Below are 144,179 nucleotides of genomic sequence, written 5' to 3'. Positions count from 1 at the left end.
TTTTCGAAAGAGAAATTTAGTTGAAGGGATTTTAACATTGTAAGTCGAAATGATCTTGCTAATCAAGCCCATTAGAAAATTACAGTTCATACGCGTCTTGTCTTGCAAGTGAGTCTTGAGGAGTTTAAGTCCTTGTTGAGTTGTAAATTGAGTTCTTAGTAGATTATTTATCATATAGGGTGTGACCCCACAGAATAGGTGGTTACCAAACCACGAAATCATTTCTCCTGAGTCTTTTATTATTTCACGTTCCTACTTTCATTTGTTTCAACAAATCTTATATCAAAACGTGATAAAAAGTGATAAAAGACTAAACAAGAACAACAATACTATTATATTAAAATACGTTTAATAAACTACTTTTGCCTTGTCAAATGTTCTTCTTGAGTTTTACATATCTAAAGGTTATATAGAAGTTTTATCAAAAAAAAAAAAAAAAAAGGCTATATAGAAGTATCTAAAATTGAATCACCAATCTTAAAATTTGAGAAAAATAATACTAACGCGAAAGAAAAATATTACAACTTGTTGAGAAAAGTTGTAATATATTGATAACGTAATAAATCCTATTAATTATTTTTGTGAAAATAATAAAATTTTATTATTAAGCATAAATGAAGTTTATTTTTTTATTTTTGTATATAATTTTTGGTTTTATTTGTACCCCTGCTGAAATTAAATCCTGGTTCTGTGGCTCCGTCGCTGACTATTAAGATCAACATTAACGAGGCATCTAATTGCTCTCTATAACACAACAAATTAATCAAACTAGACACCTCAAAGTCAATAGCCATACTATTCGAGCTAGTAATTTAGTGGTCAGAGGGAATAAATGACTCTTAAGAACTCTTATAATTACTCTCATAATTTCAACTCTTAACAAAAGTTATTTTCTTTCTTTTCTTTTTTCCTTTCCGTCGTGAATGAAGTCATACAAGTTTAGATACCATTATGGCTGATTAATCTGAATAATCATCCTTTTCTGCGAGTTTCTATATATTTTAAATCCCTTTTGCCTAATTCTCAAAAGATCACTAGCCCGGACGACGTAATAAATCCTTTAAAACCAGTTCAATCTCCCAACTGAATTAGCACAATTCATTCATTGAAACACCACGAAAGGAGAAAAGGTATACAAGAAAAAAGACAGTTTATGTAATTCAGTACCGTGTGATCCGAAGCTGGAAGCAACGCACGAAGAGAGGAGTACAAGTGGTTAATCTTCTTGCGGCGATCGCGCTCGCTAACATTGTGGTTGAGCTTCCTGACAGCCATGCTGAGATCCCTGCTAATAGCGCCTGTCGTGGTCGTCGGCGATGCCAACCAATCAAGCTCAGCCCGCGATCGCTGATCGGACGTTACTAGTGTCATTGGGAAGCTGTTAAGAAATACTGATTGATCTGAATTAGCAGGCTCTACGTCTCTGTAGAAATAATTTTGATCATCATGGCCTAGGGTATCCTCTAGGGGCCAATATGCAATATTTGTCGAAAACGAAGGAGGAGATAACGCTAGCATTTTTGTGGGGGGCTACTAATTTAAAGTTTTGAGTCTGAGACTACGTTTGCCAAGAAAGTGAGATGATCATGATTTGTTTATATACAAACATGATCATTAGTTACCTAATCATCTATAATTGTTTAATAATTTTTTTGCAATCGTCTTTGTTTGGTTATTTAAGCATAAAAGGCTAAATTTCTGAAATGCTAGCAAAACAGAAAAAGACATTTCAACTTCCACACTATGGATTATAACTTCACTATTTTAAACCATTATCAAATTACAGAAATACTCTGTTATACGCGCAATATATTTTTGTTGTATTGTACTATACTGTTGAAAAACAAACTAAATACATTTTCTAGAGGAATACCTTTCGTATCCAAGAGTATTTTTTCACTCATATTTCTATGAAATAAACACTGCAGCTCTTCCAAAAAAATAAAATAAAATTTGAGCTCCTAGTTTTCTACAATAATCCTGGCTTTTTATGTGTATGAATTTCATTTTAATATGCCTCTCGTAATCCTTATTCATGAAGAATTTAAACATTACGCGGATATTATCCTAGAAGTAATTCCACACCCATCTCAATAATGAGATCTCTGCAATTCAAATATCCTTACTCAAAAAGTTCAAAAAATTGAGAATTGATCAATCATTTGTAAAAGAAATATCCAACAATATTCAACAGGCCCTATATATGGTTCCACTGTCTTGGAAGCGTGTACATATATAAGAAAACTGGTATCTATATATCCGAGCATGGCAATATTAGGTAAACCTAATGTTGTAGATAGCAATGTTTGAACTCACTTGTATTTATATTAAATTTAAGAAATCTTTTGATTTCATGAAAATTGATAGTCATGACTAAGTTACCAAATTAATTCAAGTATGATCTATTTATATTAATATGGAACTCATTTTCCTTATTATTATGAGTTTTCTGTCTTTTCTTAATATATGAATGTAGGCATCTTGCCTAATCATGTTAAACCTTTGTCTTTTCATCTTACTATTTCCTCTCGTAATATATTCAAAAAGAAAAATAACAAATGTTGACTTTTTATATGGTTATCCTTAGCAATAGTTTGAACTTAATTGTATTTATTTACAAATTACAAATTCTTTAATTTGATTTGTGAGATTTGATAGTTTTGATTTACTTAATCGGTTATGTACATATTTCTTTGTAGGTTCTTTTGTATTTCAATTTTTTCATTTAGTTTTTTAATTTGCAAGTGGTCCCCCGGAGTTCGTCAGTATTTTTTACATATACTAATTTAAACCACGCTCGTATGCTCGTGAGACTATAGAAAAATTTAATATTTTGTAGAAACCCATTCTACTTTAATAATGTAACATGGATTTTCTCAGGAAAAAAAAAAATTAGAAAAGTGAGGAAACAAATGTAATGGACCAAAAAGATGTAAATAAAAAAGAAGGGAGGACTAAAAACAAAAGAAAAAAAAAAGGTGAAATGTTTAATCATTTTAGGACATCTGTTGAAAAACGGGTTGTTTTTTAGAGTAAAATATTTATGAGAGCCTTACTTGAGAAAAGGGGAAAAAAATGTACAGTAGGGAAAATTAAGCAATAGTGAAAAATGAAAGGGATAAAAAAAAAAGAAAGAATAATAAACAAAAAAGAATAATAGATAAAATGTTTTGTTCATGGGGAGAATCCGTTAAATATATGTAAGTGTAGATCAGATCATACATCATATATGAAAGTAATTTATTTCAATATAAATATGAGAAAAAATATTTATGAGGGCAATATTTAGAGAAAAGCAAGAATAAAATTGTATAATAGGGGAAGAAAAGATAACAAGGGAAAAAAGAAGTAAGGAAAAATTAAAAGAAAAAGTTAAAAAAAAAAAAACTTTTGATCATAAGCGTTTTGCAAACACCGTGCATTCTTATTTACTATAACAATAATAATATATAAAAATATTAATAGGCTTCACTATTTTTGACCAAAACGGCGTAGTTTTGGTCGAAAATCACCCCTTATAAATAATGTTTTCACGGCTCATTTTTTCTTTTTTTTCTTTTTTTTTTCCTTTTCATAGAAACTCATTTACTGTTCACGTACTTCTTCGACCAAAATGATGTTATTTTGGTCAAAAACACGTGAGCAATAATAGTGTCACAACAGGTTTTTTTTCTATCCAAAGTTTTTTCCCTTCATTTTAGTTTTTTTTTATTTTTTATTTTTACTACTTGCCCTGAAACTTAATTTTTTTAATTTTAATTTCTTTACAGACTTTTATATGCTTTTAAAAATAATACGGTAGTTAAAACTTAATACACGACTACTGTCAATGTGTGTAGCACATGTTCTTTAACTAGTATAGGTAGAGAGATAAAAACTCATCATGCATTTTAACCCTAGACCAAAAGAAAATCACTACTATTCAGCAAAAAAAGAATATCACAACTAGTTTATTAAGTAGTCCGCGAAGTCTTAATTAACAAGAATTAATGTAATAACGAAACTAAGAGAACAACTTGCAAAATCTAAGCCGCAAAAAGAAATTAATTAAATAGCGATTAAAACATTTACACAAAAATTTCTTCTTCAAATAGTTGACGTAGCAAGACCAATTGTTAATACTTTAATCTCTATCAACTACAAACCCCATGATCACCACATAACTATTATAGTTTATTCTTTAAGAGATCTAGTTTAGTCCCTAACATATCAAACTATGCCTTAACAAAGCGTGGTGGACCTAACAAAAGTTTGTCTCACTCTGTATCATGTATTTTTTATATTGTAAACTTCTTTATTATTAACGTGTGCAAGGAATAGACTGCAAAGGATTAGAAGTTCAGATTGCCCGTGGCTAGTATGGAGAACACGTGGCCTTTATAGTCTTTGCCACTAACGTGCGTGTGGATTAAGTCCACGTCACGTGCCATGTCAACCCTCTTTCCGCATCCTCAAATCTCCTCGACAAAATATGTACTAAGGCCTCATTCACTTTGTGAATTTGAGATTTTAATTTAAGTTAAGATGTGATATTTTTAAAAAAATTTATCTGTAATAAAAAAATTAGATGTGATATTTTTTTAGAGTTTTTAATTATAAAATCTAAAATTAAAAACTCGAATCGGCAAAATAAACGAAACTTAAATCTTTTTTGACATTCTTTATATTGCCTATTCTATTAGAATTTTCATAAACCTAAATAAACTATTAAATGCTTTGGGTTCCCTCAGTCGGTAGTTTGTTGCTTTTATGTTTGTAGGCATAGCGTGGATACAGTAATATTTTCTTTAAAAAGTTAGATTCCCCAGTCTAGTAGTTGTTTTTTTTGTAAGGATATTGTTAGGAATTAATGTGATATGCACTAATTTCATAAATACGCTTCAAACTTCAAAGGTTGAAATATGTACCTAGTTTAACATATTTTTAATTTTTCAAAATGGTTAATTTCACTCCTAAATTTAAAAAAAAAAAAAATCATTCAAAACACCTCCTCCATCTATATAATACTAACAGAATGATGACGTAACACTACTTATAATTTCTTAAATTTCCTCCAAACTAATATGATTGTAAGTCAGTCTGTCCGTAAATTATTAAATTTGTGTCAATCTGACACCCAGATTTTATAAAAAGTTCATCCCCGAGAGACTTAAAAAATATCTTAGAAAACTTCATTAAGTCATTCTAGAGAATTCATGAACCTAAATAACCGAAACTCTAGTAATTAATAATTAATTTGACATATTCTGTTAGAATTTTCATAAACCTAAATAAATTAGGGAGTTTCTCAGGTTGTCCATCCTATCGGTATTTTCAGTTTTTTATTGTTAGATCTGATCAAAATTACATCATATTAAAAAAGTACGTAGAACATATCATATTAAAAAAGTATGCAAAACAGACATTTCTGATATAGATCTGATGATTAAAAAATAAATGATTACTGGTGGTCTATGTTTACAAGGACAACCAAAAAAAGTCCTAACAAATTATTAATAGGTATATTTTCTTCATTCGGCAGTTGTTGCTTTTATGTTTGTAGGCATGGTGAGAATACTCTAATACTTTCTTTAAAAAGTGGGATTCCCTATTCTAGTAGTTGATTTTTTTTTTCTTGAGGATATTTTTTGGAAATAATTTGATATGCACTAATTTCATAAATATCCTTTACAATTTGAAATATGTACTCTAGCATATTTTTAAATTTTAAAAATGGTTTCATCTCACTCTTATTTTGAACATAAAAATCATTCAAAACACCTCCTCCGTCATAATACTAAGACAATGATGATGTACCATACTTATTAATTTTTAAACGCCCTAAAAACTAATATGATTGTAAGTCAATTTATCTCTAAACTATTGATTTGTCATGTTAGCAGCTCATCTTTTTTTTTATCAACCTTTCACTCGATTTTCATAAAAAAAAAAAAAAAAAAAACCCGAGAGACTAAAAATAATATCTGAGAAAACTCCATCAAGTCATTCCAAAGAAATATTGACTTACATAATCAAAACACTAATAATTAATATTTAATTTGATTAATCTCTTAATCAATTCAACATCGTTATTAACTTTGTTTTGAATCACGCAAATAAGCTGTTGTGTGGAAAAATATGCGCTGACACGTCGGACAACGATTGTGCCCTACGTGGCCATGTGTTAGCCACGTCAGATAGCTATCGACGCCTGAAACTCCATATAGTGAAATGGCTGATTGTATGGGGTGACTCATAAGACCGTCGACGCTATATACAGTCGAGGCCTACGTGACTTGTTCGCATCAGAGGTACCATGATAGGGTCGACCGATGGAGAGCCTGCGCCTGGCTTTGTATTGTGTAGGCACAGGGAGCAGACCGCATGAATATGGGTCCACGTCCCCAAAAAGGCCCCTGATAAGGGAAAATCCCCAGATTGCGTCTGGACTTGGAAAAGGTCAGCAACACAGGAAATGATTGCTTGCCCATAAACCGCCTGTAAAGGACCAATGAAATCGAAGAAGATCCCTAGAGCCGCAATAGTAAATGAAATGGGTAAGTGAATAGTGCAGAAGGCGTTGACAGGCTACAGTCTAAGCAAATGGGATAGTAGGCCACTTGAGAAAAGTCATCATTAAAATCCCTGTGACAGTCCGTCTAAAAGGGGATCCATATGTAATCCACGGGCTATAAAGAGAGGGGGGGTGATCTGATGTAATCTGAGAAAAACCAAAGAGAAATACAAAATACAGTGGATGTAGCTCTTTCTTACAAAGTGAACCACTATAAAATTTGTGTTTTTACTTTCCTTGAAGGACTATTATTACACTTCTCACCATATTCTTTCCAAACAAAAACATATTGCAGCACTAACCCAAATATATACCAATTTTAGGCCGGTAACCTAACGGAATATTGAGAGGTGACCCGGCGTAATCTTGTTGACGAAATTCTACCGTCAACAATTGACGACTCCACTGGAGACTCGAACCCAGAATCTCTAGTTAACGGGTTTAGCCCCAGACAACTAAGAAGTAATCTATGATCATGCCTCCAAGAACAAGAAATGGCGCTACAAATCAAGGCAGTCAATCCCGGTGTCAACTCTAGCCCGTTGGTTCTATCCCATCGCCAACTCTGGCCCATCGGCCCAGTGATGTCATTGGCGCAACATCAACTTGACTAGTGACCACAATTACTTTAATGATTAAAAACTTCCAAATAAGTTTGCATGGTAAAATATTAATTCACAATATCTCATAAAACCTTTAAAAAAAGTTACATTGAAATGAGAACTTCAAAGAAGCAACTCTTTCTTATCGTCATACAAAGACACAAACTTTCCTCCTAGAGTCCCACATTCGACGTTATAAGGTCCTTCCACCTATATATATATATATATATATATATATATATATATTCACAATCGAAAATACATAAAGAAAAAGAAAAATAATATATTAGAAATATACATAAATAAAACAATATATATTTTAAATGGTCCCAAAATTGAAAAAAATATACCTGAAGATGTAAATTATAGAATATCCTCCCATCAAAGGACTCAAACGAAGAGGCATTTAGCACTGAAAGCCCATCCTCCTCCAAATTATGCAATATCTCCGATAACGGGTCCTTGTTAAGCTTAAATGCGGAAATTTGTAATAAAACTTCTTTATTATTGAGTTGACTTGCTGAAACAGAAGATAATGGGGTTCTAGTTGTGCTTTTCGTTTGGTAATTAATTTCTTGATGAACTTGGAGATTCTCTTGCTGCTTTGATTTAGTCATCGATAAAAGTGCTTCCCTCTTTTGAATCAGCCCCTCCACTTCTTGTTGTAGCTCAGGAATGTATTTTAGAACACGCGAAACTGTTCCCGGAATGCTCATTTTTTTCTGCTCAAAAACCGTACGTTAATTTGTCAAAACCTAGTATTGAAAGTGTGTTGAATTTTACAGCAACTATATCCAGAAAATAAGTTATTTGTTTATTATATGTACTATCTCTTACATTTAAATAGAAACTAATGTATAAATATTCTTCTGTTGCCATAATTGTTACTGATCTATTAAGGTCATCCTTCTCTTCCTAAAAAAAAAAAAAAAAAAAAAAGAAATTCTATATATTGACAACCCCCATACAAAACAAATCATTTAAGGGCCTGTTTAGTTCGCTAATTCAAGTTTTTAATTTAAGTCGAGATGAGATTTTATGTGAGTGTTTTTTACTGTAGCAAAAAAGTTAAATATGACTGTTTCTGAGAGTTTTTTACTGTAGCAAAACTCAAATTCTAAACTTAAATCGGTGAAATGAACAGGGCCTAAGAAACTCTAAGAGAAACCGATAGGTGATTAAATAAAGTACCGTGTGATCAGAAGCCGGAAGTAGCGCGCGAAGAGAGGAGTACAAGTGGTTAATCTTCTTGCGGCGATCGCGCTCGCTAGCATTGTGGTTAAGCTTCTTGACGACCATGATGAGATCACTGCTAATAGCTTTCGTGGTCGTTGGCGTAGCCAAACAATCGAGCTCAGCCCGCGATCTTTGATCGGATGGCGGCGGAGTGGGGAAGCTGTTAAGAAATACTGATTGATCGGAATTAGCAGGCTCTGATATGTCTCTGTACAAATAGTTTTGGTTATCATGGCCTACGGGTTCCTCTAAGGGCCAATATGGAACATTTGTCGAAAACAACGTTGGTGATAAGGCTAGCATTTTTGTGGGGCTAATTTCAGTTTTGCGTCTTAGGCTTAGTTCGCTATAAGAAATTAGATGATCATGACATGTATATATACAAACATGAAAAAGGAAAAACCATCATTTAATAATAGTAACCTAATCGTCCATAATTGTTTAATGACATTTTTTTTTGTACACATATTGTCTGGTTTTTATTTATATAAAAATTACTATAATGCTTGTTTATGAATAAGAAGAAAAAAAATTGCCAATTGAGGCTAGCTCAATTGGTGTTTAGTGGGTGTTTGAATTACCTTAAGTTATGGGTTCCCGTCAAAAGAGCACAATAAAAAAACAAAAAAAAAATCATTAAAATAGAAAAAAAAATGTACTTTATTACAAAAAGCAAACTACACATGAGCAGTGTTGGAGAAAACACATAACTACTCTGTTAACTTATATCCCTTTACCTTCGAACCTTAAGTGTGGGTGTGTGTGTGTCTCTCTCTATATATATATGTATATATGTATGTATATATATATATATGTATGTATGTATGTATGTATGTATGTATAAGATTGTTTGTTCACAATGTTTTTGTGCAATTTTCTCAATTGGTTAAGTTTCATCAGGTTATTCCAATAACCTAATACTGCAATCTTTATATATCCTTGTGAGGAATCTGATTGTTGATCCTCAGTGGAAGGATTTTGAATTTTAGAATGATTTGCATTTCCTTTTCTGACCTTCAATATTCACCCAAGATTATTGTTTTGTCATATTCACTTCTTGTATAGCATTTGGTTTACTAAATTTTAATCATATTGGAAGGACCAATGAGACCGATCCACCTCCATATTGATAATATTGCCTTCACAATGATTAATTAATAAGTCGTTGATGCATACTCATCCGGAGCTTCTATCATGGGTTTCCTACCACATATTTTAAAACAAACTTAAAAACTGATATTAATCAAATCTTCTAAGCCACAAAAGAAATTTATCACATATAAAATAATAAGTTAAACCTTCTAGACACATAAAGTAAAAAAAAAAAAAAAAAAAAAATTTGCTCCCCATATATGGTGTTGTCAACAGGGCAGAAGACCAATCCGTAACAACTTGATTCCTTTCATAACACTTAAAAAAACTCTCTTCCAAAACAATTGGTTACTAAAATAATAATTAATATCTGGTCCTTATCCACAGAAAGTTGACGTTACTTTAGAGCTCGTTTAGTTCGCTGATTCGAGTTTTTAATTTGAGTTGAGATATGATTTTATGTGAAAACTTTTTATTATTGTAAAAAAATTAAATGTGACTGTTTTTAAGAGTTTTTTATTATTATAAAACTAAAATTATAAACTCGAATCAATAAAATGAACAGAATCTTAATTTCTCGACCAAAGTACGTACGGGAAAGATACAGAATTTTGCTCCAATTAAACAATTGAACAAGTTTGGAAGTCCTGTGGCGATTATGGAGAACACGAGGCCTTTATAGGCTTGGCACGTGGAATATCTCCACGTCGCGTGCCATGCTGACCTTCTACTTCATCCTCGCCCATTATATGCGCACTTGACATTCTTTTTCTTGACCAAACTTTCAGTTAGAATTTCTTACATCAAAAATAAATTATTAAAGCTTTGGAAGAACTACCTTTGATTCCCTAATTAATTTTGAATTGAAGAGTATAAATGGGCATATAGTGTGAACACTCTAATACTTTGTTTAAAATTTTAGATTCCCGGTAGTTTTTTATGGATTTTTATTTTATTATTTTGGGTATTAGTGTGAGAAGTATACCGAACATGCACTTGTATCCATCAATGGATATTTAATTTGGTTATTTCCTCCCCCTCAGCTAGAAGACGACAGGAATAAAACAAGGGGAAAATTTTAAGAAAACGTGCAACTCAGTGTACTAGATGCGTTAAAATTTTCTGTTTGTTTTGATGAATTTGTAAAAAGATGTCTAAATAGATTACCGAAATATAACAGAAAACCATATCTGCTTGGTCAGATATTAAACAATTTTCAATAACGATAACCAAAATAATCACTAAAGACAAATGAACGCAAGATGTGATAATTTATGGTCTGTTTAGTTCGTTAATTCGAGTTTTTAATTCGAGTTGAGATGTGATTTTATGTAAGAGTTTTTTACTGTAGTAAAAAAATTAGATGTAACTGTTTCTGAAAACTTTTTACTGCAGTAAAATTTGAATTCTAAACTCGAATCGATAAAATGAACGGGACATGTGCGCAACAGCTCAAAAGGCGAGACACTTACCAATGAATTAGCGTTACAAGAGAAATGGAATTATGAATTGTATCCTAACGCTCCACCACTCCTAAACTCGTGAAGTCACTAAGAATTACAGTTCCAAGGTACATGAAATTATGAGTCATATCTCATCACTCCTAAACCGAGGAAGTCTTCCCGTAATTTCTAGAAGCCTCCCACTTGCTAGACTCATCTTCTATCCAAATAACCTACTAAGCCTACGTACTCAAGTTTAGTCCAACTAATCTACTCTAAGTGAAATGTCCTAAGACAAGGTCTTGAGAGAGTAATGGCCCCGTTCATTTTACCGATTCGAGTATAGAATTCGAGTTTTGCTACAATAAAAAGCTTTCAGAAACAATCACTCTTAACTTTTTTGTTATAGTAAAAAGTTCTCACATAGAGTCACATCACAACTCGAATCAGCGAACTAAACGGGCCCTAAGTCTAACTTGCTCTTGTTTTCTCTCACAAGGAAATGCTCTTGCGCACACACAGAATTAGAATGAACATCTCAATTAAGTGACTCCTTATGTCTAAGGGTCTATTTATAGTGCAAGCCATGGTGCAAAATCAACTCCAAATCCGTAGCCAAATGTTCAAAATCATGAACCCTTTGGAATCTTGGAAAATGCCTTAATTGTGTTGCACTTCACTTCATCTGCCTCCATGAATCTGTGTTTGTCAGCATTGACTTGCTCTGACTGATGGTTTTTGTATCTTGCTATACATCTGAGACACAAATCTGCAGCCAAAAAGGAAACTTCGGATTTCTTTGATACGAATTAAATCAGTCCTCACTAATCCGAATATGCAACATAAAAAATCCAAAAGTGATAAACTTAAGGTGCGACTAGTTTTAACAATCAGACGAGTCAAAATCATGAAAGTTCCTAAAAAAAATATTTGAGATTTAAAGAAAAGGAAACTTGAAAAATAATAATAATAAACATCTCCATTGTAGCAAAACCTTGTTGTCACTGATTCACCATCTCCATTGTAGCCACTTTCACCTAAAACAGTTATTGGTCGAACGGTCCCTCATCCACAAGAGAATGCTCACTCCATAGTTTCTCGATCAAAGACGCGTATTTTTAGGCCTAAGGTTGGCATGGTCATTTATTCAAGCTCAACTGAGCCTTCTTCCATGGAGAACGCTTAACAATCTAAGTAATGCATTACTTTCCAGCACAATTATTTATTGGTTGCTGAATTTGAAAATACAACTAATTATCAGTATTACAGAAAGTGTTATAACACTCATGTGTAAAAGCAGACCTTTCAAATCTAAGTAGTGGAGCCAAGCCATGGTTTGAGGAGTATAATATAATGCTATAATGAAGAATTGCAATTGTGTTTTCTCGACCACATTATAGGCCTATAATTGGTTGCTAGTGGGTCTACGAACTCTAGAAGAATCTTGATGGAACCATTTCTAGACACAAGGAATAATTTACTTCCCAAAAGGGTACTTTAAGAGCGCAGGCTTTCATAGAGACATTCAACGCTGTGAGCCACCATTCAAATTGTTCTCTTTATTGTGTTAGCAAGAGGATGGTTGATCAAGCAATTAGGTGTGAATGACGCTTTCCTTAATGAGATTCTCCAAAAAAAAAAAAAAAAAAAAAAAAACAATTATTTATTTCGAGCAACCTCGAGATATTAACATTATTCTGGCAATTCAAGCAATTAGAGTTTTATTTCCTTTTTTTGTTATATCTTTGCTTTGTGGTTGAATTGTAAGATTTTTTTTTTTTTTCCTTTCCTTTTTTCAACCCATCTAGACTTCTTTGGGTGGGTTGAAAAATCCCAAAAACCCACTCAATCCACCCGATGTTCACCCTTGTATCCTGAGCAATTCATTTATATAGAAGAGTACATTCAGATATTCACTTATGTCCTCTTTTTCCTTTAGAATTGAGTATTGTTTTGTCTGTTTCCCCTGGTTTATTATTTATTTTTAACTGAAAAATACCCAATATTGCTTCCTTTGATTTCCAAAGCTTACTACCAGTTACAACAAAATACAACATTTAAGTCCCCTAAAAAAAATGCAACGCTTAGATTGAGAGTGCCTCAATCCACTTCTTTTGGAACCCAATCAAGTTCCTGATTCACACTTTCTCTAATAAAATACAACACAAGGTCATTTCTTTTGATCCCCAATTACTGTAAAGATAATTCAAGCTAGAAAATAACCCACATAGAGATTCAAAACACCGCACACACACTCTCACTCTCTCTCTCTCTCTCTCTCTCTCTCTCTCTCTCTCTCTCTCTCTCTCTCTCTCTCTCTAACCAGGAAAATGGCCTTCTCACGTTTAATACGTTGAAAGGAAATTGTTACTGAAATTGTAATGCTTTATGTAAGTTCTTTCAACCTGCATAAACCAAGGAAATAAAGCAAAGATCAGATCAAATTGGATCAAGAGTAAGTTAAGGAACTTTTTATGTGGGTTTTGTACCGAGAAAGAAATCGAGACCACGTCGAAAGAGAACAAAAAAATTACCTGAAGATGTACACTACAGAAGACCCTTCCTCCAAAGGACTCGTGAGAAGTAGCATTTAGCAGTGAAAATCCATCTTCCTCTAAGTCAAGCAAAATATGTGACAATGGAGTCTCTTGGTCCTTAAATGTCGAAATCTGAAGTACTACTTCTCTGTCGTTAAGTCTAGCGGCGGAAACAGCAGATAATGATCTCCAAGCCGAGCTTTTCTTCTGCCTTTCATGATAAATTAAGTCCACTTTTCTTGAAATGTTTGACAAAAGCTCCTCCTTCTTCTGAATCAGTGCTTGCACTTGGTTTTCTAGCTCCGGTATGTATTTTAGCGTCCGCGAAACACTTGCCGGATAACTTTGTTTTTTCTGCATTAAATAGTCAAATGTTAGAAATACTCAGTTACATGAAAATGAGTTCTAGTAAAACAGTATTACACTTTTTTTTTTTCCCCTCAAGCATATTGTAAAATCAAACATTATCAATTTTTCCTTTATTAGTGAAATCATGACTTTCCTTAATTTTAATATGCAAAAATGACTTTGGAATGATTCCGCGCGATCCACTTTTACACTCTACAATGCATTGGGTTGCCAAGTGTGAAAATAAAAAATTCATTTATCTACTTTCATTTTCTGACACAGTCACTTTGGAAAAGTTCCCCATGTATTAAGGAAAATTCCAAATGGATACTTTAGAACATATTAACTAGGCCATTAGATTATTATTAGAACTGGTCAACATAGAAATGGGATATGGTACCATTTGATCTGCAGCCGGAAGCAGAGATCGAAGAGTGGAATACAAGCCGTTGATCTTCTTCCGACGATCACGCTCGCTAGCATTGTGACTAAGCTTCTTAATGATCGCGGGGTCGGTGTCGGTAATCGCGGCGGACGGAGGAGATTGATCAAGCTCGGCAACCTCTTCTTGTTGTAGTAGAGATGGAATATCTGCATAATTATTAGTGGCTCCGCACAAATGGTTTTGGTCAAATTCCTCCAAGGCCATTATTCCAATAGCTGATGGAGAAGAAGCGTACAATGCTAGCATGATTCAATCTGGCAATAATATAAGTTTGGTCACACAAAAAGTGGAGCAATTGAGGAATCTTTGTTTTTTGCACAGAAAGTGGTCAGATGACCATGGCATATATATAGGAACAACATTTATCATCTACCTGTACAATAAATTATTTGGACACAATAAAATGCAGATTGTTGAATTGAAAAACTGTGAGTAACAAACCTTTGAAAACATAATAATAATAAGAGAAAAACTTTAACTAAAACATATTTTTACAGGAAATGCTTATGGGGAGTGTGCCTCCCACATGGGTTTTTTAAATGCAAAAATTTTGGGTCAAACTGCTACCTAATTGACACCATATGCGTTAATGAACTCACTGGTGTTCCAAGAGTTGACATTAATTAATTGGAGCCACAATTTTTTTTCAGAAATTTTTTTTTTACATAGTTTAGTTATTAAGTGAGAATGTAGTTTTAAAGTTTGAAGGGATAAAAACAAAAAAATTGTAAAATCTGAGTGGGGATGAGTATATTTATGCTGATAAAAATTAGCTGTTTAATATCATTGTTCATCCTTAAACTTGTCGTTGAGACTGGGGACACATACATGAACTAGTACTTATTTACTGTAATGTGTGCCTCTGTCCATCATCATGTCTTGGTGGCTGTTCTTCCACTAATTATTAGTCATGCCACTAATTATTAGTCACGTCATTTAAATTTAGAAATCTAATCACATAAATAGGAACAAAATAAACAAAATACTTATGATGTTTCAAAATTTTATAAAAGATACAGCTACCGAAACAGAAAAATAGGACAACAAATCTTAATTCTTGTGTTAAATATGTATTCATTAATTTCGTATACACGTTTCTGTATAGAGATTCGTTCTTAATAGTTAAGGCACATTCACGTTTAGTTCGCTGATTTGAGTTTTTAATTCGAGTTGAGATGTGACTTTATGTGAGAGCTTTTTACTGTAGTAAAAATGTTAGATATGACTGTTTCTGAGAGCTTTTTACTGTAGCAAAACTCGAATTCTAAACTCAAATTAGTGAAATGAACGGGGGCTTAAATATTTCTTTTCGAGAGGGGAAAAAACATTTTGAATTATATTTTCTAGCTTGGGATCAAATATATTTTATATTCCATATCACTACTCCGCGTATACGTAAGTAAGAGAGTGCTAGAGGTGTAGATGAGTGAGTTTATAAAATGCAAATAGATATAGCCATATAGGAGACCAACTAGAGTTTGTAATAGTATTTCTAGACGTAAAAACTGAAATCTAATTATATAATTCTGTTTGACCTGTGCAAATAAGAGCATTGTAATTAGTTTTCTTTTTCCGAATAATTGATGTTGAAGATCAACTAAGTACTGTTCGATTAGCTTGAAATTAATTTCAGTGCCATAATTCATGAGGATATATATATATACAAACACATATAAACCATATATATGTATATGATTATGGTTTTAATAATTACTCTAACATTAATTTGAAAACTATATGTATATTTTGTCTTCAATGTGTCCGGTGTGAGGTCCCTCCGATGTGACGTAAATATGAAAAACATCACATAACAGTCATTGAACATAATATTGACATTGGAGAGGTATGACAAGTATTTGGATGACTAAATTCGTTATAATTTTTTAATGTCAATGTTACCTTTAAGGACTGTATATGTTACATTTTTCATATCTTAGAGAACTCTTATCGGAGGAACTATATAGGAGCACATTTATATATATATATATATATGGTTTTTTTTTTAGTCTCTCCGAAAGAACCGTCCCTCTAACGATTAAAATTAAAAACGTAAAGTGATACTTATTCTACGTAACGTGACAGTAAAAATGTGAAATATCAAGATATACGAAGTGATAGTTCTTGGTGTTACGTTTTTCTGTTACGTTAAATAACATGTTATGCTAAAAAATCATTTATATTACGTTTAAATAACTATAATATATATTTCTTTTCTAGTTGTATATGCTATGTTTGAAGAACGGTATCCCGGAAAAACCTTAAAAAAAACATATATATATATATATATATATATATTTATATATCTATCTATATATAAACACACTATAGTAGTCTTCTAAGATATCAGATAGTGTAAATTTTTTCCCCATGCTGAGAAGAAAACCGACTTTTTTTCTTCGTCTACATTCTGTTTAACTAAAAAACCAAACGCGGCAAACGACGAGAACATGATTTTTATTTATTCCTTATCAATATATATTATGGTATTTAATTAGTTTTCAGTTTCTAGTTAGATATCGTATCACCAAAGGATAACGTCTGCCAAAGAAAGAGGCAAGACGCTAAAACTTTTCTTAGTGAGAGGTTTAATAAGTGTTGTAAGGTAAAACGCTGAACTCTAAAATTAGATTCTGAATGGGGTCCGCAAGCCATAAAAAATAGCATTAAATGTTCAAGGGCAGCTCAGCCCTAAGAGTCACGTCAGTAGATAGCTTTTTTAAGAGTCGGCCGTTAGAAGGACGCATCTGCTATTAGTAAGAGGTCGACCGATCTGAAAAGAATGAAGGATGGTCGTGAGGTCAATCGCACTTATAAACGTAAGCGGAGAACCCATGAGAAACATCTACGGAGTTGAAGCTACACAGAGATAAAAATCTGAAGGATTTCCTCCGAGATTTACAATTTGTAATCTAAAAATATGAAATTTAAAGAAGAAAACCACCCTAATTAATTGTAATCTCTCTCTTTTGAGAAACTATCCCAAAAGATAAGGGAAATATTCCAAATTTGAATAAGTAAACAAGCATGGGCGATGACCAAAGATATAAATTAGAGATTATATGTCAGAAAATCCCTAAGTCTCATCTTGAGCATTTGAGCATGTAATCTATCCACAATAGTGAATTTTCTCTCATCCCCACAGTGGATGTAGCTCTCAAATCGAGGGTGAATCACTATAAATCTTGTGTGTTCTCGCTTTAATTTTGCTTTTAATTATGTTTTAGATCATTAAATTCGCACTTACCGTTACGAAAATTCATTATTATTTCAGTTGACGAATTTTCACCGTCAACAATAGGAATGATTAATTGAAACCCCATGGGAGAGAAATAAGGAATTTTTCAAAGTAATATACCATTGACAACAATCCGTTGCTCTGATTAATTATGTGTCTTAGGGTATGTTTGGTACACCGTAAAAGCACTTCCTATTATATTGTTTAATAATAATACAATATTTAGTGACATTTATACGTTGTATAATTTAATCCGAGATTTAAAATTAATACAATACGAAGTGTAATATCTAATACGGAAAAAAATCACCAACCAAACACCGTATGTAATTTTTACAAAATGTAATATAATATTATATTATATAATACAATACTGTGTATCAAATATTCTTTTAATAGCTATATGTTTATAGTGGATATTTAAAAGCTAAATACAAGAAGATGGAAAATATCCACTTTTTTACAGATGGCTTTTTAATATATCGCTAGATCTTATAATAATGTGACCCTTTTGGGTATATTTGAATATGCAACTAACCGATCACAGTTATGTACAGTATGGGCTTTTAAATACTACTTATCACTTTTTTCTTTCTGAGGAAAAATAAAATTTTTGACTCTTGATGTTGGCTGTGATCAAATAGAGTTATAAAAAAATTAATAAAAAAAAAGAGTTGATGTATTTTATGTCATAAGCCTATTTTAATCAAATTATAATTATATAGACTTACTCTTAAATGTCAAAAACCTTCACGAAGGCGTGTGGACGTCAATCACGTCATCGAAGACAAAATGTTTTGTTTCTCAGTATAAACACCGTTTAACTATTTTGCCTACTAATCCATTTATATGCGGGAATCCATCTTAAATGGAATGAGAAACTCTTGGTGCGCGTTTAAAACTCGTTTTAAAATGATTTTATTTTTTATATGAAAAAATGAAAATGAAAACGTTTTTAATTTTAGATATAAATTATTTTTAAAAATGCGTTTGGTAGTTTTATCAAGAGATTATTTTCAATATAAAAAAATTCATTAATGTCACTCTCTCTCTGCTCGAGAGTGGAGAAAACGGAAACAAAAAATGAAAAATGACTAATTAAAAGTCGTTATTTATTTCTCTCTCATTTTACACTAAACCAAAAACTCGTTTTCATTTCCGTTTTTTGTCTTTAATTGTGTCAAACGCCGTATCTCTTCTATTTTCATTTTTTCTTTTTCAAAAAATGTGAAAAACAAAAATAAAAACAACTCCAAGCACAGCCCTTCTATAAATAGATTTGGACCGTAAATGGATTAAGATCTTAACCTTGCGGTGCAGAGACGGATTTAGGGCCATTGACTCTATTCACTATATTTAAACTAAATGTATTATGTGTAATATGCTACAACATATAATTTTAAATATAATATATTACATAATATACTAAAATTTTGAAGGGAAAAAAATTTTAAAAAAAAGATTTTGAAGAGATAAATTTTTAAAAAATGATTATGCTCTACAAGTATAACAATTTTTAAAATCATTTTTTTCCTTCAAAATTCTAGCCAACTGATGCATTTTACAATAAGAGTCATTTTGTCTTTTTGTGTCCTAAAAAATGGCTCCGAGGTATCAAAAAAATATTTTTTAAAAGAGTGAGATACCGACATGAAACTTTTTAAAACAGATGATACTAAACTCAAATTTTAATATAACAAAAAATACCAAAATGAAATTTTTTAAAATTTAACTGAAGAATTATACGCAATTAAATAGCACACAATTACGTCCTAACCAACAGGAAGAAAATGTTGTTTAGCTCTAATAAAGACTATCGACAAAAAAAATAAAAATACAAAAAAAGTAAATTATAACTCATGAACAATATTACAAAGTTTAAATTTAACTTGTTTATGTGTGAGCGCGTGCGTGTTTAAAATTTAATAGAAGCATAAAAAATACTGAAAAGAACAACATAAAAAGGTGACGATACATAGAGGTGACAATTAAAATTATGACACGACAATATGATTTAAAATGCGCACAAAATTAGTGGGATTGAGTTTACTAATACGATAAATAAATGGTGAATACGACTTATTAACACGAATCCTCACCCTAAATTGTCACGTGTGTGTGTTCATGTAATGTAAATTAATGTAAGAGACTTATCTAACAAAAGAGAATTTAAATTGTAACTTACAAACATTATTATGTTGTTTAAATTGAGTTGGGAAAATTTTATAGCCCGTTTGGTTCATGGATTAGAACCATGAGATTAGAACCATTTTTGATTTATGGATTAGAGAAAATACTGTAGTGAACCATGAACCATGATTCAAATCAGAGAATAAATTCTCCAACCAAACGAACTCTAAGGGGATGTTTTGTTGGAGGATTCAAACCATGATTTGAATCATAATTCATGGTTCACTACAGTGTTTTCTTTCACAAAAAATATACGTAAATCAAAAATAATTCTAATCACATGATTCTAATTTATGAACCAAACGTTTCTTAAGGAAAAAGATTAAAAAAAAAAAGAATCAACAAAAAAATGGTGCCACGTGTGTATGTTCATGATACATTGAATTAGAAATGGAGTGTGGCAGGAGCGTGGCAGGTGTGAGGTGCACGAGTTCCGGGGAATTGTATCCACTCAGAAGCTCGTGGAAGGATAATTAAGGAACGTGGTTGGCACGCACCATTTCTTGCTCTCTCTAACGGAAAGCAGCCAACAATCAACTGACGACATTTTTTTTTTTTTTACATTGGTTATTGGTTATGACATGAAAAACGAACATTCTTCTGTTTTATTCCAAGATCTTATCATTCAATCATTAAAAAAATAAAACAAAAAAAGACCAGCCTTTATTTCTTTAATATATATATATATATATAACCGTTTGGTTCATGGATTAGAACCATGAGATTAGAACCATTTTTTATTTATGGATTAGAGAAAATACTGTAGTGAACCATGAACCATGATTCAAATCAGAGAATAAATTCTCCAACCAAACGAACTCTAAAGGGATGTTTTGTTGGAGGATTCAAACCATGATTTGAATCATAATTCATGGTTCACTACAGTGTTTTCTTTCACAAAAAATATACGTAAATCAAAAATAATTCTAATCACATGATTCTAATTTATGAACCAAACGTTTCTTAAGGAAAAAGATTAAAAAAAAAAAGAATCAACAAAAAAATGGTGCCACGTGTGTATGTTCATGATACATTGAATTAGAAATGGAGTGTGGCAGGAGCGTGGCAGGTGTGAGGTGCACGAGTTCCGAGGAAGTGTATCCACTCAGAAGCTCGTGGAAGGATAATTAAGGAACGTGGTTGGCACGCACCATTTCTTGCTCTCTCTAACGGAAAGCAGCCAACAATCAACTGACGACATTTTTTTTTTTTTTACATTGGTTATTGGTTATGACATGAAAAACGAACATTCTTCTGTTTTATTCCAAGATCTTATCATTCAATCATTAAAAAAATAAAACAAAAAAACACCAGCCTTTATTTCTTTAATATATATATATATATATAATATATCTGCCGCCCGGGGATGGGGGGTGGGTTTGGGTTCACGAAAGCAACTCTGCAGTTTTAATAATGTTTGACAATGGATCATACATCGCACTATTGCGAACATAATAAGAATATATTTAGTTCGTTGATTTGAATTTTTAATTTAAGTTGATATATGATTTTATATGAGAGTTTTTTATTGTAGTAAAAAAATTAGATTTGATTGTTTCTAAGAGCTTTTTACTGTAGTAAAATTTAAATTTTAAATTCGAATCGGTAAAATAAACGAGGCCTAAGTTAGTCCGATCAAGAAAAGAAAAATGAAAAGAAATCAAATAAATAAATAAGTTTTTGAAAAGGACTGGTCTCTGTTACACCATAATTACGTGATAATTCGGATCAACATGAATCTAATTATAATTCTCCCGAGGTAAAAAAAAAAAAAACAAACAAACAAACAAACTCGAACACCTTCTCAAATTTGAAGTACTCACCTTTTTAATTTTGACATCTCAATTGGTGTTTAAATAATTATATTATGTCACGTTGGCTGTAAAAATTTAAACTATTTTTTAACTAATTTTTTGTGCTTATTAAGATAATGTGGTATAATTTAATTAGTTAAATATTGTTTAGAACATTGTAATTTAGACAGAAAATCTGAATCCCTCTTATTTACTTGGCCAAGAGACCCACCTTGTTAAAATTTTCCACCGCACCCCATACAATTCAGACTCTCATCATGTAACTAGAACATCTAAGCATAAAAGCTTCTCTTTCAGCCAAAAAAAATCATAAAAGTTTCTCGGTGGAAATGTGCTAGTTTTATGTCCCTGCTTTACATTTATGGGATGTTTGGTTGGAGGATTCAAATAATGATTTAAATCATGGTTCATGGTTCGCTACAATGTTTTCTCTTACAAAAAATACACGTAAATCAAAAATGGTTCTAATCACATGATTCTAATCTAGTATATTCCAAGCTAATCTTCTTATCTATCTCATCACATTACTACTTTTCTCATTTCTTTTACAATATTTCTTAGACCGTTTGTCTTTCACAATCAAGTTCAAAATATGTGCACAATAATTAAACCTCTCAATATAGTGCACACTGTACGATGCAATTTTTTATCCAAGTACGAAAAATATCATTTGAACATGCATTATCAATCGCGAAAACATTAGAAATGCCTAAATATTAAAACAATGATCAATTACTTTTCCAATTGTTTACCGCTTACGGTTCAATACAGAAACTAAGATGTGTTTTTTGCAATCTCCAAGCATTTATCAATGCGATGTCAATGTTTGTTCTTGTATCCTAAGAAATAAATACATTAGATGTATTTTAACATTTTAGGACAATAAAGTATGTATCTATTTATTTCTCATTTACTTTCATAATAATTGATTGTAGCACAAGTAAATTACTAAATACGGCCAAGACTATGAACACTATAAATCTTGAATCATGCATATATAAGAATTTATATATATGCAGAAAAATATAAATGTAAAATAATTGTTTAAATGTATATGCTACAATAAGTTGAATAAAGACATAAACTTTATCCTTGATAAGATTGTGATGGGTGTCTACTTATAAGTACTGGAGAGACAGCTTATCTTATGTGTCGAAAGGGAGACTCCATAGTAGAGATATTGATATACACCTAGTGGTGGTTATATATTGGGCTAGACCTCATGTGTAATTTATTTTGTTAATAATTTCGTTTAACCAAAATTAATTCACTTTCATAATCATTTATGTAATCACCTTAATCTTAAAGTGAAATTCATGACTCCATATTTATGATTTGTGTCTTTTAAATAGAAAATGTAGGAATTCAGATGAACGTCGATTTTCTTATCGATATGTTGGAGGTATGATGTTTAAATTATATAAGCATGATTGACATATATGAAATCTATAGCTCCATATGAAGAGTTAACATTACCCTTTCAAAGGCATTATTTGGCAATTGGAAAAATAACGAGACCTAGCTAGACCATTTGCTTAAATTGGTGACTTAATTATTCTATTTTTATATATGTTATAAAATAAGGATTTTTTTTCAATGGTTCAATAATGGAACTTTTGGATAAATAATCAGAAAATTAAACAAAATTTGACCTCGAGTTCGATTGTGGATAATCTATACATATATTAAATGAGATGAAATACAATAAAATAAACTAATGAAGTTTCATAATACGGTATATAATCGAGAGTTCAGCTTCAGAATTTTAGTGGAGTAACATTGAAGTTAATAATTGAACAGTAAATTGATCGGGAATAATTTATTTATTATTATTGGAACTTGATCATATATATGTCCATCAAATCCTATGCTAGCTGACTAATTTCCAGTGAATGAGTCAGGCAAATTTGATCCTCCAGGACTGTAGGCGCCAAATGCAGTAATTTTTGGGAAGAAATAATTATTTAATTAACTTTAAAATAATAAATCAAATATTAAATTGTGATAATTGTCTCATTTGTGGATAATTAGGAATCCAATTTAAATTATAATTTGGAATAATTAATCGTTTGTTGTGAAGAATTATAGTGCAATTTGATTTATGGATAATTAAATCACATTTATTTTAATTAGATAATTTCCGAAATGGTACTATTAAATTAAACTAGGAATTATTTTGTGATTGAGAATTATCAGGATGATGCAGAATTGGAATACAACTTCATGTAGTGGTAGCCGAATATAAACCTAACTTATATGTTTGCATGACATGTTCGGGCTGGCACAATTATAACATAACATAATTATTGTAACACAACACTATTAAATATGAACACGAAATATTTATTACATGGGTAACATACACGACACGCAAACATATTTATTAAACGGATCGTGATAGGCTGACATGAATAGAACACATTTATGACCCAATTAACAAAAATGGTACATTTTTTATGATAAAAAAATGGTGAAATTTTATTCTACATTCAAAACTACTATTAAATGACTGCTAAATATAGTTAAATTAAGCAAGTATATGATAACAAAAACATAAACTCTTCAAATCTCCATAATAATTAACACACATAAAAATATTTAAGTATCATATATATATATATATAATACTAGTAGGTTATCATACATAAACGTGTTAAGTGTGTGTTAAGTGAGTTAGTACGAATTCATCCTATTTATTATTGTGTTATTCATGTTAATTCATTAACAGCCCAATTAATAAACATGCGGTCTAAACTCATTTATCTAGTATCATTTTTGTATCGTGTCACTATATCATGTCTAAAATTGCCAGCCCTAGGTCCAAGGAGACAGTTGGGCACCACCTATAAATAGAAGATAGAGAAAACACTTCTCCTATTCTTATAATAGATTCCAGACTCCTACTACCACTAGAATAAATAGAGGCCTAAGGTCTCATTTATTCTTAGACCGCTAGATAGAACTTGAGAGAGCAAATTCATCACTGCCTTTAGTGATTGATTTTTCATAGCTTGGGCCCACACACACAACGGTCTGTGGAACGAAAATAACATAGAAGATCAGTTGGTCGAGATTTGTCTAGAAGAAATAGTACAGTTAGAAGCAGGGGTGGAGCCACTGCAAGCCTTAGGGGCAGCTGGCCCCTTGGGCGCAAGAGCTCTTAAAGTATTTGGCCCAAATCTGATAAACTCTTACAATTTTTTCCTTCATTTACCACCACCCCACCCCCCATACCTAATAAAAAATAAATAAATAAATAAATAAAATAAGAAGAAGAAGGAGACATGTTTTCAATCACAAAATTTACATAATATTTCCTCAAAATTACAATTATAACCCAAGTTTTGATTTTCAAGTACTCACATTTCAAATTTAGAATCTCAAATAAATTAAAAATCAATTATACTACTATGTAAATTCACAATATTTCAAACTCTACATTTTGAAAATTGAATTAAACTCTATTATAGGCATAGTTTATTAAGGGGGGAAAATCAAGATACAAATAGATAAACAAAGGTAAGAAAAAATTGTTCTATTGTAGTTTTAATTCAAAAATTTGTGCCCCTAAAAAAATATTCTAGCTCCGCCACCGGTTAAAAGTGTTATTTCCACATATATGTTATTTAGATATAATTTATTGTTTATAGCCATATGAGTTTTTTCCTAACAATTAATGAAAATCTTAAAATTGTGTCATGCCAACCGACTAATTTTTCCAGCATTAAAAAAAAATTATTGACAAGTATTAAACAAAATTCACTTTTCAAACCCACAGATAACTTTTGTCCCCCTTAAAAAGTTATTACAATAAATGTTACATTTTGCATAATAATACTGTGACGACCAAAACAACCTTCCCCCCACAACAAACTTCAGAGAGCTCCTCCAGTGCCAGGACACCACAACGAGTTTGCCATCATCATGCAGGAGCTACTGCTGGCCTGTAGCACGATCGACTACTATTAGTATCACAGTGAACTACTCCCAAGTACCGTGGCGGGATAACGTTGGTCACTAAGGTCTTGTTTATTTTACCGATTCAAGTTTTCAATTTTAGATTTTTAAAGTTAAAAACTCTCAAAAAATGTTACATCTCAGCTCAAATTGAAAACTCAAATCCGCGAAGCGAACAAGATGTTTGAGTAAGAAACAGAAAACCTTGACCGGCCACCCATATAAGGTTTTTAAAAAGCTCATCAATGATTAGCATGCTAGCAACTGCTTCTATATTCTTATTCCCAGAGATCTCGTCGTCGTCACACATAAAGTCGATCTCTTCGCGAACTGCAGTGGTGTTTGAAAATCCAGCCACCAGCAGCATTTGGAGATCGAACAAGGAGAAAGAAAGTAGATCTCGTTATAGAACTAACAATGGCGTTTAGAAGAGCATGTGCTTGAACGGCATGGTAAGAAAAGGGCTGGGACGTTGCATGGGGAAAATCATCGACAGCAGCGTTAGCGAAGCTCTGGGCGCCCTAGTTGGAGAAGAGAATGCTAGGATTTTGTTTTTGAGGCTAGTTTTGGCTTTTTTGAACGTGATGTGTTTTGAGTTTCTAAGAAAATTGTTGAACTCACCTTTAAATGTATAAATCTGAATTTTTATCTCTTACTCTTGATTAATACCCTTTTATTAATATAGTTGTTTGATTAAAAAAAATTAATCAAGACTAAAATATAAAAATAAAGATCCACGCACTTTTGAGGAATATTTGTCAAGATTTCTCTAACCTTTACCACTGTAATTGCAGAGAGCTCTAGGTTTTTTTTTTTTTTTTTTGGACTTTTTACGCAAACCGTAGGGGGGCCCAATCAAACCCGTTTAGTTCGTTGATTCGAGTTGAGATGTGACTTTATGTGAGCTTTTTACTGTAGTAAAAAAGTTAAATGTGACTGTTTCTGAGAACTTTTTACTGTAGCAAAACTCAAATTCTAAACTTGAATCGATGAAATGAACGGGACCTCAGTTTTTTCATTTTGTTAAACATTTTCCACTTGAAAGATGTCGTATTAGTAGATTGGCTCCCCTGGTTTTCCTCAAAGTTGAGGAGGTAGAAAATTGCCATGGTTAAAGAAGCCATTTTCCATAATGAACACAAATTCTCTTCCTTGCTCTATAGAGTGCTTCTGCTGAAGTTTTCTATAGATCTTGAACGCATTTGCTAAGTTTTGTTTTGATGAGCCACGTTGAATAGCAATCGCACCAATCAAACAATTCTTTCAGGGCAGGAGGAAAAAAAATAAAATAAATAAAAAGCAGAAGAAAATATATCATACAATGCACTAGAGCAACTCGTGCAATTCATCTGGTTTCCAATTCAAGTGCATGATTCACATTGATGACCTTGCAAGACGACACATTCAGACATCGATACAGATTCCCTTAATATAATTATGATTCTCCTATAAGGGCGTAAGAAAGAATGAGAAAACGGCAAAATTGAAGACAACCTGAGGTAGATGCAAAAAGATGAATAAATTGAAGACGATTCACCGCCGGCCACCTCTTCTGCCGGCTCTCCCACCGCCTCTCCCACCGCCTCTCCCACGATGCCCTCCTCTCCCTCGGCCTCCAAACATATTCCTATTCGACTTGAGTCCCAACGATTGGACTCCTCTCCTCTTCTCACGCCGTGTTTCTTCTTTATCCTCCTCATCCTCTTTGTACTTGGCCGATCTTCTGGCCTTGAAGGATATCTCTCGTGATCCTCCGGGTCCAAACTTGACACCATTGGGAATGCCAGAAGAAGCTCGTTGGTTGTTTTCAAGAGATGCCAGTCTCTCCCCCAGTGCAAGTGAATTCTCCTTTGCAAGCGATACACGATTCCTAAACGCTTCTGCGTGCCGTTCATCCTTGACTTCATGCAATCTGGACAATCGCGACCAAACAAATTAGTTTACTTTCTGAAAACTCATAAAGTAACTTACAGTAGCATTTACAGACTTAAAGAGAGGCCTTTAATAGTCCTTTTCAAAATTACTCGATAATTACTAATCAGCATAACAAACGTGAATTATGGCACGTCCACTTAACCACGCAGTGAAAACAAGATGGAAACCCACAAAAGAAAAGGATATATATGATCACCTTGGTACCCGTGATCTCTTTTTCCCATTATTCTTCTCATCATCTGACGACTCAGGCGTTGAAGAGGCATCAGAATCACCTAAGTCGTGATCTTCTTCCTCCATGACAGGTTCAAAATGTTCCTCCACCAAAGACGGTTGCTTTGTAGAAGCCACGGGATGTAGTGCGAGATACTCTTGTGATAGCTCATCAATTTGAAAGTCCTGGATACAAGAAGTATAGAGGTGAATTCAATAATGGTTTGTTAGCTCCCAAAACCTTAAGTTGTTAGGAGAGGCCAATGCTAGAAAATAAATCAATTAAAAAAAACAATTAGCAGACATGTTCACATATATGTCGCAACTTCAACAGAAAGGAAACCAAAGACAATGATCTCCAAAATGCAAGCAAGGGGCCGTGCAATTGGCAACTTAGACAATTAACAATATTTCCATTTGATTTTTTTTATATATAAATCCATTTGATTAGATTGCCTTACCTTATTCTCAAACATTTTCGCAAACCGTTCATCTTTGAAAATGTCACTGCCAAGTGTCTTCTTTTTCTTTGATGTCTTTTTGGTGTCCTTATCGTCATTATCTTTCTTCTCACTATCTGCTTCTTCGTTATCAAGAATTTTCTGTGCCAAATTGCGGTTGACTTTGGGCAGTTTCCTCTTGGGCTGAAGCATCAGAAAGATATATTTTGATTTAGTCGGCTACTATCAAATATTCAACAACAAACTTGATATTTGTGTCACTTACTGCAATACGATTGGCACGCTCCTTTTCCATCTTTTCTTGCTTTTTCTGCTCTATGTATTCATCATACGAGAAAGGATTTGCTAATTCTTTAGCCTGCAAATGTAGAGACGAAAAACATAACCTAAGCAACAAACCAATATAGATTAAAGGGCATTGAAACAATTACAATGTCAAGCATCAAACCCAATTGTGGACATTTCTTAAGGTAAAGAACTTAACGTTACTGATAAAGCTACAACATGCCTCCGCACCAAAAAGTTAATAACGGAACTCCAGTCTGCAAATTGAGAAGGCCTAAATACTAAATAGACATTCTCTCAAATGACATCCTATAAAAGGCAACTCATAGCCATAGATCAATTAAGAACCCCAAAAAAAGAAAAATATAGCCTTAAAATAAAAGATTGCCAATAAAGATAAAATATCTTTCCTTCCGTCTGTCTGAGACACATCAATCTAATAAGACATGCTCTACTGCTTCTCATATATTTTCCTTTACTAAGGAAGCAAAGACAATGTACAGCACAAAGTTCACCACAAGTATTATTTATTTCAATGAGGCAAGATATTCTTCTGTTATAAAGCTAATACACAAGCTTCACTCACCTTTTTATATAACCGATGATCAATGAAGAAGCCATGCATGACGGCTATAAGTAAGTTGGTCCCAATTAAATTAGTGAGATTCAATCTATCAAGATCTTCCCTCGTCAAAAACTTGTAATTATCATATACAACAGCTTCTTTATTCTCCTCCAGCTCTAGCTCTTCCTGAAAAGAGAATATTAATGATATGTTTTAAAATCGCAAACATATACAACTAAACGCATTTCTCAAATCATACAAATAACGTCCTAAAGACGTACCCAATTTTGCAGTCTAGGACTCCACTTGGGAGCAGGTCCAAGATCAGGAATAAAGTAAGCTGGTATCTGACGGCTGTCTAAGGCCAACAATATCAAACCAGTGCCAGGGAAAACACAAGTATCATTTATTCTTCCACCACCCGGCTCAATGCTCGTCATGCCTTCACCCTAAAATAAATAGAAATCAAATATATAATTTTAAATTAAGGGAGTGGGAAAGTCAAGAAGTTATCTCGAATTAAGGAGGTCTAAAGTAACTCATTGTTCTAGCTAGATATCCCACTGCAATGACAAAAGAAACTCGAGCACTATTAGGATGATAAGTCATCATGTCAATAAAATATTTTCTTCTTTACATCATGTGACGATTACAAATTCAAACCAGTTTTAAACAGCATTTCTAATAGCACAAATATATAATTCTGGTCAAATAAAACTCTGGAAAGGATTCATTTTACAAAATACAAAAAGCTGTAAACACTCTACTAGTAGAAACGAGAGGGGAAAAAACTCAATTGAATTAACAAACCTAATTTTTCTAAATGAAAAGGCAAAAGAAAATGCCCAATTGGTAACCATGGAAACTCATAGATGATAGACCGTGAACAAAAAATGAACATTTAAGATGATTCCAGGTTCATTGATTTTAAAGCTTACGAATCATTTTAATTGGCAAACATAAGTAAACATCCTCTTTACTAAAAACCGGACTACAAGATCACTTGCAAAAACAATCAACATAATATAAAGATGTCACAAACAAATATTCAACTAGTAGTCTAGTGGAACTAATAAGTACCGTTTCAGGATCCCATATCCTGACAATGTGATTGTCACTGGTAATTAATTTTGGCTGCTGTGAATTAAGAGTTCGATGCCACTTAATATCCAATATTGGGCTGTCATACCTATATAACAAAGAAGTTGACACAAAACAGCAAGCCATTAGCAGAAATGGAGAGACATATAGGATGTTGATGTTCTAAAAGCTGAAACAAATGAGACCAATAGACTTACATATGATCCTTAACCCGCAAAGGATGTGATGATCGCAAGTCATAGATCAGTACCTTCATATTAAGTGTCAGAGCAAAATCATAAGGTTGATAAAATGGATGGTGTAATCCAAAAATAAATAAATGGAACAGCACTGCTTATTTCTCGTTCTCAACATCAAATCCTTACTGAACTCAAAAAGGGTTTGATTATTTTTTATACACCTCATTTAAGTAAAATCTTTGAAGAACCCTTTTTTCAGTTAAAATCTTACCCCTAATGCTAAGAAATACTGTTGCCAAAGAATTATATGGTTATGACCATATCAATTATAATCTCAAATCTTTACTTGTCTATCATTTTTCAAGACATATCTTATGCCACTTTTCCTTTTTTCGTGATCCCCATCGAGAGACTAGGTGACCCCCATCGAGAGACTAGGTTATCTCCACACAATGACAACATAAAGCAATTTGAGTCGTTCACAAAGTTTAATTCAGCATGCACGCTAAGATCCAGTCAAAACATTTTCTCAAACTTCAATTTTGCAGGTCTATCATCCTCATACCAGCATTCAACAATATTATTAGATCAAACATTAGATAACCTTACTGGCAATGGTTACCACGTACATGATTGTGATGACAAATCACAACTATATTATATCATACCTTTCCGGCACTACTTCCAACAGCCATAAGGAAGCCTCCATCTCCGTCAAATTCTATTGCAGTGACCTCCTGTAGAAGAACACGAATGGTTGTATGTATGTATGATTAGAGAAGAATGAGAACCACTAAGGCAACACATACCAACTGAGGAGAGAGTGAAGGAACATTTTAAAAAGAACAAAGGGAAAAAGAAAAGGAAAAAAAAAAAGAAAAAAGAAAAACCATCCGCTAGATTTGAGACCATGCACATTGGAAAAAGAAAAGAAAAAGAAAATTATATTTGCCCATTTCCCAGAAAATTGAAAGTGGAATGGACATTAGTAACTCTGAAGGTGACCACCATGCATGATAAATGCCACAAAAAGAATCTCCGACGAAATAGGTAAGAAACCATGCAAAGAAAATAAGTATCAATCTGGGTGATTATCCAAACAAGGATCAACATCCAACTCTTGAATTTGTTTAATTAATTTACCTTTGAAATAACACAAAAAATAATAATTTTAAAAAAAGCAAGTAAAAGAAAGAAGATGTATGAGACAGACACTTTCACATACTGATCTATGGATAAATGAGAATTTTACCTGATCAATATCACCCGCGGGTGCAACAGCATCAATTCTACCAATAGAAGGTTTGGTTCTAATGTCAAAACATTCCACATAGCCATCATCACCACCACATGCAACTAGCCCATGAACCTTGCTAAAATTATAAAAGAAACCTCAATTTAGTTAGGTAGCCATGGAAGGCAAATTGCCACATAAGTTATGATGACACATAAATACGATCATCAAGGAAACAACAAAATGACATAATAAGAGATTCAGCTACAACCTTCGGGAGACTACATTTAGAGCAGGAGATTGTGTTGCAAGAGAAGAGAGAAATTGCCCCTGTAAAATGAGATCCATTAGAGGCAATGCTTAAATTAAGTATGTTAAATAATAATAATAATAATAATAATAATAATTAAGTCAATGAATTCCCAAGTCCAAGATTAGAAGATTATAAACCTAAAAGATTAGAAACAATAGAATTCTACATACATATTGCAAAAAAAGCTCATGAAAATAATGGCATCTACCCAAGCTAAGAAACTCTCATCAATAAGCCAAGAATGACAAGTACTCATATAGTAACTAACCTTAAATCTGCCAAATATGGTGAGTGGAACAATTACTGATAATAAGTAGATAATAAATGAAACATCTTAGGAAATTTATTCTCCCAAAAGTTAAGATGTTAGAAGTAACTTGGTTTATATATACCACCACTCCACACAAGTGAGTAAACATTTATTACATAGGCCCAACAAAGATGATATTTAACACATAATGCATTAGAGGGCAGAAGGAAAGAAAAACCGAGACTGCTAAGGGCTGACCTTTATAGCAATTTGGGCTCAGAATCTCAAAATCACCACTGTCTGATACCATATCAGAAAACAAAGTTCTCCTAAAAGACTAGGTTGTTGATGAAACATATAGTGGATAACCCCATATCAAGAGTGACAAAGCACGTAGTCAATATTGCACGTATCAGGTATGAGGTATCCAAAAATTTACAAGTGCTTTACTTCAAAACTGTTATTTTTAGTAGATATAAAGAAGACAGTATGAAAACATAAGAATTATTTCTTGAGTTCTTTAAGATTTTCTTTCTGTACGTATTATCGTGCTATTCTGGAATAAAAGACATCATGAAGTTTTTCATATATCACAAGCTAATAACAGTAAGTGATGCTGGTTATAGAAAAAAACCTGCTCCAAATTAATTCTATATACATCTGGAGATGAGGCAGCACAAAGCAAGTCGCAAGACCAGCAATCATATGTGATATCTCTTCCCATTCTGTTAAAGAAAATACAAGTAACGATTTACAAACAAGAATAAAATGTGTAAAATATATGTGTGTGTGTGTGTGTGTGTGTACATAAAATAAAATACAACAACAAGTGTGTGTGTGTGTGTGTGTGTGTGTGTGTGTACATAAAATAAAATACAACAACAGTTAAAAAATAAGACAAATATATTATTTTTAATTGAACAAAAAAGAATTAGCGGACAGGATACATCAAGGATTCCCTTTGTATTAAGAAATGCTAAAGATATATGGATTCAAGCAAAAGAGTTTCTTGATTACCAACAAGAAAAAAGGATAAGGTATTCTCGTGGAACATAAGAACAATAAAAGAAAGTCAATATTCATTAATCAATAATTTAAGCCGTTGGATACTTGAGAATTCAGTTCACTATTTTCTCTTTATATCATATTCATGAAAAAGTTATTAAAAAATTGTTGGTATGCAACATTGACACATAATAGGAACCACGAAAAACTTCAATAATGAAACTCCTTTTCAAGTCTAAGAAAGAAGTGTATGCATCATAAAAGCAAGAGAGCAAAAAATACCACAAAACATAAAGAAAGAACCTGGGAATTCGCAAGCTGTAATGTTTCCCATATTTTGCATGAAAACAAATAGAACGATCGGTACACAGAAATGCAAGCTTCGAATAGTCATCATCGAGAATCTATACAGGCAGCAAGAAAAATGTCAGCAATATTCCAAACATCATGAAAAATTGCAAGAAGATAGAAAGGAAGCAAAACTATAATAGTCACGAAATAATCAGATAAAGCAAATAAACAAAACTAAATTATTACTTCATGAGTAAAATGTTATACAATTAAAGTACAAGAAATTGGCATAATCAGAAGTAAAGACCACTTTTTCCCTTACTATGGTATGTGATAATATAGGTACAAAATTATTTATTTTTCTCTAGTAATAACTTAGTCTTTTGTGATTAAAGAACCTAATAGGATGACAGGGAAAAAAGTAAGAAGACAAACAGACACAGAAGATGGATTAGAGGAAACCAACGTCTTGTTCGTCGGCAGTTTTATCTAACATATAGAAATACCTCAAAGTCAATTATCTCTGATTCCAGGTGCCTTTCAAACTTCATTGAAAGTTGACTTAGCTCGTATACCTTAACTTGTGGTGGGTAAATACCTACATTTCAACATTGAATCAGTGACTTAAAAAAAGTTTAGTCATCAGTTATAAGTTCCTTTTTTCCACTTTTTTTTCTTCACTATTTAATGTCACTCAACATCGCCCACAAAACAATAAGAATAAGGTTTAAACACCTGACGCTATTAAGTACTCTCCGTCAGGAGTTGCCCTGATCTTGGTCGTTGCAGTTTCAAACCACAAATCCTGGAGCAGGGCCACAACATCGGTGTCTTCTACAAATAAACAATAAAATGCAAAAATCAAAAGAGATGAGCAACAACAAGCCAACAAGGTTTTTATAATTCTACAAAACATCAAAAATAAAACTCAACTATTACAAGAAAACTACCCTTAAGATGACTCCTATTGAAGACTCCAACATCAACTACTCAAATGCAGACAATATGATTTTCACAGTATTTCACTGAAAAGGAATAAACTTCAAACATTTAGATAAGACGGGTCCCAGTAAAGAACTTCAAATTGTTAAAAAAAAACAAAAACCTTGCTTTTGAACTAGAAAACCGAATTCTAGAAACTCGGTACGCAGTCTTCTTTCATGCTACATGTCTTGGATAAGATAATAAAACCCTCTTCTTTAAACATTTCAATGTTTTTAAGAGATTAAATTTACGCTGAATTAAATGTTTCCGTACTACGCATGAGAATGAGGACATCATGTTGAGTACTATTATGGGCAGAGCCAAAAAAGAGACAGGAGACAATGTTGTTGCGATTCAATGTCGGTAAACTGGAGCCTAAGATAAGTAATCAAATCTTCTACAAATCATTTCAAAACCTTCAAAAAAGTTCTCACTCAGCAGTTCAACCAAGCAAAATTTTTCAAAATCAAACACCGAAGTGCACAAGACATTCTCAGATTTTGCTCACTCCTCCCAGGTTCTGTATGTTCCAATTACATTTGCTAAACTTTTTAAGGGTTCAAAATTCAATAGTGATATAAACCACACCAAGTTATGGAGTTCTGAAAATTCACATAATAAACCCTATTCATAAGAACTGAAAACCCGGCAAGTTCGAGTGTAGCCATTCACTGATAAGATTCAGAGCTTCTTATGATCATCAGATCTCAAATAACTCCACTGTTCCAAAAATTTTTCCAGTAATAAATTCGCAAAAACGGGTTTAAAAATGAACAAAAAAAGGTAACAAAATCACAATTAAAAATGGTGGAAAAGCACAGAGAACTTACTTTGTTTGACTCTGCGACTAGATTTCTGGTTCTTATTATTGCCGAGCCAACTCGGAATGGAGCGTTGCTGAGAAGTTATGGTGTATATATCGACTCCATTAATGGAGGTATGCTTCAGATGCTCACCTTTGAGCCCGTCACGTCGTCCTTTCACTATGGACGCCATTGCTGCTTTCTCAATCAGAGGTTTTCAAGTCGGGCACTCGATTATGAGAGAGAGAGAGAGAGAGAGAGAGAGAGAGAGAGAGAGCAATATGGTGTGACCTGTGAGAGAGAGCAATATGGTGTGACCTGTGAAGTCCAATAAGCAGTTTCCCTTGGGGACGCAAAAATAGAGAGAGAGAGAGAGAGAGAGAGAGAGAGAGGCGGTGGGGTTTGGACGACGAGGAGGAGCAGGGCGCGGGCGCGCAATGACCCTAGCCCTAGGGTGCACCCCGAAAAGAAAAATAAAAAGGAAAATTCAAAAAAGCATCCTCGAATTTTAATAATATATTACGGCAAATTAAAATTTTACACTAATAAAAAAAATTTTAAAATAATTATATTTAATTTTTTTATTATAATAAAAAATTTTCATATAAAATTTTATAAACTCAAATTAAAAATCTAAATAAGACCTACGCCAAATTTTACTTAATACAAAAACTTAAACAAGTCCTACATATGCCGCCAAATTTTACTTAATGCAAAAACTATCTTTTCCTTTTAAAATTTTTTAGTCTACTTTTCCCTCTGATTTTAAATTGAGCATGTTATTCCCTGAAAAATAAAACAAAATTGAGTATACTAGGACTTGTTCTTTTAGAGTTTAACTTGAGTATAATTCTTGAGTTGAATTTGAGTTATAATTTAAGTTGAAGTTATAACTTGAATTTGTGTTTGGTTGTGTACATTTGAGTTATAGTTTGAGATAAGAATCTTTTTGAGTTTGTGTTTGAGTAAGTCAAAACTTGAATTTGTATTTAGATAATATTTTAATAAAAACTCAATACTGATGGGAAATTTTAATAGGATATATGAGTGGGATTTTATTCGTCTTTTCATTGTCAACGCATAGAAAAAAATCATCTCAATCAGAATTAAAACTAAAAAGTTATAGCATTTTTAAAAATAGAAAAAACACTGTTCATTAATTTGAGTTCGAGTTTCTGAACTCGAGTTTTAGTCCCAAAATCGAGTTTGAACTCGAGTTCAAACTGAGTTCAAACTTAAAAGAACATAAACTCAAATAAAGTTGTAATTCGAGTTGCATTTTTTTGAGTTTTTCACTCAAAAGAACAAATCCTATATTATCTAATGTTTTTGTTGCGTTGATTTCTTTTTTTTTCTTTTAATTTTTGTTGCCCTAATTTCTTGTGTAACAACTTTTCTCATCTTGTTATTAGAATTGTGTCTAGAGATGTCTAAATAGACTGAGACTAACAAGTTGGTATGAGCACATTACAAACACTTTAAAAATACGATAAAAGCCTAATTAATAAAAATAAAGTATAAAATTAATTTATTAATATTTATATGTCATAAAAATATTTATTTTATTAAGAAATTTTAATAAAAATAAAAATTAAGTCAATAAAATGGAAATTTAACCAATTGTTCTAAATAAAAACTAAAATAGTTGTTAAAAAAGGTGGACAAGCATTCAACTCTAGTGGAAGATTTTAGAGGATATGAGGTATTAGATTTAACCATGATTTAGTGGAAGTATTGAAGTGCGTCAAACATTGGGAGTATACGAGAAAGAGGACACAACAATGCAAAGATATTGATTTAATCAATTAATTTCAAAATACGGATCGAGTGGAAATAACATAATTTGAGTTTACTCTTTTACTTAATTATATATCTTTTTATAAGACTTATAATTGCACTATTTTTTCTTTATTAAAATTTCATCCTAATGAATTTTGCTTGGTAAAATTTTAACGAAACAATTAATTAATGATGTACTTTTTTATTTTTAAATATTTTTATTATATTCAATGATTATTTCTTTGTATTTATTGTAAATATGTTATTTTTCATAACAAAGCTCGTTAAGAGCATGAGTACGGGCTCTTAGGCACGGCCCACATATAAATGGGTCGTGAGTTTGGCTTGGTGCCTTAAAAATTAAGAGTAATATTTAGACCCTAAAAATTCATAAACGTCCCTACTAATTATTGCTCATCTAATCAAGATTTGAAAAATCTACCATTTTATAGATATAATTTTCATATTACTTAATTTAACTCTTTCATACTCCCACATAATTTTAATCTTAATTTGATTTATAAAATAATATAATCTCTTTCAACTACTAATATTATATTTTCCTTTTTTAAAATTAATGTAATTCTCTTTACCTTTATTTATCAATTGTCTTCTTACTTCTTCCTCCTTTTTCTTCTAGGAAGCACAAGAACAATTCTCCGGTTTTGATCCTCACAAAGCTGCTCATTTAATTGCTTTCGCTAATTATATTGCTAATAGGCAAAACTAATGAAGATTTCTTTTCATTTATTGTTTTCAGATTGATTTTGGTTTAATATAAAACAAAAGGTGAAGGCATATTTGTTTATTCCCTTGAAAAATACATTATAATTATAGTAAATCTAAGTGTATGTTCTTTTATTTTTTATTTTTATTTTAAAAAAAGATTATTTTTATTTATAATTGATGTAAGGATATGTTAATGGGTTTTAATGAAGCATAAAATTGTAATAAATTTAAATTATAGATTGGTGGGTGTATTAATAAATTTAGTAAGTGCAAATATAATTACTCAAAAGTTAAATGGGTAAATTCCAATACGGCACGGTAAATAAAATAGATATGTCTAGACATGATATGAGACACACTTAGACCCAATTTAAGGGACGGGGGCCGGCCAACAAAATTGACCTCTATTGACAGGTGTCGCTCTTTCTTTTCTCTCCTCATACCAAAGTCCTAAAGATTTTTAGAGATAAACTTAATCTCGGCATAAGGCCCCTTAAGTTAGCCTCTAGCAACTCAAATTTAGCTTTCACAAGGTCTACAAGGAGAACCTCAGAGTTCCTCTTTAAAGATTTCGATTACTAACTCGTACATAAACTAAGAATGGGTAAAATTCATCAATGGATGAAAATTATGGTTGATTTAAAAAAACTATAAATCTAACGTTTGTTTCTTATATTCGTCCATGATTCTGAATCATGATTCATAGTTCTCTACAGTATTTTCTCTCACAAAAAATACACGCAAAACGAAAATAATTCTGAATATATAAACCAAACGTCTTCAAATTTAGTATGAGTTTAAAAGTCAAAATATATAATTTTTACTTTAGAACTGGAAAATACGGAGCAAATAAACTCAAAAGTCAAAAGTCGGCCCCGTTCATTTCACTGATTCGAGTTTAGAATTCGAGTTTTGCTACAATAAAAAGCTCTCACAAACAATCACATCTAACTTTTTTACTACAGTAAAAAGCTCTCACATAAAATCACATCTCAACTCAAATTAAAAACTCGAATCAGCGAACTAAACGGACCCGTAATAAGTAAATATTGCCTAAGAAAAGTTCATTCTCATTCTCATTAGCGCCCTTCAACGTCGGGGTCAATTCTTTTTTATTTTTGAATTTAAAAAAAATCATATTTTATCTTTTAAACTTTGAATTAGTTTTACTATCTCTTTTATTAGGATTTCCATTAAAAATGTAGAGAAAGAGATGGGTTAAGTGAGGTCGTATGATATTTTTTCGTTTATTTTTGATAAAAATTTTAACAAAAAGTTTTAAGTGAGAGAAATTTAAAATTTGTAAGAGGTAAAGTGGGGGTTTTCAAAGGGGCAACAGTGAGAATAACCAGAAAAATGAGGCAAAAATAGAGAAATTCCTAAACAACGTGTCTAAACGCCAAAAGCCCCGAAAAAAAAAAGCCAAAAATCGCTACTAATTTCCAATTCACGGCTAAACCCTAGAAAAGTTTTTCTCCCTCTCTAACCTCATCTCTCACCATAACCAGAGAAACCCAGAAACGCCATCTCGATCTTTTCGGCCTCTCAGGTAATACATGCGTCTCGTTCAAAACACCCTTCTTTATGCAATCACTCTTTTTCCTTTTGTTTTGGAACACGATCAGTATTTCCACGATTCTATGCACAGAATTGAACAAATTAACTCCGACATGTTTTAGCAAAAAAAAAACTAAGGTTTTGCGGTTTCTTAGCATTTTGGTTTTTTTCTTTTTTGGGTTTTTGGGTGTTTTTTTTTTTTAAACCCTTTTTTTTTTTTTTTTTTTTTTTTTTTTTTTTTAATTTTTTGGTACGTAGATCCAGAGTGACATTGAGGGTTAAGAATGGGACGGCCATATGCGGATAAAATGAAGAAGAGGAAAAGGGCAAATGAGAAATACGACAGAGAAGAGGAAAACGTAGAAGAAGTTGAGAAAGAAGAGGAAAAAATAGAAGAAGCTGAAAAAGAAGAGGGTGTTTCAGTTGATTTAGAAGGAATTCCGCTTGCCCCAAGTGAGAAAAACGACAGAAACAAGAATGGGGTTATCTTTATCCTTGAGAAAGCTTCTTTGGAAGCTGGAAAAGTTGGAAAGGTAGTAATTCACAAGTTTTACTTCTCATTAATACTATGTTGCCTCTGCCTTTGTTTTTGTTTTGAATCTTTTAACCAATTTTCTTGCTTTGTTTAGTTTTTCTATGTATCTTTAACTTATATTGTTGATGCAGGATTACAAGCTTCTGAACTCCGACGATCATTCGGATTTCTTGCGGAAAAAGGGGAAGAATCCTGCAGATTACAGGCCTGATATTGCACATCAGGTTTGCACAACAAGGATTCCCGATACTATTTTGGAATACATTTTGATTCCGAGGACCATTTTCTGTACTAGCTAATGGAAGCTTTTGAGTAGATTAAAAATTGCTATAGTTTCCATTTGGAAAAGTAATGAATGATCTATACATTAGGTGTGTTAGGATTGACTATTCTGTTATTTGAAAATTGTTGTATAATCTTAAACATTGAAACCTACAGGCTCTTCTAATGATCCTAGATAGCCCACTTAATAAAGCTGGGAGGTTACGAGCTGTGTATGTGAGAACGGAGTTGGGTGTTCTTATTGAAGTTAAACCATTTGTCCGTATACCGAGGACATTTAAACGATTTGCCGGGATCATGTGTGAGTTTAGTTATCTTTCCATAAATTTTTAGTTTGTCTTTGTTCTTCTCTTTTAAGATTCCTGATAAATCTGTTTGCTCACTCGTCATGTACGCAGTGCAACTGTTGCAAAAGCTGAGTATAAGTGCTGTGGGCAAGCGGGAGAAGCTTTTGCGTGTCATCAAGAATCCGGTAACGCAGTATTTGCCTGTCAACTCTCGCAAAATAGGTGAGCTAGAATCTGGATACATTTTCCAGTTGTTTGCATATTATGGTATTAGTGAGAATGACAATAACCTCTGAATGACAGGTCTCTCATACAGTTCTGAAAAATTAGTTAAAATACGAGATTATGTGGCCGCGTCTAGCAATGATATGGATCATGTTTTCGTGGTATGTATCATGTAACAAAGTGGCATAGCTATATACTACATTTACTTTGATAAACTTGCTTTTCTCAACACTTTGCATTTCAGGTTGGTGCAATGGCCCATGGGAAGATTGATGTGGACTATATTGATGACTTTATAGCAGGTAAAAGGCATAACCTCTCTTTTTTGTTTGTATTTCTATAGAATCCTAGATATTTTAACTGTGTTAATCACGTGCTTATGTCACGATCGTTACTTTCTGATCCTTAGCATTTTACCAGTGGGACTTTTCGAGCATCAGAGCTTATTCTTGGAATCTTGATTGTTAGAAAAATTGTAATAGTGTGTGTTAAGCTACTTAGATTTTGTTGATGCTTTCATCTATAATTTATAAAAAAATTTGATTTCACAATTTAGTTAATCCATGTAAATGCGTCCTTAATATATGAAGAACAGTCTGGTTTGAGATTTCAAATAATGTATTTGCTAACATTTTGGCGTTATCTAATTTAACTCTCATGTTTGTTATATCCAATTTTTACCGTGTTTTTGAACTAATGTCTCAGATTTGAATATAAATATTTTTTCTTTTGGTAGTTGGTGCTCAATCACTTCAATTTTTTGGCCAAAACCGAGCACAATTGCTTTGGAAAACTATGCAAATAAAAAACAAAAGTATAGTTAATTTAATCATTTATAAAACAGTGGTCTTAAACTATCAGATCGGGGAGAAAGGTGGTTTGTGTGTGTGTGAGAAATCTTCTTGGTTCTTTGACAGTTGTGTTGTGAATATTCTTGGTTCTGTAACTTTTAGTTTCTAGTGGAAAAAGAAGACACTCTTAACTGGTTTTTTGCTTCCTTTTTTGCAGTTTCTGGTTACCCTTTGAGTGCAGCATATTGTATTACAATGATTTGCCAAGCACTGGAGTCAAAGTGGAATATTCTGTGAAGCTCACTCCTGAAGAGTTAGATTCAGGATAATTATGAGTTTACATGTATAAGGCTTTTTTGTATGGATATCCCCTAAACTTCACATGTTCGGAAAATTAGTTCCTAAAAAAAAGGGCAATTGACAAATTCATAAATGCGTTGCACCATTAGTCCTTTTGATCACTTATCGTTAAAATTTGACGGTTTTTGACACTTGATTTGCACGTAACCATTGTCATAGTCAAGGGTTAGACGGCTCATCACAGACACTCCTGTCTTGAAGCGGCAATGGAGGTGATTAGAAGCACAGGCGATGGAGGTGATTAGAAGCATAGGAGTTACTATTACGATTGGAGGATGATTTTGTAGTGGTGATGGAGGAGATGGAGTTTGATCCGAACTCCGATGACCGCCCACGATTTCTGGTGTCACACTGCCTCCACCCCTCCACCGACAAATTTTGTCATCGTAGCACCTCTGCTCCGCCACAATTTTTGCACTACCACTAATTGTGCCCTCTCTTTCAGGCCCTCAGGGATTTTAATTTTGGATATCTAGAAGGCGTGTAAATTGATTGTCACCTAGTACTAGGTCCACAATGACATCTCAAAACCTTTAAATGAGCTGTTGGAGGATGCTAGCTTGTACCTGGCGGAATTCCAACGATGTCGTGAACGACTCCTAAAGTTTCGAAACCAACTTCTTGGTCAGCTCCTCCTACTGGTGAACTAAAATTAGATGTTGATGCAGCTGTCGTCGAGCAGGCGGATTTTTTCTCAACCGGAGGAGGGATTCACAGCTCAAATGGGGTAGTCTTGGGTGCTTTCTGTAAGAGGCATTTTGGCTCGGTCTTGCCGTTCATTGCCGAGTGTCATGCGATGAGGGATGGCCTTTTGTTTGCAGCAGAAAATGGTTGGAGAATTCAGATGGCGGAGACTGATGCTCTGAAGGTTGTTTCTAGTGTTAAAACTAGTGTAATTTGCTTCAGGTTTGTTAACTGCTCACACCCTTGTTAAAACTAATGTAATCATAGTAAAACAAAAACTTAGTCGGGTAATGTTCGCTAAGAAAGATGGAATTTGACAAATAAAATTAATTAGAACCAAGCTCAAGACCAGTGAGCCTTGCGAAATTATTTAGGGTTCCACCATTAATTGTAATTATAATTAAAAATACCGAGTAAAAAAGATAAATTACATTCAAGCAACGAAACGTTTTGCTGGTACTTTGTGTTTTTAAGAATATTGAAAAAGCACTTTCACATTTAAAGAAATGTTTTTTTTTTTTTGGTATTTTAAGATCGATTTTTGAGACAAAATGTCTATTTTACCCTTCTCACTAACTAACTATAAACTAGCAATTTTTTTAAATATATATATATCTAAAAATACTTTAAAACATTTATACATTAAACAATCATAATATATTAAAATGTCTTTAGAAAATAGTTTTAAAGTTATTAGTTTTTATTTAATTAATAAATGTGCAGTTTGGACATTATATGCTATAAAATTTAGTCTCAGGGTATTAAAAAAATAACGTTTCTTTAAACGTTTCTTTGGTCGCGCTCAATCTTTATGTGCCGAGCATATTTTTTCCCGTTAGATCTCAACACTTGTGTTTTGCCTCTGTTCTTAATTCGTCTTTGCTGGTGGATCTAGTCAATTTTTAGGATTGAATTTCATTGTAGGTGGTACTCACTTACGATTAGTTTGAGGGCTGTTTGGATTGGCGTAAAAAAAATTATTTTTGACTTATTTAGTCTAAACGCAGCTTTTGAACCTGTTTGGATGCACGATCTTAAAGTGCTTTTGACTTTTTTAAGCACTTTTAGAACAAGTCATCTCCTTAGTGCTAATGAAAAAAATGCTGATGAAAAGTTTTTTTATTTATATTTTTAACCTTTTATTTGTGAACAACAAATTAAATATCACATCCATATCGTTTTATTATATTACTTTTTGTAACAATAAGTGCTTTTTACTTTTTTAGCTAAACAAGTTCAAGAGCTATTCTTAAATATAAAAACATTTTTCAGGTATTATCCAAATACTAATTAAAAAGCTCCAATTTATGCTTATCTTCTTCTATTACTTAAAAGTACAAGCATAAGCTATTCTAAACAGGCCATGAATATGTTACTATATTTTAATGAAGTGAAATTTTTTCTTTAAAAAACGCTTTTATCACTTTTTTGGATTTTGTTATTTACCTATAAGATCAACTATCAAAGAAATGAAATCGCTTTTTGTTTCTTTATTATTATTATTACTATTACTATTACTATTAATATTATTTATTATTTTATTAATAATAATAATAATAATATTATTATTATTATCATAATCATCAATCTAAATAATCTGCGTTTAAAAATTAGAATTTACTCTCTCTTTCATGCGTTTCAAAAATCACAGAGTATAAACTAGATATGAGTTATAAATAGTTTTTTTTTTTTTTTTTTTTAAATCCCATTTTTGATATACAAAGAAATGTAATCTACCATGTTACACATAATGTCTCATATGTTACACACAATATTATACATAATGTCCTATATGTTACACACAAAATGTTAATAAACACGTTTAAGTAGCATATATTGTCAATAAACACGTTTCAGTAACATATATTGTCAATAAACACGTTTAAAAGTTTTTACCACAATAATCACTAATGTTACATACAGTGTTAAACAAGACCATATATGGCCTTACTAAGTATTACACTCCTATCTAGAAAAGTTACAATGTCATTTTTATATATTAAAAACTGCTTCTTCACATTTAATCGATGCTACACAATTGTTCTTATACTCCTCGAATCAGTTAAATACTTATATCTATCTAAGTCTACAACCGACTCGTCCGGTAAAAAGTAATCATTTGATGAATGAACCAACAAGTGTTGTCTCCTTTATTGACAGTACATGTGTCCACCGTTTTCAATCCGACTACCGAGTTTAAACACACACACACACACACACACACACACACACACATATATATATATATATATATATATATATATATATATATAACAATACATAAAAGGGTTAAAGACTCTTGTGATAGTACTTTTCTCTTAAGTTGTTACTTGACGGTCTCACCTCTTTCTTTTTTTTTTCTTTTTTCTTTTTTCTTTTTTCTCCTTCTTTAGTATTTCAACTTAATTCTTTTCATCTTTTAAATGTTTTACTTTTTTATTTTTTGTTTTGTAAATTTACAATTTTATTTTATACGTGAATTTTTTAAAAATAATTTTTGCTCACTTCTCCTACCAAAGTAATTTTTTTCCCATATGCTTCTATGTGATTTTAGTTTTGTTAATGGTTAAAACAATTTTCTTCAAATGTGTCTATAATTAATTATTTTTTATGTAATTTATGTTATATCAAAAGTTATTTTTACACATAACTTTTTACAGTGTTCTCACAGAACAATTTCTAGACTGTCATGTAGTAACTAATCATCACTCCCCTCTCCTCCCTCACCTTCCTCCTTTTTTTTTTTTTTTTCTTTTTCTATTTTTATTTTTATTTTTAGTTTTTTTTAAATGTTTTGTTCTATTATTTTTTTATTTTATAAATTTGTTTTTGCTGTTTAACTTTTTTTTACCGTGTTTTGCTCTTTTCTAATTTTATTTTGTCTTTTTATGTTTATTTTTTAGTTTTACCTAGGGCTCTTTTATAGTTCATCTTTTAACAACTATCAATACATCAATTTAAAATATAACATATAGAAAAGCTGTCAAGTCGAATCGGCTCCTAAGGACGCTAAGGTGATGTTTGGTAGATGGATTCGTTCCCTGATTCGAATCATGGTTCGTGGTTCGCTACAGTATTTTCTCTCACAAAAAATACACGTAAATCAAAAATAGTTCTAATCTATGAACCAAACGCACCCTAAATGTTGGCCTCTTTTTTCTTCTTATTTTTTTCCTTGGCTTTTTGGTACGAACATCCCTATCAACTTATTGTATTTGATAATTTAGTCCTTATTCTTCTTTTTCTTAGTAATTGACCCTTTCACTTTTAAATATTTACAATTAAGGTCCAACCGAAAGCGATGTCAATTTTTTTTACAATTTTGATCACGTGATGTGCACATGAGCATTTGTTGAGTACAATAAAGACCATTTGCCACCTTATTTGTTTAGTTATATTAATTTTAGAGTCATCTAATGTGTCTGAATACAACCAACTGTTATAAAGAACTCTTAATTATTAAAGGTTATTGCACTCAATAGACGCTTAAAGGGTGAGAAATGACCATTATTGCTCTCCACAGACGCTCACATGTGCGTCATGTGATCAGAATCATAAAAAAAAGATATGATATTTTCGATTGGACCTTAATTACAAAGATTTTTTAAATTGAAGGGGTCAGTTGCTAAGAAAAAAAAAGAACCAAATTGTGAAATTTAAAAAGCTGAAGTGGCACCCATACAAAAAAAGCCTCTTACTTCTCTTTTTTAAACATTTCCTCTTTAAGCTCTTCTTCTTTTTAATTTTTTTTTAATTTTTTGTTCTTTTATTTTACTTATTGTCTTTTTTTTTATTTTTTTTTCCTAATATTCTTTGATGATGGATTTCACAGAAAAATTATATTATTTTTAATTATAGTGGATGCAATTGCAAGCTTTATTGGACACAACATGAGTCCTCAACAACATAAAATAAATTATAAAAATGCAACACTTAGACATAAAAAACACAATTTTAGACTTTGGCGGACATAATTTCGAACCTACTAGGAAAGTAATATTGCCATGCATAATATTTACACAATAGAAACTTAATTTGCAATTGTTAACTAATAAAATTAATTTTTTTTGGAAGAATTAACTAATAAAATTAATTAGAGAAAATGAGATACTAATAATTCATCAAAACCACGGTGAGAGTACAAATATATATACACACATATGTTTTCGACGATCGAGTACCCATTGCCATTCGACTTCGTACTTGAGAAAAGCAAAGTAGTATTATCAATTATGTGTAGTGATTGAGAGATTATTAGTTGGCTTAGACATTTAAATGTAAACAAATTAGATATTCATAATTAATGTTCCTCTTTATTATATATGTCTATAATATGCATTTTACATTAATTGAAAAGCAAAAACTAAATGACCTAAAAATTTGGAACTGCATTTTGGGAGATCATGGGGAAGTGGATAATCGTCATGCGCATACAATCATGCTTCTTTCTAGGAGAGATCAACCAAACCAACATTAAATATCTTCATTTATTTTAAACAGCTAACTCTTTTAGTTTTTTTTTTCCTTTTATTTTAAACCAACTAATTTTTTCCTTTTTTTTTCTCATTAAGTACAATAAACCTTGAAAAAAAAAAGCTAATACACTGCAAAAATATATATTTTTTAAAAAAGCTCTAACCACTATAATCTATATATTGCCTCAACCTCCTCCTATTTTTCCACTCATCAACACTATTTTAAGTGTTTTTCAAGTTCTCAAATTTGTATTTATTTCTTACTTCTTTCTTGCCAATTTTATAAAACATTATTGTTTGACATTCATAATAGCTATTTTATATCTTGTTATCTTTTATGTTGTATTGAGTAATTATTTGGTTTTCAAACCTAAATTATTGGGAACAAATGTCTAATAGAAACTAGAAAAAAAAAAAATAGTTTGATTCATTCTTAAAAAAAAAAAAAGAGCTCTTAAAAAATTTGTGACAAGTAATAAGATATGTGAATAGCTCAAGAATAAACTAATTTAAATGAATCAGTAAAATTGAAGTAGGAAAAAGCAAAGAAAATAGCATTGCTAAAAAGTTGATCATTTGATTGTTGATGTGGAAGATCAATAAAATATTAAAGATTGAATAGCTTAGTCATATTGGCTGTTGATTAAAAATAATTAGATGAACTCAAATATAAACAATCGATTAATGCATTTGCATTTCAAAAGGCAAGAAAAATAAATTTCGAAAAAGTTTAGTTGAATTCCAATGCATTTTAAATATATATGTTATTGCCATGTTTCACATTTTTGCTCAAGTATTGATGGAGTTGTAGGCATTGATATTCAAAATACTACTAGAACCTACTAGTAGGATAATCATCGGCTTGCATTTACTTATTGCAAACCGAAAAGTTTTTTATTTTCTTTTTCAAACCATCTCTACATTGTTTGTTTGTTCGATGTACACCCTCCACCCTATAATTGGTATTATTAAAACGAAGGGTTTTTTGTTGGGTGTAAATGACGTATTAAATGACATATTAACCGGTTGTAGGAAAAGGTAATTCAAATGATAGGACATTACTCTCGATTAAATCAAAGCCATAAAAAATAATCATTATGGTTTAAATAAAAATGGAGGATCACTAAGGCCTAGGCCCTCTTCATTTCGCTAATTCGAGTTTAGAATTCGAGTTTTGCTACAGTAAAAAACTCTCACAAACAATCACATCTAACTTTTTTGCTACAGTAAAAAGCTCTCACATAAAATCATATCTCAACTCGAATTAAAAACCCGAATCAACGAACTAAACGGGCCCCTAGTTCATTTCGCTGATTCGGGTTTAGAATTCGAGTTTTGTTACAGTGAAAAGCTCTCACAAACAGTCACATCTAACTTTTTTGCTACAGTAAAAAGCTCTCACATAAAATCACATCTCAACTCGAATTAAAAACTCAAATCAGCGAACTGAACCGAACTTTGAAAGACCTCATATATTCTATAATACAATAATTTTTAGATGTGAAGAATTGGTTTAGGTGGGTGTGTGATAAGTATATATTTAAAATACTCTTAGTGTCAAAGATAATTTTATAGATGTATAATTTAGTAATAAAAAATTTAATTATAGAAAAAGTGTATAAAAAATAAAATGAGATGTTAATGGGCACTATAGTCTTTTCACCATTGTTTGGAAAAACAGTCACCTACATTGTTAGAGCACTTGAGTCACAACCACATTTGCATTTATATTATTGGAACTCCGAAATTTGAGTTGGTAGTTATTTTTTTTTTTTTAATTTTTGAAAATCGTCTACCTAAAAATTTTAGAATCTCCTATTATTTTTCATCATGAATTTTGTTAACAAAAGTAGCCAACAATTAAAATCTTGTAATTGATCAATGATGATTCGAACCAACAACAGTAGTCAAAACAAATGTGAATGTGCCAATAAAAATGGCCGAATTAAGAAAAATTCCAAAAGTACTTGGAAAGAAATAGGGGCAAATAAATAGCAAAAACAGTTTACACTGAAAAATAAAAATAAATTAAATGGCATAATCAATAAAAACACACAGCCGTAAAAATGTTATAGAGCAACCAAAGTAAATGGTCAGGAAAAAAAAAAGTATGCAACGTAAGTAAATATAAATGGTATAAAAGTGACTCTGGAAACAACTGTAAAGTCAAAGTAAATACGAAAGGTTAAGGCCTCGTTCATTTCGCAATTTGAGTTTAGAATTTGAGTTTTTTTACAGTAAAAAGCTCTCATAAACAATTACATCTAACTTTTTTACTACAGTAAAAAACTCTCACATAAAATCACATCTCAACTCAAATTATAAACTCAAATCAGCGAAGTGAACGGGGCTTAATATACCTTCCTTTTTTCCAAGACAATGCGTAAAACAAAGCAATATACTTTATATAACAACAAAGTAATCGAAAAGACAGAGATATAAAATCCTATTAAATAATCTTAATAATGACAAAATATGCAAGAGAATAAACTGATTAAAAAAAATAACGTCAGAATGCAAAAAGTAAAACAAAAATTCAACCAAAATTATATATGCATGCATGAAGAAAGATATCAAGCCAAAACCTTAATATTTTCTTAATAATGGTAGTCACTAATTTACAATCATTATTTAAACTTAACCTATGAAATTAAACATCAAAATTTTATTATTATCATCATTATTATTATTATTATTATTTATCTAAAGAACTTATGTGTTTAATAATCAAAACTCACGATCAATGCCTAGCAATTCATCAAAACTATCAATTCCGACTCTTTCATGCATTTCAACCATAGGTAATACAACGCACTTCTCAGAATAAAATAAATAACACCTCTTTAAAAAAAATGTTGTAATTGTATATATATATATATATATATTTATACTTTTTAGAGCACAATAATTTTTAGAAATGAATAAATTTTGTTAGTTGAATGTGTAATAAGTTTTTTTTTTATTATCATTTCACCGATTCGAGTTTAGAATTTAAATTTTGTTATAATAAAAAACTCTCAGAAATAATTACATTTAATTTTTTTATTATTATAAATTTTTTTTACATAAAATTATATCTCAACTCGAATCAATAAATTAAAAGGACTTAAAGTGTTCCCTGAGAAAAAGAAAAAAAAAGAAAAGAAAAAGTCTATAAAAGGCAGGATGGCATGTTAACGGACACACTCGTCACCTATTTACCACTACGAAAAACGATGATCGTTCGTGTAGTAAATTTGAATTTTTAATTTGCATTGGGATATGATATTTTTGAGAGTTTTTAACGGATAAAATTAGATGCGACCACTCTATCACGAGGATCCCCCGGCGGATTCTTCTTCTTCCGAGGGAGAGGTAGCCTCGTCGGAAGAAACCTCCGGCTCCGAACACGAGGAACATGAAATGAACATGAAGTCCAAGGAGGAGAGTCCGCCGAAGGCCAAGAAGTCCCAACCGAAGCCCCCGGCGACTACGTCGAGGCAATCGACGAAGCGGACCAAGGGGGACAAGGGGGAGCCACTCCAACGCCGAGAACGGCGGTTCTGAGGAGGAGAAGCCGGAGCCGAAGAAGTCGGAAGGAGACGACTCGAAGAAGGTTCTCTTTCAGAGGGTGTGGAGCGAAGATGACGAGACCGCTATCTTGAAGGGGATGATCGACTTCACCGCAAAGAGGAGTGCAGATCCCGCCGTCGCCGACATGAACGAATTTCACGATTTCATTAAGAAGTCGCTACAAATCGGTGCTTCGAAGACGCGGCTCAGTGATAAGGTTCGAAGGCTGAAGAAGAGTTCGCGAAAGAAGATCAACCCAACGAAGCCTCACGAGATGGCGGCCTTCCAGCTGTCGAAGAGGATTTGGGGCAGCGGAGAGCCGAACTCGAAAGGCGCAGCAAAGAGTGGCCAGAAAGTCAAGTCGGAGGCGCTTTCGTCGGCCGTGGCTCTGGCGGGAATCGAAATGGCTGAGATTGATCGAAAGGCTGGCGCTTCGGCGAGTTTGAGCTGGCCGGAGTATAGGGTGAAGCATGGACTTGACTTGATTTTGGAATCGAAGAAAGCCGAGGGGGAGGCGAAGTGGGAGAAGCTGTGCCTTGCTGAATTGGACCTTTTTGTTGAGAAAAGTATTGATCAGGTATGACTTATGATGACTCTTCGAATTGATAACTCATGTTAGGAGTTTCCATTTCTTTGTCTGTTTCTCTCGTTGTTTGTAGTGTTTGCTAATTTTGAAATTTGTTGTTAATTACTTATGATGACTTAGGAAAAGAGAATAAAAATCACGTCGTTTACTTATTTCCATCTCTTTATTGAACTGCTTAATAATGTTGAAGGTTATCACTTTTAACTGTGTAATCAGATTAGATAAGTAACTATTTAGTTATGTTACGAATGTTGGTTTGCTTGTACGTTTTACCTTTGTTTATGAAGTTGCTCATAATGTTCGATGTTATGTTTAGTTTTTTCAATTAGTTGCGGTTATGGTTTTCCTTGTTCTATCATTCATTTACCGGACATTAACATTCTTATTTTGCTTGTTTTAAGTACTCAAAGTTTCAAGTACAGTTGAGCTTTAGACAACTAATTGCTTGCGTTAACTTTTGTTATCCGTATATAAGTTAAGAATGTTTGTATATCAAGATTAAGCTTTTATTTGTTGATTACTTTGGCTATCTTCTATTGTGATATTGGATCTGCTGCAATGAAATTTCTTTTCTTCCAGTGGTCAGGGTAATCGGTTTTTCTCTTTCAATGGAGTCTTAATAATAATTCTGTGTACACCTCAAATATGTTTTCTGGTTGAACATGTTTTGTAGTTGGTCTAGTGTTTGCTTTGCATTCTGAGTGGGGATAGTTGCCTATTCTCTCTGGACATCATTTTTTACTCAATATCTTTGTATTTTTTCAATGTTTTCCTAGATTTTACTGGTTCATAAGAGCCATAGGCTTCTAGTTTATATGCATAAAATCTTTTCCCATGTGGAATCTGTTGATACTAAGGTTGTAATATTGTGTGTTAAGCTATGTAGATTTTTGTGACGATTTCTTCTATATTGATAAACCGTTATGAGTTCACCTTTAGTTAAATTCTGTGTAAATACGTCCTGAGAATAGGAAGAACAGAATGGTTTGAGAATCGAAGTTTATAATAATTTATTGGTTAACATTTTTGTTTTATCAAATTCTAACTGGGGTGTATGTTATATCCAATTGTTACCGTATTTTTGAACTAATGTCTCAGATTTGAATACAAGTATTTCTTGTTTTGGTAGTCGGTGCTCAATCACTTCAATTTTTGGGGGGCAAAACTGAATGACAATTGAATTGGAAAACTATGAAAATACAAAAAACTTAATAATAGTTAATTCTATTTAAATTTGTCTTAAACTATTAGATCACTGTGAAAGTGTTTTTTTAAAACATTCCATGCGCGCGCGCGCGTGTGTAAGCAACCTTCTTGGTACTCAGACATTAAACTATTAGATTAGTTTGTTGTTAATATTCTTGGTTCTCTAACCGTTAGTTTATAGTTAGAAGAAGAAAACACTCTAATATGTTTTTTGCTTCCTTTTTTGGCAGTTTCTGGTGACTTATTGAGCGCAGCATATTGTGGCCTCGTTTAGTTCACTGATTCGAGTTTTTAATTTAAACTGAGATGTGATTTTATATGAGAACTTTTAACTGTAGTAGAAAAAGTTAAAAGTGTCTTTTTGTGAGAGTTTTTAACCGTAGTAAATTGTAATTGAAAACTCTGTGAAATGAACGAGGCTTGTATTGCAATGATACTTATGATGACGTTTTGAATTGATAACTCATGTTAGGAGTTTCCATTTCTTTGTCTGTTTCTCTCGTTGTTTGTAGTGTTTGCTAATTCTGAAATTTGTTGTTAATTACTTATGATGACTTAGGAAAAGAGAATAAAAATCACGTCGTTTAGTTGTTTCCATCTCTTTATTGAACTGCTTAATAATGTTGAAGGTTATCACTTTTAACTGTGTAATCAGATTAGATAATTAACTATTTAATTATGAAGACGTCTCTGATATCTTCTAAGATACTACTTCTGGGGCCTCAAGGGTGAGATCCGCAACGTTGATAGCAATTTATAATCTCTAAACCCTCTCCCAAGATGTTCCACTACTTCTATCTCCAAACCCTTTCCTTCAAAAATCCATGCCTTACAAGACAGCGTCAGATTATCATTCTTGCCATGTTGAAGCACTATTGAACAAAGAGATTGGTTTGAGTTTAAAGAAAGAATAAAATTGTACTCGGTTATGTTTTTGAAAACGTCCTAAAAATAAAAAGGGATAAAATCATTTTAATATATTGTATTATAGCAAAACACTTTTTTGGGACTCTGTATTTTTTACTATATTAAAATGGTATCTTAACGTTTGTTTTTTTTTTTTTTTTTTTTTTTTTTTTTTTTTTTTTTTTTTTTTTTTTTTAAATTTGCTTGATACTTTGAAGTTGATTTTTAAGACATGTAATGTGTAAGCTACCTTTCTAATTAATTAAATAAAAACCAATATTTTTTTAAAAATCAAAATATTTTAAAACATTAAAATATTTAAAAAAAAACAACAAAATTAAATAGTTCATATTTCTTTCTACATTTATTAGTTTTTGGTTCATAGATAGAAATGTGTTAAGATCATTTTACGTCTCAAAAATTAATTTTTATATACCAAAATGATGTTTTTAAAAATGTCGAAATACCGCTTTAATATTATAAAAAGTAAAGGGTACCAAGAGTATGTTTCACTATAACATAAGATACCAAAATGATTTTATCCTAATAATTTACTATCTAATATTCTCTTTTTTCCTTTTTAAATGTGATCTATTAATTTTTTTTTAAAAAGAACTCATCTATTAAGAGAGTAATAAATAGGTATAATTACGGGCCCGTTTAGTTCATTGATTTGAGTTGAAATGTGACTTTATGTGAGAGCTTTTTAGTGTAGTAAAAAAGTTAGATATGATTATTTTTGAGAACTTTTTACTATAAAAAATTTGAATTCTAAACTCGAATCTGTTAAATGAATATGACCTAAATTTTGAAGAAAATTTTACAAATGTAAGAAATGCACGGGCGGATCAGTTGCTAATAACAAGTATAAAAGGAATGGAGGCAAAAAAAAAAATGTAGAATGGGAATGGAATAATAGGAAGAGAGCTTACACTTTCACATAAGTGTTGAATCTAGTACTTATGCAATTCAATATATAGGGTTGGCAATCCAGGTAGCGACACGATGACACAACTTGAATTCCGCACGAAATTAGCAGGTTTAGGTTTATCATAAATAGGTCCGGGTCAAAATCAGGTCAAACTCGTGAAACACGATTAAATAACGTGTCATTTTCAGGTTGACCCGTCAACCTACAATTAACCCGCCATAACCCGTTTATTAAACGTATTATATTTAAGTAACACGATTATACAACTCGTTTGTTACCCGTTTATTACCTAGGTTAAAAATGTTTCATACTATTTATTGGCTTAGTTTGGTAGTGCTATGGATTTTAAAAAAATTGCTTTTAGTTGTGCTGAATGAACAAACAGCTGTTACAAAAAGCAGCGGAGTGTTTGGTAAATTATAGTTATACTGGCTGTGCTGGTTTCAAAATCAGTGTAATAGCGTTTGATAAATTATGTGGTTGAATTGCTGTGAGTAGTTAAAATAACCAAAATAGACATGGTATGAAACTTAAATATATATAATTATTTTTAGTATTTAGAAATACTTGTTTAACTTAAAAAAGAAAAAGAAAAACATAATGCTTGTTTAACTTAAAAAAAAACAAATTTAAATAAGAAAGGAAACATATAAAAATTTATTTGTTATTAAGAAATACTTGTTTAAATTAAAAAATAAAAACTTGATTTGGTGCTAAAGTATCTAACATTAAATTTATAATAATTTTTTTTCCTTTTTTCATTGACAATATGTAGTTAAAAAAAAAGAGCATTTAGTTAGTAATCCACATATACAATCTAATTTATCATAAAGGAATAAATAAAATATACATTCCATTCTCAAAATTGTAGTAAATTGTATCTTTCTCCTTTAGATTTTAAACTTGCTTCAAGAAGAGGGCGTTTCCTATTGGCAATGGGAGATCGAAACAATGTATCTTTTGAGCAGAACTACCATCACTTCCCACCCAGAGTTCATACTTGACTTAAATGCATCAGCAAGCCATGAAGTGAGCATCGCCTTTGTAGATATCCAATCTAGAACTGAGTAGAGCTCATTATCCAAATCAATAATTCCATCTTTTTTAATTCTCTCAATGACTCCACCCTTCTCATTATTGTAGGCCACATAATCACCAGACTCAATGTAAGGAATTTGATCTAACAGAGAAACAAATCCAAATATTAGTGATCAATATTCTTATCTATATACCTTTTTTCTTTTATAATTATTCTCATCTACACACATTCCATCAACAAAAAAAACTTTATGCTAAATATATAGAGAACAATAGAATCAAGTCAAGTATGCAAAATATCCATATTGTCGAGTTCTCTAGAAAAGCTTCTCCATGACATTTTTTACAAGCTCTACACCCGAAAAACTTTACAAAAGGGAAAGAAGATTCACACAACGGAATTGGATAAATCCTAGCAAGTTCTTAGAAGTGTACTTTCATTAGAGACATTGAAGGAAGTCAACTTTTTTCATCACACAAACAAAAAACTTTTCCCAACTTTGTGTTTTTTTAACTCATAAGGGTACTAAATTCTATCAAGAGTTGAAACCATATGCAAACATTTGCCATTCCATGTTCATAAGATAATAAATTCAAGTAGTTTCTTTAGCAGAGTAAGACAAATTGATCATAGAGACAATTTTTAACCAAGATCTCTTTTTCTAAAGTAAATATCATTGTGAAACTTCAAGCCAATATATATATATATATATATATATATATCATTGTGAAACCAATTATCACTATTCCAAGTTCAACAAGCTATGTTAGATTGATAACATCCCAAGTGCAAGTCATCCAAAAGATTCAATATTTTTATTCGTTTCTTCCAAATTAACCAAAATTATATCTAAGAGAATTAAAAGAAAAAGAAAGAACATGATTGCATTCACAAAATTCAACATGTCATTTTGAGTTTAACAATAATTTGGCGCCGGAAATTCATTTTATATAACCATTTACAAGCCAATTCTCAACCAAGAAATCTGACACAATCCTAATTACCCAAAAATCCAAACATGAAAAACAGAGAAACAACATTAAATTCTAAAAATACACACACACACACACATACATATAAAGAAACAAAGATTGAATGTTTAGTATTTTACCAGCATCTGGATAAACAAGATTGAAATCCAAGTGAAAAGGAACATCGGCGAATCGGGGGTACCCGCCAAACCCACACCCACGCCTACACAACAACGACGTCGTTTCCTTCTCCTCTGACCAACTCAGGCAGGAGCCGGTCATCATCTACACCGTCTCTCCCAAACAAACGAAATACAGAGCAGAGAAAAAAAAAAGATTTTTCCCAAAATCCATCAATCCAGAGAACAAAAAACCAAATCGACATTCAATACAAAACTAAATAGAGTACTTACAGAGGCTATTGATCCGATGAGCTCCAACCGGCAATCCGACGGTGTCCAACTGGTCCGAAATCAGGTAACCCTAACGAGAATAACCCCAGTCTCACCGAAAGAACAGATAGAGAGGAGAGACTTTGCCTCGCTGATAAGCGCAAGAACAACTCAGAAACGGAGAGAGGGGAGTCTGAGAGAGCAGAGTGAGAGAAGAGAGAGAAACAAAGAGAAAGCTTTGCCTGAGAGAGAGCATGTGAAGAGGAAGAGAGAGGAGAGTGCAAAGGAGGTGAAAATTTGGGATGGAGATTTCTTACATTCAGCAGGGTTAATTTGGGAAATAAGAAAAATTCTATTAAATGTAGCAATGATTCCCGCACAATCTCTGATTTTGAGTTCAAATTCCACGCAAATTCTTTAAGAAGCACTTTTTAAAGTTTTTACCGAACACAAAAAACAGCTTTAGCTAGGCAGAGAATTGATTTTAGGCTCCCAAAATCTCTACCAAACCCACCCATTGCCCCTCCATTCTTGCGCCGCCTCAAACAACCTCACATTTCTACTTTTCTTCTCTCTTGACTCTCGTCTCTCCTTTTCTCTTTTCTGTGAGTCTCCACCGCCTGAGTTCTCAGTCCACCGGAGGACCACCGCTTCTCTCAGTCCAGACCCACCCACCCTCGCCCTCACCCACCGGCAGTCCGGCACCGCTGCTTCTTCTGCTTCTTCTTTCCTCTCCGCTCCATTCTCTCTGGACTCTCCACACTCTCCGTCAGATTCGACCTTGGGGAGGCAGGGGAACAAATTCGGTCCCTATTCTTCTCATTCTTCGTCAAAATCGGCCTTGGGGAATAGATTCTTTGCTTGGGGAACAAATTCGGTCTTGTTCTTCGACAGGTATTTCCCCTGTCCATAACCTAAATCGGTTCAGTTCCTTTTTTTTTATTTTTATCAATCTGTAATTTTGTATGCTTTATATTTTAATTCTTGGGGTTTAGAGATAGCCGGAGAACTAGTGGGACAAGGCAGTGAAGTCTTAAAGCGTTGGTTTCAAGCTGGTAGAGGTACATCGGAGTGAAGCGAAGGAGACTAATTTTTACCTGATCTGTTCTTGGCCGGTGAGTTCATAATTATTAGTCATATTAATGTTAATTAGTTGGTGACAATACCTGCCAATTCTTCTGTCGTGTGTGTGTGTGTGGTACTTGGACATTGAGAATTTCTTCAGTAGCAAAAAAGAACCGATAACAATAACAACAACAACAATATCTGACTCAGTTGTTTATGTATATTTAGCCGGAATCTGTCTCAAAAACTGGTGCCTAGAGTATGTCTTAACATAATAACAATAACAACAACAACAATGTCTGACTCAGTTGTTCATGTATATTTGGCCAGAATCTGTCTCAAAAACTAGTGCCTAGAGTATGTCATAACATAAGCCCATAACCCATTGTTTGTTAACTCCTTTTTTATCCCTTTAATTTGTGTTTGTTATTTCTCTTACCGTCCTGAAATGTTTTCGTCAATATATATATATATATATATATCTTTTGAGAGAGTACTGTTACAATATTAGTAATCCCTTATCAAGCACAAAATAAAAATAAAAAAAGGAAAAAAAAGGAAGAATTTCGAAGCAAGAAAAAAGGCGCGAAGATCAGATTAGGCCCAAAAGAGGGATTTTTTGTTTCAGGAGCTCTCCCTCACCCATTTTCCGACCACCACAAAGGAGATTCCCAAAACTCTAGAGAGAGAGAGAGAGAGACAGAGAGAGACAGAGAAGCGCAATGGAGAGAATTCACGTAACCCTTCGCACTCGCCCTCTCTCCTCAGAGGACGCCAACTCCAGTCCGTGGCGTATCTCCGCCAACTCCATTTTCATCCCTAATCACTCATCCAAGTTTGAATTCGGTACTTTGACTTTCCTCTCTCTCTCTCTCTCTCTCTTTCCATTTCTGATTTCTTTTTGGTTTTTTTTTTTATTTTTTTTTAATATTTCCCTTTGCAGATCGGATTTTCTGCGAAGATTCTAAGACCCAAGCAGTTTACGAAGCTCGCACGAAAGAAATCGTTGCCGCAGCGGTTCAGGGCAGGGTTTTAATGGTATTGATTTTAGATGCCCTCAATTCAAATTTCTAGTGAAATTTCAAGTTTAAATTGTGTTTTTTTTTTTTTGGTACTACAGAAAAATTAATGTGGAGTTTCCTTTGATTTAATTGGCAGGTACTGTTTTTGCTTATGGGCAGACAAACAGTGGGAAAACTTATACCATGAGAGGCTCAGCAACGGAGCCAGGGGTAATTCCTCTAGCTGTCCGTGATTTGTTCGACATAATTCAGCAGGTACCGGTTTCGATTTCAGGGGCTTTATTTTTTCTTCCAATTTTTTTTTTTTTCACACCAAAACTTTGCACATAAAATGATGAAACTAGCGAGTTTAGTAACTTTCTATAGATACTTTATGGTTGTTTTTAAGAAGCTGTGTTTTTAGCCTTTAGCACAAAAATCCCATATTGGCCGTTAGTGTGCTTGTCTTTGTTATTGCAATTGTTTATATTGTATAATGTTTGGGACTCAAAACTTGTTCACATGGTTGGTTTAAGATTCAGAGCAATTCTTGTACTTTAAGAAAGCTTGGTGCTTTCCTTTGTTCTTGTTTCTTGGACATATGCTTGGTCCTCGAATGTGTTTAGTTCCATAAGACATTGGATAAATTATATGCAAATGAAGCACGTGTGAGTGTCGGATAATGAAATAATAGTAAAAGGAAGTAAAATTGAAATTGTTGTTGAAATATTTTGTTGTAGTTGCACTTTACGTTTTAACTTCTTTTATGCGTATTTTAGGATGTAGATCGGGAATTTCTTCTGCGAATGTCCTATATGGAGATATATAACGAGGAGATAAATGATTTATTGGCTCCTGAGCATCGCAAACTGCAGATTCATGAAAGTATAGAGGTACATTTTTTTTCTCTATAGAAGATGTAAAGTGTAAACCACTGTAATTGTTTGGCACTACTTAGAGTACTATTATTTCTCTTCATATTTTCAGAGAGGAATCTATGTTGCTGGGTTGCGAGAAGAAATTGTTGCCTCTCCTGAGCAAGTCCTTGGTCTCATGGAGTTTGGAGAATGTAAGTTTGATGCCTTATATTCTGTTTTCTATGCAAATTCTAAAGCACTATTTGATAGCATAGCATTCTTATACACTTCTCTAAATGCATCCCATGTGGCTTAGAATCTGTTTGTTAACATATTTAAGTAACTGTGACCAAAGTTGTTTCAGTAATGGCACTTAAACTCATTCCATTTCCAAAGGGGTTTTTTTTTTTTTTTTTTTTTTTTTTTTTTTTTTTGTGGTTGTTGTTGTTATTAGCTTCCTGTCTCCATGCACCTAGAAAACTCACACGTTATATATCTATTATCCTCGTGTGCTTAAGCACACAACACAAACCTCCCCTTAAATTGGTAGTTGTCAAAATTATTCAGTTTGATATGAATCAGTTGTTAGATTTATTAACCAAACTGTTATGGTTGAGTTGTTTTGTCCTTCAAAATTTCAGCTCATCGACATATTGGAGAGACAAATATGAATGTCCACAGTAGTAGATCCCATACTATTTTCCGAATGGTAATGCCTGTATATTCGTTCATTCTTGTTGATTATTGTTGATATATGGCATATTGTGTCTTTTCACCAGTCTACCTCATGTCGTTTCTGTCAATAGATAATTGAGAGTCGAGATAAATCAGAAGATGAAGATCTTGGTAGCTCTTGTGATGCCGTTCGTGTTTCAGTGTTGGTATGTCAATTCAAAGAGAATCAATCTTCTTTCCCTTTCACTTTGTTTGGGTTAAATGTCTATTCTTTTTGCAATTTGAATGAACAAATGGATTTATTTTATTTTTATTTTTAGTATTTACTATTTCTTATTGAATGTTGTTTCTTGTTTCTAGAATTTGGTTGACCTTGCTGGTTCGGAACGTGCTGCAAAAACTGGCGCAGAAGGTGTTAGGCTCAAAGAGGGTTCCCACATTAACAAAAGTTTGATGGCATTAGGAACAGTCATTAAAAAATTAAGTGAAGGTGCTGAGAGTCAAGGGTATGTTGTGCAAGCTATTAAAAGGCAGCCTACTGGTGGTCAAAAGAATGTATTCTTGGTACTAATATTTTGAGATGAAACTGATGTTATTTCATATTTTATGCAGGGGTCATGTGCCGTATCGAGATAGCAAGCTTACGCGCATCCTACAACCTGCTCTTGGTGGAAATGCAAATACGGCTATAATATGCAATATCACACTTGCACAGGTATTATTGTACCACTGTAATTGTCGATTGATGTTCTGGTTCAAAAAGTATTCTGGTATCTTCTTGGTTGTGCGTATTCTCATAGAATTTGCATTTGATACATCACCTTTCAAATGACATCTGTACATATGTTTATCATATAATTTTTTTGGGTGCTTAACTTAATGGAAAGTTTAAATGCAAGAACCCTAGACGAGAGGTATATGATATTATGATTTGATGCTGGAGGCTTTGAATTGTTCAGCTGAACAATCAGCCATACTTTTTTTGAAATTTGGTTTTGTTGATCAGATTTAAATTATAGTGCACTTTATGTTGGTCTTAATTTTAGTGTATGACATATGGCTTCCTTTTTGTCAAATAGTTGAACTGGGCTGCGGAAAACTGTTTTTGGTTCATAGATGTAGGCTTTGTTTATGAATATAACATCCATGGGTTCTAATGAACTATCCTGCCAATGAACTTCAGTTCTTTTCTGGGCAATGCAAAAGATATTTTTAGATTGGTGAGACTTAGTGAATTTTAGTTGGGCTACAAATCTCTCTTTTCCCTCTCCCCAGTTTTCTTCCTTGAATTGGAAGTTGACATTTTTCTTTTGAAGATGTTATTTCAATTCGAAATGGAAAATATATATCTTGATAGCACGGTGTTACTTTATAATGCTGTCAAGTATACATAGGTACTGGACTTTCTTGTTTTGATATAGTCCTCAGGCTAACAGAGAAACTAGGTGGGTTGACAGGTACAGTGTATATGCTTCACTCGAATTTGTGGTGTTAACATCAGTCCCTGACACTATTTTGATATGCACTTTCTATGGATGGCCTTGTTAATTTGTCTTGGATTTGTGAATCAAAGTTTGTATTTTTGCTAGTTTTTTTCTTTTTTTTTTAATTATCTTCTCTCTTTTATTCAATAACAAATTTGCTTTTGCTTTGTTGGCAGATTCATGTAGATGAGACTAAAAGCAGTCTACAATTTGCAAGTAGAGCTTTACGCGTTAAAAACTGTGCTCATGTCAATGAGGTTATGCTTCAATTTAGCTTTCCGTTGTTTTTCTATTTTTCTTTAGCATATATTCACTGTTCTTTCGCAGATATTTTAATACTTAGTATTTTAGGCCAGTCCATTTTTTCAATTGCTTGTGTTTCTTTCATGAATTGCAACCTTTGTTTTTCTTTATGGCAGATTTTAACGGATGCAGCTTTGCTAAAGCGACAAAAGAAGGAGATTGAGGAGCTTCGAGCCAAATTACAGGTTGGTCTCATGTTTATATCAGGTTTAGTGATTTAGTCAAACTAATATCAGATTGAATGGATGCATCTAAAATATTATTTTTTAACTTATATCTGTTCCAGGGTTCTCATTCGGAACATTGGGAAGAGGAGATCCTCAATTTGCGAAATACATTATTACAGGTTTTAATTGTTCGTTCTAATTTACTGTAATATGAAGTAGGAAGCATGTTCTTGAATTACTACTCTTACCTTGTAGACTGAGCTGGAAAGAGAGCGCATAGCTTTGGAGTTGGAGGAGGAAAGAAAAGCCCAAGCTGAATGGGAGAAGATGGTGCAAAAGCAAGCCAAGAAAATTGAGAATTTGAGTTCAATCGTTTTGTGTTCAAATAGGGATGAAAATCGAGATCGTGTTCGCAAGGTTTGTATTAGGAAAAAATTAGTTAAACGTCCTGTGTTCTTGAATTCTTTTACAATCTTATTTGAAACAACATGTTATAAATATTAATTAATTAGTTACTATTTGAATATTGTAAACCGGCAATGTTACTCCCTATGGAGGAAAAAGTTATTGCGTGGATTGAGTTATATTACTATGTTATTTCTATTGTTTAATAAAAGGAAATACTCTCGTGCAAGTAATAATTTTTGCACTATGGTTCGTTCAGTAGTTGTCCAATATAGTGATATGACTTCCTTTTAGACATTTGATTATGACTTGTTTACATTATGACTTGTTTACATGACTTTTAAACTGTGATTAACTCTTGCTTAAGGGTTCATGTCGTGATTGTCCAATATTTTAACGGCTTTTCCTCTAGGCATATTGTATAAACAAGACTCATTTAGAAACGTTATTCTATACACAGTTGATGTTTTAGAATCATTATTTGAGATGCATTATTTCAAAATAAAAAAGCTTTGCTTTCAAATCAACTTTTCTTTCTTTTCTTTCTTTCTTCCTTTGTTTTGTTTTGTTTTTTTGTTTTTTTTTTTTTTTTTTGCCCCTTAAGGGGCAATGTTAATCTGGTATCACATCATATGCTTACGGAAACAAAATGGAAGATGGCCTCCATGCTTTTATTACTTTTCCTCAACAAACTACTTTTGCGTTGCAACTTACAGGTGAAGTTAACTTGTGCTATTCCCAAGTGACTTCCTATGTATTTAAGTCAGAAATGTATATTGAACAATTTGAACTTATTTGGGTCTTTTCTTTCATTTTTCCTCTTCCTGTCCTTTGCTACTTTATTGGGTATTATGACTAATATTTGTATATCAATATTCATCTTCAACCTATGAAAAATATTTCAGCTTTCTTTGTACTCGAATCTGTGTGTTTGATTCTACTAACTTTTTCCTTTTCTCACTCTGTCTCTCTTCATTTCTCCCTCTGTGGTTTCTGTTAAAAGTTTTCTTGTTTACAGCTGCAGGACAAGAGGCGGGATACATGGTGTGCTGGTAATCTTTCACGGGAGATTCATGGAGAGGTAATGCTTGTATCTTCTAATATGTGTGATTAGATAACTGATAATGTTGTATTTCTTTCATTAAACTTCAGGCTCCAATTATTTAATAAATACATTAGACATACGTTAATATTTATATCATGTGACTACAGATGCCGATATATTTCATTGGATATTCAAAGAAAGATTTGTGTTCTCTAGGGCATTTCTGGCAACTGTAACACGTATATCTTTAGAATAAATTATCTTGCCTACTTCTGGTTTCACTGTAACAGTCTGACGCGACATATATGTTATTAATAACTAATACTCTGAGCACATTTATGCTGTTAGAACTCTAAACTCTCTCTCTCTCTCTCTATATATATATATATATATATGTATCTATCTATGTATCTATCTATCTATATTTAGTTTTCGATGATTAAGAAATTTATTAGTGAAAACTCTGAGAATACAAAAAGGGAAAGGACAACACATTCTCTTAAAACAACAGAAATAAGGAATGCAGAAATTTCTCCAAACGTTGTGTATTCCACAATCTCAATAATGCAACGTTCGTAACATAAAGACTTTTTGTTTTTTTTTTTTTCATGCATTTTCAGGTAAATTCCTCCATGCAATATGAGGCTTCTGCTATAAAACCCACAAGAACAAAGCGTGATATGGGACCACTTCTTCCTTTTGAAGAACTCATGAGCAGCATTCCTGAGGAAGAAACCTGCAAACAGGATGAAGAATGTCAAAGGAATGCATCTGAGGAATATAAACTTCCTGATCCATGTGCTCTATTGCATATAACAAACAGGAGAAAACTGCCACACAAAAAGAAAAGCTCATCCACTGTTTGTAACCTTGCCCTCTCCGATACTTTTTGTCTCGTCTTTTTTTTTTTTGGTCTAATTTTGTTCTTTTGTTAATTTTTCACAATCAAACCTTTCACATATGCTCGTCTCATTTATGGCAGGACAACGAATTAGCAGATATACAAGTAGAATATGAAGATTTGCTAATGAGATTTGAAACGGTTGTCATTTCTTCTCAGTTCCCATTTTCGTGTGGAACTTGATAAGTGTGATCCTTATTTGATTTGTGTTTTGCACGCAGAGAATTGAGAGTGAGATAAAAATTGATTGCTTGACAAGAAAACTTGCTGAGGTTGGTGCTAATAAGGAATGTTCAGCATGTTGTTTCAATAAAGTTACGATTAATGGGGACGGGAATGTCGATTCAAATGAGCCAGAGGCTAATCAAGTGATCAAAAGTCTTAAAGAACAGGTTTCTGCTCTTTTTCCCCCCTTTTCTTGTCTATAGATCTTTGTGTTTGTTTCTTTTTATTATCTCATTGCAATGTGTAGCTAGTACTGTTTTAAGATATATGTCTTGTCTTTCACTTCAGTATTTGCCATCTTTATCTGTCTTCAATCTTGCAGATTAAGATGTTGGAACTGGAGAAGGCTTCAAGCCAGCAAAATCTGGCCAGTGATGTTGAGCCGGAAACAGAGCAAAGCATGTGCGTCGGCTCCCAAGAGAAGTTTGAAGAGGTAAGGTTTGATTTCATTATTGGCGTTATGTGATGGGATGGATATGTTTCTCATTTAAAATAGGAAAAATATTTGAAAGTTTATGAGCTACAACTTCAGTTTCTTACTTCCAGAAGCTAATATGTTTCTTCGTTGGATCATCACAACACCAATTAGAGTTCCTTCACATTGAAAAATTATTGTGCTCTCTCTCTCTCTCTCCCTCTCTCTCTTTGAATTTATTGAAGCATATTCAATTTGAAGGGCTCTTGGTTGATAAACGATGTGGGCTGAAAAGGTGGTGTTGGCCACTACTATGGCTCTGGTTGCCAACATTTCGAATACTTGGTGGATTTGGTCCTGCATCATATTTTCTTCCGAAAGGAAGAATTTGAAGGTGCAGTTTTAATTTAGCAGGCGATGTGTTGCATATGCTAGATGCTTATTCATTCTCTTCTTGTTCAAGAAATATTTCTCAAAAAACCGTTTGTATGATTTAAAAGAAAATGTAAATGTTTCATCTTTTGTGTATGTATTAATTTTTGGTTGGAAATTTCTTGTAGTAAATTACATCTTCTTTGTAGAGTTTGTGTGCCGATTCTAGCAATTGAGTTTGAGATTTCAATGTGTGTGAACACATTGTGCACACTAGTGTTCTTGTCAGAGAGATCGGTTCATTCTTTCTTGGTCAATACATTTTCCATGTACACTTGTTTTCACAAGGTTTGGTTAATCACTTCAAAGGTCGTGAAGTACAATTGTTTCCTTTACAAGCCTCACTGGCTAACCTATGACAACTTCTTCTAGGAGGAAAATTCTGCTTTTGTGAACAAGCTGTTTAGTGAGGTCCAAGATGTGATTTTTGAAGTTCAGGACTCAAAAGTTGTTATTGAGAGTATGACTTCAATTCTGGATGAGGTCTCCAAGACTTTTTCTGCCCTAATTGAGACGTTCCTTGTGAGTATTGTTGAAACATCTTGTAATGATTATTCTACTAACTACTCTCTAAGAGGCGGGAGCCTTGAGCTGTTAAATTTTCTTCCTTTCATTTTGTTTTCTGAAGTTTATATCCATTGTTCTATCTTATGATTGCCTAAAGGTTGAAAACTGTTTGTTGCAATACAGGATTTCAAGGCTTTGATGCGTCAGAGTAATCTTCAAGAAAAGTCAATTATTAGTAATTATGAGAAGCTAAACTCTTGCTTGATGCAGAAAGTTTCTAATCTTGAGAATGAGAAGGTTGATCATGTACATTGTGAATAAATTAAGATCACTCTCTTCCCTTATTGAAAAGAATCCTAACTATTTGGCTGCAGTCTCTTTTGCATGGGCAATCAGTTGATCTCCAGAACCAAATTGAAGAACTTAAACTACAAGCTCAAAACTCTGAGAATTCTTTGAGAGTAAGTTACAAATGTAATATGTGTAATTGATAAACACGTTTATGTGCATCGTAGGTAAAATCATGCTCGTTTCTGACTGCATGTTTAATAATATTCCAGACACTTTTGGAAGAACAAGATTTAGAAAAGGAAGAATACCTTTCTTATATTCAAAGCCTCGAAAGGGAAATATCAAGTTTTTCATCATGTTCCTTGGCAAAGGAGAAGGAAACATTGAGAAAAGATCTTGAGAAAACAAAACTGAAGCTGAAAGATAGAGAGTTTAAGCTTAAGAATGTAATGCAGGAGAAAACCAAACTTGAGGTTCGATATTGCATACCTAGACAATATCTTATTTTCAATTCCAATAATTATCTTGAACTAATTTTCTGCACACTCCTAGGGTGAGAACGCATTTGCAGAAAGAGAAATAAAACGTTTGAACGGTCAGAATTCTCTTCTTGAGCGTGAGTCATTTGCTGGTAGAAGGCGTGAGTCATTTGCTGGTAGAAGGCGTGATTCAGTTATAGATAATAATTCAAAGATGTGTGACCCAAAAAAGTCAAAAGGACTAATTGGTTCTTTTGATGAGACAATACAGGTAACTAAAGTAATGTTTAATTCTTCTGCATATGTAGTATAATATCTTTGATTGTTAGATTTTCTCATGTGTGTGTATTTATAATTGACTATCAGATTGATGATACTATCTTTCCAATTCATTAATGCGAAAATGAACTTCCTATGAGTCTACGTGCTATCTTTTATGATCCAAAGCTAATTTACCTAGCTCAAGCTTAGAATTTAAGATAAACTTCCTATAAGCTAATTTACCTATCTTTTTGCACATAATTTTTGTACTTATGGTTATTTCCTTTTTATGGTGCAAGGAGGAGTACAAAAAGATGGAAGTGTATGCATTTGAAATGGAAACAAAAATTGCTTCTCTAGAAGATCAGTTATTAGCTGTATGCCGAGAAAAAGAAGAGACTTTTTCTAGAAGTGAATATTTGGCTTCTGAATTAGAAGTTTTGTCTGAAAAGTTGAATACTTCGAACTCGGAACTGAATTTGTTACAGGAAGAGGTTTCAGGCCTTGTAAGGCATTCTCTCCTTTGTTTTTTAGCTTTTGCTTTTCTTTTATTATATAAGAGTATGAAAGGTAAAATTAGATTATATGTGTTATACTTGGAAATTTATACTCAAATATCTCTATCTGTTCAGAGGCAGAGGTTGGAAGATTCTAAATTGGAGCAGCAACAAATGGAGACCTCCATAAAATTGTTGGTAGAAGAGAAGGAAGAATTGGCAATGGTAGACTAATTTTGGCTTGAATTGCAAGATATCATTTGCGAATTGTAGTCTCTTTGCGTCTTCTAGTGTTTGAAAATTGCTTATCTATTAATATTTGATTTTGCAGCAACTTTCAGATTCCCTTTTGGAAATGGAGGAGGTAAAGGCCATATGGGCTGCAAAGGAGAGGGCTTCTGTTCAAGCCATAGAAGAGAAAGCTAAGTTATATAATACAGAGATTGCATCACTATCAAATGAAATATCTGAGGTGAGATTCATATTTAATCCATTAACTGATCTGGAAGCGCTTGTTTGCATGTGTACATAAATGAAAATGTATAAATTATTGATCAAGTTTATGGCCCCCTCTGAATATCATGTAATTTTTCCTTTGCTAATCTTGTTCAAGATAATGCAGCTGGTTTGGTTTGGAGCATCGGTGTCACCATTTGTAAATAGAAATAAGTTTATTTCTTAGTCTATTAAGACGTTAGAAACTTAATTATAATGGTCTACTCATTTGATTTGACAATTTAAACTTGCACCCATCTCTTGGCCGGTAACAAAATCTTTTACTCCAATTTTTTTTTTCAATAATTATCTATGTTGTTTGTGTTACTATTATCTTTTTGTTATTACTATTGGTCTGCAATTGCTATCAATATTGTTTTTATAAATATACACTATTCTCATTTGATTTTGCTATTTTTGGCTAATGAAAAATCTGAAATGAAGGCAGAATACCTTGTTTTTCTCTCCATGATTAATGTGCCGTTAAATGCATTCTCTTCTCCCACCTCCATCCTGGCCTTTTCTTTCCTTTTTTTTTTTTTTCTTATTGTGAGACTTATACCTCCAGCCTTCGGTCTAAATAACATATCAACTAATCCAATTGTGGTTCTCTTTGTTCGTTTACTCTTTTGTAATAAAATGCTTGAAGTTTGCATACAGACCTTTTTATCATACACTTACTGATTCATGGTTAATCTGTTTTTTTTTTTTTTTTTTTTTTTTTTTTTTTTTTTTTTTCCAATTATTGTCATCTTACTATGTAAGGTGAGAAATGAATTGGAATCTCGCAGACAAGAATGTGAGATGCTAAGGGAAAGATTGACATGCTCTGAGGAAGACCTGGAAAAGGAAAAAAGCAGGTTTGGTCTTTTAGCTACTCTTAGCTCTTTTAGCGTTTGGTGAGGTTTGGACATTTCATTGAAAGTACAACAAACGAAACATACAAGAAAACTAGGATAAGGCCCTGCTGACAAAATAAAGACCAGAACAAGAAAACAACTAACCACAAATATCCTTTCAACTAAAGAGTATCCATAAATTCCTTGGAAGATGAAACCCAAACAGAAGACCAAAAATTTCACTCTCCTAGAACAAAGCTAAGGCCGCATCACAAAATATCTTAACGAATCCTTTTAATTTGTTTATTTTTTGGTGGAATTATTTTTAATTTGGTTGCAGCATGGAGAAGTTTTTGGGAATCAATCAACCGAAAAGTGATGTAGATATTGAGATTAAACAATCCCATGAGGTGAGTTGTTTGCTTTGCTTGTAGATATTGGATGGTTAAAACATCCACAACTCTACAACTATCTTAAAATGCGAATAAATTTTATTTTATGTTTTTAACTTTTTGGTCATTCAACTCAAATTTTGAGATTGTTGGCTTGGATAATCGTCATTCTTGTCAGGAAGTGGATATGCTTCAGAAGGATCTAAGTTCCCTGAAAAAGGAAAGAGAAGATTTATTGATTCAAATTAGAGAGTTGCAAACAAGATCAGATCTTTCCAATGATTTCGAGGTTTTGTTCCTTTCCCTTTGCATTATTGCAGAACTAGTTTTCTTAGACAGCTTTTAGCAATTGAACAACTTGGATTAAGTCCAGAAAATTTATGGGATTTTATTTAACCAGTCAATTGAACAAATTTATTTGTTAGATACCGCCTAGAACCATGTCATAATGAAACAAAACAGTTTTTCAACAATTGGTAAATTGCTTGGACTTGAAATTTTGACACAATTTGGGTTGCATTCGACTTGTATGAACTCGTCCATTGATGAGATTCATTTCACATTTACTGTCTGAATCTGGTTGCCACCCCTTGCTTTTGGAATTGAATCCGCCAACGATTCCATTTTTTTGGGTCTCAAGTCTCGGTATTGCCCCCATCTTGTAATGCATAAACAGGATCAAGTGAACAGCAACAAAGAAATGGCAAAACAAAGAATGAGGCTCAGATGGACGCAGAAAAAGCTAGACGCCTTCCGTGATCGGTACGCAGAGATGGTCAAGGAGTCTGATCATATGAACAAGAAGTATGAAGAGGCTGCTGGGAAGCTTAAGGAACGACTGGCATCAAAGGGAATTGAGGTCCTTAACCTCAAGAAACAGCTTCTTGCTGCGAACGGCCAATGACCAAAATCTCGTTTGAGGGTTGTTGAATACTACTAGTTAGCAATTTCTTAATTTTTTTCTCTCCTTCCTTTTAAACGACTTTGTAATTAATATTTCAATTGAATTTATGTTAAGGTTTTCTTTTTTGGGGGGGTAAATTCGGTCTTAAAAACTTAAATTAGAGTTACAAGGCCTTACAAACGAACTCTTTGGACTTTGAAGAATTAATTCCAGGAAAATAGTAGAAAATATGCCAATATGAAAAACTTAAAAAAGTATATAGGTCAATTTTTAGTTATAGAAATTAATAGGCTATAACTTGTCAAGTTATGATTCATAACCAGATAAGTTATGAACAAACTTGTCAAGTTATGGTTCATAACCAGACAAGTTATGGATAATTATGGATAATAACTTGTCAAGTTATGGACGAAAACAGTAATTTGGCCTATTTATTAACTTATGTAAATTATTGGCCTATTAATTTTAATTCATCTCAAATCTTGACATATTTTTCTCTTTCTCCCTTAATTCCACTTGTAAAATTGACATATAATGTGTAGATGAGCATCTCGCAGAATCTCATTAATTGCTCTTGACGAAAGTTGGCTCGCTTATTATATACATCATTACAATGATTTATTTTGATGATCCTTAAATTCATAATTTTTTTTCCCATTTGCATAAACTCGTCTAATAAGTTCAAGCTCAAATTTGTATGTCTAACATTATAGAAGCCAACATGATGCTTTTTAATTTTCAAAAGGACTTGTTAAAGCTTCCACATTAACTATTGGCATTGTATCATCGTGCCTCCAAATTTTTATTTGTATCATCCGCTCCTCCAAATTGTTAATTTGTATTAGATTTAGTTTAGAACACAATTCATTTCATCTTCTGTAAAACTACAAATTTTACTTGACATTATGTCGCCGGTACCATTCAATTTGCAGAAGTCGTTGCCCTCTAATTTTAACGTGGCGGAATTTGTCGGAACGAAACTTGATAGTGAGGTTGCCATGCTTTCAATGGGGTCTTGAATGAGATTAATAAAGGAAAAGAAAAGCAGCTTCCACGAAAAAATGTATAGATTTTCTTCTTTTCATAACTCAAATTTATTTATGTGAGAGAAAATAATATAGTAAAAAGTTGAATTTAAATTTTTTAGGAGAGAAAATACTAACAAAAGAGTTTGAGTTGCAAAAAGAATAAAGTAGTCCCCTTTTTTAACGTATTACATTGTTCAAAAGCGAATGATAATTCAAATGCTTAACTATCATGGTTGCATTGCTTAATGAGTTGACTTATATATCAGTGAAGAATTTTTTTTTCCCCGAAGTAAATGAAGAATATGGGATATATTTCCGAAAATTTTTATTGTAGGGTGCATGTTTCCCTATCAGTAAAGAACGGAACGGAATATAAATCCTTAGATGACAAATCAATTACTTGAGATGCTGTGGGGAAACTAAAATAAAGAGAACTGTATTCACCATACTCTTCTCTTAAAAAATGTTAAATAATGACAATTGTTGGGGCTCTTTTGTGGCGAGCTTGTTGGTGTGGAAGGTGCGGATTTCGTGACCTCTTTTGATTAGACCAGATGGATTTATTGTCAGGTGTGAAGAGGTGTCCAATGGCAGATGACACAAGCACAAATAAAGGTCTTTTAAATCGTCGTTATGGACTTTAGATTTGAGTGTGCCCGGAAAGGTCGTCTTTAGAGTCAACAAAATTGACCTCTGCTGGTTGGGCTAAACCCAAGTGACTCTGAGGAAAGTGATTCCGAGGGCAACATCCTTTGTGATTCTAGCTCCGTAAATGTGAAGACTTTCATGAGAGGATATCCAAATAAGCCAATGATGAAGGAGATGAACATAACGAGGCCCTGTTCATTTCACCGATTTGAGTTTAGAATTTAAGTTTTGTTACAGTACAAAACTCTCAGAAACAGTCACATTTAACTTTTTTACTACAGTAAAAAGCTCTCACATAAAGTCACATCTAAACTCGAATTAAAAATTCGAATTAACGAACTAAATGGATCCCAGTTTGTGGAAGAGGTTTTTATTGGGCTTGTGGTAATGTAGAGGTGTCCATGTATGTCTCGCGTTCGGTGGGGCAGTCTTTGTCATCAGAGGTGGGGAAGTATTTTGTAGTTGTTTTTTATGCCATTTTGAGCTTGGAAATTGTAAATGTGCGTGTTCTGAGAGGTTATGGGGCCTTGTTATTATCCAGGCTTCTAGTGCATTGTAGGTGATTATGGTGGAGAGAGCTTCAGAGCATTAAGGTCTCAAGTGGGAAGAACGCCGGGGATTACTTGCTCGGAGGGACATTGCCATTGCCGGAAACCGTAGAGACGGAGAGTTTTGAGTGAGCTATTGGGCCGTTTGGTAACGTTTTTAAAATAATTTTATTTTTAATACAAAAGTAAAAATGAGATTGTTTTGAGAATTATTTCAGAACTGATTCTGAAATTACGTTTAGTTAATTTTTTAAGAAATTATTTTGAGTATAATAAAAAAGTAAAATCGTTTCTTATTATAATTATTAATTAATATATTATAACATTATTGATAAATACTAGAAAATGAAAAAAAAAAAAAAATTTTAATCGTTTTTTAATTTATTCACAAAAATCATTCTCACTATTTTTTATTTTCGTTTTCGTTTTTAAAAATTACTAAATAATACGGTTTACAAACCGTTTTTATTTTTATGTCTTAAAAAACGTGTAAAAATATTTTTAAAAATAAGTAAAAATTAATTTTAAATGCACTCGTTATGTTTGGCTTCCTCTATGGGTTTTGGTATGCATTTTTTGGGTAGAAAGGGGATTTTATAAGTATTTGGTTGAAGCATTTGGTTCGGTCATTTTCTGACATAGTCACTGAATGCATCCCAAAATGAGGAAATTTTAGACATTTTTGACTTCCCTTTTTCAGATATTTTGGAGGGACTGAAGGTTTGACTCCTTGGTAAGATGAATTTGGGGAGTTGCTTCCCTAAGATGCCACTTTCGGTGGCCTGCAAATAGAGGAACCGTGAAGGAGAAAAGAGAGTCATTTCAATTTTCGTATAAGAGGCTAGAGTCCTATTGATATATTATCATTTGACCACATGAGAGAGAGGGAATGTTGGATTATTTTAATTGGTTTGGATTTGGGCTGATTAGCTTCATTAGATTATTAGAAAATAGTAAAAAATAGGTCAATATTAAAAACTTAAGAAAGTATATAGGCTAATTTTTAGTTATAGAAATTAATAGGTCATAACTTGTTAAGTTATGATTCATAACCAGATAAGTTATGGATAAACTTGTCAAGTTATGGTTCATAACCAGACAAGTTATGGATAATTATGGACAATAACTTGTCAAGTTATGGTTCATAACCAGACTAGTTATGAACGAAAACAGTAATTTTACATATTTATTAACTTATGTAAACTATTGGCCTATTAATTTTAATTCATCTCAAGTCTTGGTCTATTTCTCTCTTTCTCCCTAGATTTTTCTAAGAATTGGGCTAAGGAAATTAGATATTTTGGTTTTATTTTCTTCTCAATCCATATTACTTTAATTCTCCGTATCTCATAAGTGGATCACAAGTCTAATCAGACGAAACAATAAAGATTTGTTTACGTTTCTTAGCCTTCCAAACCACGACCCACTTAAACATTCCCGAGACGTGACCATGACTTGGGCCGTATTGCGAGATATGAACTGGGTTTGTGCCTTGCAAAAAAAAGGGGCATCAACAACCAACCAACATCAATTTTTTGATATGTATAGCATCAACTCTCCCCTTTCTTAAGAAGTTTTGACACAGGTGCTTTGAATTAAGACTTTCCTCTGCTCATTAGATCTAGACCGCTGGTGAATTAGTTAGTCAAATAGAAGGATCTTTGTGAAACCATAACAATTGCTTGGACGATCACCCTTTAGCAAAATTTTCTCTTAGTTTTAAAATCTATTAAGAACTATAACATTTTGCATTTATTGTAACTAGTTATATAAAATTTTCAGTTATCACATTTAGTTATCATGTGATAAAAATGTGATTCAGAATCATTTTTCAATTTTAATGTCAGGATCAAAATTATATAAAAAAAACATAAAAAATCATCAACATTTAAACGCGATGATAACCATAATTTTCAACCCAAAATACGTCTTTATTCTTCATGAATTATGCCAATATATTCGATTGATTTTACCATTTCATAATCATAGGAGATTTGAACCATATTTGGTATTCTTTCAGTTCTTTTAAAGGTCACAAGGTGCATATATTGTAATCCGGCCGAGTCATTCGCAAAGATGACCTTATAATGTAGTTCAGATCAAGAAGTAAAAACAGGTATGCATAACGCATAAGATCCACCATTCGCAGCACAGAAAAATGCATACACAAATGTCTCACTATTATTACTAAACTCTTACTCTTCTGGTTTCCTCAGAGTCATTTGCCTCGATCTGTCTCTCATACAGACTAACAAAGCATAATGTACATAACCTCTTCATATGAAGCTAAGATACAAAACTGTACAAAGAGAGCAACCTTTCAAGTCGTTGCTCTTAAGAAATATGGTACTTCAAACCTGGACCCCAATCCTCTGAGCGACCTGCATCAGCGAAAGGTGGTGAGGAAACTGATGCATTCATATGAAATAGACAATTAACGATGATGTTAGGAATTACAAGGATGGATGTCATAAAAGAGGGGCGAAATAGTTGGATCTTTCGTGACTCGCTTAAACTATTTTTTCTTTTTCAGTTTTAAACTCGAGTAGTTCAACTTGAATCTTTAAATGGAGAGCCAAAAGGAAAAGAGAGAACCAAAGATATACCAAACTAGAAAATGCTACACAGTACAAAGCATACTCATCTTAGCCTTATCCTAAGAGAAACTGTCTTTTGAGATATACAACCAATTTTCTCATAAAAAAATGACAACGAAATTCGTTTCTTCGTTCTTTAAATTTTCTCAATATGCAAGTTGTAATTCAAGTGCAGGAAGAAGCTTTAGAAATAATTATAAGGTAGTAGGAAAGGGACAATCATCTTTTCCTTAGAAGACAAGAAATCAAAATATTCCCATTACTCTGTTCATAAAAATCCTTGGAAACATTATAAATAGCATAAGATAATCACCATCATGGGAAAAAGTTACTAAGAGAACAAGAGAGATAAGCAGAAGGATATACATACCTCCTTAAAGGAGTAAACGTCACTTCCCCAAAGCCAAGCGTCGCAACCAGCATCTCTAGCACCCCATATGTCGTTTCTTCGGTCATCCCCCACATGCACAGCCTCTTCAGGTTTTACCCTGAGTAACTCGCAAGCCTTTAGAAATATAGTTGGATTTGGCTTCTCTGCTTCAACCTGTTCATGAGAGACATCAACCAAGATGTATTTACCAATCATACATTTTGTACTGAAATCTTAATAAACTATGGACAAAGAAATATAGTTGGATTTGGCTTCTCTGCTTCAACCTGTTCATGAGAGACACCAACCAAGATGTATTTACCAATCATACATTTTGTACTGAAATCTTAATAAACTATGGACAAAAATCACGTAGTATTATTTCACTTACTTCAGCTGAGACTGCGACAGCATCAAACCAATGATCGCAATCTAGAGCTCGCAGCAGAGGTCTCAATCTAGTATCAAAGTTTGACACAATAGCTATCTTTACACCCGCTTTTCTTATAGCTTTGAAAACATTCTCCGCCTCAGGATCACAGAAGTGCCAAGCCTATGAATAAGAACAATAAGAAGAAACAACACTAAATAATCAGCACTTCTACAAAGTATCCAAGGGGATAAAAAACAAGGAAAAAGAAAAAAATAAGGAGAATTTCAAGGCAGGATATGAAAAAACAACCTATTGGTGGGACACAATAATGAACCGTCAGATCTCATTTGAATAAAATTGTGTGAAAATTGAACAGAGATTGATGGGAACTTTGACGGTTTAGAACTATATCTTAGTATACTAGCGCATTTTTTCATTTCCTAACACGAAATTCTCCAGGAGACAAAAGAAAATATAACACTTCTACAGAGCTACTCAGAGAAAGTAAGTTAATGGCACAACCTTGTTAGTGGTGTAGTAGCTATATAATTCTTCAAAGTATTGAGAATCAGAACAACCAGTAGAAGAGCTGACAATATATTGCCAGAAGGGCCTGCCATCATTAACATATCTGCAATATAACCAGACAAACAATAGTCTTTTTCATATAAGGATCAAAGATCATTTTAAAACATGACTCAAACGATTCTAATTTGCAATTATCTTAAAAAGGGTATGAACCTCTTCAAAGAAAGTAAAAATAGTCTAGATTCACAGGAAACATCGAAAAGCTACAAATGAATCCAAAACCCAAAGAAAGGAAAAATGTTTAACCACCAAATGAATCAAAAATTAGAAAAAGCGCCAAAATATATAATTTAAAGCCAAAGAAAGGTAAATTTAAGAAAAAGCAAAAGGGAAAATACCTTAGCCGAGATCTACCCCAGGGCTGCTCATAAGCTCTTCTGTAACGGTTCAAAATCTCAGTCTCTGAGTACTCCACCCCATACTTCTCCCCAATCTGTCTATATATCTAGAACAAAAATAAAAAATAAAAATAAATAAATAAATAAAACATTTAGTACACAAAAAAACAAGTCAAAAACCAACAAAATCATAAACACAAAAAAACCAGACAGAAAAAAAAGACACTAAAAATGAAACATAACCCAGAAAACCATAATTAAAAAAATAAAAGAAGATCACATAATTTTGATACATTGATAATATTATTTGTATATGTGAATGAGGAAGAAGAGAAGAGAGAGAGAGAAAACTTCTTCCCAACCGGTCTATATACCTAGAGCCAAAAAAGAAAAAGTCAAAAACCAACAAAATTATAAACACGAAACACCCAGAGCGCCCCCCCCCAAAAAAAAAAGACCCAAAAAACCATAAAGAAAAGCAAAGAAGATTACATAATTTTGATATATACACATATGATTGGTATATTTGAATGAGGAAGAAGAGAATATGTAGAGAAAAAGCTTACTTGAGCCATGGGCTGAGAAGGAACAACAAGTGTGCCAACAGCATCAACAAGCAAAGCCTTGTGACTGATTTCACCATACAAGGACCTCCTATAATCCACATAATCCTTCACACCCAAAATCTCTAATCCCACATGGTGTCTTGAACCCACGACCTCGCACTCACCAGAGGCCAAAGCAGAGGAAGAAGAAGAACACTTAAACGACATCAAATTTGATGGTGAATTGAGCGCAGACCCGCCATTGGAGCAAGACCCAGATCCCGAAAAAGGTGGTTTTGTGGCGGTGAAGCTGCTCAAGAGCCTAGAGAGCTTGGTCCTTGTGGTCGTCATTAGAGCCATTTTGTGAACCTCATTTGAAGGCTTCTATAATACAGTTAATTGTTTCTCTTTCTGGGGGCTTCCTTGTTGTCTTGTCCTTTTATAGGGTTGATGGATGATTCAGTTTGGGTTTAAGATCCTTCCTCAAGGTGTGGGTGAGCTGTCGTTTTTTGTGGAAATGCCCTTGCCAATGGGAGTTGAAGTTATTTACCATTATGACCATTTTTTAAGGCCAAGAACAGAAAAATATTTGCGCGCACTACCAAATCCAAAATACCATAAAAATAATAGTAATGTTGACTTTATATGTTGTATTTATGTTGTGAGATTTCTTTTTTATTAGTGTCTAGTGCTACCACGGCCTAAGACCTAAGGTCTAGTGAGACGGGGTCAGTGAGATGGTTTTTTTAAGGGTTTTTTTTTCCTAATTAAAAAAAGAGGGTTTGACGGCACATTTCATGTTTTTTAAACCCTTCCACTATAGCATTAATCACATGAATTATGGAGTACGTAGAAAGGGTATGAACTCTAATTGTAATGAAATAGAATATTGCCTAGTTTTGAAATTTTTGCATTTATTCACTTTCAAAGAATTTGTCATTTATTCTTTGTTTTTTTTTGGTAAATGCTATGATATTAGCAAGCCACTATTAATTATTTTTAAGGGTCTGTCTTCTGGAGTACGTAGAAAGGGTATGAACTCTAATTGTAATGAAATAGAATATTCCCTAGTTTTGAAATTTTTGCATTTATTCACTTTCAAAGAATTTGTCATTTATTCTTTGTTTTTTTTTTTTTGGTAAATGCTATGATACTAGCAAACCACTATTAATTATTTTTAAGGGTCTGTCTTTGGTAGGCCGTCCTAATAATATGATTAGTTTTCTGACAGTTGAATTTGGTCAAAATCAAATGAGATTAAAAAAGTATGTTTTTGATACAGATCTGAAAAAAATAAAACTACTGGTAGTTCTATTTAACTGATCCTATGGGAGAAACTCCATATTTCCAACTTGTAAAATTTTAATTGGATTAATTATTTTTAATTTAAAGTAGAAGTAAAAGGATTTGAACTAATTAGATTTAATTAGAGGTGCATATTTTATTGATTTTAAATATATATATATATATATATTAGTAAGGCCTCCAGGAAGAAAAGAACTTTATTAAAATGAGTCGAAAACGGCGAAGGTACAACCAAAGGTCCAAGGACCAAAAACTGGGCATACAAGCAGACTCGAAGAACCCACTCGAGAGTCCATGCACCGATCGACGAAGCTAAACGAAACTCTAATCCTGAACCCTGAACGGAGCTAAACTCCTATTGTCAATGATCCTAACAATCACAGAACACCCCACATTGACCCATTCTCGACACAAGACACCACCGAATAACACTAGAGGCATTGGGAAATCATCCTCTAGACCAAACCCATCACACAAATACTATAAAAATACTAAACACAGCACAGAGGGTCGGTGGGGAGACCACCACCCCTATTACACCAAACACAGAGAACAAAACCAACAGAAAACACAAAGTATGAGCACCACCACCACAACGATCCGTGAAGCCGAAGTCCCTCCATGCCAACCTCCCACGGGCCCCAGCCACCTAGCTCCGGCCGCCTAACCACTGGAGAGCTCTGAAAGCCCCTCCACGAAAAACCCCTTCGGGCGTCCATATCCGCCCCATCTCACCCACCGCCGGCGGCACGAAAGCCCCCACCATCACGGGAAGGCGCCTAAACGCTCGCAGACACCGAATGGCGGCCAAATCCACCAAAGCCCACGGCAGCAACCCTTTGTTGAACCAACATCAGCCCCCACCGACCCAGCCCGATTCCAACAGCAAACCAAGCCTCCCTCCTCCTCCGCGGACCGACCCAACCCAATTTTAAATAATTTAATATCTAGAGTACGCCCCTTGTTTTTTTATAAAGACTTTCTATCACATACTTTCTCATATTTTTTAACCACCGGTGACGGTAGCATGGTGACAGAAGAAGCCTACTTGGAGGCTTCTCTGCTGCCAGGTCAGGAGTTTGAGTCTTAATAAGCGCGTCTGCCAACAAGTCTATGAGCCCCTATCCTGTTGGCTGATGAAGTCATAGGGCCATGTCCTTTGCTATCCCATCGTGGTTCCAAGGGTCTCGCTTGCCTAATTCTCTTGATTGGGGGTGAGGACACCACCAATTCTCCTAATTTTTTTCATCAAAAAATTCATCATACTTTTTGATAGAATGATCACATAAACAATAATTAGTTACTGTAATTGTGATGTTACTCCGATTCCAACAGCAAACCAAGCCTCCCTCCTCCTCCGCGGACCGACCCAGCCCAATTTTAAATAATTTAATATCTAGAGTACGCCGCCTTTTTTTTATTTTTATAAAGACGCCTTTTTATTTTTTATCACATACTTTCTCATATTTTTTAACCACCGGTGACGGTAGCATGCTGATAGAAGTAGGCTTCTCTGTTGCCAGGTCAGGAGTTCGAGTCTTAATAAGTGTGTTTGCCAACAAGTCTATGAGCCCCTATCCTGTTGGCTTATGACTTATGAAGTCATAGGGCCATGTCCTTTGCTATCCCATCGGTGGTTCCAAGGGTCTCGCTTGCCCAATTCTCTTGATTGGGGGTGAGGACACCACCAATTCTCCTAATTTTTTTCATCAAAAAATTCATCATACTTTTTGATAGAATGATTACATAAACCATAATTAGTTACTGTAATTGTGATGTTACGTAATTAGGTTATTAAGAAGTGGTCATGTTTTGATTTGATAACTCAATTTAGCTTTAAAAATCAATAAAACACATAATTATTTAGTTTTTTTAGATACATCTGTTAATGCTTCAAAGACTAAAAATGGTAGAAAATTTTAATATTGGCGCTATAAATTACCATATTTCGATGTTGTTACTTCTTAGTCACAAAGTTGTAAATTGTGGTGTTTTGATCAGCATGTAGATATGCACGTAAATAACATTGTTTTATGCTAGGGAGCCTATACATAAACTATAATTTTATGGTAGATTTAGACTCACCCTTATTTTTTTTTAGAAGAGAGATTTTTACGGTAGAGTTTGAAAAAATATTCGTCAATAAGAATTCTGTTTCGATCTGTCATATTTTTATTAAATTGTTTAGCTTTATTACTTATTTTATTTCAATGTGATCTTGTTCAAATATGATGTTTAAAAATGTTGTGTGGGAAAATGTGATGGACACCTGGACCAACGGTGCCACGACACGTGGCTATACTTGCTTTCCGCCGAGCACTCAACCACCGATGCTTCGTTCCCCTCAAGATCAGCTATAGAGCCCGAAGATGAAATTCATGATTAGGGCGACGACCCCATGAGACGTCGACGGTTGATTCCGCCTGGGTCGAACACGATAAGATCCCTCGACTGCAGAAGAGATCATTAGGAGGGGCGAGAAAGGTTAAACAACCATTGACGACGAGGGGAACGTCCCTTTTCGACATGATAGGTTACATGCAAAGATAAGAGAAGTCTGACAGCATTAATTGCATACAAACCGCACCCCCCAGGGGATAGAAAAGCATTACGGAGACTCACAGAGCCGTAATAGAAGACTAATTGGTTGAGTGAACAGTACTGATTAGTGGGCTATGTCTGGGCCTAGAGCACTTGAGTGTTCCTACCTACGAAGGAAACCCACCCAGCGAAGGAAGTCCGAATATAAAAGAAGAAGGACCCCAATAGGAAAGAGGGGAGAAAAATTCAAAAGGAAAAAGAACGAGGGAAAGAGAGAGATAGTATTCATTGTAAACTATGATCTCTACAAAAGAAATATAATATATACAGTGGATGTAGCTCTAATTTTATAGAGTGAACCACTATAAAATTCTTCTTGTTCATTTACATACAGTTCGTTCAAACATAAAAATACTTAAATCAAACTAGAATCCACACTTTCATTAAACCCACAAGCCGGTAATCCTAAGGGTAACCCCAAGGTATTCCGGCGGGTTTATTGTTGACGAATCCAACCATCAACAAAAAAACATAAATTTATTGACCTAACTGAAGGAGGTCCTTTTTTATTTTTAAAAAAAAGGCCTTTCTTTTTCCTTTTATGTTTTCAATAATTTAGTTGTCGTTTAAGGCTTTTACTTTAACGTGTGTGAAAATTTGCCAACTCCATCAAAATGAAGCAGGAGTTTATCTCGTGAAGAACCAACAAGTGAAGATGGGGCTAAACCTTTTGCCCCAACCTGTTTGGGAGACTGGTACTTGGTGATTCACAAGCAATTTGTGTTTGCTCATCACTCCCTTGCCTCCTTTTCACTTTGTCGCAACTTCTTTTTTTTTTTTTTAAATTTTAAATTAAGGATGAATCTATGATGGCATTGAACTCAATACTTTACCATGGAAATTCATTTTGATAGATACTATATATGTTTTGGGTTGTTCATAAGTATTAAACATTCATTTTCGATCTCATCAAATATACAGTTGAACATTTCAAATATATCAAATTTATATCTTGAACTAATCAATTTTCAACTTTAATCATTAAAAAAAAATGTCCTTGAAGTGAACAAACAAATAGAAAAGAAAAAAGTTAAGAAAATTTAATAATAATAATAATAATAATACTTTCTTAAACTATTATTTAATATTTTATGCATGACTGGGGCATGATTTCCTGATTAATTTAGCTAATATTGGGTAGAATAGTAAATAAAACGAAAAACATGTCCAAAAAAATTGAGCGACTATATGCAGCGTACGAAACTGCAAACGTGGCAGTCATTGGGGGCAGTTAGATCCGCGTCAGCCAAAATTCCAACATCAAACATCGACCATATCGCAAAATCACGGGCCCACCTTCCGATCATACACATGTGGGCCCCGCTTTCATTTCATTATCTATTTATTTATTAATTATTATTACGACTTCCTTTTCATGATTCATCGCCGGGACCCTATACACTCAAAAACTAGTCTTTGCTCTTCCACATATTGGATTTCGGCCTTTTGTGGCAACGAGACAAATAAATGAAATTTAAGAATAATTATTTGAAAAGAAAAGGCTAAAAAGAGACAAAAGTAATGCCTCGTAACCAATGTATGTAGGAATTATTATTATTTTCTTAGAAAGCTTACTTTAAAAAAAAGTTGGTTTATTATGCTTCTTCTAAAACAGTTATTTATTCGTACGTACTGTGATTTCAGGGGGAAAAAAAAGCAAATTATGAAATTCACTTTAATAATTTGACTTGGGGAATTTGACGTTTTGAGCCTAAACCCTAAAAATAAACGTTCGATTCATGGATTTAGAATCATAATTTAAAATCATGATTTAGAATCATTCTTAATTTATATATATTTTTTTATGAGAGAAAATACTATAACGAGTCACAAACTATGATTTAAACCATAGCACGAATCTACCAATCAAACGCATTTCTTACTTTTGAACCCAAATCTGCCCTTCAAATTCAAAAAGTTTGATCTCAATGTCACCTTTCTGGCCAATTTACTATGAAATTGTTAAACCCCCTAACTTGAAAACATTTTTCCAAATATGGATTAGGGTTTCTGATTTTCATAATCCTAGACACACACTAGATATTATTAGAAGCAAACAAGAAAAACCTAAGAAAACAATTGAACCATGCAAAACCCAAATTGGCATCCCTTGTTTCTCTCTTTCGGGCGAGGCATAATGACGGTCATACGTCTTGAGATCTGTCATGCATTAACATTGAACCCATTGCCACTGTCACAAGATGAATATGCATTAATGCTTTATGTGAATTTATTAGTGGAATCATACAAAGGATTTAAAGTATTCAATACTATTTGAAATGACATACGAGTTTTAATTAGGAAAGGAGAGAGAAAGAAGAAAGGAAAGGAGAAATAGAGGAAAATAAGAAGAAAAATAGAGAGTTCTATTTATCTTTTTAAGCAATTTGAAATAAGTAGATTTTTCACTGCATTGCTTAAATAGTAGTATGTTTTTAATGAAAAATTTCAGCTTATATATGTTATTGTTGAAATGCTTTTATGAGAATGAGATTTCAAAAGTGTTTTCTAGATATGACGTGAAATTTTGTGCTTATTATGAACTAAGATATGAAAAAGGGTCGATTTTTTAAGGAATAAGAAATTCTAAGATAAGGGTCACATGAAAGAGGTTGTAATAACACAATACTAAAGTTATACAAAAATGGCCTTAATGTTTAAGAAAATTATTTTTAGAAGTGGTAATTAATTTATGATTTACTTACTGAACTATCGCTCATATAGTTCTTGTGATGCAAGTAAACTGTTAGATAGAAGTTTCATTTGACAGTGTGAGAATGGTAAGAAGTCCCATGACGAGTTTAGAGATCTTTACAATTGAAATTTGTAATCCTATGAATTTTGTTCGATGATTGAAACTGTGATAGATACTATTTTTCTATTATGAGTATTATTACTCTAATTAAATTAACATTTCTCTCAAGTCTAATAGTTTCTGAGCTCCTAATTTAGGAGGGGCGTTACAAACATATAAAATGATGTTTCATAATATTTGTGCCAAAAATGCTATTGACATTGATGTTGACGTTTTTATTGAAGAGACGGTCTTATCTATAATTTTGAAGAGAAAAGTACATAATTTTCATGTATAGGCCTATAATTATTTATGTCATTTTAAATATTTAAGTGCCATCATGACATTTTATTTTCTCTTTATAAATTAAATGATAATTATTTATTTTGTAATAGAGTGACATAAATAATATATATTTTTTATTATTATGGGTGGTATTTCTGATTTTTTTTCTCTAATCTGAATAAGACAGTATCACCATGTTGGCATTTTTGTGTCATTAAAAAAACAATACTGTTTCTTTCTTTAGCTATTAATCTTAAGCGAATATTTTAATCTATCGGCCGGTACGATAAATGTAAGTTTTTTCGTATATGAAATTGTAACTTTTAGTGTAACACGATAACACTGAAGTAAGTTTAATATAAGATGACAATAATAAAATAATGTCATAAGACCGCCCTTACTGATGTTACAATGACAAACAAAAAGAAGTTGTTATATTTACAATACTGGTACAGTCGCCGAACCGAAGGCCTTTCCATAAATCCTATCCATATTTATGTACCTCTCGAAAGTTTTAAATGTGCTGTGTTCAGAATTATTTTTGTTTTTATTTTTCACATTTTTTAATAACAAAAAATAAAAATAATTTTAAATCAGTGTTTGACATAATTAATATATAAAATAAAAAAATTAAAATAATTTTTTAATTTAGTATAAAATGAGAGAAAAATAAAAAATGACTTTTAGTCGTTTTTTATTTTTATTTTCTCCTCTCTCGAACAGAGAGAGACATTAATAAATTTTTTTATACTGAAAATAATCTCTTGATAAAACTACCAAACACATTTTTAAAGATAATTTTTGTCAGAGATTAAAAATTTTTTCATTTCTATTTTCATACAAAAAATTATTTTAGAACGAGTTCTAAACACCCAAGGTATTCCGGCGGGTTTATTGTTGACGAAATCTAACCGTCAACAAAAAAAACATAAATTTATTGACCTAACTGAAGGAGGTCCTTTTTTATTTTTAAAAAAGAGGCCTTTCTTTTTCCTTTTATGTTTTCAATAATTTAGTTGTCGTTTAAGGCTTTTACTTTAACGTGTGTGAAAATTTGCTAACTGCATCAAAATGAAGCAGGAGTTTATCTCGTGAAGAACCAACAAGTGAAGATGGGGCTAAACCTTTTGCCCCAACCTGTTTGGGAGACTGGTACTTGGTGATTCACAAGCAATTTGTGTTTGCTCATCACTCCCTTGCCTCCTTTTCACTTTGTCGCAACTTCTTTTTTTTTTTTTTAAATTTTAAATTAAGGATGAATCTATGATGGCATTGAACTCAATACTTTATGATGGAAATTCATTTTAATAGATACTATATATGTTTTGGGTTATTCATAAGTATTAAACATTCATTTTCAATCTCATCAAATATACACAGTTGAACATTTCAAATATATCAAATTTATATCTTGAACTAATCAATTTTCAACTTTAATCATTAAAAAAAAATGTCCTTGAAGTGAACAAACAAATAGAAAAGAAAAAATTTAAGAAAATTTAATAATAATAATAATACTTTCTTAAACTATTATTTAATATTTTATGCATGACTCGGGCATGATTTCCTGATTAATAATATTGGGTAGAATAGTAAATAAAACGAAAAACATGTCCAAAAAAATTGAGCGACTATATGCAGCGTACGAAACTGCAAACGTGGCAGTCATTGGGGGCAGTTAGATCCGCGTCAGCCAAAATTCCAACATCAAACATCGACCATATCGCAAAATCACGGGCCCACCTTCCGATCATACACATGTGGGCCCCGCTTTCATTTCATTATCTATTTATTTATTAATTATTATTACGACTTCCTTTTCATGATTCATCGCCGGGACCCTATACACTCAAAAACTAGTCTTTGCTCTTCCACATATTGGATTTCGGCCTTTTGTGGCAACGAGACAAATAAATGAAATTTAAGAATAATTATTTGAAAAGAAAAGGCTAAAAAGAGACAAAAGTAATGCCTCGTAACCAATGTATGTAGGAATTATTATTATTTTCTTAGAAAGCTTACTTTAAAAAAAAGTTGGTTTATTATGCTTCTTCTAAAACAGTTATTTATTCGTACGTACTGTGATTTCAGGGGGAAAAAAAAGCAAATTATGAAATTCACTTTAATAATTTGACTTGGGGAATTTGACGTTTTGAGCCTAAACCCTAAAAATAAACGTTCGATTCATGGATTTAGAATCATAATTTAAAATCATGATTTAGAATCATTCTTAATTTATATATATTTTTTTATGAGAGAAAATACTATAACGAGTCACAAACTATGATTTAAACCATAGCACGAATCTACCAATCAAACGCATTTCTTACTTTTGAACCCAAATCTGCCCTTCAAATTCAAAAAGTTTGATCTCAATGTCACCTTTCTGGCCAATTTACTATGAAATTGTTAAACCCCCTAACTTGAAAACATTTTTCCAAATATGGATTAGGGTTTCTGATTTTCATAATCCTAGACACACACTAGATATTATTAGAAGCAAACAAGAAAAACCTAAGAAAACAATTGAACCATGCAAAACCCAAATTGGCATCCCTTGTTTCTCTCTTTCGGGCGAGGCATAATGACGGTCATACGTCTTGAGATCTGTCATGCATTAACATTGAACCCATTGCCACTGTCACAAGATGAATATGCATTAATGCTTTATGTGAATTTATTAGTGGAATCATATGAAGGATTTAAATTATTCAATACTATTTGAAATGACATACGAGTTTTAATTAGGAAAGGAGAGAGAAAGAAGAAAGGAAAGGAGAAATAGAGGAAAGTAAGAAGAAAAATAGAGAGTTCTATTTATCTTTCTAAGCAATTTGAAATAAGTAGACTTTTCATTGCATTGCTTAAACAGTAGTACGTTTTTAATGAAAAATTTCAGCTTATATATGTTATTGTTGAAATGTTTTTATGAGAATGAGATTTCAAAAGTGTTTTCTAGATATGACATGTAATCTTGTGCTTATTATGAACTAAGATATGAAAAAGGGCCGATTTTTTAAGGAATAAGAAATTCTAAGATAAGGGCCACATGAAAGAGGTTGTAATAACACAATACTAAAGTTATACAAAAATGACCTTAATGTTTAAGAAAATTATTTTTAGAAGTGGTAATTAATTTATGATTTACTTACTGAACTATCGCTCATATAGTTCTTGTGATGCAGGTAAACTGTTAGATAGAAGTTTCATTCGACTGTGTGAGAATGGTAAAAAATCCCATGACGAGTTTAGAGATCTTTAGAATTGAAATTTGTAATCCTATGAATTTTTTTCGATGATTGAAACTGTGATAGATACTATTTTTTTATTATGAGTATTATTACTCTAATTAAGTTAACGTTTCTCTCAAGTCTAATAGTTTATGAGCTCCTAGTTTAGGAGGGGCGTTACAAACATATAAAATGATGTTTCATAATATTTGTGCCAAAAATGATATTGATGTTGACGTTTTTATTGAAGAGACGGTCTTATCTATAATTTTGAAGAGAAAAGTACATGGTTTTCATGGTTTTGTATAGGTCTATAATTATTTTGTCATTTTAAATATTTAGGTGTCGTCATGATATTTTATTTTCTCTTTATAAATTAAATAATAATTATTTATTTTTTAATGGAGTGACATAAATAATATATATATATATTACTATTATGGGTGGTATTTATGATTTTTTTTTCTCTAATCTGAATAAGACAGTATCACCATGTTGGCATTTTTGTGTCATTAAAAAAACAATACTGTTTCTTTCTTTAGCTATTAATCTTAAGCGAATTCTTTAATCTATCGGCCGGTACGATAAATGTAAGCTTTTTCGTATATGAAATTGTAACTTTTAGTGTAACACGATAACACTGAAGTAAGTTTAATATAAGATGACAATAATAAAATAATGTCATAAGACCGCTCTTACTAATGTTTCACGTTTTTTGATAACAAAAAATGAAAACGATTTTAAAAAGGTGTTTGGCACAATTAATATACAAAATAAAAAAATGAAAACGATTTTTTGGTTTAGTGTAAAATGAGAGAAAAATGAAAAACGACTTTTAGTCGTTTTTCATTTTTTATTTTCGTTTTCTCCTCTCTCGAGCAGAGAGAGACATTAATAAGTTTTTTTTATACTGAAAATAATCTATTGATAAAACTACTAAACACATTTTTAAAAATAATTTCTGTCGGAGATTAAAAATTTTTTCATTTTTATTTTCATACAAAAATTATGTTAAAACGAGTTCTAAACGCACCGTACTGTTTTTATTGATTACCTTTCGCAGTTTGAAGTTTAAACCTCTAAAAAAGCCGAGTAATTGGTTTGAACTTTGAAGAAGGGTGTCCTTTCATGGGTGTAGCCACTTACTCACAAAGCTTCCCAATAAATTTAATCGACTTATTCGAATATATATGTATAATCAAACCATATCCTTTTAGTAAATCGAATAGCTCTAAAAAAAATAAAATTTCTTCTTCATTGAACTACGTGTTTTTGTTTTATATTTATCACGCTTTCACTAATGACGTATTATTATTTTTATTATTATTTTTATATTAGTGAAGTAATGAAGCATTGTTAAACTTTATTTATTTATTTATTTTTTACGGAAGCGCATTGTTAAACTTATTGTTGTTTGGGAGCGCTAAAACCTTAATTGAAAATTTAGTTATCTCTTATAACTTTTAATACAAAATTAATTAGACATTGTCTTTCATTTGCCCTTTTTTTTGTGTTTTACTAATATAAAAAAAATTAAATAACCATTTTTTGTTGCTAAATTGAAATTACCATTTGTTATTGTTAAAAAAAAAAAACACCTTACACTCACGCAGCATAAAAATAAACTGAAATAAAAATAACAAAAAAAAAAATAGAGAATACAAAGATTTAGGTAAGTGGAAAAAATTTGTTACGTCCCCAGAAGAGAGAAAAATTTACTAACAGTTCAAAGTTACACACTCAACAAACTTTCACATTTTCTCTCTACCTAAAACCCCTTACACCCTTGCCTATCTCTCTCCTCACTTTTTTTTTCTCTCTCTCTCTCTCAAAAGGAGATACTTTGTCTCTACACTTTTCTTTGAACACACATAAAACCTTACACAAAGTATTTATTTATAGACTCCTAATAACACTTGCCTAAAATTAACTAACAAACTTACTCAAATTATAACTTTCTCAAAATCAATTTGAGGCACTTACCCAACAATCTCCACCTTAACTCAAATTCTCTCAACTCACTAATTTTGGTATCCAATCTTGAAACCTGTCATCACACCAAAAATGCAAACTTCAATAAGAATAAACATGTATTAAGTTCAAACTCTCATCAAACTTGACACGAGAAACTGTCTTCTTCTTCTTCTTCAAAGTATCTTCACTGCTACAAGTCTTCACCATCTTGTCTTTATAATCTTCAACTGTTATCATCTTGTTGCACTCTTTTACTCCTGCAACTTCTTTCGCAACAGAATAAGATTTTGTGGCTTGGCTCCACCTTCAAAGCTCCACCTACAACTGTAGTCCCAATCAACTTATACAAGTTTTTTACTTTTACACCATTCATGGCTACTAAATCACCTCTCTTGGCTTGCATAAAACCACTCTTCGAATAGTACTCACAACCCAAAGTGTCCAAAGCTCCCAAAGAAATCAAACTTTTCTTTAGTTGAGGAACATGCCTAACATTTGTCAATGTCCTCAAAACTCCATTAAACATCTTCACCTTAACAGTACCTATTCCAATAGCTTTAACACTTGAATCATTAGCCATCAATAAAGTACCCGTATCACAGGACTTATAAGAATCAAACCACTCATTATATGGACACATATGAAACAAGCATCCAGAATTCAAGATCCAAGAGTTAGAAATATTTTCATCAGCAACAACAGAATAAACATCGTCTTCACTATAATACCTATCGCCAACAATATTTGCAAAATCTGAAGAATCTTGAGTTTTTTGTTTTCTCTTTTCTTCTAGATGCTTCATCAATTCTTCACAATTTCTCCTAATATGCCCTTTCCTATTGCAATAATAGCACTCAATATCCTTCCTTGAATGAGATTGGGAACGATAATCTCTTTTATCATAACATCTCCCCCGTGACTTGCTCCTACCCTTATTCTAATCTGACTGTGCTACTAAAACTTGTTCAATATGAGATGTAACACTTGGCTTCTTCAAATTTTGCATTCTCTAACAAAGCAGTCGACACCTCATCCACAGTCAACGTCGTCTTTCCAATTAACAATGTAGTTCTAAAGTCTCATATGATTTGGGTATGGAGACCAACAAAATTACCGCTTTATCTTCCTCATCAATTTTGACCTCTACACTTAACAATTGAGATATGTACTTATTAAAATTATTTATATGATCCTTAACATCACTTTCCTCATCCATCTTCAACTTATACAATTACTTCTTCAAATTTAATCTATTTGTTAGGGATTTCAACATATAAACTTTTTCTAATTTTTTTCATAACTCAGAAGGAGATGACTCATTCATAACACTATATTTTAGTTCAGGAGCCAAACTTAAAGGAATAGTGCTTACCGCTTTCAATTCTTTCCAATCTTCATCTTTCATATTTTCTGACTTTTTTCCTTTCAACGCGTTTAGTAATCCTTGCTGAATCATAACATCTTTGACCGTACTCTGCTAGATGATGAAATTACTCTTTCCATCAAACAACTCAATCTGCTCAAACTTTATCCCGAACATCATCTTGACTTTTTTTTAATCTTCACCACAGCTCTAATACCAGTTGTTGGAAAAAAAAAACACCCCTACACTCACTCAGTAGAAAAATCAATTGAAATAAAAGTAATAGAAAAATAGAGAAGACAAAGATTCAGGTGATTCAAAAAAATTTTCTACGTCCACGGAAGAGGGAAAAATATTCACTAACAGTTTCAGAGTTACACACTCAACAAACTTTCTCACTTTCTTTCTCCACCCAAAACCCCTTACACCATTGTCTATCTCTCTCTCTCTCAAAAGTATGCACTATGTCTCTACACTTTTCTCTAAGCACACATAAAGTTTTACACAAAACATTTATTTATAGATTCCTAATAACCCTTGCCTAAAAATAGAAAAAGTAACTTACCCCAAAAACATGAAATATTAACTTTCTCAAAACCAATTTGAGGCACTTATCCAACAGTTATTTAATAAAGTATTTCAATTTTCTTAAAAAAATATCGTTAGGCTTAACTTATTTAAATAAAGGAGAACATTAACAAGCAAAGTCAATTACGTTCCTAAGTAAATTAGGCCAAAATCAAAAGGAGCATTTAAAAGAAAAGAAATAGGGAAATCGAAGTAGATGATCTTTAGAAGCCAACTCTAAGTAAATGTGATTAATTTTGTTAAATTAAAAAAAAAATTATTTTCTTAAAAAATCACTTTGATAAATTGTTGATTCATTTTTGACAAATTATTATTAATTGTTGACAAATTATTATTAATTGTTCCTCTATGTTATTATTTAATTAATTATTTACGTACCGCACCAACATATGTACAGTTTATCAGTTTCAATCATGTAAACTATTGATTATTGAATTTTTTAGAAATGTAGATTTTATTTTTAGTTTAATAAAACTAGAGATATTTAAGAAAAATATACTTTAAAAGGCATTTTTTGCTCATATATTCAATTCCTAAAGTATATAAAAATAATCTATGTGCCATACTACAAATACTACAATCAGTGTTGGTAGCATGAATTGTTAAGCTCCTATAAAATAATTAAAAGAACCTTAGGTAAACTATTAGTATTATTATTATTATTATTATTATTATTATTATTATTATTATTATTGTTATTATTATTATTATTGTGAAATGCAATCTTAAAACTTCTGGAACTATTCCCAAATAAGCAGCAAATCATGGCTTAATCATTGTTCCATGGAAAGGTTCTCATGTTAAATTACTAGAATTTAGTTCACTGTAGCTGCGCAAGTGATTACTATCACATGGAATTCAGCCACAAACTCTTCAAATAACTCATCACTTCAATCTCATGCATTTTTCTTCTTCTTTTTAAAAAAGGGAATCACTACTTGGGGAACATCTTGAGCCATACTCCTTTTTGATGAAAAAACGCCATTAAGAAATGAAAAATTAGGTTGCAACTTTCTCCTCAAAAAACTCCGATAAAAAAAGAAAAAATTCTCCTAAAAACCATTCACAATATTTGGGGGCAATAATTTTCGGTTTGTCTTTCAGGAAAAGCTACAAGTAATGTACCACAATAACTATAATGTCGTATTAATTCCAAAGCGACAGGGAATAAATTATTAAAGCCATGTTCATTTCACCGATTTAAGTTTAGAATTCGAGTTTTGTTACAGTAAAAAGCTCTCAGAAATAGTCATATCTAACTTTTTTGCTATAATAAAAAACTCTCACACAAAATCACATCTCAACTTAAATTACAAACTCAAATAAACGAAGTGAACGGACCCTAAAATTTTGTTCGATTTTAGCCACACAAGTATGATTTGACACAGAAAAATCCATGGTTCGAAATAAAGGGTAAGAGACCACAAAACGACTGACTCCACGCCATGAAAGTGGAGAAATGAGAAGTACATCTTGGAGCTAACGACTTTTTCAAAGGCAAAATCATGGAGACACATAAGAAGTGATTAAACATGGATATCAATGGGACCCACAGTCTTGGAATTGATGCCTAATGATAAGAGATACTGATGAGTTAACTTCTGGGGCCCACTTTTTCTTGAGTGAAAGAAGTGGACCCAAAAGTAGGACTTCTTAGACATATTTATAGACCACAAGAAAATACTTTTGATCTTGACAATTATTAGGTTCGTTTTTCGTAATTATTTTATCGAATTAAATTAATAGATTATAAAAATTATAAATAAATAAGTATAAAAAATTATTATCTCAGTTTGACAATTATTTATATTTGTAGAGTTATGCTTAATTATTAAATCATCTATTAATTTTTAACTATACAAATACTAATAGAATTTAGACTCATTATTATTATTTGAATTTGTCACTGCCGTGTAGAATTAATTAGATGTGCGGAATTGAGTTTTTCGTCTGGTGGATCTGATCTATAGTTAAGGGGCAATACATACCAAAAGGTTCGAAGAAGGAACGCGCATAAAAGTATATAACCAACCCACCCTTCTGTATAACCTATTCACATTAGTGAATAGGCTGGATGCATAAGGGAAGCGTAGTATTGCTGCCCCTCTCTAAGTAAAGGAAAGGTAAAGTCTCTCCTTCAGCTAGAATGTAAGGAAGTGCGGAAAAGGGTCAAAGGCCTCGGTTCCCAGGGCACTTGTCTTTAAAACTGCACGCCGAAATTCCTTCGTTTGGCAGGTCGCTCTCTACTGAAAGCATCAAATTCTTCTCCCGAAGACTCCATTTAACACTGCAAATATCTTCTCTCTAAGACTGCTACTTCTTCTCCCGAAGAATGATAATGAAAACTTCTCAAAATATTATACGTGAAACCCAGGAAGCCCACATAATAAATAGTCTTGAGTTTTATTAATAGAACTTTTATTCTTTATCTTCACGTTGGCACAATCCAAGTCGAATTTAAAATATCTTCATAATTATCTCAACGCTTACTCATAATTCAAATTGTCGTACCATATTATCCAAGACTTGTTACAACATTATCTGATCTTGAATTTAAAATCTGAACTCAACAATTTTGCTATGATGATCTCTGCTCTGTCTTCACACAAGCCTTATGCATATTATCTTTTATTAAAAAGCGCACCTAAATTTTATTTCTAATTAAACTTTAATTCAATTCAATTTAAACTAAGCTTATCTTATCAATTCTTCTTTAAAATTTTAACCCTTTATTTTTATCTTTTCAACAACCTATTTTCTTTAGAACTCATCACTTTATCTTAAAATTTAAATGCTTTGGTCAAATAAATTTACTCAACACATCATCATCTTCTCAAATCTGTTATTTGAATTTTCCTAAAAAACCGTTGGCAAAAATTGCCAACTAAAATTCTAACAACAATTATGGGTGTTAGGTCCGTTTTTGTCACTGGTGTCATAGAGAGTGTTATAACACTCTACTGTAACACTGTTTTAATAGAAAATCTAAAATTAAACCAGCAAAAACATCAATGCAGGAAAATAATGCAGAAACATAAAGGACACTAGAAAATGGTATCGCAGTTCGGTGCCCACACCTACTCTGCGGGGCCACGCCCAGACAGTGATCAATCCACTAAGTTCAAAAGATTACAAAGGACCGAACGATCTTACACACTAAAAGACTCCCTCATTGACAATGTCACCGTTGCCTAGAATCTCCTTAGGAAGCTTAATCAGCGAGCACCACTCGACTTGACGGTTTCCTCCCGAAACTAAAGAAATCTTCTTCGGAAGAACCAATTTGAAAGTGTTCTAACAATTCATTGCAACACATCAAACGACACTTAACATTACAATCTCATTCTCTCATGAACACAAACCTCTCTCATGTTTTCAGCTCTTTCTCTCTATTTTCCAGAAGCCAAAACCACACATATGTTCTGTCATATTCCACTTTTCTGCAAGTTCTATTTTGCTCAAAAACCCGTCCACGTGCATCACACTATTCCCTTAAAATACTCACCCCACATAATGCACAAAATCAGCCACCCTCACTAGTTCTTTCCTTTTTTCACGATGACCACATATATAACCAATTACATTCCCAAAAGAATACTTTCTAAAAAACAAAATCAATCACATATCTAAAGTCAACCTTCTTGAATTATATTCTCAAAAAGCTTGCATTCTTCTATAGAAAGAATCAACTTAAAAAATGTCAAACATTTCAAATATAGTACAAAAATTCAGAGATAAAATCTCTATAACTGTTACAACATTTTACCAAAAATCACCTACTAACAAAAGTCCTAACAATCGGTGACTTTGCTTTTGATGGGGAGTCAAGTCAATGTCGAAGCCATCACCAGCCTGCACTTGTTTTTATGTAAAAACCATGGTTTTAGACTTTTTAAACGCTAGAATTGGAATTAATTAATATTTTATTGAATAACCAGGTCAAGAACATGCATGAACTTGAACTCGAATGCAGCTTTTGCAATAATATTATTAATGGTTAACATCAAGCTTTCTTTTACAAATTATTGAAAATATTTTAGTTAAATTCAATATAGTGTATCAATTAAAGAATTTTTTTGATAAAAGTTCAGCAATTTTTTATCAAACATTTAAAAAATTGTCCTGTTGTTTGTTAGATAGTTAAATCAAATGAGTGAATTCACAATTATATTTTATTACTAAGGATATTCTTAGAAGTTTCTAGAAAAAAATATTTTTAAAACTATAAACATATGAGCACTAAAATATCTAATTTAATGAAAAGAAAATTTGTCTATTGTAGTAATTATACAACTCTACAACAATTTAATTTATAATTAACCAAATATCTGGATTTTTTTTTTGGCTATTTAGAAAACTGTTTCACTAAACATCTACCGGTCACAATAACCTTCGACTAACATTACTGTTGGTCAATACTTTTCATATCCTAGTAAAGAATTCGAAAAATATCTTAGCAAAGAACTCCTGCATACATACTTCAACATTTTCATTTTGGATTGCCTCTGTTAAGAATAAAACGAAGCCATTATAAGAGAAATGTTTAAGAATGCCATGCAAAATAATGCTATTTTATTTCTACTTAATATATTGATAGCATATTTTTTATTTTCTATCAGAAATTTTTTCTTTTCTCTGGCAGGATATTTTTCATATTATACTAGAATATGTTCCATATATTCTATCAGAATATTTTTTTAATGACATAAATAATAGAATAGTAAAAAACTATAGATAGAGCTACGTAATCTCCAGTGGGAGGCTTAAGTCCCCACTCAATTTTTTTTTTTAAATTTTAAAATCTTATATATTTGAATATGTATTATTATATTAATATACATTTAGCTCCCACTAAAAATATAGGGTAAAGTCTCTAATCCGGTATCAGATTAGAGCGGTACGTGTATATTTTTTTTAAAAATGTGTATATTTTCTCTTAAAAATATGTATAATGTGGGGAGACACTTATAATTTATCTAAATACATATTTTAAGATGAAATATACATGTTTTTAAGAGGAAATATGCATATTTTTAAAGAAAATATACATGTATCGTTCTAATTCGGTACCGGATTAAAAATAATTCCAAAAATTTATATATTAATTTTACAGGCCCAATAAATTTTTGTTTTATTGACATAAATTTTTTACCGTTAAAAAAATGAGAGTAGACGTTGGAAGTGAACCTCCAACTCTAAGGCCTCGTTCATTTCACCGATGAGTTTTCAGTTTTAGGTTTCTACAGTAAAAAGCTATCAGAAAATGTCACATCTAACTTTTTCTGCTACAGTGAAAAGCTCTCAGAAAATATCACATCTCAGCTCGAATTGAAAACTCGAATCCGCGAAGTGAACGAGGCCTGAGATAGGAAAGAGTATGGCCGTATGGACTTTTGTTCTACAAGTTATGGTGGTCGTTGGACCACAAAAGAAGAAAGTGTCTAATGTTTTCTGTTCCTTTCCCAACTGTGAAGCCATAACAATTGCATATCTTGGCCCATATTCTTTTATTCACATTCATAAACTTGCTCGAAATAGATTCTCCACTGTGGAATTTAGTGTTCTTTGGTTATTTTCATGGAGAAAATGGAACTTGAAAGAAAACACATGCAAATCTTATCTCTCCACGTCTTGGTGGTGGTGCAAGTTAATGGTTAACCATTACTATTCCTCTCATTCTCATAGAAATATGCTAATCCCGTTTTATTCTGCCATGATGGGGAAAGTGAAATGTGCTTATCACTTCTCTACTTTGAACGTGGAAATTCTCTTAATTTGTGTGCGCTTAACTTTAAATATTTCCAATTGAATGATCAAATATTTGATTAATTTTTTGGGTTGATTTCATTCTTTTAACCCCCTAAAAATTGGCATTGTCATATTTTTCCAATTCGGTCACTCGTGGATTTTAAGCGGACTTCCTAGTGTTTTCGACGTCCAATGCTACATATCTTTGGATGTGTAAAGAGATAAAAAAAATTTTGAATACAATTTTCTTATGAACATTTTCTGCATCTTGTATTAGTTTATATATTATCTTAATTTATGTTTCTTAAAATAAACTTTTGACTTCGCACAATCTACTCGTTTATTTTATAGGTCTAAACTTTAATTTAAATCTTTTTATTGTAACATTTTCTTCAATGAAAAATTAAAATTTTATTCAAATTTTGTGTCGAAACCTATGAATTAGATAGGTTAGTATATCCATTGATGTATTCATGATATAGTGTTAACGTTGTAGTTTTTATAAGGCTCACAACTTTTAATTCTGAATTTGGCAAATAATCATTTTACATGTAGAAGGAATATCCTAGTTTTTAATAATGAGAAGTTATTTTGGCACGTAAGGTTTGTGACTTCAGCTCATGCCATTGCAAAAATCCATACCATATATTGGACTGTGGTAGAGGTGTTAATTGGGCCGGGCCGTCCATGGACGACCTGGCCCATCCCACTACAGTGGTTAATTCGGCACGGCTCGACCTTGTACTGTTATGGGCTTGGCCGGCCCGGCACGCTAGAAGGGCCTGGATTAGGCTTCATGTTTGAGGTCCGCAGCCCAGGCATGACCCAGGCCTGCCAAGACCCAGGCACGACCCATGCATGCTAAGGGTCAGGCATGGCCCGCGAAGGTCTAGGCCTGCGACATGAAATTTAAATGAGGTGATATATTACTTTTTTTTTTGTTATCAAATTTGAAATTGTTAATCATAAGTGAAACTCAAGTGCATTAAGAAAATTAGGTTAAGATTGAGTTTAGACATAACAAAATCTTCTGGAAGCACTTAGGTTTTGTAATTTACTTATCCTAGAATACTACACTCTTGTTTCCTTCGCTAAGGTTTTGTCCCGATCTCCCAACGAGTTATATTTGGCAAGGTTTTTAATGAAACAGTAATTTATGTGTACTTATTCGTATTATCTCAATTCAATAAAATCACATCTTTTAGAGGCATATGATATATATATATATTTAATTAAATATTACAATAAAAATTAAAAGGGCTAGGGCTCAGGCCCGGCCCTGACCCTTATGGACTAGGACTGAGGGCCAATACTGGGCCTGAGGGTTTCTCCTCAGGCCCGACCCTGACACGGCCTAGGCCCACCAAAGGCCAGGGTTAGAAGGGCTCTAGACTGTGGAGCTCCTTAAAACTGATACATTACTTGTTGGAATGCGTGCCAACTGGTGAAGAAATAATCATACAACAAAACTAGTTAATTCTATTGCCAATTCCTCATTAAAGATTCTATATTCTCCGATGCAAAGTTTAATTTTTGTGTAAATATCAAAATTTAATGTTTGAGTAGAAAAATCACTCTTTAATACAATATTATTTGACATATGTGTTTTGCGCAGTTTACTGAATTATTAAATTAAACTATAATACAATATTATTTGTTGTAATGATATAATTAAACTGCACATGTTATTTTCATTTGTGTTTCAATACGTAATGATATTGAAATGTTAAAATCTACTTTTTTTTTGTGACCATTAAACTTTGAAAGTTGTAAAGTAAATTTTTTATTTTAAAATAATTTAAGAAAGCAAAAGTTGTAATGATTGAATTAAAAAGCAACCATATCGGCTGATGAGAATCAAATGTCAAATTTCTCATATATTATACTTAGTGAGAAATTTATCACAAATTATAGTATATGATAAAGTTATTACAATAAATAGCATTGCATTTGAGAGTATTTTTTGTACTCAAATGTTAAATTTACAATTAACACATCAATTATAATATTGCATTGGTGATGCTCTAAGATCATCTCTAATGTAAATGCCAATGCCAATTGAATATTTACCATCAAAAAGTGTGACGTGGTATGTTATTTTTATTTTTGCTCTAATGCATAATGCTATTTTGAAAGGTTAAATCTACTTTTTTTTTCGTAATTATTAAGTTTTGAAAGTTGTAAAAATAAATTTTTATGTTTAAAATAATTAAAAAATGTGAAGTTACATTTTGAGCTCGTTGGTGGAGGAATCTTGGGAGGCCTGGTGGGCCTCCAGAAGCCCAATAATCATGGTGTACTTTATCGACCGAAGAATTTTTGTCGGTGCGTTTATAGCTTGCACGCTCTTCTTCCTGCTGGACCAAGTCCCAAAAGATCCACACCCTCGACTAAAAACGTACGTTTACCCTGAATTATGGGAAAAAAGGGTCCTTCAACATCTATTTATGTTACTTTCATGAGAGAAATGAGACAAATATTTTTAAAGTATATGAATTTGAATTTTACTCAATTTTAGTCTATACACTTTAAAGATACGTCCAATAATTTTTCTCAAATTAAATAATGAGTTAGAAACAGCGTCCTAACTATATAACTATGAACTTTATGTGTGTTTATCTTTCTATATATAAAAAGTGGCAATCATCACTTCACTTTGTCGACCAAAATGTAGTTTTGGTCGAAAAAGTGACCCCTCCTTTTTTTTTTGTTTCTCACTCTAAAATCTATTTATTTTTTCATTTTAGTCAATTATTACTCTTATTTTTTTTTATTTTTGTCTTGAAATTTTATTTTATTTTGCACTTTAAAACTTAATTATTTCTTTATTTTATTTCTTTATTATTTTTATATTTGTCCTGAAATTTTATTTTTTATTTTGATTCTTTTTGCTGTAAAACTCATTTATTTTTTTTATTTTAGTCGTTTTTTGACCCTATTTATTTTTATACTGAAATTTATTTTTTATTTTTACTTTTTCTTCTATTTTTACTCTAAAACTTATTTATTTTTACATTTTAGTCCTTTTTGACTTTTTCTATTTTTGTCTTGCAATATTATTATATTTTTCTTTTTGGTTTTTTTGGCAATAAAAATTATTTATTTCTTCATTTCGGCCCTTTTTTGTGTGTGTAGTTTTTACCACTAAAGTTTAGTTGTTTTCACTTCGATACTTTCTACGCTAGAGCCCCTTTATTTCTTCATTTTAGTCCTTTTTTGGCTCTTTTTTATTTTTATCTTGAAAATTTCATTTTTTTTGAAATTTTATTTTTTTGCTCTAAAACTTATTTTATTTCTTCATTTTGGTCTTGTTTTACTCTTTTTTATTTTTTTTTTATTTTTGCCTTGAAACTTTATTTTTTTTTTCCGTTTTTGTCACTTTTACCTTAAAATTTATTTATTTCTTCATTTTAGTCTTTTTTTTGACTCTTTTTTTTTTCTTCTTGCCTAAAACTATTTTTTTTTTCATTTTTTATTAGGATTTTATATTTAGATTTTATGTACTTTAAATAATGACACAGTGATTAAAACGTAACATACGGATTACTCCCCAACATGATCTCTTAAGTGCATCGCACGTTGGAGATAAACTAGTTTGTTGGAGAAAAAGCCTTGTGACAAATTGGGTTTGCAGGACAAACTTGTTTCAATGGGTCAGCAAGCAAATGGGGCTTTGGAGCTTTTGAACCATCCACTATGGCTTAAAGACATCATGCCTCAAGATCAGCCAGATTGAAGAGACAGACAGGCCCGACCATGTGGATCTACTAGCCCTTGAAGATATCAAATAAAAATTCGATACCTTATCTTTATTTTCTTGGTTGAAATTGGTTATACTTTCCAAGTTATCTTTGCCATGTAATGATGCAAAGGATCGTCACTTGTTTAACAAAGTCTTAACTTGACAATCTACACTTAGTGATAAAATAGTGTTGTTATCATGCTTTCCTATTTTTCCTCTATATAAACATTCCTAAAAATAGCTGTAAAAATATTAATTCAATTTTTTTTCCTTATTAAACTGTTCCCTAGAATTTGTAGGCATGACTGAAATACAGTAAAAACAGTTTTCACACCCATTAAACTTTAACACATAGTCGAATTTAACATATCATGCTATATTATTTTATATCTTTTGTTGCCAACGCCTTACCGTGGACATGGTCTTATACCGTGTATCATAGAACTTAATTTATCATATGATTTTCTTGACTTTTCTTCTCTCAAACCATTTTTTTTTTCCTCTATAAATATTGTCTTTGTAGTTTGTATGACCAATTTCGTTGAATTCCATTCTTGAATTGTGTTTGGTCCAATTACTCCCACCACATATATTGTTCTTGTCAACTTTATACTCATAGAAAAAGACAAAGTTTAATTAATGTGTGGACTTAGAACTTCAAGAACCTCAAAATGAATATGGTAAGGAGCAAAAAGGAATAAGAAAGTAGGAGAGGAAAGAAATTTCAAAGAAGTCTCATCAGTTTATTTAACGCCATATTCATAGGAAGATTGATTATATGAACGTCATTCACAAACTAATAGCATTTTTGTATTTTATTTTTATTTTATTGGTAAATTTGAGTGGGAGATCTGGCGTGTGATGATTTTGTTAGTGGGTGTAAATTTAATTAGGATATGTTAATAATCTCTAAAATTAATAGTTATCTTCTATCATTTTTTTTTTTTACATAAAAAAGCATTAAGCATTTATAGAAAGCGTAAACTGTTTAGATTATAAAATATATAAAGAATGCTTTAAGCCTATAAATAACATGCAATATTGGAAACAAGTTTTACACTCTGGATTGTTTAGTTTACCAATCCATCTCAAAAGCTTAAACGGTTAAGAGGTGGACCAACAATAGTTTTATACTTTAATACTTTTCCTCACGCGTGGGCTGGACAACAAGTAATTATGTAGCTAAATTAATTAGAAAACCTAACACGTGAATATTTGATAATTAGCCCGAAATATATTAAGAATCCAACACGTGATAATAATTTAAATATGAATATAGAGTGTAATTATGGAGGTTTGAACTCAAGACTTCCCTCTCTAATACCATGTTAATTTACCAATCCATCTTAAAAGCTTAAGCTGTTAAGAGGTGAGCTGATAATAGTTTTATACTTTAACACTTGAAGTATTAACTAATCATCTATGGTAAATTTTTGGACTAAAATCTCTAGTCCAGGTACTATTATATAGTTCAACTATATTATCTATAAGGGAAATACATTTAGTGCAAAAAGTACTACATAAACATTTGGGATGTTTTCAGTTCTCTTTGCTAGTTGCTCTTCTCGTGATTTTATATATAAACATAAGCATGGTCTTAAATTCGACTGTCGTACGGTACTGGCAAATGTAATATTGTTCATATAAATTTATAATTTTTAGATTTAAAATAGTACTACTGAAGCAAGTACGTGTAACATGATGACAGATTACATTTTATTGAGTATGACACTTAAACAAAATGACTGTTACATGAATGTACGTATAGTATTACACGGGCGAACAAGTGACCTTTGCGGGATTGGAATAGCCGCTGGACTGAAAAATTTCTTATAAATATATATATATATATATATATATATAAATAGACACTTTTATGAGGTGAGTCTCGAGTTCCTAGCATGGTCGCTGCTCTATTCATCAATATTTGTGAGCTGCAGTGTTGCTTGGTGTCCGACAACAAAGTCTGACGGGCTAGGACTAGGGCCGGCTCGGCCTGGACTTTTACATGGTCGCTGCTCTATTCATCAATATTTGTGAGCTGCAGTGTTGCTTGGTGTCCGACAACAAAGTCTGACGGGCTAGGACTAGGGCCGGCTCGGCCTGGACTTTTACATGGTCGCTGCTCTATTCATCAATATTTGTGAGCTGCAGTGTTGCTTGGTGTCCGACAACAAAGTCTGACGGGCTAGGACTAGGGCCGGCTCGGCCTGGACTTTTACAAAGAAAATCTTAATATATATATATATATATGATAAAAGCTCTTAAGGCCGGGCTAGCTCAAAAATATTTTTGACCTTAGAGCATCAACCCAACCCGCCTCGGGGTTAGAGCTATGATCTTAAGGCCGGCCTAGCTCAAAAATATTTTTGACCTTAGAGCATCAACCCAACCGGACTCGGGGTTAGAGCTATGATCGAACCAATAGTAATGGATTTTGAGCCGGCTTATTTAGTTTGACTCAAACTTTAAATTCTAACCACCGGTGAATTTAAATAATACATTCTAAAGAATTGAAGAAGCACATGTCGAGTTCTAAAATCAAAAAAATCAAATAGGCACGTCATTATTAAGTACACAAATAACTCTAACCAAACCACTACTATCAATGGAAAAACCCCATAAATCGAGATCCAAAGAAAGTCCATCTTTACTCTTAATAATGAGACAAAGCCAAAAAAAAAAAAAAAAAAAAAAATTCAATTAAATTTGTCCGAATATCTGCATTCTAGAGGGCAAAACGTTTGTTGTTCATCACGGCACGCATAGTCGTACTCCTCTTCTACAGAGGCGGCGGGAATGTTTCTAATTTCTTTATTCAAACTTGTCGACTCTCGTTATTTTGTTAAATCAAGATTGGTATAATAAGCTGGGGACTTGTTTGGAGGTTTCCAATCGCTCATTGTTTCCCAAAAGCAGCCGCCAACAATGGACAAAACCAGTCCATGTCGATGACCAATGGATTCAATATATATATATATATATATAAAATCCACATTCAAAGAACTGGGATAAAAAAGTGATCAGATTGCAATGATTTAATTATATATTTTTCCTGCATTTGATATTTAGTCTACAAAATAATCATTATCCTGAAGAGATTAAATTTGTATAAATTAGGACAAACAGTTCTCATAACCGAAAAGAGTTTTTTTGTATTTTTTTCTCTTATATTAAATCATATTTTAGCAGAATCAATGTCCAGTTACTAGGGTTTTTCCTCTTTCATATACGCCAATAAAAAGTTCTCTGTGACTTTTTTTCCCCCCCCAAAAGAACTCGTGATGTTGTGCAATGTTACTCTTGTAGTATGTTTGTAGCCAAAAATAAACGTGTACGTCTTCTGTTTGGAGTTGTCATGTCCGTACTAGCCAAAAAAAGTAAAAGAAAAATATGCTATTCACTTAAAATATGTTTAGAAAATATGTTATTTAGAAATATTAATTAGCATGTGACGCGTTCCTTAGGCACGAGTTTGTAGTTAGTCACGAGTTTGTAGTTGTTACAGTTTTTCCTCAAAATTTACTTGTACCGAATTTACACACAAATTTATTTAGAACTATATTTTTATCAATATTAGAAAGAAAAAAGTGCAAATATTCCTAGATTTAGATTTCAAGCATTCGTAATTTATCCACTATAATTAATTTGCTTAACCAATATTAGCAAGGAAAAAAAAACATATATTTTAAGTTTTAGTTTTAAGAACGCGCATAATTACCATTAAAAGAATGAGTTAACGTGATGACAAATAATATAAGATATATAACAGTCGAAGTTAAACAAGTTTTGATCAATATTAAAAAGAAAAAAAATATTTAAGTTTTAGTTTTCACATTAAAGATGAATCTATATAATTAATTACCATGAGAAGCAAGCCAGAATACACCCGAAATCGACCCGAAAAACCGCCCCTAGCCCAACATAGTCAACACCATCACGAATTGGGGCATCCATAATTCAGTTTCAGTTGGCCCGGGGATGGAGATTGCCATTTAAGATTATGATGTCACTTGGAGTGAAGCTTAAAAGTAAAACTATGTAGGCTTAATTAGACTAAAACAATAAAAATTATATGATGGAAAAAATTATTAAAATTACTCTTAAAAATTCATGGGTATGGATTTTTACTTTTTATTATTGATTAATACATTTTGACTAATATATTTCTTTTACTAAATAGTATTAATTAAGAGTAAGAGTAAAACTCTAAAAAAGGGTATTTGTCTCTACTTTTCGTAATACTTGGTTTGTGGATTCAGAATTATAATTCAGAACCATTTTCAATTTACGTGTGTTTTTTATGAGAGAAAATACTGTAGTGAACCACGAACTATGATTCGAATCATTGCATAAATTCACCAACTAAACGCACACTAAGGTTTTCGCGTTGTAGGATTTAAAGCCATAAAAGTGCATGAATATTTTTTTTCCCAATACAAGTACTTTTTTTAATTTTAATCCAAGTCAATCTTAACCTTCAACCTTATCTTAACACGTGCGCAAAATACGGTCCACAAAGGTTATAATGAAACCTACAGGAAACATCATCTGCAAGTTGTCGATTAACTATTATTAATGTCATTAATGCATAGTAAGATATTTTATTCACCTATAAATCTAATAATGCTTGGTAGGTTTGGCTCCAATCACCTTAAGCAATAACAAAGACTTTACATCACCAGAGAGCAAGACATGGCAGTGCTATCTTTAATCAGAGACCTATGGAACAAAATTCTGCATGGCTACGTCCATCCAGACTTCCATGCAGCCATCACTAAGATGTCGTTCATTGATGTCTTAGTTTTCCTTGTAATTAATCCACCACTTTGTTATTATATTACTAAATATATCTCTATCTGTTTCCAAATATATATATATATATATTAATGCATTTCATCCGTAGTATGTATATAAAAAGTTTTGACGTCCAAACTCCTTACTAATATTACTGTCTACTTTTGGACGTGTTTGTTTGCAATCATACAGATTGTACACTCCATTGATAGGTTGGGAATATGGCACCGTTTGCCTGTTATTTTGGGGCTAGCATATCTGTCTCTCCGCCGCCACCTTCATCAGGAGTACAACCTGTTCAACGTAGGTGAAACACCGGTCGGCGTCCGGTTTAACCCGACTGATTATCCGTACCGGACGGCTGATGGAAAATATAACGATCCTTTCAATGAAGGTGCTGGAGGCCAGGGAAGTTTCTTTGGCAGGAACATTCTTCCTGTTGATCAGAAAGATAAGGTACTTTTGTGCTTCTTGAAGATACGTGTTTACGATACATACATGCATACACACACACACACACACACATATATACAAGAATAATTTTTCTATTTTTTCAATATTCCATGTCCAATACCATCTTAGAAGTCTTAGAACGCGAGGAGTTTGTGAAACTTTACAATTTATCACTTCAATAAATTTCCTGGAACTGATTAGTACTCTTTGATTAATTCTAGCTATTGAGGCCAGATCCAATGGTGATTGCCACAAAACTTTTAGCAAGAAGAAATTACAAAGATACAGGAAAACAATTCAACGTCATAGCAGCTTCTTGGATTCAGTTTATGATTCATGATTGGGTCAATCACCTAGAGGATACAAATCAGGTTAATTTTCGTTGTAAACTGCAACATTTTCTTTTTTTTTTTATTCCTTATGTAAAAAGCTTCAGAATTGAATCTTAATGGCGGTTGCTTAAAATTCTTCTCATGTGTTAATTTTATTTTTTTGTCTCTTTTCACAAAATTATTGAAGATTGAGCTGACTGCTCCAAAAGAAGTTGCGAATGAGTGCCCCCTCAAGTCTTTCAGGTTCTATCAAACAAAGGAAGTTCCAACTAATTTCTATGAAATCAAAACTGGCTCAAAGAACATTCGGACACCTTGGTGGTAAGAAAGTACTCATACACACACACACACACATAATATATGCATCAATTTATATTTATATAATACATATATATCTGCATATTGTTTATAAGGAAAACTGATTCAGAGGGTGAAATCAGTAATGAGTGAGAAATATTTGAGGATTGACTGGTGTGGTTTTAATCCAACAACGTTTAACCTAGTGAGAGAATAAGGTGATTAAGAATGGACCTTGTTCAAACAGCTGTGCATCCTCTATTGTGAGCTTTGTGCATTCTTGTACAAGGTTCGCCTTCTTCAAACACTGCACGAAACCAACCTTGTACAAACCAAATGAACCCCTTACAAACCAAACAACCAAATGAACCCTGTACATAGTCCACACGATGGTCAAACGTTGTACAAGAAATCTTGTACAACCTTATTAGCTCTGATGACCTTGTACAAGATGCCTAAGCAGGACACCCAACCATGTTTTAGTTTTATCCTATTTCATACCTTGTGCAAGAAAGCTGCTGATTTCAGTCAACCTTGCACGAGCTGTTTTTTCCTGGCCTATAATTAAGCACCTCACCAAGCCAAAACAGAACACCACACACCATAAAGAAAAAAATTATTATTAACCCACCTCCTAGAAGCTTAAATTTTTGAGATGGATTGATAAACTAACATAATATCAGAACGAGAGGTCCTGAGTTCAACCAAGCCAAAACAGAACACCACACACCATAAAGAAAAAAATTATTATTAACTCACCTCCTAGAAGCTTAAATTTTTGAGATGGATTGATAAACTAACATAATATCAGAACGAGAGGTCCTGAGTTCAACCCCCCGTCTTTGCACTATTTATTCCTATTTAAATTATTATCACGTCACGATTGCCCATTTAGCCCACACGTAAGGGAGAGTGTTAAAAATAAAAACTATTATGACTCACCTCCTAAGAGATTAAGCTTGTGTTAAAGAATAAAAATTATTGTTGGCATACCTCTTAAGAGTTTAAGCTTTTGAGATGGATTAATAAATGATATTATGAAAACTTATAGCTAAAGAGGCAAAAATAAACAAAATGTTCGTCATACTGAAAATTTTAGCTAAATTATTAAAACTCATCGCTAAAAGTTTTTTAGCTATTTTATTATTATTATTATTATTATTTTGTTGTAGCACCATTCTCACAATTACCTCTATTACTCAAAACTAGGAGTTGGACTTTTCCCTCAGTTCATACTCAGATATTATCTTGCTTTCTATTTGTATTCTTTGAGTGTGCTATTGTTATCAGTCAAGTTCAAAGGTGCTATTGTATAACAAGATTTTTGTTTTATAATTTAACCTTTTACCTTTTACCCTTTATTATTTAAATGTTCCCAACGAATCCGAAACACATATATTTTAATTTATATATACACACATAGATATATTTGTATATATATTACATATATATGTATACAGACATACATTCATACATACATATATCTATGTGTATATGCATACATATAGATATACATATATATTGTATACATATATATACATAAACATATATTATTTTATATACATGCAAATTACTTAGTGGCCTGTGGTAAATATCGGCAGAAAAGAAAATATTAGTACTAATTACTTGGTTAACTACTTGGATAATTTAACACTTCTCTTGTGATGAAAAACAGTTGAAACTCTATCGATATAATTAGTATTTGTTTTTGTGACAGCATGAATGGATATGAGTTTTCTTGCAAAACAAAAATTCACACAATTACAAAAAGCAAATATTTAATAATAATAATTTTTTTTTGTTAGTCTTGTGGACAACTCTTTTTAGTAGCAAAGATTCTTGCCCAATATTTAATTACAAGGAAAAGATATTCAATATATAATCCAGCAAAAGAGGAAAAAGAAAATGATACTTTATATAATTTGACATATTGGTACGTGGTAATTAAAATGAAGGGATGGAAGCGCTATCTATGGAAGCAACAAAGAGAGATCAACGCAATTGAGAACTTTCAAAGATGGTAAACTCAAGATCTCAGAAGATGGCCTTCTCCTGCACGACCAAGACGGAATTCCTTTATCGGGAGATGTGAGTAACATCTGGGCTGGACTCTCAGCACTTCAGGCTCTGTTTGTTAAGGAGCATAACGCTGTTTGTGATGCCCTCAAGGTATGTGTTTTGTATTTCTTAAGTCTCGTTCAGTTTGCTGATTCGAGTTTTTAAATTCGAATTGAGATATAATTTTATGTTAGAACTTTTAACTGTAGTAAAAAAGTTAGATGTGACTTTTTATAAAAATTTTTAACTGTAGCAAAACTAGAATTAAAAACTCGAATCAGTTAAATGAACGTAAACTTAATGATATAGTAACTTATATATGAGGGTCGGGTGGTACTATTACAATTAATATTATTATAATTGTTTTGAAATTAGGGTGGGGATTTCAAATTTTAAATCGTAATATTAATGGTAAGGTGTATATTCACTGCTAAACTAAGCTTGCAACCCTAAGTATTATTATCAAGTTAATTGACTTTTAAGAATACACATAATTCATATATATATATATATATATATATATATATATCCTCCTATACAAGTACTCCCTCTTCTTTTCTAAGTTATATGAAAGTGAAAATCTAGCATTTGATGATAAATCAGATCCTGATTAGGGTGGCACCACTCCCACACTAAGATCATCACTCCACTTATTAATAGACAAAGAAAATACAAATAGTACAAAAAGGACAAGAAAATGAAAAGAATTTATAATCGAAAAGACAAAACATCTGAATAGAGAGAAAGCTTTTCTTCTCAGTGGATACAACTCCCTCTTCAAGTTTAAGAACTTCTTTTGATAAGTTAATATGATGTTTCGAATTTTTTTGTCAAATTTTCATCATATTCACATTGTGTTTTAGTTTCCAATATATTCTTTTCAATCTGATTCCCAACATTCTAAAACTTAATTACAAAACAGAAGATTTTTCTTACCACATAATTCCCAATAATTAATCCAATCTGATTTGGTTCCTTTGTTGATATATTGTTTTAGAAAGAATATCCTCATTTAGACGATGAGGATTTATATAGGCACGCGAGGTTAGTGACTTCAGCTGTGATTGCGAAAGTCCATACAATAGATTGGACAGTGGAGCTCCTCAAAACAGACACATTACTTGCCGGCATGCGCGGTAATTGGTAAGAATACATAAAAAAAACTCAACTCAAAAGTATTGGTATGGAAACAATTTTGTTAGTTAAGGCATTACTACTTTAATCAGTGACAAAACCACATTTTTTCCTTTACTTTGCTCCTCCCTCCCCTTAAACTATTCTAATCACGTGAGATTTTTTTTTTTTTTTTAAAACGTTTCATTTATACTCATAAATTTAACTTTTGAATTAATTCAGATCCAATGAAAAATTTTCTAGCTTCGTCACTGACTTTAATTATACTAAACCCGCGTACTTATATTATTACACGAATCTCAAATACAATTGCGCAACCTATTTGTCCTTCTCAGTCCCATTAGGGCATGTATAATACAATATCAAATTTTTATATTGATTTTAAAATTTAATATTTCTGTAAGACACTATCCTCTGTTAATACAACATTATGTATCTTACATACATAATGATACCCAAGTAGATAACTTTCTGATTTAGTTATGCATCTTACATACATTACAAAAATAATGAGTAAGAATCTAAATACATGCACTTATTTGTCTATTTTTTCTTTTTCCTACATAACTATTGTATACTTTCAGGTACGGATTTCTTGGAAAGAAATTCAAGGACACATTTGGGCATGTTGGAGGATCCATCTTGGGAGGCCTAGTAGGCCTTAAAAAGCCGAATAATCACGGTGTCCCTTATTCATTAACTGAAGAATTTGTTAGCGTTTACAGAATGCACGCACTTCTTCCTGATGACCTGCAAGTTAGGGACATTTCTGTCAAGTCAGAGCCTAACAAATCTCCACCTTTGATTAAAAGGTATGTAGTTACTCATTAAGATTAATATGTTTGTGATATATTAGCTAGAATTTTCTTCGTTTTGATTGCTATCCATATCAGCCCCATTATCACCTTTAAATAAATTTGATGGATTTGAAATAATATAGCATTTTGTTTGGAACATTTCACGAATATGTAAAATTACATTATTACTACAAATTTACGTAGTAATTGCAACATGCTTAGTAAGATTATGCTACGTCTTAACTCACCCGTTAGCTCAACAAAGCAGGTTTTGATATACTCGTGAGTGCTTAGGCTTAGTGAGCAAAAGTTTAGTTGACTAACAAAAGATAAATTCCTAAATGATCATGTATTTTCACAGGATTCCGATGAAGAATTTGATTGGTCAAGAAGGTGAAAAGAACATATCACAAATTGGGTTTACAAGGCTATTTGTTTCAATGGGACATCAAGCTTGTGGAGCCTTAGAGCTTTGGAACTATCCATTATGGCTCAGAGATCTCATACCTCAAGACCCAAATGGCAGAGACAGGCCTGATCATGTGGATCTGGCGGCTCTTGAAGGTAATTTAGCATACGTATCATACGTATGTATATACATATATACAAATATATATATATATATATATATATGTGTGTGTGTGTGTGTGTGTGTGTGTATTAGCTCATTTACTTTTTCTTTCCTAATCACCATTCATTAAATTGATATCTTTTGTCAAAAATTAACGTGAAAATGACTGGCTTGGCCGCATGCAGTTTATAGGGATAGAGAGAGGAGTGTTGCTAGGTACAATGAGTTCAGGAGAGCATTACTGCTTATACCCATCAAGAAATGGGAAGATCTGACGGATGATGATGAAGCAATTAAGATTCTCAAGGATGTGTACGGTGATGATGTTGAAGAGCTTGATATTCTAGTGGGACTCATGGCAGAGAAGAAGATCAAAGGATTTGCCATTAGCGAAACTGCTTTTATCATATTCCTAGTAATGGCATCCAGGTAATTGTCTTTGTTCTTGCCTCCATTAGATTTTTATCTTTTATCTTTTTTTATTTTTAATTTGGAAGCTATGCGTAACATTTTGTTAAATATGGGGTTCCCTAGTTTTATTAGAGGATCCTTATTTGTTAACCGCTAATTATAATATATTGTTTGTACATAATATTGTATTGAATATTTGTAATTTTCTTAGTTTAGTTTAGTGCAATCCATATGTTCATATTAGCAATTTGGAATTTTTAAATTTTCAGGGTAAGAATTGTCCTTTTTAAGTATGGATTACTAATGTTGTTTTAACTGTTGGATTAATTTTTTATTTGTTTACTTCATGAATAGAAACAGTGCAGTAAATAAAAGCAGTTTGAGACACGTGCTCTAAACTTTTTTAACATGGACATTCATAAATCAGATTGTTAAAAAAATAATTAAATAATTAAAATAACAGTTTCTATGTACGTACGTGTAATGAAAAGAACAAATCCTATCGTAAGAATTTCCTTATGTATATGTATGTATATATATTGATGAATAATATAAAGTTCTCACTTTATGAGTTTGTGCTTATATATGCAGGAGGTTAGAAGCAGATAGGTTCTTCACGAGCTATTTCAACGAGGAGACGTACACAAAGAAAGGATTTGAATGGGTGAACAAAACTGAGAGCTTGAAAGATGTAATTGATCGTCATTATCCCAAAATGACAGAGAAATGGATGAATAGTAGCAGTGCCTTCTCAGTTTGGGATTCACCTCCAACTCCTCCCAATCCCATCCCTCTCTATCTTCGCATTCCCTCTTAGTTGGAAAAATACACTTTGTTTTTAATCCTTACATGTACCTTATTCATTACCTTTTCTCTCGTATTTAATGGTGAAGGTGTAGTAATATGAAAAGTTCTTGTTGTATCATATATGGTCGTCACAGTTGGAAAAATACACTTTGTTTTTAATCCTTACATGTACCTTATTCATTCATTACCTTTTCTCTCGTATTTAATCGTAAAGGTGTAGTAATATGAAAAGTTCTTGTTGTATTATATATGGTCGTCATCAGCTAGGCATGTGAAAACACACCGGTTAGGGACAACATATTTAGCGACGACATGCGTAGGTCAATGATAAAACATGGATCAATGAATATTGTGGGCCTCAGTTTCAGCGACGGCGAGCCACAAACAGTTCATGTTACAGAACGAGGGGAAATAACGCGCTAAAAATCATTTTTAGTGACGATATGTATCGTTGCTATATATTTAACCCCCAAAAAATGGCGGAAAAATAATGGTTTTGTCGCTAAAATAATGGTCCGTATGACACTGTCTTCGGATCATAGGCACGTAATTGCATATGCCAAAATCTTTTTCTACAATCGTTTAGGCTCAAAAATCCGTAGGCCGAAATTTTGACCGTTGAAATACTGTTTTGATTGTCTTCTATTTTGTTGCAACGCATTGATTGAGTGGGCAAGAATTTGACTAAGACCCGTTTATTTCGCTGATTCGAGTTTAGAATTTGAGTTTTACTACAGTAAAAAGCTCTCAGAAACAGTCACATTTAACTTTTTTGCTATAATAAAAAGCTCTCATATAGCGTCACATCTCAACTCGAATTAAAAACTCGATTCAATGAACTAAATGAGCCCTAATTCTTCACCTGATTTCGACATGTGATCAGATTGTGTGCCGGCGGTGGACTATCCTCATTCCGTTGGTATTGGGTCCGTTTGGAATACTTTTGTGACCACTGTAGATTTCAACCACGTTCACTTTGCGAATTTAAGTTTTCAATTCTGAGATGTGATGTTTTCTGAAAGTTTTCAACTATAGTAGAAAATGTTAGATGTGATATTTTCTGAGAACTTTTAACTTTAAAAACTTGAAATTTAAATCGATAAAATGAACGAGGTCTTACTGCTCCTAATCTTGAGAAAATTGAATTGTCTTGTGGTGAACCTTCTTTTTCTCTTTTTTTATTTTATTATTTATTATTTTCACATAAAGTTTGATGAATTTTTATTTTTATTTTTTTTTATTTGAGTCCTAAATACCGAAACTCAAGGACTCTCAGCATGCTAATGTGCAACATGCCATTTTTTTTAGTCCACCAAGGCATTAATTTTTTTTTGGGCCACAAATATCCTGGCCCAATTGCACGGTTTCACATACTCTGCATGAGTTTAACAAGTGGCGTACTTTTCTTATTATATATATATATATATATATGCAAAGTCTTTAAATCGACCCGTACTATTTACCGAATTAAAATGACAATTGTATAATTCAGTATAAATTATGTATATTTATAAGTAAAGATATACAATTAAGTATAAATTTTATATATTTACACGTTGTACAATTTAATTGAAAGTTTTATAATTGTAAAAATTAGTAAGGGAATAAATGCACATATTTAATGATGACAATAGCAGTTGCTAAAGATGAAAACGATAAGTTTTTACTGACAACAGTGTCGTCGCTAAAACATCTATAAACTAACTTAATTTTGAAAATTTTTGAAAGTTTTAGTGTGATAATTTTGAAACCGTCATCGCCAAAAGTCTTTGTTGGCGTCATTTCCACCGATTTGTTTCTAAATTTTTAGTGACGACGTGTCGTGACTAAAAAAATTTTAACGATAAATTTTTAACGACGACATGTCACGTCAAAACTATGATAGTGATGATGACACGAGTTTTAGTGACAATTTCTGTCGTTGTTAAAGGCTTCGTTTCTTGTAGTTTTGGTGCGACAATATGTAGAACTTCATGCATGAATAAATTAATCCCAACACAATATCAGAGCTATGCGTAAGGAATCGAGAATATATGTGTATATATATATATATATATATATATATATATATATGTGCTTCAAACTAAAATTTCAATTTGAAACAGTGTTAGCAAACACAAATTTCAATTTGCCAGAGTTAGAATAATAGAGAAAAAAAATTCTTCAGGATGGAGCAATCTTATCTTCTTTTTTTTTAAATCTTTTTTTGAAGGTGCAATCTCATTCTTTGGCTATAATTTTATTACTACAAGAAAACGAACAAGTGAACAGACATATATACCTTTTTTGAGCGGGATGAAAATTGATATCAATCTTAAACGTTGCACGTGAATCTTTATCTATAAGTACGGTTGTATTAGATGATTAATTTGTTTTTATTTTTATAATTGGATAGTTATTACAATATTTAGGTACGCTCCTTTGTTTTATTTTTTTCCTAATTAGGTTGGAAAGAGAGACACTAATGGGATGTTTGTTTTCTATATTCATTTCTGATTCTGAATCATGATTCATGATTTTCTACAGTACTTTTCTCTCACAAAAAACACACATAAAACGAGAATAGTTCTGAATCATGATTCTAAATCTATGAACCAAACGTTCACTAAAACTCGTGTACTATCAACCCTACGTACAATATGAACTGTATGGCTCTTGAAGGGAATCTAAGGTCGTGTATGGAATTGATTCCGCTTTTGTTTTTTATGTTTTTCGAGAAATAAAAAATGAAAACGTTTTTAAAATGATGTTTGGCGCAATAAAGACAAAAAACGGAAATGAAAACTATTTTTTAGTTTAGTGTAAAACGAGAGAGAAATGAAAAACGACTTTTAGTCGTTTTTCATTTTTTGTTTTCGTTTTCTCCTCTCTCGAGCAGAGAAAGAAAGACATTAATGACTTTTTTTATACTATTTTCATTTTTTGTTTTCGTTTTCTCCTCTCTCGAGCAGAGAGAGAAAGACATTAATGATTTTTTTTATACTGAAAATAATCTCTTGATAGTCGTACCAAACACAATTTCAAAAATGATTTATGTCTGAAATTGAAAACGTTTTCATTTTCATTTTCATACAAAAAACAAAATCATTTTAAAACGAGTTCCAAACACACGCACCCTAAGGGCCGTAGTTTTTTTTTTTACTGCATATTTTTGGCTTAGTGTGATCATTGACCAGGATGCTTCCTTCCACAGTTGGAATAAGGTGTAGCTATGAGCATTCTTCTGTTGTTGACCATTCCCTCTTTTTGACTCTTTCTATTGCGGTTATTGATACCAGGGCCTCCCTTCCTCTTATTTCCATGTCCTTTCTGATTCAGATTCTGGCATCCCCTACTATTATCTCCAAAAGATTTCTCTTGATTCTTACTCTTGCAAACCTCATAAAGCTTGGCCCGTTCCTCATTCGCCTGAGCTAGGCGATACAATTAGCTCTAAAAGCTCGGTCAATGCAATCGGCCATAGTGTTAGGTGGAGCATTACCACTGCCTATCTATAGGGTTAGCTCTGCACGAAACATGTTCATCATATATCGTACTCTCTTCAATTCATTCGGTACTTGATCAAGGCAAAGTCTGGTTGAACTTGTCGATTTGCCTCTTTCATACTCATGTTACCTTTGAAGTATTATTCATCTCTGTTATCATGTTGATTCTCATGCCCAAGACCGCGTTAATCCTTAGGTCCGGTCCTTGGCCATGTGCACGAGTCCCTCTACTTCTGCTTCCTTCTATAATTTTGTTTTGAGTCTAAAAAACAAGCCATGTTCCATCGCAAGAAAGACGTGAAATTAGTGGTTATCATACTAAGTCCAATTAAAAAGATCTATAATACTATTATGCATCTACTTGTATTGGGTTTCTTATAACATGATATTATGCTAATGTCACAAAAATCTCTATTATATTATCAACTAAATTGTAACATGGAAAGGTCTTACTTGTAGATGGTGTCAAAGTCAACACGGGAGCATATGTGGTAGGTACTAGGTTAACCTTTCTATTACTATTTGATTTTCATATTATAAACACGAGACAAATATATATATATATATATATATATATATGCTTAAGAGAATGTATTAAGAGAAATTTTGAGATAATTTTTTTCCCAAAAACATTAAGGTTAAAATACATAATTAAAAGTTTGAACATCAAAATAAAAATTGAAAACACTTTTCAGCATGGAATTTTTTATGTTACAATAATCTCTTGTTGTTAGAATTTTTAGTTGATAGCTCCTATCTTGGAACTTATTTTTCTCACTGAGGAGTCCATATCCTTTTTCGTTAACTTGATCAGTTCTAAAAAGCGAGAGAGGTTTTATGTAAAAGACTTGTTGCAAATTTTGGAAACATCAACTTATATACGCATTTTAAATACGCCATTTTTTTATCAATAAACTCGCTTAATTAAACATTTAGCGTATGTATGGTTTGAGGATTCTCTAAAGGTTTGAACTATGGTTTGGGTTCAAGTCAGAGTTAATTTGCAAAAAGTAAAAAGTAGTTTGAATGCAGTCCAACAAAACTAATATTTAGTTTAAAATGAAAAGATTCAACGTATAAATTCTGATGCAGTGTTGAACCCTAAAAAAACCACCCTGTCTTTGGTTTTGGCAGGTTTGAACCCCTGGTTCAAACCCAAAGATTCATGGTTTGAACTCAAAGTTCAAACCCCACAATTTAAATGCCACATGGTTCAAACCACCATAATTTGAACCCTCACACCAAATAAACCCTTACAATAGAAAGTATTTTGTTTGGAAAGTTATTTCAAGAAAACCATTTAAAATAGAAATAAAGAAAATTAAAGCAATAATTTAATAATTTGGCAATTTGGACCGATTTCCCAGAGTACTTAATTCCTTAGATAGTTATTGGATACTTAATTAGATAGCTTCATGCCGCTTTTGTATTATATTTAGCTACTTAGAAAATCCACTTAAATATTACAATCCCAAAATAATAAGCATAATCTCAAAATAAACATTTAAAAGTAGTTTGTGCGGAAGCATACAACGACTCGATCCATCATCCTTGTACCACTTACACAACTTGTCGGTCCGTCCATCCACATCCTACTCTTGGATTAGCAGCCATTTTTTCTAGATCTACAACACAAACTAATATAGTGAGCTAACATTTAGCAAGTAAAAGCTAAGAACTCACGTAAAATAGCATATGTAGTTTCATACATAGATGCTTGTAAAACATGTAAAACTTGTTTTGAAAACCATGGATTTTTGCCCGGCCAACGTACCTTGTGCGCAACCAGTAGATGAATGGGGGAGCGACCCTTACCAATTCGGCCTGTGGTACCATAGCATAACATGAACATGTAGAGACCTCTGTCTCGGTCCATAACATGAACATAAAGAGACTTTGGTCTTGGTACGACGCTTAAGAAAAGATTTTCATGCATTGTATTAAAATCATGATAAGAGAACATATCTCTTCAAATGAACTTGAAAGTCGAGTGACATAATTGAGTCACAAAAATAGACATAAACAAGTACATAACATTATCAAGAATTTTCACAGTATATTTATACACACATTATAAATATATTTTATACTTGTGTTGTAGGTGAGTATTTGTACTTACCTTTCTTGAAGAAAATCTACTCTTGAACAAAATAAGAATCGAGATCTTCAGTCTTACAACGTATGTAGTCCTGTTATTACATTCAACGTAATTAGTTTCGAGCCTTTACTTTTGAAGAACACGCATGCATGTTTGAAAACACATGTGTCGGGTCTATGAACCGGTTACAACCTATGGAATGATTTCATTCCCAGGAGTTTAAGAAATGATGAAAGTCAACTATTGGACGTCCACCATCTAGATTAGAATTTTGAAAGAAGGGTGTTGTGTTTAACTTCTTAAAGGGGCTATTCAAAAAGTTGATTTTGATATTTTGTGATGGGATTAAAGCAAGTAACTAATAATAAATAGTCTCTAGTTGAACTAGTTATGTGAGCCTATCAATTTCTTGTACTCGTATAAGTTGAGCTTAGAGCTTGCTTTCAGAATAGCCCCTTTAAGAAGTTAAACCCAACACCTTTTTTTTTTTCAAAATTCTGAATTCAATACTCAAAATCCTAATGTATCTTTTTTAGTCATCTCTCATTATAAATCTACCTAATAATAAACTTTTCTTAAGATCTTTATGCATAAACATTTCACATGCAAACACAATCAACATCCTATTTCGAGTTCATTAAACTCAGATCAACTAAATCACAATCAAAGGTCATAAGAATAAGTACACATTTAACCTCAACTACAAAACTCTATATGTTGAGAGTCTTACTCTTGAATATTAATCGAATGTTCAGTTTTCTAGAAGCTCAACTTATAGCTTTAAAGATGAGGATATGGCTGGTCGTGGATGGAAGCATTTGAGGAATAATATTAAATACAAACACACAAAAGTTTGAGGTAGTAGCTGCCCATAAAGGAAAACGTCTTTAGAAAGTGAGTGAGTATAAACTTACTAAGACCCAACTCTATATTGAAGAAGCTTCAACCTCCTTCTCGGATTCCAATTTGACAACAACTTTAGAAGACTTTCTGGGCTACCAAATGCGTTTAAAAAAAAAAAAAAAAAAGGGTTTGGTTCTTCTATGGATTAAGAAGAGAAAGGATGAATAAATTTGAAGGTGTGGAATGTGGTTTTCTTATAAGGGTTTGTGGGAGTTAAGGGAATGGTTGATGAGAGAGTAAGAGAGATGAAAAAGAGCAGATTTTAGATTCTAAAATCTGATGGTGTATAATATTAATCGATACCCTCCTTTCTCTCCTTTCTCTTATTTTTTTTTTCTGCTAAGCTAAAATCTGATTGGTTGTGGTGTGTGGTGCACTCTTAACAACCAACCAGAAACTTTTAGAAGCTATCAGCCCTTCTATTTCTGACCTAAACATTATTAAAATCATGATTTGGACCTCATATGATAAAAAGAAAATTATGCTTTCGGTTCTATATTTTGTCAAAATTATAAATATTTTGTCAAAATTATAAATTTGGCACTGCAATGAGGGTTTTTTTTTTTTGGGTAAAAGTTCCCTCATTGATTAATTTCGATACTCTGATTAAGAATTCAATGCTAAAAATTCCATCAGGAATTTTATTTCATTAGTCTACACCATTTTTTATGGAAAAAAAAATTATACCATTGTTTTTATATGGGTCTCGTACTATAATAGTGTTTCATGATCTTTACTTGATTATTTAAAAATTTGAGTAACTTGTCATTTCTCAAATCTGTAAAGGCTCAAAATTAATTATTTTTTATTTTTGCACATCATAGAATATCATAATGTAATTATCGAAAGAATCGAGTAATCACAAAATCATAAATTCATTGACTATTAACTTAAATAAAGAATCTTAATAATGCCTTGTCGTTCACGAAACATATCTAAAGTCATAAGGTTTGCAGCATTATATTTAAACGCCCAAATGTATCAAAGGTTTTTAGCGACGACATAAAATTTTTTTCTAAAAAATATTTGAAAAATATAGCGGCTAATTATGGCAAAATTTTAACTGTTTTAAGATATTTTTACGAATTTGTCGTTGGTAAAGAGTTTTCTGTCGTGAAAATATTTGTCACGGTTATTTCAATATATTTTTGTGAAACGAAGGCGTTGTAACGATAGTTAGCGACGACACAATATGTATAGTGACGACAATTGTCGTCGCTAAAAGTCTAATACATAAAACCCATATCGCAATTGCTCCTTCTCTATTTTTTCAGATCCCCCTCTCTCTCTAACCTCAAATCTCTCTCCTCTCTCAACCCGTAACCACCGGACCACCGCCGCCGCCGACCGCTACTCCTTCCTCATCCACTCTCTTGCTCTTCCCTCTCTACCTTGTCCTCTCTCTGCTCCTTCTCTACTTACAAATGTACAACACCAAGGTAGAGCTGGCTGCTGTAATGAGACAGATGAATCCAGGATTTAATGTTAACATCCTTCCACCCTACTGGGTTTCATGCCTCTAGCTGATGATGATGATGATGATGATGATGAAGAAGAAGAAGAAGAAGATGATGATGATAATAATGATGATGTAAACTTAGGAGATTAGACATTATATATTTGATAATGTGTTTTATTATGTTTATGTCTTTCATTAGACTTAGGTGCTTAATTATGTCATATTTTTATTAATTATGAGACCTTATGTATTATGTTTTATGTTGTACTAGGTTATTTAACCTTGATGAATAGTATTTTTATTATTTATTATGACATTTATGTTATTTAAATTGCATTGCATTAATAATATATTTAATATTATTCCTAAATATATTAAATAATATTTATATTATTCAATATTTTAATAAACAGTTACAAATATCTTCGATAAAAATATAAATTCAATTAAAAATAATTAGTACATATAAAAAATAATTTACAACTAATCTAAATCTAATTAATTAAAAAAAACTTTTAACGATGACTATGGTCATTGCTAAGGATGACAACGATAATTTTTTACCGACGACAGCGTCGTTACTAAAATGACTACAAACTAATTTAATTTTGAAAAATTTTAAAAGTTTTAACGACGATAATTTTGAAACTGTCATCACTAAAAGTCTTGTTGATGTCATTTTCCATTAGTTTATTTCTAAATTTAGAGCGACGATGTGTCGTCACTTAAAAAAAAAATAGCAACGATATATGTCGCCAAAACTATTTTAGTGATGATGACGCGAGTTTTAGCAATAACTTCTGTATTTGTTAAAGGCCTCGTTTCTTGTAGTTTGTATTTGGTGTGACAATATGCTAGAACTTTTTCCATGAATAAATTAATCCCAACACAATATCAGAGCTATTCGTAAACAATCGAGAATATATATATATATATGATTCAAACTAAAACATCAATTTGAAACAGTGTCTTTCAATAGCCATCTATACATGTATATATATATATATATATAATTTTTTAATAAACATTTACATATATCTTCGCATTTCACATGTTTAAGCAATAAAGAATATCTCGAGGAAGAAAAAGCAATCCAGAATAAATATATATATATATAAGTCCGTTAAACTAACTCTTTTATGCTGCGGGGAATATTTCCGGCACCCTATCAAAAAATGCGATAATTTGTGAAATTTTACATTAAAATTTATAAATTTAAACGATAAAGTTGTGTAAAAATTACGATAATTTATGAAATTTTAAATTTTATATAATTTACATTATAATTTAAAAACTCGAACTTGCTCTATTTTGGAACTTTATAGTTTGAGTTGTAAATTCTAACATAAAATTTCACAAATTATTGTATCTCCCGATACGGTGTCCGAAAAAAACACCCTATGATGCTCATCAACAAACACAATCATATGTCTGGATTTGAATACTTTCAAACTGGGATGTTGATTTGGCACAGTGTGTTTCAATAGTCATCTATATGTACTAGTTCCGAGCCGTGCCTACGGCACTTTGTGCTTGTAAGTACAAATAATTCAATAAAACATTGAATATATTTAAAAATATCCAAATAAGATCAATCCAAATTTTTATAATTGAACAAAACAGTAATAAACTCAAAATTGATAATCAATTGTCATTTTGTGTTAATATCATATTTTATTATTTGTTCAATATAATTTGTTAGTCTTTCTTCTTTTGAAGTTCATAAATAGATAAAATTTGTGAAGAAAATCCGAATCAAAGGGGAAAGAGAAAGAGGTCCCATTGTTCATATAGTGTGAGGTGTGATAAAATAAATAAACTAAGTTGAGAAATCTTGACAAATGATTTAAAGGGAAATTTTCTTAAAAAATTTCCATTTTTTAGAAATAAAAATAGGTTTTAATACTAATTACCATAAAAATGATTAAAATATTAATATTAAAATGAGAGAATCATTTATACTACAAAACTAAATAACATTAGTACTTGTTCCATAATATTTTTAATATTCTATTAACATTCGTTCTCCTTTCTATATATAACTAAATCACAAATATCGGAATGCACTAATTCTAATAATTGAGAATTTCTTTCAACACTATGAAACGGCTTATTTATCATTTTAGATTTAACACATATTTCATATTTTTTTAAAATTATCAACATCACAATTGAATAATCCACACTTGATCATTCTTTTCATAGTTGATATACCAATATGTGCTAATCTACCATGCCACAAAGGAACAGAATCAATCATATAAGCGAAATTAACATTTTTATTAATAGAGTTGTCAATAGTACATAGTTTGACCATTCCCTCACTGGAATAGCCTTTTCCAACAAAAGAACCATTTCGGGACAAGATTAACTTGTCCGACTCATACATAGCCTTAATCCCAGACTTACACAAAAGATCCCCACTAGTTAGATTTCTATTCATATCGGGTACATAAAGTACATTGGCTAGAGTGATTTTCTTCCCATAAGTGAATGGAAGTTCCACACTCCCTTTGCCAAGCACTTTGGAACGGACTTCATTCCCCATTTGAATCTCTTATCCGTCACTCACATCTTGGAAAGTTTTGAATATAGATCTATCATAGGAAACATGAACGGTAGCACAAGTGTCATACCACCATCTGGGATCCTTGCCTTGTACCACATTGATTTCGCTCACAGTAGTGACAATGTCTTCCTCTTCAACAGAGTTCACCTTAGCCTCATCGTTAGGCTTCTTTTTGTAGCGGCAATCTCTTACATAGTGTCCCGCTTTGCCACACACAAAGCATGCTCCCTTGGGTTTCTTGTTGGCTTGTGTCTTTTTGAATTTGTCTTGATCCTTTTTAGGACCCAAATTCTTGTTCTTGTTGGTTTGTGAGGACATAGTCATGGCATTGGCTTTGGAAATAGCCTCATAAGAATTTTCATTCTTATCTCTTGCCCTTGACTCCTCTTCGATCCGAAGATGTTTTTGTATGTGCTCCAATGAAAAATCTTCAGAACTATGCAAAATCTTCTTCCTATATCCTTTCCAAGTAGAAGGCAATTTAGCAATAATTGCTCCTACTTGAAATGATTCAGGAAGTTCAATTTTCACAGCCATCAACTTATTGACAATCACTTGCAATTCATACACTTGTGGTAAAATTGGTTTATCATCAAAGAATTTAAAATCAAAATACTTTAAAATTAAGAATTTCTTGGTACCTTCCTCTTCCGCTTTGTATTTGAACTCCAATGCATTCCATATCTCTTTTGCAGAAGATGTATTGGTGCAGAGATCATAGAGATGATCGGAGAGAGCATTGAGAATGTGGCCACGTCATATCAACTCATCCTCCTCTCGTTTCTTTCGTTCCGCCTTCAACGTTTCAGAGTCATCATCAATTGGTTTGGGAATAGGCTCCAAATCTAGACTCAAAACATAGAAGATCTTCAATGTAGCAAGAGAAACTTCAATTTGTCCTACCACCTTGTAAAGTTAGTCCCATCAAAACGATCCAATTTAATCAAGTCCTGGTTCATCAATTTGATAGTAGCAACGGTAGTTTTGGTCTCCATTTAGGTAAAATTACGCTTTAAGATTGTTGGAAATCTTGAGGGAAAGGAGACTTGAAACACGTAGAAAGTATGCTTTCCTTAAAACGTAATTTGCCCCCTCTCGTTAGAGATTGCTTCGGGTTCTCAGCAAATCACTCGCAGGATATGACAAGCCTTCAAGTTGTTAATCACAAGTAAAATGACAACAATACTAAGAACACAAGAAACTCTTTGAATTTCTGAAAATTTTTGAACAAGAAGAGAGAAGAATTTCAGAGTATTATTTCTCACTTATTTATCAGCAATTCTTGTTCTTTTTATAGTTTTTTATCACACCATTACGTACATACATAACTAAACTTGAAAAGGTACCTTTCCCATTTGAATTGGTGTCAATTCAAGTTTCAAAAAATGTATCTGAACGTTACGGCGTTGTGGCGCCAGTTTCTGGAAAACCAGAAACCGTCTACGCAAGCCAGAGCATCGCGACGCCCAAACTCAGCGCCGCGGCGCTATGCTCTCTACCAGTCCAGCGCCGCGGCACCCAAATGTAGCACCAGGCTTGCTGGAAATTTTGTCCAGTCCAGCGCTGCGGCACCCAAATGCAGCGCCAAAGTGCCAGGCTTGCTGGAAATTTTGTCCACTTTTAGATGTGATAAAACTTAACAAATTCTTAAATGTTATATTTAAACAATCCCAACAGAAAAAGCTTCATGTTGATGAACTGGAGCTTTTTGTAAAGAAGAATCAGTTGATGAATGAACAAGTCAAGAGGGGAAGCGCGTCTTACTGCTATGGATGGGATGGAGGAGGAGGAGACAGAGTGTTTCGGAGGCAGAGAAGATTGTATTTTTTTTTCCTCAGCTGATATGGGTACTATTAGGTAGGTTTGTTCATAAACCGGCGAAACCCACATACCCAACCCACTCCACCCCAACTTAATTTGAAAAATATAATTTTTAATATCAATTTTTTTTTACGGCCTATTCAATGTTTGGCCTGAAGTTTTAGGGCGGGGTATGAGTTGAATCTATGATGGCTTACACACCCCAACCCAACATGCGCTCTAACTTACCTCATGTTCTATCAAATCATAGATATGCAATTCATTTCTACTATCTAATTTCTTCATGTTTGAATTAAGCCTCTATGTTTGTTTTATGTTAAGACTAATTTATGAATGTAGACTAATTTATGTTTACTTTATGTTTGATGTTAGATGTACTGCTTTGCTTCATGTTTGATGTTGGATTGAACTTTGAGTCTTTGATCCTTTGAATGTTGAAACCGAGCACCCAACTCACCCCGCACCGCTCCAACCCAACCCAAACATCATTGGGCTGTGAAATTTTTCTAACATCGTTGGGGCCAAATATGTGCAACCCACACCCTTTGGGGCGGGGGAAGAAAAAGCTCTATCCCGCACCAACCCGACCCATGAACAGCCCTACTATTAGGTCACGAGTAATTATGGCTTGTTCATTTGCATTGTTTGAGTTAAGGTGACTTGAGTTGAGATCTTGATTTAAGTTAAAGTATATTTAAGTATGGTTTAAGTTGAGACTTATGTTTAGATTTGCACATTTTGAGTTATAGTTTGAATTGAGAATCTATTTGAGTTTGTGTTCCGGTTGGTCAAAACTTAAATTTATATTTAGATAGTATTTTAATAAAAACTCAATGGAGATGAAAAAATTTAATAGGGTATATGAGTATGGTTTTATTCGTGTCTTCGTTGTGAACGCATAGAAAAAAATCAACTCAATCGAAATTGAAACGAAAAAGTTATGGCGCTTTTTAGAATAAAAAAAGTAATGTTCATTAACTTAAGTTTGAGTTTAGAAACTTGAGTTGAAGGAGGAAATTAAACTCAGATTTTAACTTCAAACTCATGTTAAAATTCAAGTTCAAACTCAAATTTTACAAAATAACATGAACTTGAATAAAGTTATAACTTAAGTTTAAACATCTTTTGAGTTTGGGTACAAATGAACAAGCCCTATATATTTGCACCCCAGGCTCATTTGGTTGAAGCGTTGAAAATATCCTTTTTGTTATTTAAAAAATTTGAATAAAAAAATTTCCAATTCCGTAAAAAATTAAAATTAAAACTTAAATTACTGACTTAAATACATTAATTCAACGGGCTATAAATTTATTAATGTGTCCACTAATTCATAATTTCTATTTATCACAATTTTATCCTACATTAAAATCCAATAACATACATCACATTAGCTATAAATAAAAATGGTATTTTTAGAAAAATTAAGAAAAATACACTAAAAATTAATTATAGCTAGAAAGACTTCTTCAAAGGAATGAAAAAAAAAACATACCGTCACGTCTCAAACGTGCATTCCATGATTTGAATTTCTTAAGAGATTATGATAAGAAAAAAAATTTGTAATTATTTTGTACAGATCTTTATGGTTCCCGGTTGTCCTTTATCACACATTGTTTGAGATATATATTTTTTCTTATAGCTAAAATCCCAACCGTTAAATACTTGAAAGAAAAGGGAGGAGCCTCGAATCAAAATAATTTCTCCTTTCTTTTCTACGCTTTCTTCTCTTATGAAATTTCTAATTTGATCGAGAGCGGTACACTTCTCCCAAATATGAGATAGGTTGCAGCTATAGTTAGAACTCAAACTGAGCCAATTGGGTACGAAATCACTTGAATCTAAGAAGGATGAGGATACCTTTCTATGCCTGTTTCTGGCATCGACTGCGTCAACAACCGGTCCTTTCATCCGGCTCAATAAAAAAAAGAAAAACTAAATTCTTCTATTTGATGTCGATTCATCCACACTTCCATTCCTTGTCATATGGATGGGCAAATCCTCATGTAGCTCGCATCAAAGTGCTTTGTGAGTTGGTAGGAAGTGATGTTGCCAAAAAAAAAAAACAACTTTTGGATTAGATAGTTCTTGAGTCTTTTTTTGGTTCTTAAATATTTCTTCTACCAATTTTATCTAAAACGTTATGAGCATATTTTACAAATATCCGATGGTCGTTGAACTTTTATATGCATCAACATCATTGTGTATACAGTTTTTTTTATCGCATCTAATTACTTTTGTGCTATAGAGACTTTATTCTTACTTAATGGACATCGTAAAATAAATAAATAAGAAGAAGAAAATAAGACGAAAACAAAATAAATAAAGATAAAGATAATTACATTAATGTTTAAAAAGAAATATAACATTAATAGTGGAATGACATTATATTATTTTGAAAATTAAATTAAGATTAAAATTAGGTTGAGGTAGGAAAAGGTTAAATTAGATATTATGAAAATTATATCTCTAAAAGAATAAATTTTACAAATCTTTATTTGAGAAACATTAATTATTGGAGAAATCTATAAGTTTTTTGGGTTTAATATAACGACCCGTGCGTTTTAGTGGGCTAGGCAAGCAACCCTAAGCCTGTGATAAACAACCAGCAGCCAAAGGCCTCAATAGTGGGCTAGGCAAGCAACCCCAAGCCTGTGATAAACAACCAGCAGCCAAAGGCCTTGAGGCCTAGAAGCATCTCGCTAAGCCCGTTAATCGGTCTAATATGTTAAGAACTCTAATTTTCTATGAACAAAGAGGGAATTAGCATAATTTTAATAATCATTAACGGTATAACCATGAACAAAGAGGGAATTAGCATAATTTTAATAATTACTGTATAACTTTTTTTTTTTTTTTTTTTTTTTTTTTTTTTTTTGATCTATAGAGTGTGTTAGTAATGTAGTGTTAGTAAACAGCAGTCATATAATTACTACACATTTTAAAAATTGTATGAGAACTCATAAAATTACACTATATAGATATAGATCCCCTTTAAGAAATGAGACCATGACCCATATTTCTCTTCTGGGGAAAAAAATTAAAAAACCAATGACAATTTTTTTATTTATATCACTATTAAAAAAATAAATAATTGTCACTAAATTAATAAAGAGAAAATAAAAATAACAACGACACCTAACTATTTAGAATAACATAAATAATAAAGATTCACAAAACTATGACAAATTGTGTATTTTTCTCTTCCACATCTACCAAATTCAAAGTCCATAAAGAGCTCAGCTAAAGTGGAAATGACTCAAATTCCTTAGGATAAATGAACCACATAATGTACCCTAGAGCCAAAAAAACAAAAACAAATTGCCTTCTTTTTTTCCCTTTTTGCCTCCTTAAATTGGCTAGTTGCTACATCTTAATAGTTAGTCCTAACTACATGACATAATAGAAATTTACTTCCTTTAGTCGTCATTTACGAACCAAAAATTCTTCTTCTTTTATTTTTTCTCTTTTCTTTGTTCCATTTTTTCTTTCTTAGCTTTATTTTTTTTTAACTTTTATGTCCCGTACAGTTTTTATTCTTTTTCTGCTTTTTCTCCCCTTTTTTATCTTTTATCTTTATTTCTTTTGTTTTCTTGTCCCAAACCATAAATTCTTGTCCTAAATTGTAAATATATAAAAGAGCAAATATGTCACTATTATTCATTTTTAGTAGTTCAAAATTGTGAATTTTTTTTAATAAAACTGTGATCGGTCAGAAGTGTACACTAATAAGGATAATGACAAATAAAAAATAATTTTGAAACGTTCTTACTGGCCTGGCGCTTTCAGAGCTAATAAAATGTAATAAGTTTTCGGGCAACCCGAGCATACGTTCGGATAACACCCGAGCGTATGCTAGGGAGACTACTCGAGCGTACGTAGGGAAACCACCCGAGCATACGCTTAGGTAGGAAAGAAGTTGGAAGATCAAGAGTTATCAAGCCTCAATGTCAAATACGATTAAAGGTATTTAATAATTCAAGTTTAATCTGTTTATTAATTCTTTTTAACACTCAAAAGAGGTGAAGAGCCTTATTGTATTAAAAAGAGAAAAAAATCCCAAATTAATGGGAAGAATTCCCAATATATTATAAATTCCCTCGGTTTGAGACGAAAAGATACGCACTCATTTCTGAATACAATTGCCTTATAATTGTCTTCACTTTGTCCTTGTTACTTTTTCTGAAGTTCTTTGTGTTCTTCAAATGTTATTTAAATTTCCTTAGATAATTTTCTTATTCAACCTGAATTTTTAGTCTAAAGGCGTTGGATAAATGTTAGACGAAATTTTACTGAACATATATTACAAGTTTGTGTAATTAATTTGTATCATTTAATGTGATCTTTCCAGCACAAGGTTTATGTATAGATCCTATCCAAAGATTCCCATCTCTCTCCTCCACCTCAGAAACAGCTTTCCATTTCACACCACTCTTGTCTTCAAGCACATCCAACAAAACACCTTCCTCACTCAACCTAATCATCAACCCTCTTCCTTTCCACTTACCCAGACAAGTGTACGTCTTCATTACATCAAATGGAAGCTGAAGAATGGCTTTTGCTATACTTGGATATGAAAGAATCAATTCAAAGACCTTTTTTCTTTCTGAGTGAATTCCCACCCAAAATCCTCCTCTTGGACTCCTTTATGTTGTCTGAAAATCCTGGCAATTGTGCAAAGACTTCAAAAGTCCCAGCCTTGGGAGTTCGTAGCCAATAATACCTCATGATCCTGCAAGACGTGGTCTCTGCAATCAAAAGGAAATCTCCCTTTTGAGAATGAGAGATTTTCAAGTAAAACATCTACTTGCTCGCTTTGAGGATCATAACTCATTAATCTTCCGGTTGTGTCTCCAATTAATATAAGAGAACGGTAGTTCCTGAAACATTACAAATCATGTAAGCACACCAGATTTTTTAACAATCAAGAGAGGCTTCCAATTTGTACAAGTAGTAATGGCACATAAGAAATTAATACACGTCATCAAAAAACAGTTTTATGCACATTAAAAAAATGATAAAAATTTAAAAATTATTGTATAATGCACATTTGCACCCTGAATTTGTCAGCATTTGACAACTTTGTCTCGTAAACTTCTAATTTGTTAATTAGCCTCCTATCCCAAACTTATTAGTGTTTTCCATTAGTTAAATTGTGGGGACGGGGCTCATTTTGTTGACGATTGTGTTAATTGGTAACCAAAAAGCCATTCTGCTGAGTGTGGCACAATCGATCTGGCTAACCCACCAATTGAAATTGACGATCTCGGTCTTCCCAAATACAGGGACTCAGTTGTTTACAAAAATCAGAACTCAATTCCCAAACTAATTTACCAACACTCCGTTCAGATTCCTCTTCCATCAGAACGACCAAACAATCCTCATATTTAGTGAGAAACACAAACGTATAACGGGCGTTGGGTCTCGAGCAAACGAAGAACGAAACAAGATTGAACACAAAGTAAATAAAAAGAAGCCACGAGAAGAATAACCAAGAATAGCAGCTATTTCATTGTGAATTTGTGTGCTGGAAATGCAAACGTAGGCTGACCATGGTTAGACAGGTCCAATCAACGCAAAGGAGAGAAGAGAACTTATAAGCCTAAGCCTTTAATTAGACAGGTTTTTGTTAGAAGGAATATGGAAGTGTGATTGGAAGTTGAGTTGGTTAGGATGTTGTTCTGGGGGCTTGAGTTAGTTACTTCTAGTTTCAAGAACTGGGAATTGGTCTTGGAAAGTCTTGGAGAATATTCCAAGCAAGTTAGGCTGGAAGCCCTGCTAAAGCTGGACTATATCAATTCATCAATAAGGAGCAATAAAGAATTACTCTTCTTTTCTTTCTGGCTTGTTCTTCTATACTATTCTGAAATAGAAATTGTCCAGCTCTATCAATTTGGTACCAAAGAACCCAAATGTTTTAAAATTGAATAATGCTTTTTGAAAGAGAGAGCCATCACACAACAAGGAAATGAATGGGAAGAAAATGTACCATACAGGAAACTTTAAGCAAAAAAGAACAAACACTATAGAATATTAGCTCATATATGACACAAAAATATTTAGCTCACATATACAATCAAAAGCATAATAATTACACTTGAGAAAAAAAAAAAAAGAAAGAAAAAAAAGAAAGATAACAATTACAACTAAGTAGCACAAAGGAATGGTAGGTAATTGTATCCTTTTCATTGCCGGGCTTCCACTTAGCACAAATAGTTCTTCAACTCAAATACCAATCAGACGAAAAACAGTAGTAGCTCAACTATACAACACTAGAAACAGAGATTTGATAAAATCAAAGCAGTTTCATTTCAATTAAGCCATACCTCATCATCTTCCAACCAAAACATGTTGTTCAACCAAAATTTAAGTTTCCTTCCAAAATCTACTTTAAAGCCAGCCATGCATCAACTGGTTGAGCATTTAAACAAGAAAACTAAGCAAGGAAGCATAACTTTACAAGAAAACCATGGAAATTATTTAGCCCCTTCTGATGTCCAAGCTAAGGACCAGGTGGTAGCGAAAACTTTAAACTTTAAAAAGAAACCTTTAAATTTTATGTATGCTGCTACAGTACGTATGTTAACGACTTAAAAGCTTTAGGAAAGAGCTTTGCTTGAGAGATTAAGGGTCATGCTTCGGGGTATAGTTGTCTTTCTTTAGGCTGCAAATGTGGGGGAAAACAGTGAAAAAGTAGCAAAAGTAGCAGCAAATGGGAGTGAAGACACTGAAACATTAAAAAGTAAAAACAGAAAAACAAAAAATAAAACAAAACAAAAGGCAATATATATATATATATATATATTTATGTGAGTAGGATGGTAGGTAACTATTCATGCTAACATATTTTATTTAGATCGCCAAACCAGCTGAATGAAACATCAGTCAAACTAGCAATCAAAGAAGAGATTGGCACATAGATAAAGAAACTACTAAATAGAAAAGATAAAAGAATAAGGAAATCCTATCCATTTGAAAAAATTCTGGCACTACAGATTCAAAATCACAACAGAAGATGGCCAGAGTAGTGCAATTACCTAGTAATTTGAAGCACTATTGCTAAAACTTCAGAATCTGATAATACTCGAAACAAGCAAATATAAGAACAAACAAATGTAAGGATTGAGAGTCCAAACTTGAAATAATCAAAACAAACAAACTGATGGCTAACAGCCCCGCCGTTTTTTGAACGTCAGGCACTCAAAGCAAGAAAGATAAGATGATTAAGGTCCAGTAAATCACATAAACGCTTATAGAAAAGATAAAAGAATAAGGACACCCTATCCATTTGAAGAAATTCTGGTGTAACAGATTCAAAATCACAACAGAAGATGGCAAGAGTAGTGCAATTACCTAGTAATTTGAAGCAAATTGCAAAAACTTGAGATTCTGATAATACTCGGAACAAGCAAATATAAGATGATTAAAATCCCCATTGTTCTCAAAAACTTGAGATACTCGAAACGAACAAATATAAGGATTGAGAGTCCAAAATTGAAATAATTAAAAAAAAAACAAACTGATGGCTAACAGCCCGGCCGTTTTTTAAACGTGAGGCACTCAAAGCAAGAAAGATAAGACGATTAAGGTCCAGCAAACCACATAAACGCTTATAGCTTATATTTTTCTTTTCTTATCTTATCAATAATAATAAAAAAAGAAAATGATAAATCTAAATGATTCTACTACAAAGACAATCACAACAAAGAAAGGGAAATTATAACCACAATTAAGGCAAAATCAATATCGTAAGCGAAAATATGCAGTTCCATTAGATAGCTACTCACATAGTTAAAGGCCATCAGCTTCAAATTTAGCAATAAACACTGCGCATAACAAAGTAGAAACTCCTAACACAATCTTCACCCCCCACCCCCTTTTTGAAAGGCAAAATGAAGCCGAAAAGCCATTATAAGTTAATAAGCAAAAAATCCATCACAAGCTATACCTCACCAATACCCACTAATGATCAGAAGACTTGAGCTTCTCGAGGACCAACTTGACTTGTTCGTTCATCAACTGATTCTTCTCTACAAAAAGCTCCAGTTCATCAATGTGAAGCTTTTTCCACATGGCGTCCAACTCGGCTTTCTTCGATTCCGGAAGCAAATCGAGTCCCTTCTTCACAACCTCTTCTGGTAAGCTCTTCATACCATATCTAATCATCTCACTCGAACGCACTGAAACGCTCGATTTCCCACCAATCTCACTCTTTCTAGAACCGTCTTTCGGAGCTGCAGGTAAATCCAGGGTAGCCTTTCCGTTACTCTTTGCAGCGCCGTTCGACTTCGGCGAAGAGGCGCCGGCACGGCTGCCGCCGCCGCCCCAAATCTTCTTCGAGAGCTCGAAGACGTTCTGCTCATGCGGCTTCGTAGGGTTGTATTTCTTCCTTGCCGCGTTGTTTGAGTACTTCTTCTTTAACCTCCGGACTTTGTTGGATAACTGCGCCTTCGTGACCTCAACGTGCAGCGACTTCTTGATGAAATAATGGAAGCCATACATGTCCGTTGCGGCCGGATCGCCGCCTCTCTTCGCAGCGTAGTCGATTAAACCTTTCAGTATCACGATCTCGTCTTCCTCGCTCCCCAGCCTCTGGAACAGCTTCTTCGAGTCGTCTCCGCCGGGCTTCTTCGACTCCTCCTGCTCCTCATCAGACGCTCCTCCGCCGTCGCCATCCGCTTCAGGAGGAGGCACTTCAGGGTCGCTCTTCTTCTTCACCCGCTTCTTCGAGTCCTTTGCGGTGGTCTCGGACTCTCTCGGCCTCTTCGCCACCGACTTTTTCTCCGGCGTGGCGGCGACGGAGGACTTGGATCTGGCCCCTTTCTCCTCCATCGGCTTCGACGGTAAGGGCTGGACGGTCAAGTCGGCGGGCTCGGACTCGGAACTCGACTCGTCGTCGGACTCGGAATCATCGTCTGTCTTCTTGGTGTTGGGCGATATAACCGTTGGTTTGGGGGTTGCTTGAACCTGCGCATCTTCGGAGGTTTCTTCTTCTTCCGATGAAGTTTCCTCTTCCTCGGAAGAAGAAACCGCCGGCGGTACGTCAAGAGGGGAAGCGCGTCTTGGTGCCATGGATGGGATGGAGGAGGAGGCGGAGGGTTTCAGAGGAAGGGAAGATTGGGTTTTTTCTTTTTTTTCTCGGCTGATATGGATACTATTAGGTCACGAGTAATTATGAATCCGCTGATTAAGAGTTTTTAATTTAAGATGTTATATAATTTTTTGTGTAAATTTTTTAATATAATTAAAAAATTTTGATGTTATTGTTTTTTATAATTTTTTATTATAATAAATTTTAAATTTTAAATTTAAATCGATAAATTGAATAATGTTTATATATTTGCATCCAAGCCCATTTGGTTAAATAATATCCTTCTTTTCATTAAAAAAATTGAATAACAAAAATTTCTACTAATAGTTATCATGTAAAATTTAAATTCAAATTAAAATTATTGACCTAAATACATTAATTAAACAGACCATAAATTCATTAATGTCTCCACTAATTCATAATTTTTATTTATCAAAATTTATCCTATATTAAAATTCATTAGCATACCGCACATTAACTATAAGTCAAAATAGTATTTGTAAAAAAATTTAAAAAAAAAAAACTTACACTAAAAATTAATTGTGGCTAGAAAGAATTCTTCAAAAGAATGAAAAAAAACATACCCACATGTCTTAAACTTGCATTTCATGACATTGAATTTCTTAGAGGTTTATGATAAGAAAAAAAAATTTATGATTATTTTGTAGAGGTCTTTATAGTTTTCGGTTGTCCTTTATCACCTATTGCTGCAAATTAGAGTAGACACTACTATCTTTGTGCATATGGATTGGCAAATCGGATTTTAAGGGTCCGGCTACGGGGTATAGTTGTTATGGGCTTTCTTTAGGCTGCAAATGTGGGGGAAAACACTGAAAAAGTGGCAGCAAATGGGAATGAAGACCCTGAAACATTAAAAAGTAAAAACAGGAGAACAAAATGTGCGTAGGATGGTAGGGAAGCGCGTCTGAAACCCTCCGTCTCCTCCTCCATCCCATCCATGGCACCAAGACGCGCTTCCCCTCTTAACGTACCGCCGGCCGTTTCTTCTTTTGAGGAAGAGGAGGAAATTTCATCGGAAGAAGAAGAAACCTCCGAAGATGAATAGGTTCAAGCAACCCCCAAACCAACGGTTTTATCGCCCAACACCAAGAAGACAGACGATGATTCCGAGTAAGACGAGATCGTGAGACTGAAAGGTTTAATCGACTACGCTGCGAAGAGAGGTGGCGATCTGGCCGCAACGGACATGAATGCCTTCCATGATTTCATCAAGAAGTCGCTGCGCGTTGAGGTCACGAAGGCGCAGTTGTCCGACAAAGTCCGGAGGATGAAGAAGAAGTGCTCAAACAACGCGGCAAGGAAGAAATACAACCCTACGAAGCCGCATGAGTAGAACGTCTCCGAGCTCTCGAAGATATGGGGCGGCGGCAGCAGCAATGCCAGCGTCTCTTCGCCGAAGTCGAACGGCGCTGCAAAGAGTAACGGAAAGGCTACCATGGCTTCACCTGCAGCTCCGAAAGAAGGTTCTAGAAAGAGTGAGATTGGTGGAAAATCGAGCGTTTCAGTGCGTTCAACTGAGATGATTGGATTTGGTATGAAGATCTTACCAGAAGAGGTTGTTAAGAAGGAACTCGATTTGCTTCTGGCATCGAAGAAAGCCGAGTTGGACGCCGTGTGGAAAAAGCTTCACGTTGATGAACTGGAGCTTTTTGTAAAGAAAATTAGTTGATGAACGAACAAGTCAAGAGGGGAAGCGCGTCTTGCTGCTATGGATGGGATGGAGGAGGAGACGGAGGGTTTCGGAGGCAGGGAATATTGTGTTTTTGTTTTTTTTTTTTTCCTCGGCTGATATGGGTACTATTAGTTAGGTTGTCCACAAACCCATAAAAAACCCGTAAAACCCGCATGCCGAACCCATCCTATCCCACCCTAATTTGAAAAATATAATTTTTAGTACTATATTTTTTTTACGGCCTATTCAATGTTTTGCCTGAAGTTTTAGGACAGGATATGAGTTGAATCTATAATGGCCTGCACACTCCAACCCAATATGCACTCTAACTTACCTCATGTTATATCAAATCATAGATATGCAATTCATTTCTACTCTCTAATCTCTTCATGTTTGAATTAAGCCTCTATGTTTGTTTTATGTTAAGACTAATTTATAAGTATAGACTAATTTATGTTTGCATTATGTTTGATGTTGGATGGACTACTTTGCTTCATGTTTTATGTTGGATTGAACTTTGAGTCTTTGATTCTTTAAATGTTGAAACCGACTACCCAATCCACCCCGCACCACCCCAACCCAACCAAAACATCATTAGGTTGTGAAATTTTTCTAACATCGTGAGGGCCAAATATGGGCAACCCGCACCCTTAGGACAGGGTAAAAAAAAGTCATACCCCGCACTAACTCAACTCATAAACAACCCTACTATTAGGTCACGAGTAATTATGGCTTGTTCATTTACATTTTTTGAGTTAAGGTGATTTGAGTTGAGACTTTGATTTGAGTTAAAGTATAATTAAGTATGGTTTAAGTTGAGACTTATGTTTAGATGTGCACATTTTGAGTTATAATTTAAATTGAGAATCTATTTGAGTTTGTGTTTCGGTGAGTCAAAACTTAAATTTGTATTTAGATAGTATTTTAATAAAAACTCAATGGTGATGAAAAATTTTAATTGGGTATATGAGTGTGGTTTTATTCGTGTCTCAATCGAAATTAAAACGAAAAAGTTATGACATTCTTTAGAATAAAAAAAGTAATGTTCATTAACTTAAGTTTGAGTTTAGAAACTTGAGTTGAAGGGGGAAATTAAACTCAGATTTTAACCTCAATCTCATGTTAAAAGTCAAATTCAAACTCAAATTTTACAAAAAAAAAAAAATGAACTTGAATAAAGTTATAACTTAAGTTCAAACGTTTTTTGAGTTTGAGTGCAAATGAACAAGTCTCATATATTTGCACCTAGTCTCATTTGGTTGAAGCGTTTGAAAATATCCTTTTTCTTATTTAAAAATTTTGAATAAAAAAGTTTCCAATTCTAGTACAAAATTTAAATTTAAATTTAAAATACTAACTTAAATACATTAATTAAACGGGGCTATAAATTTATTAATGTGTCCACTAATTCATAATTTCTATTTATCACAATTTTATCCTACATTAAAATCCAATAACATACATCACATTAGCTATAAATAAAAATGGTATTTTTAGAAAAAATAAAAAAAAAAACAAAACATACACTAAAAATTAATTATAGCTAGGAAGACTTCTTCAAAAGAATGAAAAAAAACATACCCTCATGTCTCAAACTTGCATTCCATGATTTGAATTTCTTAAGGGATTATGATAAGAAAAAAAATTTATGATTATTTTGTACAGATCTTTATGGTTCCCGGTTGTCCTTTATCACACATTCTTTGAGATATCTATTTTTTTCTTATAGCTAAAATCCCAACAGTTAAATACTTAAAAGAAAAGGGCGGAGCCTTGAATCAAAACGATTTCTCCTTTCTTTTCTACGCTTTCTTCTCTTATGAAATTTCTAGTTTGATCGAGAGCGGTACACTTCTCCCCAATATGAGATAGGTTGCAGTTATAGTCAGAACTCAAATTGAGCCAATTGGGTACGAAGTCACTTGAATATAAGAAGGATAAGGATACCTTTCTATGCCTACTACTGGCACCGACTGCGTCAACAACCGGTCCTTTCATCTGGCTCAATATAAAAAAAAAATTGAATTCCTCTATTTGATGTCGATTCATCCACACTTCCATTCCTTGTCATATAGATGGGCAAATCCTCATGTAGCTCGCATCAAAGTGCTTTGTGAGTTGGTAGGAAGTGATGTTGCCAAAAAAAAAAAAAACTTTTGGTTTAGATAGTTCTTAAGTCTTTTTTTTGGTTCTTAAATGTTTCGTCTACCAATTTTATCTAAAACTTTATGAGCATCTATTTTATTTTACAAATATCTGTAACGCCCATCAGAATTAAACATGTTTAATTATGCTAAATTATGAGTTATTAGTGTGCCTAATTTGATTTTCACAATTAATCAAGGAACTTTAAATTATTTTTAATATTTATGATTTCACCCCAAAAATTTTGAAAATACACTTAAATTTTAGTGCATTCTCCTTTTTTCCATTTATCCCTTTTTCCTTTTTTCTTTCCTTTTCTTTTTTTGCTTTTCTTCTTTTTCCTTTCCCTTTTTCCTTCCCGTGCAGCCCACAGAACCCCCTCATCTTTCTCTCTTTCTTTCTTTCTTTTTCTTTTCTATCTCTCTCTCTCTCTCTCCTCTGGTTTCTCCCACCACCGCCTCTCTCTCTATTTTCTTTTCCCACGCCGGCCAACCACCTCCGGGCTCTCTCTTTCACTCTCACCGGCTGTCTCTCTCTCCGGTTCTCTCTCCCTTTCCAGCTATTTCAATCTCTCTCTCTCTCTCTCTCGAGGCTTGTTGCCGAGACACACAAAAAAACCATAGAAAACAGGAGAAACAGTGGGAAACAAGGCTCCATCAACTAATTTGAGGTAAAAGCCCTTGAAACCCACTCTTGATTTCAATTTCAAACTTGAGAAAGTTTAATTTTTGTTAGATTTGAATAATTTTGATTTAGGGTTTGGATTTGAACAATTGTCGTTATAATTGAATGAAATTTGGTGGTTTTTTCTGTCATTGGACTTGTTGAATTGATTGGAAACTGGTTTTGATGGATTCTGGAGAATTTATTTTGAAATTGAACTTGAATTGTAGGTTTGACATTTTTCCTATTTATGCCGGCATGCTGCCGAAATTTCTTTAGAACGTTGTTTTTAAGCTGAAATTAAATAGGAAACCAAACTCATGAATTGGATTTCAATATTTAAAGAACCCCCAAACTGATTATAAAATCGTTTGTGAAACTTGGATTAAAGTCAAGGCACACTAATAGGAAACAATTAAACATGATTGAGCTTAATTCATTTTAGGAATGAGAAATACTTCCTAAGATATTGCTTTTGTGATAAAGCTAGTGGAGAAGGTCAAGTATTAAAGCTTTAAGGAAAGCGGAGGCTAGGAGAACAAAAGGCTAGCACAGGTTTGACATTCGAGAGGTAGGATATTCTTGTCCATATCATTGTTAGCCTTACTTTAAACGGTTTTTGCCAATGAAAATGTTTTAGAACAAAACATGTTGAAAGAAAATAATTTTAAAGGAATAGCATGAATAATGCTACTGACTTTCCAATGATTTTTGGAAATGAGACTTTTAAAAGTATCATTTCTTAAAATGAAATATTTTAAGAAATGATAAAACGCAGTGTAGCCTCAGAGATCGGGATATAAGAATCGTATCCTTGGGGGCAGGACCCTAAACCCGTACGGATCCACTTCTTGCTCAGTGGTGTTATGGATCTTGACATTTTCATTATACAGACATTTGACCACTTCTTGCTCAGTGGTGTTATGGTTCTGCATATTTTCATTATACATATATTTTGCTACTACTACGTGAGTATTTCCTTTTTTTAAAAAAAAGGATGATCGGTTCCGGGTGTATGTCTTCGGACCATGAGTGCGTTTATTTACTATTTTTATAAAATTATATCCTACTGAGCCTTCCACTCACTTTTCTATGTTTCATTTTTATTAAACCCCTCCAGGCGACGCGAGGAGTAGTGCGGAATAGGCAGCTTCTACCGGTGATGTCAATCTGTCTTCGAGAAGTGAAGATTTGCATTTTCTTTCCTTTTATCTCAAGGCATGTATTAAATTATGGATTGTAAACTCAAACATTCCTAGACTGTGGTTGATGTCAACATTTACTTTGTTTATATTCATGTATGCTAAACTTGTAGGAATTCTTGACCTGATACCAGGGGCGAGGTTTTGAAGTGGTTTGGTTGGAAATTCCACCACTTTTCTTGAAATTAAATTTCTCCTAAATAACAGAGCTTGTTTGAAAATACCTGGATGTTTTGGATTTGAAATTTAAATTTTGCACTATTATTTGCTAATCACTTTCTTAAACATGATTAAATTTATAAACAAGCCTCCATGTCACTAACCCCTATTTAGAGGCGTGACAAGACTTGGTATCAGAGCCCTAGGTTTAGAACCTTAGGGTTTGGAATTAGGCATACATGAATGATATCATAAAACCACTAAAATGGTCTAGTTTTCTTTTCAGTTGAGAGAATGCCGCCGTGCCGTAGGAATGCTAACCCACCGGTAATGCTAAATGAACAATTTATGAAAGCAATGTACGCAGCCTTCCAGGGTATGGCTACGATAGCTCAAAATGAACGTCCTGTGGAGGACAAGAAATAGAGCTACTTTCGTGAGTTTAGGCGTAGATCAATTCCCGCCTTTACTAGTGTAGGTGGACCTCAGGAGGCCGAATACTGGTTTGAATCAGTGTCCAAACACCTGAATACCATGGGGGTACTTGAAGAATACTGGGTGAAATTTGCAGCATTTAAGATTGAAGGTCCAGCTGGTGCTTGGTGGAAGAGGATTCGGCGAATGCATGATGTTGGGGAAATGGCCTGGGAATAATTTGAAGTGCTCTTTAATGAGCAGTTCTTTCCTTAGTGCTACCGAGATGAGAAGACCATGGAATTTATGGACCTACAGCAAAGGGACATGTTAGTAATGGAATACGAAGCCAAGTTTAATGAGTTGTCTAGCTTTGCTCTTTCTCTGATTGAGTCTGAGCACATAAAGTGCCTCAAGTTCGAAAGAGTCCTTTAGGGCATAATTCAGAAATCAGTGGTGGCCTTAAGGCATCGAGTCTACAGTGATTTGGTTGCAACGGCCATCTGTGTCGAAGAAGAGCACCTTGCTTTCCTCCGGAGTAGGGAAACTTCAGGAAGACCCCAGAGAAACAACAGAAGAAGCCGTGATTAGGGGCAAGTGTTGCGTGGTATTTTTATGCTCACAAGTGCACGTGTCGCAATCAAGTAATAAGTGTACAGAGTACAGATATCGTCCCACAGAGAATGAATCACCAAGTGTACAAGCAGAAATCAACTAGTTTACCCGTTTTAAGTGACAAAAACTGATTGTTCAAAAGTTACCCAATTGTTATAAATGCATAAATGTAAAATAAACTGTAAGAAAATATTAACCAAAAGATCAAAAATACTAAAATGTAGTGTATGCAGTGGTGTAAATTAGTTAGAGTTACTAATTTCCCCTTAGTTGTAACTTTGATGGCAGAATGCTACAAGAATGTTGTGAAAATGCTATGGCATTTAATGCCCTGTTAACATAAACGCATTTATTGTGCATAAGATTCTTCCGAAGTCTTTATGTCTACAGATTCATCAACCATTTCCAACATATTCCTATATGAATCAAGTTTTAGAATGCAATTTAAGCTCAGATTTTTATTTGTTATGCAAGATGAACAATATATTCCTATATCATTCACAAATCAATAAGCTAAAACAAGATTATTGAACTTGCATCACCTATGTTGGTTCCAACTAAAATTAACCTTTCCAGTATTAATCTTAGTCTTATATTCTATGATCAATGGCCAGTCAAAAATAGAAATAAGCGTTAAGCATACATAGATGAATAGGAAATAACATTAATCAACATTCATCAAGCACACAGCATCCTTACAACCTTGGTTCCATTAGTAGATCTAACTTAACAAATTAGTTCATGATGATAAATACAAGAACCAGATTTCCAGTAAACTCTATGTCTCAATTAATATAAAAAATAACAAAAGATTCAAGCTAACAGAGAGAGGGAGAATTAAAGAGTTGGATCTTGGATCTTCTGGATTCCTTTTTATCCTTCTCCATGGATTCACCCTCTGCAGCTCTCTCTCTTAATTTTCTTTTTTTCTCTTCCTCACGTTTCTGGTTCTGGCTTTTTCTTTACTGCTCTCGGTTTTGTGTCATTTTCAGAGGAAAAATGCTCTCTGTCTTTTCTTTCTTTTCAGCCTCGTATCTCTCTTGTTTCTCTCCCTGGCGGCTACCCTTTTTTCTCTAGAGAACATTCCCTCTTTAAGGCAACAAAAAGGGCTGAGGTGTCAATTGATAGGGGTTGAATTGGACCACACTACTGTACAGCTCAATCAGCTCACATGGGTTTTTTGTCCTTTTCCTCCAGGTAGTGTGTTGATGTCACCATTTGCAAGCTGCACCCAAAATGCTGCCTAAATGTTGCAGGAACGTCACAGTATTCTCCTTACAATTTGCAAAAATCACAACTTAGGCATATTTCAACCTCCTTTTGACTCAAATAACTCATTCTTAACCCAAGAGCAGCCCTAGTACGAGAATTAACAAGATAAAATGCAAAACCAGATAATATAAGTTAAAACACAGAGAAAACAATGAAATACACTCTTGGTTAAGCAAACTTTAAGCTAAAAATGCATAAGATAACTCTAATTTCTTAGAGTTATCAGCAAGGTAGTGGGGGAGTACCTAGCAGTGGTAACAACTCTTCAGGAAGTGGGAAGAGTGGACCCTACAACTACAAGTGCCACCATTGTGGGGAGTTAGGGCATATAAAGAAAAACTGACCGCATAGGTGTTAACAGGTGAGCCAGCAAACCCAGCAACCTCAGCAGAATCAAAGGGGTATTATTCCTAGTTAAGACATACTCCCACAGTTCACACCCTTCTATCAGCTACAGTGGCCTGTCCAGATGTCAACTCCTCCTGCACTGACCTTTCGTCCGCCGAACTACACCTATTTTTGGCCACAGGCTTCGGGATCAGTACAATCTACTCCACCACAGCAACAATACAGGTCAGGAAACCAAAAACCCCACAACAACGAGAAAGGAAAAGGGAAAGCACAGGGACAGATTCATACCATAGCCGGAGGAACTTCTGGAGCTCATACCGGAAACCTAGTTGTTGATGGTATGGTACTTATCTCACACGCTTTCGCACGAGTCTTATTTGACACTGGTGCTACGCACTCCCTTATTTCTACTTCTTTTGTGAAAGTTTTGGGTTTGAAACCTGAGGACCTAGAGACTTCAATGATCATGAACTCTCAATTGATATGTGTAGAATTGACTAGTATATGTAGGTCGTGTGTAATCACAATTGGAAGTGAGAAATTGAGGGCAAACTTGATTGTCCTTTCTACAAAGTTGTTTGATGTAGTGCTTGGAATGGATTGGTTGTCAAGATACGGGGCCATTGTTGATTGCTACCGTATGAGAGTTACCTTGACTACCGGTTCTGGCATGATAGTAACATATCAGGGAGGTGTCAACCCGATTATAGAGGAACGACTACTGAAGCATAGTGTCAGAGGACGGCGAAATTTAGCTTGCTTTTCCTTTCTTTTTGCGTTAGAGGGTGAATCCGGCATCGCCGGGGAGAATGTTGAGGTCCTCGTGGTCGATGGGTACATGGATGTATTCCCTAATGAGTTACCCGGTTTACCACCCGACCTAGAAATTGAGTTTTACATCGATTTACTTCCGGAGACGGCTCTGATTTCTATCACTCCGTACCGAATTGCACCTGCGAAGATGAAAGAGCTAAAGAAGCAACTCGGTGAGTTAACAGAAAAGGGATTTATCAGGAACAACACTTCGCCGTGGGGTACGCCTGTCTTGTTCGCGAAGAAGCACGACGGATCCCTTTGATTGTGTATCGACTACCGATAATTGAATAGAGTTATCGTGAAGAATAAGTACCCATTATCGAGAATCGATGAGTTGTTTGATCATTTGGGAGGATCACGATATTACTCTAAGATCGACTTGAGATCCGAGTATCATGAGTTGAAGATTAAGGAAGAGGATATTCCAAAAATAGCTTTCAGAACTCGCTATGGGCATTTTGAGTTCCTAATAATGCCTTTTGGATTGACGAATGCTCCCGCTGCTTTCATAGATTTGATGAATAGATTTTTCCACCCATATTTAGACCAGTTTTTGATAGTTTTCATTAACGACATTCTGGTTTACTCATTGACTTGGGAGGAGCATGAGCAACATCTGAGGATCATTCTCCAAACTCTTCGAGAACACCAGCTATATGTGAAGAATGAGAAATGTGATTTCTGGTTGACAGAAGTCAGGTTCCTTAGACAAGTCATATCTGGACGAGGAATCTCAGTGGATCCTTCAAAGATTGAAACGGTGCTGCAATGGGAACGCCCAAAGAACGTAGCTGAAATTCGAAGCTTCCTAGGACTTGCGGGATATTACCGACGATTTGTAAATAACTTTTTGAGCATTGTCGGTCCAATGACACGATTGACAAAGATGGAAGTCAGATTTGAATGGGATGCTAACTGTGAAATGACATTCCAAGAATTGAATACTAGGCTAACCAGCGCGTCGATCCTGACGATCCCGAATAGCGAGGAACCATACGAAGTGTATTCTAACCCGTCAAGACGAGGACTTGGGTGTGTTCTGATGCAAAGAGGACGTGTTGTGGCCTATGCATCTCGTCAACTGAAGCCACATGAGCAGAACTACCC

The 144,179-nt window shown here is 32.9% G+C and overlaps 10 protein-coding genes and 1 pseudogene across 11 annotated transcripts in view; 4 read left to right on the top strand and 7 right to left on the bottom strand.

The window, feature by feature from the left end:
* Positions 1 to 1,518, bottom strand: part of LOC21402322 (transcription factor ORG2) — a 3,969-nt gene extending 2,451 nt beyond the window's left edge. Inside the window, exon 1 of the mRNA XM_010110229.1 lies at positions 1,168 to 1,518. Coding sequence (XP_010108531.1) covers positions 1,168 to 1,518 — 351 coding nt within the window. The remainder of the gene's footprint in view (positions 1 to 1,167) is intronic.
* Positions 1,519 to 6,284: 4,766 nt separating this feature from the next.
* On the bottom strand, positions 6,285 to 14,501 carry LOC21402320. The gene is made up of 6 exons (XM_010110227.2): positions 14,211 to 14,501; positions 13,460 to 13,816; positions 13,278 to 13,330; positions 8,347 to 8,704; positions 7,506 to 7,877; positions 6,285 to 6,509 (listed from the first exon to the last, which is right to left on the bottom strand). The coding sequence occupies exons 1-6, from the start codon at positions 14,499 to 14,501 to the stop codon at positions 6,285 to 6,287; spliced, it is 1,656 nt and encodes a 551-aa protein (XP_010108529.2).
* A 12,225-nt stretch (positions 14,502 to 26,726) lies between these two features.
* On the bottom strand, positions 26,727 to 35,519 carry LOC21402318 (nucleolar protein 10). Of its 2 annotated transcripts, none has more exons than XM_010110225.2 (16): positions 35,098 to 35,519; positions 34,019 to 34,117; positions 33,790 to 33,881; positions 33,296 to 33,396; positions 32,622 to 32,712; positions 31,696 to 31,754; positions 31,443 to 31,563; positions 30,859 to 30,927; positions 30,209 to 30,261; positions 29,991 to 30,099; positions 29,192 to 29,359; positions 28,932 to 29,096; positions 28,326 to 28,418; positions 28,061 to 28,243; positions 27,583 to 27,785; positions 26,727 to 27,363 (listed from the first exon to the last, which is right to left on the bottom strand). In XM_010110225.2, the coding sequence occupies exons 1-16, from the start codon at positions 35,261 to 35,263 to the stop codon at positions 26,985 to 26,987; spliced, it is 2,151 nt and encodes a 716-aa protein (XP_010108527.1). In that variant the 5' UTR covers positions 35,264 to 35,519; the 3' UTR covers positions 26,727 to 26,984. The 2 variants fall into 2 exon arrangements, with proteins under 2 accessions (XP_010108527.1, XP_024029334.1); XM_024173566.1 differs by having other exon boundaries at positions 34,019 to 34,114.
* Positions 35,520 to 38,983: 3,464 nt separating this feature from the next.
* Positions 38,984 to 41,684, top strand: LOC21402317 (ribosomal RNA small subunit methyltransferase NEP1). The gene is made up of 8 exons (XM_024173574.1): positions 38,984 to 39,127; positions 39,394 to 39,668; positions 39,802 to 39,894; positions 40,109 to 40,253; positions 40,351 to 40,461; positions 40,543 to 40,625; positions 40,709 to 40,766; positions 41,473 to 41,684. The coding sequence occupies exons 2-8, from the start codon at positions 39,420 to 39,422 to the stop codon at positions 41,550 to 41,552; spliced, it is 819 nt and encodes a 272-aa protein (XP_024029342.1). The 5' UTR covers positions 38,984 to 39,127; positions 39,394 to 39,419; the 3' UTR covers positions 41,553 to 41,684.
* A 137-nt stretch (positions 41,685 to 41,821) lies between these two features.
* On the top strand, positions 41,822 to 52,389 carry LOC112093944 (probable transcription factor At4g00390). The gene is made up of 4 exons (XM_024173559.1): positions 41,822 to 41,852; positions 42,245 to 42,521; positions 50,189 to 50,903; positions 52,349 to 52,389. Exons 1-4 carry the CDS (start codon positions 41,822 to 41,824, stop codon positions 52,364 to 52,366), a joined length of 1,041 nt encoding a protein of 346 aa, XP_024029327.1. The 3' UTR covers positions 52,367 to 52,389.
* A 2,492-nt stretch (positions 52,390 to 54,881) lies between these two features.
* On the bottom strand, positions 54,882 to 56,247 carry LOC21402315 (mitochondrial outer membrane import complex protein METAXIN). The gene is made up of 2 exons (XM_010110222.2): positions 56,106 to 56,247; positions 54,882 to 55,135 (listed from the first exon to the last, which is right to left on the bottom strand). The coding sequence occupies exons 1-2, from the start codon at positions 56,245 to 56,247 to the stop codon at positions 54,882 to 54,884; spliced, it is 396 nt and encodes a 131-aa protein (XP_010108524.2).
* A 1,696-nt stretch (positions 56,248 to 57,943) lies between these two features.
* LOC21402313 (kinesin-like protein KIN-7O) lies at positions 57,944 to 70,097 on the top strand. Its single transcript, XM_024173568.1, is given in 30 exon segments — positions 57,944 to 58,268; positions 58,366 to 58,451; positions 58,559 to 58,699; positions 59,203 to 59,316; positions 59,411 to 59,492; positions 59,922 to 59,989; positions 60,087 to 60,161; positions 60,316 to 60,461; positions 60,568 to 60,670; positions 61,616 to 61,696; positions 61,859 to 61,927; positions 62,029 to 62,088; positions 62,165 to 62,326; positions 63,333 to 63,395; positions 63,980 to 64,219; positions 64,342 to 64,404; positions 64,482 to 64,652; positions 64,808 to 64,918; positions 65,705 to 65,854; positions 66,023 to 66,136; positions 66,214 to 66,300; positions 66,400 to 66,603; positions 66,683 to 66,880; positions 67,170 to 67,376; positions 67,503 to 67,592; positions 67,699 to 67,839; positions 68,628 to 68,722; positions 69,042 to 69,111; positions 69,272 to 69,382; positions 69,770 to 70,097. Coding segments are annotated over 30 exon segments (3,654 nt in total). The 5' UTR covers positions 57,944 to 58,144; the 3' UTR covers positions 69,998 to 70,097.
* A 4,161-nt stretch (positions 70,098 to 74,258) lies between these two features.
* LOC21402312 (haloacid dehalogenase-like hydrolase domain-containing protein 3) lies at positions 74,259 to 77,491 on the bottom strand. Its single transcript, XM_024173575.1, has 6 exons — positions 77,054 to 77,491; positions 76,488 to 76,594; positions 76,084 to 76,192; positions 75,580 to 75,741; positions 75,189 to 75,362; positions 74,259 to 74,602 (listed from the first exon to the last, which is right to left on the bottom strand). Exons 1-6 carry the CDS (start codon positions 77,390 to 77,392, stop codon positions 74,573 to 74,575), a joined length of 921 nt encoding a protein of 306 aa, XP_024029343.1. The 5' UTR covers positions 77,393 to 77,491; the 3' UTR covers positions 74,259 to 74,572.
* Positions 77,492 to 105,326: 27,835 nt separating this feature from the next.
* On the top strand, positions 105,327 to 112,329 carry LOC21402311 (alpha-dioxygenase 1). Its single transcript, XM_010110218.2, has 10 exons — positions 105,327 to 105,474; positions 105,652 to 105,915; positions 106,134 to 106,283; positions 106,432 to 106,565; positions 108,497 to 108,710; positions 109,597 to 109,742; positions 110,318 to 110,545; positions 110,892 to 111,094; positions 111,287 to 111,530; positions 112,104 to 112,329. Exons 1-10 carry the CDS (start codon positions 105,358 to 105,360, stop codon positions 112,327 to 112,329), a joined length of 1,926 nt encoding a protein of 641 aa, XP_010108520.1. The 5' UTR covers positions 105,327 to 105,357.
* Positions 112,330 to 128,922: 16,593 nt separating this feature from the next.
* LOC21402309 lies at positions 128,923 to 130,982 on the bottom strand (annotated as a pseudogene).
* On the bottom strand, positions 129,365 to 133,819 carry LOC21402308 (GLABROUS1 enhancer-binding protein-like). The gene is made up of 2 exons (XM_010110215.2): positions 132,600 to 133,819; positions 129,365 to 129,531 (listed from the first exon to the last, which is right to left on the bottom strand). The coding sequence occupies exon 1, from the start codon at positions 133,721 to 133,723 to the stop codon at positions 132,614 to 132,616; it is 1,110 nt and encodes a 369-aa protein (XP_010108517.1). The 5' UTR covers positions 133,724 to 133,819; the 3' UTR covers positions 129,365 to 129,531; positions 132,600 to 132,613.
* Positions 133,820 to 144,179: the final 10,360 nt, after the last annotated feature.

Source organism: Morus notabilis, unplaced genomic scaffold (genome assembly GCF_000414095.1).
Source record: "Morus notabilis unplaced genomic scaffold, ASM41409v2 Scaffold583, whole genome shotgun sequence".
NCBI lineage: Eukaryota > Viridiplantae > Streptophyta > Magnoliopsida > Rosales > Moraceae > Morus > Morus notabilis.
Note: the sequence above shows the minus strand (reverse complement) of the source record. Positions and strands in the feature narration are given on the sequence as shown.

Bases quoted from the DNA above. Each gene is read 5' to 3' on its own strand.
- LOC21402311 (XM_010110218.2), top strand. From the start codon at position 105,358: ATGGCAGTGCTATCTTTAATCAGAGACCTATGGAACAAAATTCTGCAT. The intron at 108,711-109,596 runs GTATGTGTTTTG...ATATTGTTTTAG, and splicing joins CTGTTTGTGATGCCCTCAAG to AAAGAATATCCTCATTTAGA. The intron at 111,095-111,286 runs GTAATTTAGCAT...GGCCGCATGCAG, and splicing joins GGATCTGGCGGCTCTTGAAG to TTTATAGGGATAGAGAGAGG.
- LOC21402312 (XM_024173575.1), bottom strand. From the start codon at position 77,392: ATGGCTCTAATGACGACCACAAGGACCAAGCTCTCTAGGCTCTTGAGC. The intron at 76,595-77,053 runs GTAAGCTTTTTC...TTTTTGTTCTAG, and splicing joins CTTCTCAGCCCATGGCTCAA to ATATATAGACAGATTGGGGA. The intron at 75,742-76,083 runs GTTGTGCCATTA...TCTTATTCATAG, and splicing joins GCTACTACACCACTAACAAG to GCTTGGCACTTCTGTGATCC.
- LOC112093944 (XM_024173559.1), top strand. From the start codon at position 41,822: ATGGAGGTGATTAGAAGCACAGGCGATGGAG. The intron at 41,853-42,244 runs GTGATTAGAAGC...CTTCTTGGTCAG, and splicing joins TAGAAGCACAGGCGATGGAG to CTCCTCCTACTGGTGAACTA. The intron at 42,522-50,188 runs GTTTGTTAACTG...ATGAACATGAAG, and splicing joins ACTAGTGTAATTTGCTTCAG to TCCAAGGAGGAGAGTCCGCC.
- LOC21402308 (XM_010110215.2), bottom strand. From the start codon at position 133,723: ATGGCACCAAGACGCGCTTCCCCTCTTGACGTACCGCCGGCGGTTTCT.
- LOC21402320 (XM_010110227.2), bottom strand. From the start codon at position 14,501: ATGCTAGCATTGTACGCTTCTTCTCCATCAGCTATTGGAATAATGGCC. The intron at 13,331-13,459 runs GTAATTTTTTTG...TGGTTTATGCAG, and splicing joins TCTGTAGTGTACATCTTCAG to GTTGAAAGAACTTACATAAA. The intron at 6,510-7,505 runs GTATATTTTTTT...TTGCGGCTCTAG, and splicing joins TCTATAATTTACATCTTCAG to GGATCTTCTTCGATTTCATT.
- LOC21402318 (XM_010110225.2), bottom strand. From the start codon at position 35,263: ATGGCGTCCATAGTGAAAGGACGACGTGACGGGCTCAAAGGTGAGCAT. The intron at 34,118-35,097 runs GTAAGTTCTCTG...GTTTATTTGTAG, and splicing joins TAGTCGCAGAGTCAAACAAA to AAGACACCGATGTTGTGGCC. The intron at 27,786-28,060 runs GTAAGGCAATCT...TCTTGTATCCAG, and splicing joins CGAAAATGTTTGAGAATAAG to GACTTTCAAATTGATGAGCT.
- LOC21402315 (XM_010110222.2), bottom strand. From the start codon at position 56,247: ATGACCGGCTCCTGCCTGAGTTGGTCAGAGGAGAAGGAAACGACGTCG. The intron at 55,136-56,105 runs GTAAAATACTAA...TTTCTCTGTTAG, and splicing joins TCTTGTTTATCCAGATGCTG to ATCAAATTCCTTACATTGAG.
- LOC21402317 (XM_024173574.1), top strand. From the start codon at position 39,420: ATGGGACGGCCATATGCGGATAAAATGAAGAAGAGGAAAAGGGCAAAT. The intron at 40,626-40,708 runs GTATGTATCATG...TTTGCATTTCAG, and splicing joins ATATGGATCATGTTTTCGTG to GTTGGTGCAATGGCCCATGG. The intron at 40,767-41,472 runs GTAAAAGGCATA...CCTTTTTTGCAG, and splicing joins TATTGATGACTTTATAGCAG to TTTCTGGTTACCCTTTGAGT.